This window comes from Ceratotherium simum, chromosome 13 (genome assembly GCF_057802395.1).
Source record: "Ceratotherium simum simum isolate JZ-2026a chromosome 13, ASM5780239v1, whole genome shotgun sequence".
Classification (NCBI taxonomy): domain Eukaryota; kingdom Metazoa; phylum Chordata; class Mammalia; order Perissodactyla; family Rhinocerotidae; genus Ceratotherium; species Ceratotherium simum.
In genome coordinates, this window is record NC_141912.1 from 11,429,738 (window position 1) to 11,573,916 (window position 144,179).

The following is a 144,179-nucleotide window of genomic DNA, read 5'->3' on the forward strand; positions in this document are numbered from 1 at the left end:
GCACGGGGTGCACGAAGGGCACCAAATCGCGTTAAAAGTCTGGAAAGCTTCCTGGAGGAGATAGTACTTTTAGCTGGTTGAACACAAAGGAAATAAATAAGATTTAGAGAAAGGGACCAGCATCTTTTAAGGCACGGGGCAGGAAAGAGTTCAGTATAACTGGAGCGTAGGATGAGAGAGAGAACACGAGAAAGGAGGAGATGGCGCTGTCAAAAACCGTGAAGGGTATGGAATTTTCCCCTACTTGCAAGCTAACAAGTTAGCTTAGCACAGCTTCTTGGATGCTGGCAGATGACACAAGACTCCTGGGCCAGAGACAAAGTACTTCATTATTAATGGTATAGCAAGCAGTATGAGCATCAGCATGTTTGCATCCATTCTGCTTTTCCCCAAATCCCACATGGGTGATATGATGGACTCAGACGGATGCTACACATTCGGTGGGTTAGCTTTGCAGCTGGGAAATCCAGAGGCAATGGCACAGCACTTTTTAAGCAAGCAGCCAGCTATCCAGTCTCTCTCTCCAAGAAAACGAGTGGTTACACAGTAACCATGCTGTGGTCACCTTGATCTACTTAGATGCCCATGTAACTAGCTAGAGGAACTGCTCATTATCAGGAGATGGAGGAGTGTTGCAGTCTGGCATATTCAGCAAGAAGGTACAGAGACACTTAGCACCCATGGTGGACTGCCTCTCCCAACAGAGGCTATAACAGGAGAGTTATAGGAAGGGGTTGCTTAACAGCAGAGTTAAACGGGCCATGCCATGAAGAACATTTTAGGTAACTCTAAGGAATTTGAACTTGTCTGAAAGCATGAGGATCAATGAAGACTTTTGACCAGAGAAATGTGATGATGATAACCACGATTTGAAAAGATTCACATAGCTATCTGGAAAGGATTAGACAGATAGCTGAGAAAATGCAGAACAATTAGCTAGGAGGCAATTCCAGTATTTTATGTGTGAAGTGAACTGCCCAAAGCCAGGGCAATAGAGTAGGGTGGGGAAAGTTGGCAACTCCAAGGATCCTATGTAAGGAAGGATCTAAAGCTTTTTTGTGCAGCTAGTAAAAAGAAATTTAAGAAAATATTTAATATGCAGTATTACAATAACTTTGTGCCCTGCATTTTATTAGCATTTTGTATGTATTAATCCATTTAATCTCATTTTTTGTGAATACTACATTTTTTGTAGCTACTATTAATATTCTTATTTTTCAGATGAGGAAACAGATGCAAAGGACCTAGAAGGCGCAATTCCAGTTACCAATTAGGCAACCGGGTAGGTGGTACTGTCCTCCACTGAGATGAGGTGGAACAGATTTGGGAAGGAAAGATGGGCATTTGGTTTTGGCCCATGTTATGAACTGAATGTTTGTGCCCCCTCCCCCAAATTTATATGTTGAAGCCTTAATCCCCAAAGTGATGGTATTTAGAGATGGAGTCTTTGGGAAGTGATTAGGGTTGGATGAGTTCATGAGAGTGGCACTTGCATGGTGAGGTCAATGCTCTTAAAAGAAGAGGAAGACAGAAATCTCTCTCTCTCCATGTGCATGCACTGAGTAAAGGCAGCGTGAGCACACAGTGAGAAGGTGCTGTCTGCCAGCCAGGAAGAGGGCCCTCGCTGGGAACAGATTTGTCTGGCACCTTGATCTTGGACTTCTCAGCCTCCAGAACTGTAAGAAATAAATTTCTGTTGTCTAAGAAATACCTAAGCCACCCAGTCTCTGGTATTTTGCTGTGGCAGCCCAAGCACACTAAGACAGCCCAGTTGAGTGTGAGGTGTCTGGGGAACATCTTCATGGTGACTTCTAGTAGGTATTTGAACACATAAATCTGGACTCCAGAAGGGAGTTCTTTGCTGGGGAAATAGATTTAGAGATAGAAATAGGAGTAGTCATTGAGGGGGTGGTAAGTGAAACCAAGAATTTGGACGAAATCATCTTGAAGGGTATAAAGAATGAGAATAACAAAGGGCTGTGGGGTGGAGCTCTGAAGAACACTGACATTTTAGGGGCAGGTAGAGGAGGAAAGCCCCAGAGAAGACATAAAACGAGTGGTGTGAGGGAAGGAGGAGAGAAGGCAAAAAGCCAAAGGAGGAGAAATTTTCACAAAAGAGGGAGCGCTTAACAGTAACTTGACCTTGGATGGGTTGAGTAATGAAAGCACCATGCCCACTGAGTGAGGCAATTTGTATGTAATTTCTTTTTTTTTTTTTTTAATTTTTTGTTTATTGCAGTAACATTGGTTTATAACATTGTAAAAATTTCAGGTGTACATCATTGTACTTCTATTTCTGCATAGATTACATCATGTTCACCACCAAAATACTAATTACAACCCATCACCACACATATGTACCGAATTATCCCTTTCACCCTCCTCCCTCCCCCCTTCCCCTCTGGTAACCACCAATCCAATCTCTGTCCCTATGTGTTTGTTTATTGTTGTTATTATCTACTACTTAATGAAGGAAATCATACGGTATTTGACCTTCTCCCTCTGACTTATTTCACTTTGCATTATACCCTCAATGTCCATCCACGTTGTCACAAATGGCTGGATTTCATCGTTTCTTATGGCTGAGTAGTATTCCATTGTGTATATATACCACAGCTTCTTTATCCATTCGTCCCTTGATGGGCACTTAGGCTGCTTCCAAGTGTTGGCTATTGTGAATAACGCTGCAATGAACACAGGGGTGCATGTACCTATGCAAATTGGTGTTTTCAAGTTCTTTGGATAAATACCCAACAGTGGAATAGCTGGATCATATGGTAGTTCTATCCTTGCTTTTTTGAGGAATCTCCATACTGTTTTCCATAGTGGCTGCACCAGTTTGCACTCCCACCAATGTAAGACCTGAAACTATGAAACTTCTAGAAGAAAACATAGGCAGTACGCTCTTCAACATCGGTCTTAGCAACATCTTTTCAAACACCACATCTGACCGGGCAAGAGAAACAATAGAAAAAATAAACAAATGGGACTACATCAAACTAAAAAGCTTCTGCACAGCAAAGGAAACCATCAACAAAACGAAAAGACAACCTAACAATTGGGAGAAGATATTTGCAAACCATACATCTGATAAGGGCTTAATCTCCAAAATATATAAAGAACTCATGTAAGTAATTTCTGATTCGAGAAAATAGTGTAACGTAATGGACAGGTAGGGAGTCATCGAAGTTTGAATTGTGGATGACAATGTTGAGACACCATGTGTTAAGTGAGGAAGTTACCTCGATGGTAAAGGCTTTATAGGAATGTTCAATCTGTGTTGATTGGAGGAATACGTGGAGCAGAAATGGCAACAAAATGGAAAGTCTTTTTTTCTTTTCCTAAAAAAGTGCGCTTCCATATCTCTGTGGAAGAGAATACAATTGGCTTTTAAGAAGGTCATAGCAAGAATATGCATTCCTCTAGCACAGACTAGAAAGCTAAAATGGGCATGCGTCCCAGATATTCCACTTGCATTTCAGACAAGGCTGGCTTTGGTCTAGCACACCTGTGCCTTACTCTTCTGCAATAAAAATGGAAAGCAAGGGGTTAAGAGAAGAGAGTTGGCTATCTTGTTGCTCATGCTAAAATGTACTGTTGTTTTTAGAAGTGTTGAGAGTGTTTTAAGATAATAGGGAGCTGGGACAGGCCAAAGAGACCATGTGATGGAGACCTCTCTTATCTTCCACTGCAGTTAATTAACAGGCTAAGGGAGAAAATAAAGGAGAAAAGACATGCTAAAAATAAATATATAAATAAAACATGAGCATAGGGTCAAGCAGTGTGCCTGTTGTAGAAGATGATGATTATTATAATTAATTGTGATGCGTGTGGCTAATGTCAATTTACAAAAGCTGTGTGGGTCTGGTATTTCTTCCATTCCTCTCTCCTCCTACAGGCCTCTGCTAACTCAGCTACTCCTCTCTGTTAACCTGGACGCTCTACTGTCTTTGTATTTCTGGTGTGTGTGTGTGTTCATGATTCTAGATAGCTAGATATACGGCTAGCCAGCCCTGGTGGTCTAGTGGTTAAGACTTGGCACTCTCACGACCGTGGCCCTGGTTCATTTCCAAGGCAGGGAACCATGTCACCCATCTGTTGGTTGTCACACTGTGGTGGTTGAGTGTTGCTGTGATGCTGAAAGCTATGTACCAGCAGGGGGGACAGGTTTCAGTGGAGTTTCCAGACTGGAAAGAAGAACCTGGCCATTTCTGAAAAAATTGGCCATGAAAACCCTATGAATAGCGATAGAGCACTGGCTAATAATAGAACCAGAAGGTGAAAAGATGGTGTCAAAGGACCGGACAGTGTTCAGCTCTGCTGTACACAGGGTCGCTAGAGTCAGAATCGACTCGAAGGTACTAACAACAACAGATACAAGGCTGTGGTATGTAGTTTTACAATGGGTAAATATCCCAAATAACCAAAAGAACTGGATAATGTTCTTAGTTGAATGGAATCCAAAATACATTCAAGTTCATGGTTGCCTGTGATTAATATGAACTAATTCTCCTTCCATCTAAAGATGAGAGAGGAGGATGGTCCTGTCTTAATATTGACTATTGTGCATTATCTAGCCTATTGAAGAATTACTAAATTTTATACTTGGAAGGGCATTGAAAAATAAATTTTTCTAACTTCTTATTTTTACAGACGAGAAAATTGAGGCCTAGATAGGCTAAATTATATCTCCAAGGTCAAACAGCTGCACAGTGGCAGGGGCAGGACTGGCACAAAGTTTTTCCAGTAACTTTATTGTCACTTCTTACATGTGGCACACATGTGACTAGAAGAGGTTAGATACATGTGAATATATTTTTTAAAACTCTGCTCTCTCTACTATACCCTTATGTTTTTCATGCACAGACATGGCTTCAGGGACCTGTTAAACTTTTGCTTATATATTCTTAGACAACAAAATTTTGTTATTTGTAGACTATCAAACTGTATCACTGAGAACCTCAGCCCTTTTATCTTTCTATATCCTGTCTTTCAAAAGCTTCTTTGGGAAACTTCCAGGATGATAACAAAGGAAATAATATGGTTAGCTTGACATACGCTCAAGATCTCTTGATAACCCTGCTGAAGGAAAAGTTCCTCAGAAGACAGGGTGGTCTCTGAACTGTGAAGGGAGAACAGGAAGCAAGGGACACACAAAGGGGTAGAGAGCTAGAGAAACCTGCAGGGCCGTGGGCCGTGGGCCGTCTCTCCAGCTCCTGCTTGGTCTCTTCGGGAGACCTCTGCCACCCTGCATATTCACCTTTAAAACTTGCTCTAAATTGCTTCTTTTATAAAAAACGATCATGTCACAGATGCATGTCATTCTCTCTAACATCAAACAGCCAGCTCATGTTCTTCATTGGCATTGTTTCCTGTAGCTCAAGAACGGCCTCTGGCAGCAGGCCACCAGCTCTTAGTCATAATTTCCCACCTTTATTCTTCCTTTCTTATTTCAATCAGAACCTGTAGCATCAATTGTCAAATTGTTTATTTTAATGAATGTTTATATTTATTACTATTTAATTCCATTTATCATTGGAAAGAGCATTGTCAAAAGTTCTGATGTCAAGTTCCAACTCAGCCACTTCTTGACTCTGTGGCTACTACCACGTCATCTGACTTCTCAGAGTCTTATTTTTTCCCTCTGTAAAGCTGGAAAATTTATACCCGATTTGCCAGAAAGCTCCCTCATGCCCCTTCCCAGTCAATACCTGTTCCACTTCCAATGCCAGGCAACCACTTCGCCGGTTCCTTTCACCACAGATTAGCATTGTCTGTTATAGAATTTCATACGAATGCTATCATACAGGATGTACTCTTTTGTGTCTGGCTTCTTTCCCTCAGCACGGGCAGGAGGTTTTTGAGGTTTTCCATGTCTTTGCATCCGGGTTTCATGGACGTACCATTCATGTCAAGTCAACGTAAGGGCAACAGTGTCCTCCAGGACAGATGTGGCCCTGCCCATAGCCAGGCCTGGGGCAGCCCCCAGTCTGATCCTCTCTAGATGTCGCTCACCCCAGTCTGGGTCTGACGCCAGTGAGGTCAATGGGCCTGCTTCTCGTCCTTGAGTGTGGCCTCCAGGAGCTGAGACTGTCCCCAGCTGATAGCTACCAAAAAAGCAAGGGTCTCTGACATACAGCTGCAAATGAAAAATTCTGCCACCCTCTGAGGGAGCTTGAAAACAGATTCTTCCCCAGTTGAACCTCCAGATGAGAATGCAGCCCAGCCACCACCTTGATTCCAGCCTTGTGAGACCCAGAGCAGAAAGCCCAACTGAGGCTGTGCTGGGATTCTGGCCCACAGAAACTGTGAGATAATAAATTCGAGTCATTTTAAACTGCGAAGTCTGTGGTAATTTATTATTCAGTAATAGAAACTAATACAACTCCTCAGTATTGTACATCAAGAGGTGAAGGGCAAGGGAAGTGGATATTCTCTCCTCTCATCTGCTCCTGGCAACAGCTAGGGCACAGGTGTGGCCAAACAGATGTGCCCACCTGGAACTTTGAATCTGGAGACAGGGACACAAAGACTTAGGGACTATTAGAGGACGATCCCAGAGGACAGTGGCAGTGGTGGCAGATGCCCAGTGATGGCAGAGCCTGGAACAGCTTTCAGACCATATGTGACTGTAGCATGACTTTGGTTGTGCCAGAAGCAAATAGATCCCCTGAGGTCCTGACTTTTCTCCATGCTTTGGTGTTCATGTAAATTCTGTGAACTACCCATTCTTTCCAATACATTTATTTCTGCTGAAATTAGCCAGAAATAGATTCTGTTATTTGCCACCAAGACCTTGGATTATTATAGATCATATATGTAAAAGTGCTTTGTAAACTGTGACATATACTATAAATGTAACGTACCATTTTAATTATTTCTCTGCTTTCACTTTTCTTCAGGCTTCTATGTATGAGCTTAGGCCCTTTCTGAGCTGTTATAATTCTTGGTGTCATTCTGCATGCTAATATCTCAATAAATAAATGTACCTTTATTCTAACAAACAAATGGAAATAATAAGTAAGTCTGCATGAAAATGAAGAGATTGTTAACCAAAAAACTAGTGAGAGCATTTAAGGACTCAGAGAGGGGTCATTTCCTGGGAATTTGAAGGGTTTGTTTAAGTTTAAAGAATTTGCCTTTAATAGAACTCAAAGGTCACGCGGAGCCATCTCTGCCTGTCTGAAACCATTTAGAAAACAAGTGTCTGCTGCTGTGAAGGTCTCCTTGAGTATTCTTCAGAATGGGCTTGAATCTTGGGAACATATCTTCCAGTTAGTTCAAATCCACGTCTAAGATTCACCTGCAATGAACCAGAAGTCTGTACATATCTTCACAGACTCTCTGCATTCCTGCCACTGACAGAATGGGAAGTAAATGAAATGAGAAGCATCCTTGAAAATAAAGGATTGCAAGGAAAAGTTAGAAAAAAAAACAAACAACAGAAACCTCTGCATTCATCCGAGCCGTCTCAGAGGCCTTGGGGTATGGGTGGGAAAGGGCTGGAGTTTGGGCAGCTACCCAAAATCTAGCTATGCTCTTAGATTTACTCGTTGGGGTTTTGAGGCTATAAAAAGTTTGAGAGCACCAGAGAGCAGATCTATCTGTTTTGACTATCTAAACCCAGGGCCATTGGGTCAATTTACATATGGCCAATGGGACTCTGGGGAACTTTTATGCAGAAAGCCCTTTGCATTTTAAAGGAAAAGACTATAAGCATGATTTTCTCCATTCACCACATTTGCATCTAGTCTCCAGCAAAGGGAAATGAGGTTTTTGCCTCTGATTCCCGGCAAGAGAGCTCTGGTAAAGCAGAAGGCCAACATGGGGCTGGAAGCAGAGGATAAGTGCTCTAGCACAGAGAAGGTGGTAGGAGGAAGAGGAGCTGGGCTGTCGTGGTGCTTTGCTGAATAGCTTCCCCAGCATAACAAGCTGAGGACTTCATTTAAGTTCCTAAACAGAGAAAAAGCTGCCAGCATGACCTTGATAGAGAAAGCTGTAAAAGGGAAGACATATAGCAACCTTGGGTAGCAGTTTACCTGTAACACTTGGAACAGAAATGGTGAGCACATCAGAGAGCCAGTGGCCAGTGACAATGGGAGGGACAGATCACACGGGTGGTAAAAGCAGCTGCTGCAGGAGGAGCGGAGCAAGGACGAGAAGCAGGCCCATTGACCTCACTGGCGTCAGACCCAGACTGGGGTGAGCGACATCTAGAGAGGATCAGACTGGGGGCTGCCCCAGGCCTGGCTATGGGCAGGGCCACATCTGTCCTGGAGGACACTGTTGCCCTTACGTTGACTTGACATGAATGGTACGTCCATGAAACCCGGATGCAAAGACATGGAAAACCTCAAAAACCTCCTGCCCGTGCTGAGGGAAAGAAGCCAGACACAAAAGAGTACATCCTGTATGATAGCATTCGTATGAAATTCTATAACAGACAATGCTAATCTGTGGTGAAAGGAACCGGCGAAGTGGTTGCCTGGCATTGGAAGTGGAACAGGTATTGACTGGGAAGGGGCACGAGGGAGCTTTCTGGGATGATGAAAGTATTTTGTATCTTGACAGAGGGTGGAAGGTGTGGAATAGGATACACATGTGTATGCGTTTGTCAGAACTCATCAAACTGAACACATAAGATGTGTGCATTTCACTGTATATAAATTCTACCTTAATAAAAAAAACCTTAAGTATGTTATGTTTTTATACTATTGTAAATGGTAGATTTGAAAATCTTATTTTTCAAATGTTTGTTGTTAATATATAGCAAGGCAATTCGTTTTAGTATATTGACCTTGTATCTTCCAACATTGATAAATTCACTAATTCATTGTGGTAGTTGGTTTTTTATACAACTCTGTGGGTTCTACATATGGTACACCTCTGTCACTCTTCCATGTCTCTTAACTACCCCCTTATTTTTGTCTTTCTGTGCTGCAGTTGGGGTAATTTCTTTTGATCTGTCTTCTAGTTCTCTCAGCTTTGTCAGTTCTGCTCTCAAACCCATCTACTAAGTTTTTAATTCACATTTCTGTATTTTTTATTTCTAGATGTTCTATTTGGTTCTTTTTCAAATCACTTTTTTCCCAAGTTCCTGTTCACTGCTGATATTTTTAATCTTTATTTCTTTAAACATAACTATTTTATAATTTGCCTCTGTTTATTCGAGGACCTGAAGTCTTTCAGGGTCTGTTTATATAGTGGTTTTTTTGCTGTTGTTTCTCGTTATAACTTATTTTCTTGTGGTTTGGTTACCACTGACTTCATCGTCAGTGTTCTGACGCACTGTTCATCGTCCATGAGACATGATTTTTGGTGATTCCCGTGACTTGAGTGAAGAAGCTCTTCTCCATACATTTTTGCATTTACCTCTGCCAGGCATTAAGGGCAGCTTCCTCTCTGTAATCAATTCAAATTAAAGTCATGGCTTGAAGTTTTCTGCACTACTCCTGGGTTTTGAATTCAGGTTACAATTTCTCAGGGGGCTGGGCTCTGGGTAGAACTACTCAGGGACAGATTATGTGTATTTTTTTCTCTCCTTTGCTACATTCAGCATTAAGACATCTCTATCTTGGAAATGTTTTTTGAGGGGACAGGGGCAGGTAGATTTACTTCTGGTTAATCATTATCCTGAGGGTTCTCCCTTTGGGAGTCTAGGTTAACTTAAGAGGAGGTGTCTAATAATAGCCTTTCAACCTGGTGGACACTGAGCTTTGACTTCTGTCCCTCTTACTCTGTAAGATTTTTAAAACAGAAACACATATGTCCTTAGGGCAAAAAGGTTTGGTTGCTTTTCTTGCCTTTATGGGTTCTTGGAGTCTCTTAGGCCTTGGTCTGGTAATTCCTTATTATCTTGTCATTTCTTTGATATTTTTAAGGAGAGAAAATTATTTTATCCATTATTTTTAGTTGATTTTAGCAGGAAGGTTGATTCAAATGGCCTAGTCCTTTATTATTGGAAATAGTGGAAAATAAAATTTGGAATATTTGGAATATCTAAAAGTCTCTTTTTCATCATTTCTAGTATGACAGTAATCCCATAAATTGGTAAGTTTCACTATGTAAAAATTAAAAAATTCTGCATGGCAAGGCAAGAAAGAAAGAAAGTGAAAAAGAAAGAAATCATAAAGAAGACCAATAGACATTCAACAAATAGGGAGAAATATTTGAAACTCATATAAAGAAGCTCAAACTCCATAAAAAGGACATGGTTTCTTAATACGTTTAGGGCTCTTTATTATTATTGATTGATGCATAACAAATTAACCCCAAATTTGGCAACTTAAAACAACAAAAATTTATCATCTCTCAGTTTCTTAGGGTCAGGAATCTGGATGGTTCTGGCTCAGAATCTCTTATGATATTGTGGTCAAGCTGTTGGCTGGGGCTGCAGGCTCACCTGAAGGTTCGACTGGGGCTAGAGAACCCACTTCAAAGTTCATTCACATGACTCCTGGCAGGAAACCTCAGTTCCTCACCACATGGCCTTCTCCATCGGCAGCTGGCTGACATGGTAGCTGGTTTCCCCCAGAGCAAGTGACTTGAGAGAGAGACACCAAGAGAGAAGCCAGATGTCTTTTATAAGCTAATCTTAAAAATGACATACCATCACTTCTGCTGTTTACTCTTGGTCAGTCAGACCAACTGTGGTACAATGTGGGAGGGACCATGAAAGGGTGTAAATACTGGGAAGTGAGGGTCATCTGGGATATCTTAGAGGATGCCTGCTACAAGCTTCTACAGTTCAATAAGAAATAAAAAAAACAAAACAGAAAAATGGGCAAAAGATATAAAAGTCTGTTCATAGAAAATACATATAAATAATATATATTAAGATACATCTTAAACATAAAAAGATGTTCAACCTCACTCAAAATAAGAATAACGTAAATTAAAACTATTTCTACCCAAATGATTGCATAACCCACTGTATTTTTGAGAATTTGGATAAATAAGGCCTCGTATTTTGTCAGTGAGGCTAGACATTGGTATAACTTCTATGCAGAGTAATTTGGCAATAAAAATACAAAATATCAAAAATATTTTGTAAATATTTTTTGTAAATATTGTAAAAATGTTTTGTAACTTGGCAATAAGTAAAAATACAAAAATGTCAAAAGTAAAAATACACATTTCCTTTGATCCAATAATTCTACTTCTAGGAATTTATCCCAAGAATATTCTGGCACATGTGCAAAATGACGTCGGTATGAAGATCTTTACTGCAGCATCAACTCATAATATCAAAAGATTGGAAACCATCTGAATTTCCATCAAGAGGGAACTGATTACATAAATTATGGTACTATACATATAATAGAATTCTATGCATCTCTTAAAAAGGAAGGAGGCAGCCTACTTTACATTGATTTAGAGTTTTCTCCAACACATGCTGAAAGATGTGAAAGCTAGGAAAGAGCATGCCATCATTTGTGAAAAAAATATAAATGTATATGCTTATACATAAATACAATATCTCCAGAGGCATATGCAAGAGATTAGAATTGTAGTTGCTTTTGTAGAGGACAACTGGGTGGCTAGGGAATAAGGGTATGAGAGAGATTTACTTTTTATGCATCCACTATTGTACATTTTGAATTTTACAGTGTGTGCATGTATTAACTACTAAAAAATAATTTTAAAAATATATTTTTTAAAAAGTATACTGTAATAACCCGAAATGATGGTGCCTTAAGCTAAGCCGGTGTCAATAGAAACAAAGAGAAGTAGAATTGACAAGACGTGGTGAATAATTGGATTGGCGAGTGGGAGAAGGAAGAGTCCAGAATGGTGCTCAGATTCCTGCTACAGGCACCCGAGTGGATAAAAGATAGAGAATCTAAGAGCATGTCTCTTAGAAGAAAATTTATGTATCTGATAAGATGATTAAGTTTTATAGAAAAATCACATTTTAAAATATTCAAGACTATTCTTTTTTTTTACTTTGCATTTTATTTTATTTTTTTGGTTTATTGTGGTAACATTGGTTTATAACATTGTATAAATTTCAAGTGTACATCATTATACTTCTATTTCTGCATGGATTACGTCATGTTCTCGTGTTCACCACCCAAATACTAATTACAATCCATCACCGCACACACGTGCCTAATTATCCCTTTCACCCTCCCCCCTCCCCCCTTCCCCTCTGGTAACCACCAATCCAATCTCTGTCTCCATGTGTTTGTTTGTTGTTATTATCTACTACATAATGAGTGAGATCACACGGTTTTTGACCTTTCCCTCTGACTTATTTCACTTTGCACAATACCCTCAATGTCCATCCATGTTGTCACAAATGGCTGGATTTCATCGTTTCTTATGGCTGAGTAGTATTCCATTGTGTATAAATACCACATCTTCTTAATCCATTCTTCTCTTGATGAGAACTTAGGTTGCTTCCAGGTCTTGGCTATTGTGAATAATGCTGCAATGATTCCTCAAAAAATTAAAGACAGAACTACCATACAATCCAGCTATTCCACTGCTGGGTATTTATCCAAAGAATGTGAAAACACCAATGCATGAAGATACATGCACCCCTCTGTTCATATTCTTTTCTGTACTGTATCATAAGCTTCTTGCGATTAGAGATAATATTTTAAATTTCCTTGCATCTCCCATAGTACCTAGTATGGTGTTTTACTTGTTATAGATGCCCAAAATATATTTGTTAGATAAATGTCTGAAAATTATATTTCTAAAAATGTGTTTTATCTTTGTAGAAGGTGAATTAAATATTTGCACAGATATTTGCGAAGTGTGAGCTTCAAAGAGATTGAAAATAAAATATCTCATCATCTCTTTACCCGAGGGTGAAGGGGCACAGGTGGAAAAAAGATGAAGTTAATGCCGCAAGTTGCTAAATGGAACAAGGCATAGGACTTTCAAAACACAAGATAATCTGTTTTAATATCTCTAAGAAAAAGGAAGAGTCAATTTAGCCACCAGAGGGCTCTCATCATTCCATTTAATTATAGGTCTAGAATTATTCATGAGATAAAGAAAAACACAGTTGAAGACCAGAAGAGAATATATATTCTCCCCAACCCCATTAAATTTATACTACCATTGTAAGGACATCCTGTCAAGTGATCTTATTACAAGATGAGAGAATTGAAACTCAGCAAATGTGCTTTAAATACTCTGTTTCCAAATGTCAAGGGTGGCCTCCTTATCTCTTGTTAATTGAACCATGAATTTATCTCTAGTGCCCTGTAATGCAGGGATTGCTTGGGAGGTATTCCCATATGTTGGATGAGAAGAAGTAGGAGGTTGCAATCGTTTGCTTCCCTTAATGTAAGCCTAGCTGAAGTGGTGATGTTGAAATTTTTGTGTTTTATGAAGACTTAGAGGGTTCTAAAAACTAGAATTACTAGAATTTATGGTATTTACAATTTTTCACTTCCTTCTCCCATTTTTATTCTGTTGGGTCATATGTAATGGTCTCTTATTTGTACTTCAAGTCAGGGAATGATTGGGACACTCTTGTTGATTTTGTGAAGTCATGAGGACAATAAGTTAGTGTCCCTCCCGTTAAAATATTCTAACTCTAGTGCCCCCACCAGCTGCTTTGTCCTCTGTGATTTGACAACTAAATCTACCAGGATCACAAATCATAACCTATAAGTATCCCTCATTGGATTAGTAGAGCCTTTGAGTTAAGACAGCAGAGAAGGAAATGGATGTTTATTGAGTGCCAGATGCTGGGCTGTGTTCTAGGTCCATTATCACATTCCATCCGTACATTACTGTTACCCTAACACAAGGTAAGTATCGCACCCAGACTATAAGTGAGGAAACCCAGCTCTGACATGTTGAGTGAGATCCAAGGTGGTAAATGCTGTGGAAATGGGACTGAATTTTGCCTGCCTATAAAACTCATGCTGTTCCTGACACTGCAGTAGCCCCTACAACATGAGCTTACACTCTGGGCTTTCTTTATCCTCTGGCTACCACCATCTCCCCAAGCCATTCAGGGGTCTTCAGAACTGTAGCTCAATTGCAGAGCTTTAAGGCAGTGTCTTCTATGGCCCCTGCAATGTCGACTGGGACTGTGGTTTAATGGTGGTTGCAGCAACATCGCAAGGCTCCTCCCCATGTGCAGTAGGAATGGGAGGGTAGCATCCCCTCAACCCTCCATCAACCACATTGCATGGGGCAGTGGCGAGACCCTTGCAAGTCTTTTGCAGTAATTGCTGTGGTTTGGCAGTGGCTGCTCTTCTCATTCCAGCTACTAATGGCCTCTGACCCTGGGACAGCCTGCAGGTAAACACAGGTGGGGTTAATGGGCCACCAGATCAGTGATTGTGCTCCTTGCTGTGGACTTTACGTATTGATGATTTCTGTTGAGTTTGTGTAATAACGGGTCTTGCTCCATGGAGGAAGGCACAGTGGCCCAAGGTCAAGAGGACATATGCTTATGGATTTGCCCTGACTCTTTCATACCTCCTTACCCAATTCACCTGGTAAGCTATGTTATACGAGCAGGATGGTAGCGTGAGGTTGGATGTAAATTCTGCAGCCACAGAGGGCAGAGGCCTTTAGCGCCTCAATCAGGAAGCCACATCCAAGACTGTGGCCTTGTGAGCATCATGAACACATGGGAAGATATGCCAAACCCGGATCTGTGCAGTACAGACCCAGCCCCTTGCAGCCCGGCCTCTAAGGCAGAGCATTTTGAAACATCAAGTCCTCTTACAGTCATGTGAACAGCCTCAGAAGTTAATTTTCAAAGCAACACATACATTTTCTCATACAGGGTTTTCTTTCTGAAATCTATTCCACTGAATGGGCTCATCTGAGGGAGGACAGACTGTTTCCTTGATTGGATGACGTGGGATTTCGGGAGACTCTCGAATGAAGAGAAGAGGGAGAGCTTGGCACACGGAAGCTAAGGGCTTATTATAGGCCTATGAGTCACAAAGACTGCAGGCAAATGATCCAGAGAGGGGCGAGCAAGTGAGGGCAGGCAGAGAGAGCTGGAGTGGAGATCCAGAGAAAGGAAAGGAAGCGAGACTAGGGAAGAGGAAAGGTATAGGAGTGTGTTAGTCAGGGTTCTCCAGAGAAACAGAGCCAATTCGGTGTGTGCGTGTGTGTGTGTGTGAGGGTGTGTACATGTATATGTGTGTATGTGTATATAGAGAGAGATAGAGCGATCTTAAGGAAATGGCTCACGCTATTATGGAGGCTGGCAAGTCCAAAGTCTGTAGGGTGGGCCAGCAGTCTGGAGATCCAGGAGAGCCAGTGCTGCAGTTCTAGTCCGAAGGCTGACGGCTGGCAGAATTCCCACAAGGAGCCTCCGCTACCTTCCAGCAGCCTGGGCTCTGTCACTGCTAAGGGAGAATATTGAGCTCTGTAGGTAGACATGAGCAAGCCCAACCAGAAAGCTCTATGGAGCCCTCTGGACCATTCCTAGAGTTGGCCCTGCACTTTGCCTCAAAGTCACCCCTGGTATTGCATCCAAAGAGACCAGACAGTCCATCGTGCCACTAGCTTTGCTAAGCACTAGGATGGCAGGGCTCCAGAAGGCAGCCAGGAAAGAAGGCAGAGGCTCTCCCAGGTGACGTTTAAAACGTGAAACTTATCATATCCAATCAGACCTCAGCTGCTGCCATATCCAAGAAAAATTCAACTCCCATATATCAGTGCTTCCAAATTTGGCTGCACATTGGATTGATCTAGAAGTGCTTTTAGAACTCTCAATGCCTAATCCATAGCCCAGACCAATTCAGAATTTCTGGAGGAGGGATCTGGGCACAAGTATTTTTGTCAGCTCCCCAGGTGACTCCAAATATGCAGGCAAGGCTGAACAGCTCTGCTGTGTCCCCTCCAGCCACACTTTATATTTCCTTCCCCATCTCCCCACCATGAGACTCCTCTCAATGTCTATTTAATCTGTTTTCATGGCCATTCAAGCTGCTAGGGCTCTGCGAAGAGGATTTTCCACAATAATGAGGTTTCCTGGGGGCCTGCACCCTTCCCTCATTGCCTCAGATGGTTTAAAATGAAAATGTTTGACTTCTTGACCTTAAGGAGACAGAAGAAAGGATTGATCTCTAGACAGAACAAAGGAAACAGACATAGCATTTGGTAGAAATCATGTGGTGTAACGGAAGGTGGGCAGGCATCTGAGCTGACCAGACGGCTTGGGGTCCATTCTTCTTGGGTAACTCTTTCTTTGGAAAATCCGTCAACCTCACTGAGCCTCAGTTTCTTTTTTTCTTTTAATTGAATAAATTTGACATGTAAAGTGTAAGTTTCAGTTGTACAGTGCATTACTTTGATACATTTATATAGTGTAATATGATTGCCAATGCAGCGATATTTATCACATTACATAATTATAGTACAATATTATTGTCCATATTCATTATTCTGTGCATTAGATCTCTGTGGCTTATTTACTACCCTTAAACATCATCACGTTTATCTCCCTAATTCCCTGGTAAACACCATTTTACTCTGTTTTTCACAAGTTTAACTTTTTTAGATTCCACATGTAAGTGATATCATACAGTCCTTGTCTTTCTGTTTGATCTATCTTACTATAATTTGCTTAAGGTCTATCCATGTTGTCATAAGTGGGAGGATACCCTCCTTTCTCATGACAGAATAATATGCCACTGTGTATATGTACCACATCTATTTTATCCATTCATCCATTGATGGGCATTTGGGTTGTTTCCATATCTTGGCTATTGTGAACAATGCTGCGATTAACATGGGAGTGCATATATCTCGTCAAAATCCTCTTTTCATTTCTTTTGGGTGTATACTCAGAAGTGGAATTGCTGGGTCATATGGAAAATCTATTTTCAACTTTTTGAGGAACCTTCATACTGTTTTCTATAGTGGTTGGACCAATTTATATTTCTACCAACAATGTATAAGTGTTCCCTTTTGTCAACATCCTCACCAACATTTTTCTCTTGTCTTTTTGGTGATACCCATTCTAACAGGTGTGAGGCAATATCTCATTGTGGTTTTGATTTGAATTTCCCTGATGATTAGTGATGCTGAGCATCTTTTCACATGTCTGTTGGCCATTTTGATGTCCTGGTCTTCAGTTTCTTTATCTTTAACATTGGGATAATAGCTTCTACCTTTTAGAGCTATGGGGAGAACTAGAGAAAATAATAGCAAACGGCCATCCCCTAGTGGGCACTCAATAGATGGTATAAATTATTGGTGATTACTTGAATTAAGACAAACAAGTGAGAAGAATTAAAAGCTGGAATTTGATATCCAGTGATCTCTGACCCTCAGTCACCTCATTTGTAAAATAGTGATAATGTGCTGGGTTGAATAACATCCCCCCCAATATTAATGCCCACCTGGAACCTCAGAATGTACCCTTATTTGGAAATAGGGTCTTTGCAGATGTGATTAGTTAAGGATCTTGAAATGAAATCATCCTGGACTTACGGTGGGTCCTAAAACGAAAGACTGGTGTCTTTATAAGAGAAATGAGAGGAAAACTTGGACACAGATTCCAAATTCCCTTTAAGGTAAGAGATATAGAGACACATACAGTAGAATGCCATATGAAGAAGGAAGCAGAGATTGGAGTGATGTGGCGATGAGCCAAGGATTATCAGAAGGAAGGATTTTTCCCCAGTGCCTTCGAGGGAGCATGGTGCTGCTGACACCTTGATTTCAGACTGCTATCCTCCAGAACTGGAGGATAGACTTCTGTGGTTTTTAAGCTGCCTAGTTTGTGTTCCTTGTTATGGCAGCCCTAGGAAACCAATACAGATAACAATAGCTATACTACTTCTAGGTTATTGCAACTATAAACGAATTTATATCATAAATATAATTAAATTCAGTAATGGTAAAGTTTTAGCTAAATTTCAATTGGGATATTTAGATACTGGGTGAACAGCCTGGTCTCATGATATTCTGTGCCAGGAGCCAAGTCCGCTTTCTTTTGGAGGGTCTTGCAAGGATGAGTGAACTGACAAGTGTTGAGTGTAGGAGGGGACAAGGTGAGAGGCAATGAGGCAATAAGTCAAATCAAAGAGCTGCCGGCCCTGGGCACCTCCACCCACCAACCAGGGGAAAAGTCTCGCTGCCCTTTGACCTTAGGCACAGAAGCACGATCCCTTGGAACACACAAATAAGCACGTGTGTTCATGCACAAATAGCTTAGAGCTTTGCTGGCTCTCATTCTTGGAGATCCTCTCAGGGTTGTGCTTTCAATCTCTTCCCCAATAAGCAACCACAGAACCAAGATTCATGTGTGCGTGGCATTTTCATTGAACCTGCTAGAATGCACAGGAAAGTTTCCCTTTATCTTTGTTAATACAGTCATGCAAGTAATCCCCATATTACACGTCCAGCGTCTAAGATGGCTCCTAGATGGGCTAGAGAGAAGTTCATCTGTGAGGTATTTTGCAACTGGTTCTTTCTTTCCCTTATTTTGAGGTTTACACAGAAATCTGCATTGCTAAGCAGGGAGACTAGGACTGAATTGGTTGCAGGCAGATCTTTGGGCCTCCTCCTCATCAGTTGGTGATATGTGAGGGCACTAACAGGTCGCGATGGCAGGAAGAGCCTAGCAGAGGAAAACAGAGGCAATCTATTTTACGATAAAAACAATTTTATTTTACCATGTGACTTTAAAATTGGCAAAGTTGAGTTAATGCATGTGCATAAAATGACGATGTGAGTGCATTAGAAAAATTTTCAGATAGAATAAAACATGCCTAGATTGAGAGTTTTCAGAATTGCATACCAGATTCCTGGCAAGGTAAAAGTCATACAGTATTTGTTTTCCTAAGTCTACGTCATTCGGCTTCATAATTTGAATCTTAATAAAATTAAGTGTTGAGTGAAAACAAATCCCTGAAGTGTAACCAAATATATCTGCTCCGGCCAGACTTAAGCCTCAGCGGAAGGTTTTGTAAGCTCTCGTAGTGGAAGCGTTTTTTCTCTTCTTCCTGTCAGCCTCGCAGAGGAGCTGAGTCTAGCAGAGCAGCTGCTAAGAAAGTGGGCTGGAAAAACAAGGCTTGGTTCAGTGTTCCCAAAGGTGCTGCAAGATGAAAGGATGCAAACCCTTAACCCTAAGGCAGATGGCCTGGGCGATGATCACCATGTCCATGCCCTCAGGCCTCGGCCTGCATATGGCCAGGACCATACACATAGTAGGTACTTCATAATTACTTGCTCAGTGAATCCATGAATCCTACAGTATGATGGAGTGCAGTGTTGTTCAACTTATTGGTTGCAACCTTATTGTTGGATCAAGAAATCAATTTAATGGTCACAATATATTTCAAATAATAGGATAGAAAATAAAGTGATCTATCACACTATTAAAAGCGTATGTGTGTTGTGTGTGTGTGTGTTTCTACCGGGCCATGATGTAAAATGTATTTCTGAAGGTATCTACCAGGAAATATTAAAAGCCATTGGTAGAGTGGAAACTACTGGGGCACTTGGGTTGAATAGGTCTAGGTTTGAATTCCAATACCACCATAGACATTGAGCAGGTTATGTAAATCTGAGTATGAAATACGTATTTAAAGTTGATTGTATATTATGCACTGTGCTCTGTGTGGAGGATACAGTGGTGAATAAGATATATTCCTTGCCCTCAAAGAAGCACACGCTATGCCCTTAATGTCAGTCTCTCTTCAACACTTCAGGATCTCTGGGACTGGTTGATAAGATGTTTGGGTAAGAAGGAATCTTGAGGAAGTTCAACCCTGGCTGAAACTCTTCAAGAGCCAATGGAATCCAAATTTTTTTCTTTGCTCTGTCTCATCTCTTCTTAAGAATAGTGACAACCCAACACTAGCTTCTCTCCCTAGCCATAAGGCAAGTTTAAATTCCTGTAGTGCCAGCCAGACAATCAAGACAGGATTCATAAAGAGTGGCATGTCACAGCTATGCCTCCTCTTTCCACTCTTCCAAAGACACGCAGAATTTTGTTGGCCAAGAATCAGTGGCCAAGATCACTGTCTAGCTCTTTTTCGGGAGTATGCTAACCATAGATTTAGCTCTCTCAGGGAGAAGTGGAGAGCCAAGATACATACCTAGTCATGTCTTGGCAATTCACATGGTAAGACATTGTGAACTAGGCAAAGTTTGTCCTCGGAGCCTGCAGCTGGCCCTTCTGTACTTGTTCCTTTTCTCACAATATCCTCATTTTCACTGTGCCAAGCATGCCTCCTCCCATATTAAAACTTTCTTTCAAATCATCAACTATCCTTCACTGATAATTGAACATGAATGAGTGTAAGTCAATAGGTCACCTCATAAGTATTTACACATTAAATTTGTCTCCGTGTAAGATGGAAGGCTTTATGCCTGGTGAAGGATGTTTTTGAACATTAGCAAGATATTTGAGGTGTCGGTAAGAGCAGAGACCCTTTCCAAGGTCACTGAAGAATCCCATTATGGGAGTGGCTGAAGAAGTCTTGGTTATGACGAAGTAAGAGTCAGATTAGATCAGGCCTTAATTATAGCAGATACTATCTGTAAGGAAGGAGTAAGCAGGCACCTAAAGAAAAATAAATTCTGATGTAAACGAGATTTGTCTTCAGTGCTACCATCTCGCCCACTTCTCTTTTAAAGATGAATCTCCCTGACTTGGGGTATCCCACAAACTCTCCTTGGGGTAACCAGGGCCACCCAGTCGTCCAATCTGGAGCTCCCCTGCCTGCAATCTTTATTTTTCAGGCCATCCCTCATCTCCTTTCCTTTTCATGAAAATTTGTCCTGTGTCCTATTCTATCAGTGTGCTTTCCCCTGCCAGGTCACATGAAACTATAATTTGATCATTATTTTTTATAGGATTCTGAGATTTAACATGAAGAGAGTACCTTAAATGAAACAGTAAGTCTAATGTTGGGAATCTCAGCTCCTGGGAGGGGAGGATGCTATTTGGTGATGAAGCCTATATGATTAAGAAGCTGTCAGTAATCCTCAAGTCAGTCTGTAAGTATTTTCAGTACTTGCTAATGGTGTGGAATTAGGCCTTGGAGGGGATACAGACAATAGGCATGACCTCTGGCCTCAAGGAGTTTGCAATCAAGCAGGATGGCATGGGGAATCTTGGATGCCAAGCACTTACATCCACCACTTGAAATAATCTTATTTAATCATGGTAGGTACTATCATATGACTTTAAGAACCAAGGTTCAGAAAGTAAACAATTTTCCCCAGGTTCTATATAAATAGTGAGTGCTTTGAATTCAGTCAGGATTTGCATTCAGATCTGGTCTGGTTCTGAAGCTTCTGTTCTTTCCAGCATTCCTTACTTTATGGAAACAGAAGGCAAGAGGATAGATGAAGAAGAGAGTGATGGAATGCTGTGAGGGACTTATGTGGCGGGCTATGGGAGTTTAGAGAAGGGAACAAGCCCAATGCCCTGGAGGGGTAAGAGAAAACTTTCTAGGAGAGTTGGGAAGTGGCACTCCAGAAAGGTCTGAAGCCATGGAGGACAACTTGTTTATTTGATAGTAGCTGGAACAAGAGAGGTCTTTCTAGGTAGAGTGACCAGTTTAAGGAAAGGCTTGGGAATAGAAATAAAAATATGCTGGAGGGCAAAAGGGGGAGACCTGACTAAGGGAATTAAAATCATTCCTTGTGGGCCACCTTCTCTTTTACCTCGTCTTCATTCAGCTGAGGGAGAGAGAACCAACACAGGAGAGGGTTTCCCTCTAAGGGACAGGAGCTCAGCAAACCCGGCCTTCCCCACAGTCTTACCTGAAGCCACTGCCTCAAAGGAGGATGTTCAGAGTCCCTAAGGCCAGAGCCGTTTTCTCAGAAGTCCCTGATGACGCAGGTTGCCAGCTTCCAGGGAGGAAGAGCGAGGGAGCCAGGTGGTTCTCCCTTCCCTTTTTGGAATCCTGGCCAGTTTCAATTTACATAACACAGCTTAATCCACAGAAACAGGAGCTGAGAGGCAGGTTCTTTCTCTTTTTCTCCTCTCCAAGACACAGAAACCTTTATTTTCTCCCTACACCACAAACCAGTGCTGTTAAATAATATTGGATAATTGCACCTGTCGTACTCCCCATATTGTGCTGAGGAAAAATAATTGCTGGTTTTCTGCTTTGCAGTTTAGCTGTGACTCCGTCATTTGACTTGGAGCATGTCATTTTCACCCATTTTAGACTGTGTACAGTCAAACTGTGTAAAAGGACTCACAGATAGCGGCCTTGCGTGTGTGAGTGGGCGCAGGCCTCATTCAGCAATGATTTCTAATTTATACAGCATTGAAAATCCACAGCTATAAATAAACAATTCTGACTGGCTTTGCTGCCTACTCAAATGTTTTATAAAAAAAAAAAAAAAAAGGAACCGCCAACTGCATGAGGAAGGAAAACAATGTCTGGATGTGGACTCTGGTTTCTGACACCTGGGTCTGGGAGGAGGGATGCCCACACTGGGATGGGTTCAGTGCTCAACCAGGTGGGCTTCTGGGAGTCTCGGCCTCATCACTCCTCCCTCAGCCCCCTCTCTCTCTCCACGTGCAGGCGCAACGTGTTTGGGGATTACAGTGTATGAAACGGACTTCCTGTTATGACAAGTATTGCAAATGAGTAGGTGCAGAGGAGCTGAAAATAGCTTGAGAAATGTATGACTCTTTTGGGGGAGAAGATGGGGCTGATGAATTGTTCAGGCAAACAAGTTAATTCTTCTCCCCAAATTCTAAATGGGTGTCACATGTGAGATAGTGCCTCTAGAACATAGGCACGGGTATGGACCGGTCCATGAGGTGGTGGTGTCACTCCTCCCCCTGCCTGTATGGGGAGAGTTTCTGCCAAGTTGGGATCCCCTGATCACCTTATTTTGTTCAGCCTTGCAGATGTGCACACATTTTTGCTTTTTTAAATAATGGCTTTCAGATAATCACTTACTGCTTTGCTCTGCAATAAAGAGGAAAGAAAGTGGGCTTGGGAATCAACCACCCGTGTGACCTTGGACCAGTCATTTCCCTCCTCTGAATGCAGCAGGATGCGGGAGCCAGCTAGTGCAGGCTCGTGAGGACCAAGTGCTTGTGTATAGCTCTCCCCAACTCCACATTCAGCGGCATGTTGGTCACTTGAAGAAAGCCGTGGTGGAGTGTTTATACCATGGAAATGGGTAAACACTATAAATCAAGGCCTTAATATTGTCTTTCTTTCAGACAGTTGATTTTTAAACATTTACCAGCACATCAATATCAGAAACTCAGTTCACTCATTTATCAAATGAGGACACAATACATTTTCTACTTACCAGACTTTTGTGAAGATAAAATGAGATCATGGAGGTAAGAGTGGTTGTAAATTACATGACACTATAAAAATATTATTGCTGGTTTTCTCATCACTTGGTTTGTATCGTTGCTCTTTTGTAACCACTAAGGGCCTAACCCAGCCTTATGTAGGCAGCAAATACCGTATACCTTTTAATGAATGTTTAATTGGTGTTCATTACAGCTCTTTCCATAGTGCACCAAGGAAGCACTATGGGAAGTGGTTCTGAGGTATTTCTGGTGTTGGAATAGATATTGCACAGTGGCCAGTCAGGCAGCAATCAGGGTTTAATTTGGTCCCAGGGACAGTGAAGCCACAAATAGAAATCTGCAGGCTCATCCCAGCCAGGAGCTTACTATGAATCTGAGAAGTAGGCAGCCCAAGTCATCTTTGGGGTGTGGAAAATTTGGGTGGCCCCCTGCGGGCTTCACATTTGGGGAATTTCCACTGTGACAACTGCTCCCAGGTTCCTGCTAAGAGCAGTCAAGAGGCAGCAGGTATAGGAAAGAAGTGGTGCTCCCAGCTCAAGCCAAAAAGACTCAGGCTCATGTTTATATAGCAGGAGAAAAGGAGCAGGGATAGAGCAAGTTTCTTGGTGTCTGTACTAGTCTTCCCTTGGACCACCTGCCCTATTGGAATATTCTGCCCTCTTCTCTAGCTCTTTGAGATTGCTCTTGGTGTTCATTTTAACCAAATTTCTCCTGTTATCATGTTAGGTTGGGAAGCCCAAGTACAATTTACTCCAATGTCCACACCCCAACCTGCATGCACCTGATGACACACCAATGGACTCGAACACATTTACCCACCACTAGACGTTTGTCATTGTGTTCTTTACAAAATGTGCCTGTAAATAAAGACCTGGAAAAATCCACTAGAAAAATCAAAGCAGGGTTCACGAATGTGCTTGTTGATCACCTGACAGTCAGCTTTGCTAAACCACAAACTAGCTCAGCAAAGTGCTTTGTATCAAGGCCATCTCAGCAGGCCTCACAACCACATCACTTCCCGTGCAGATTATTCCCCAAGAAAAGGTACAACATTTATTTGATGAATTAATCAATATTCAAATGGAAGAGATTTTGACACTGTCACTATGTTCGATGTTTACACCTGCCCCAAATGCCTGCTCACAAGAGGGATAGGTTTCCCAATACCTTTTGTAACTTATTTTTTCATTGTCCCAAATAATTTGCTATCATACCAGGTAGACAGACAACTTAGTAGCAGCCATCTCCCTATATTTCTATTTAGATCAAGGAAAAAAAAAATAGATGAACAATCCATGAAAATAACTAGCCTACAAAAATGCTTGTTTTTCGGGAAGTTAGGGTTATTAAAAAATGGCACAGGACTGGGAGTGAGAAGATCTGGGAGACACAAGCTATGGCCTCGGTTCTGACACTAACTCTTTGGCTTCACGTAGGTAACTTCTCAGCCAGGTCCTCAGCATCCTCGTCTGTAAAGTGAAGAGTCTGGATGATCCTGAGTTCCTCTCTCTCTCTAAACATTCTGTAACACCTAGTTTATGAGTTTCTTTGGCCTTTGGCCAGATTTTGACCACAGATCATCCTCCACAGATGTCAGACGAAGGTAACAAATTCTGAGACAGCGGGAGTCATTTTTGGCATATCCAGTAAACCTTTCAAAACACCAAGAGTGCTCAAATTAAGCTACTTTCATAACTCTCTTATTAAATTTAAATATCATTCCTTGTGCTTTCTACCTTCCTACGTTGCTCCACCACCTTCCCCCACCAGAAAAAATAATGAAAAAAATTCCTGTTTTCTTCCTCCTTAGTTCTTGGAAAATGGCATGTAATCACTTCCTCTTCTTCCTTGGCTGCATCGTGTCACCTGTACAAGCAAGAACAGAGAGAAAGACCTCAGATTTCTGAGTATCCCTAATGGTTATTCTTGTGTGGGTAGACATCCACCTTGACTTGGAGCAGTGGAAAATCAAGGACACTCTTGCAAGGCAAGAAGAGGTGCTTTAAGGAGTTCTGAAAACCCACCACCACTACCATAACGGCAAGGAGCAACTCTGCTGTCTCCCCTTGGTGCTCGGCTCACAGGTAGCCGGTTGGTCAATGGTGCTGTTTGCTTTCATGTGACTCTGCATATCTAAGATGAGCCACTGATTGCTGTTGCTTTTGGTCATGTGTTTGCAGGCTGCACACAATCTACTGACATACTTTGAGACTCTGCAGATGGAAATGAAGAGACCACATCAAATTAGAGAGGAAATAGAGGAGTGGATATTCACCAAATTGAGGGTCATTCCGTCACCTCTCACCAAATCAACTTATCATCCTGGGTGGAAAAGTACTAGTGTATTGATTACTTTTTAGTAAGCTCATTAGAGGGGCTTTATTCTACTGAAATTGTAGCATTCAATTTCTAGACTGACTTCCATTCAGCCAACAAGTTGGTACCTCTATATTTAATGATCATAAATCCTTGCATAAGCTTTGAACTTTCTAAAACTTCATTAACTCATTATCCTTCTTGTCTGTTGCCAAATGCTACCAATCCTATTTTGAAAACTTTTTTCAACTCAGCCTCTTCTTGTCCATTCTGGAAGTTAGAGCTCTGTTAGTTCTGATTCAGTATTACCACAGCAATCTCATGCTCCTAATTCCATGCTTCACCCTTCAAACCCTGCCGTCTCCATCAGTTATATCCATAACGGTAAATATTAAATATCTTCTATTAATTTTATTTTGCTAGAACTCCCTTTCTTAGAGGCTTCAGTGACCGATGACTTGAAGTCCTGCTTGCGGCCCCCTCATCACACTGATTTTCTAGGGCAGCCAGCTCCTAATCACATAGCCGCCATGGCCATCCTTGTATTCATGTCTCGCAACATTTTTTTTCCTCCTCAAAGCCCCAATGCATGGTTATATATCATAGGTGTAAGTCCTTCTAGTTCTTCTACATCCGCTGCTGCCACAGCGTGGCTACTGAGAGACGGGTGGTGTGGTGCGCGACCAGGAAACGAACCCGGGCCCCTGAAGTGGTGAGAGTGCTGAACTTTAACCACTAGGCCATCAGGGCTGGCTCTCTCAACATTTTTAAGGACAGGCCCCTCACTGCTTCTTCTACTCCTCATCAATCCAGACTACCCCCAGTCACTCCAGTGAAGCCTCACAATTTATCCATCTTTACAGGCTTCACGTTCTTTTCAGTTATGCTTCTACTTATTTTTCATTTTTGACATGAATTCTTTCCTCCCTAGTTAGGTCTTTTCTACATTAAGTCTATAAGTACAAACACAGTACCTTCTCTTTTCAGAAGTATACGCTTTGGGCCTCTACTGAATCATTTTTCAGCTAAATAACACATTAATTCCCTCATGTCCAAGAGCTTGATTAGTACAAACTTCTCAAATTTGTTTCCCCTGTAGTCACTCTGAGGGCTCCTAGAACTTTCTTTGTTCCTGCTGTTTATCAACCCCCCAGCACGTCGAGTCTAACTGTAGTCATAACCTCACTCCTTCAACCCCAGGTGGCAATGACTGAAGACTTCTTCTCCATTTAAGAAACACAACCCAACATGAAGGCTTGGAGAGAAGCAGCAGAAGCAGGAGCGGAAGTGGTGGTGGGAAGTTCTTTTAGGGGAAGAGAGCAGGTGGCTCATTCCACTGGATCAGAGTCCCCCACATCCAACACTAAGTAGCTAGATGGAGTATTAAGAAATTCCGTGCCAGAGAAGGCACTGTCCCTAAATGTGTCTCTGTGTGGAGCTCCAACAGTCATTTCATTCTGTAGAGACTTACACGGTGTGAATATCACAGAAATCATATTTTTCTTTTTGTTTCTAGCAGGTGAGGGTGCGTCCTTAGTCCTAAATTCTTATGGGGCTAAACAGTCTCTAGGCTTCTTTGAGTCTTCAGAGTTTATCTCTGACCATGTTTCCATAGTGCATGGCTGGAGATAGGGAACTTCTGACTTTAGCAGTAGATCATATTATCTGACCCAAACAAAGCTTGCAAAATAAATTTTAAACTCTGATTGGGAAATAAGGTTGTGTGTCATTACTCTTTACTTCATTGAAGGGAGTGTTTCCCAGTAGAACACCTCCTAGTTGGCAGTTAGGGAATAATTCTCCCCTGACTTATTTTAGTCCTTTCTTTATCCTCTGTTAGGTAGTACCAAAGAGTAGAGATATTTTAGGCTAAACATTTAATGTTCGTCTTGTGCAAGATCCAAACATTTTCTGCTGGCATGGAAAAGGAATCATTCTTTTAATCAACATCACTATGGATACCATATGTAATTATATACCTTGTTGTTCCAGGAGTCAGAAAACAGGATAAGGGAAAACATCCTTTTCAAAAAGATTTACACCTATGTATCTACAACCACAAAAGCTATTGCTAGACTTTAAACGGAAAATTTGAAGAACATTTGCCTAGTTTTAGCAGGTTGGCTTGGAAAAGGGTGAGAAGGCAGATGGTTGGGGGGATATGAGGTGTTAGAGGAACGAGATTTGAGCATTGATGAGTACAAGTCGCAGTGCAGAAGTAACAGGAAGGAGGTGGAGCTGAGGGCTGGCTGGAGAAGCTCTCGTGGGGAAAGAGGCTGAGGAAGAGGGAGAAGTAATAGTCCAGAGAAGACTCTCTTTAAACTTAGGGAGATGAAGTTAGGACAAGAAAGGCAAAAAGGAGATATATTTTTATTATTCACTAAATGCTGCCCCAGTGGGACCATGCCTTAGAAATACACATGGAGTCAACTCAGGATAAGGTTCTTTTGTGATGAAATGATCAGGGAAAACATGCAAGATAGACAGACCTTATATACATTATATACTACGTTAAATATGATTTATCTGTTATAAATTATAATAAATTTCTTCATGGATAAAACCAAGGAGGGAGACTAGATGGCCTGTAAGCAGCTTTCAACAATAAAATCTCCTTTAAAGAAAATCTGGTCTACAGCAAATAGTATTAAAGGAAGGTTTTAATGTCATTCTGTCTAAGGCACAATCACAAGGTCACTTGGCCAGACTGGAATTTTCAGCTTACACACTATCCTTAGGAAGAAAAGGATCTATAGTCTCAGGCCCTGACAAAAGTTAGTCTGACACCTGACACACATCCCTCAGGAACCTAAGGATAGAAGTCATAGGCCACAAGTAAGCTGACTACCTCTCTGGCCACATCTACGTATAAGAGGCCCTCCATTTTGGTCTGCAGGCACTTAGCCTTTTTCTGTGCCTGATATATCTTGTGGGTTGGGTTTCTCTTCCTGATGGACTTGTGTCCTGGTGTCAGCATCCTTGTGTCTTATCCAAAAAAAAAAATTAAGTACATAAGTGGAAGAGAAAGGAGCCTACATTGAGACCCCCTGAGAGCCCCATTCTCCCAGTCAGGGTGGAAAGAATCTGTCTGGGGTATCCCTTGATGCTCAGACATGGTAAGCCAAGCTTGCAATGATCTGCCAGAGACTGCCTCCCCTTTCTGCTTCCATGATTGTTTGAAATCAATGTTCCACCTAACTCTGCCCCCAAAATGGAAACTGAATCTTTCTTGGTGGGTATCTGGTGCCAGTAAGGACTCAGTGCTTATCCAGCAATATATCCCATGACACATAAAAACTAGCACAGGACAGAGAGTGAGATGGTGACAAGTCAGGTAGGTGGCCTCTGGAACCTCTTGAGAGCTTTTTGAGCCACAGCATCTTCTAGGAGGCCAGCAGGACCTTCCTGAGAGCATGATGGCACTTGTCTCCCTAGTACACAGGGCCAGCTCCCTGCATCTATTTACCCCTGGAAAATGTCACACACTTTCCAAGTTTACATTTGATTCCTCATATCACTCCTTATTACGGCCCTTCTCAAGATTCTCTTCATTTTCACCCACTGAAATGACACGTGAGGAGACAGAAAGTGGGTAGGCATTCAGCGACTGTGGCTGTCACTACCGACATCTTTCTTAGCCCAGCAGCTGACTTGAGCGAACACCACATTGGACAAGGATGCTTGTAGACATAATCATCTAAACTGGGAGGAGCCCAGAGTCCTGTGGCATATAGGACCAGCATCATCAGTCTCACTGGGGCACATGGTAGAAGGGCAGAATCCCAAGCTTTATTTCACATCTACTGAACGAGAATCTACACTTTAACAAGCTCCTCATTTTAACAAGATTTGCAGGCACATACAAGTTTGAGAAGTGTTGCTCTGTAGCAGTGGCTCTTGACCCTGGTTGCAAATTAAAATAACTGGGAAGCTTTTAAAAATACCTATGCCGAGTCCCCATCTCCAGAGATGGATTTAATTGGTCTGGGGTGGGCCCGTGAATTAGTGCTTTAAAACTCCCCTAGTGATCTTATAACATGCAGTTAAGGTCGAGAACCACTGATCGAGAGATACCTGCACGTTAGATGGGTCTTGACTGGTATTTCTTGACCACTCCGTACTTGGCTGGTGACTCTCAGCTAGGCCACACTGTGTCTCAAGATTTCAGACACAGACATTCTAATTAATTCTAGCCTCAAGTAGCCTGACCTCCTATTTCACTCTGTTAAGTTCGTCAGGAACTGCACCGTATCTGTCAACTTGCATTCAGTTGGGCTATTGTTACTTTTAATCACCTTCAGCTGGGGAAACTGGTAATTTATGCATAAAATTGTAGAAGAGGATTAGAATATCCACATAGGCAAAAAGGTTACTGATTTTTGCTGGGGGAGAATGAGATTAACAGCAATAGTGACTAACCCTATGTGCCAGGCCCTATTCTTGGCACTTGACACTTCCCAAGTCCTTTACAGTCCTCTAGGATCCCAGGAGAAGGGTACTAATATTGTCTCCATGATATGCATGAGAGAACACTGGAACACAAGACGTTGAGTGCCTTGCCCAGTGTCACAGGTCTATCATTGGTAAGAGCAAGGTAGGAACCAGGCACTCTGGCACAGAACTTTTCTAACCACTGCCTCCCACTGCATTACCAAAGCACTCCTTTGAATTTCTGCTCTCATCCAAGGAAGCTCAGGCTGTGGAAGGAGGTGAGAAAGTAGGATTAGCCCTGGATTTGGACAAAGTAGGTAGCTACTTACACGTTTCCATAGATCCAGAACAGAAGGTTTGGAGAGGAACTCAGAGATAGAGGAATTACACAATGGATTGTCCAATCCTAGACAATGCTAAACTATATACACCTGGCACAGCAGGCATTAACCAGGACTGTTCTTGGCAAACTGAGATGTGTGGTCTCCCTACTTAAAGGTCATCCTATCACTAAGGAGTTGAAGTGTATTGACACAGGTTACATGGTTGATTTGTGGCCAGGTGAGGGACATACCCTAGTTTTCTTCATTCCCATTCCAACTTTTTCCCATTCCAACTTTTTCCCATTCCAACTGTTTTGTACTGCCAGCCCTAACACACATCTCTTTTTCAACAGCTCTCCGATCAGTGTACCATACCATCACCCTCCTATGCTCCTCAGACTCCCTGTCCAATACTTTAGTTTCCAACCGTCAGAGTCATTCCTTGACCACTGTCTCCAGAACACCTTTGCACAAAGTTCCATTTAATACCTAGAGAGAAGAGCCCTTGGATATCCTGCCTGCATTGATTGATCCATTGGGTAAGCTAATGGAAATGGGGGATTCAAGGGTGGTTAAGACATACACCTAACCCTTAAGAAAGTCAGGGTCTAGTGTAAAAACAAATCTCTGGGCCCAGGGAAGGCTTCCTGGAAAAGGTGAGTTGAAATAAATGAGTGGGTGTGAGACAGCCAAAGACAGGGAGATGTGAGACAGAAGCCTATGGTGGTAAGAAACATCAACATGTAGGGAAAATAAGCAGTTTGGTGCTGCTGGGGTATATATTTAGAAGAGGGTGAGCAAGAACCCAGGTAGGAACTGGGTCGTAGAGACCCTGTGTGTCATTCCAAGGCCTTGGATTTTCATCTGTAAATTGTGGAGAGACTTGACGTGTTTTAAGCAGAAGAAGACACAGGGAAATGTGTTCACATAGACAGCGCTGCTTAGTTTTACACAATTTAAAAGTGTTCACTGCCACTGGAATTTTAAGTGACCTAATTTCTCTTTTAATTCTCATTCAACCATTTATAATTATGACCTGTTCAGAATTTAACACATTTATGAGACTATTCTGATGCTATATAGGACTTTTTACCCATTCTATTCTTAAGGAGCTAAAAACCTAGAGAGAGGAGAGAGACACATGGCCACTTACAGTAGTCTCTGTCAGTCACATGGACATGCATATATGCATGATGTAATGAGGGTCTACATGTTGGTGCCGGCCTGTTTGCTGATTGGGACCTAACTGTAGTGAAACACTGGATATAGTACTCAAACAATGAAGCTTATTAAAAAGAGCTTTGTGTTGAAAACAGTGATCTCAATAATATTAAATATAGTGGAAAATTTGTTTTTCAGTCCAATGGATGTTTAAAAGTCACTGTAGAGTAACAATTTAAAAGTTAATCATTACTGAACTCAATACAATTGATTTAAAAAGTTATTGTTCTCTAAGATCTGAGTAATCAAGTTCTTCTCTGCATGTCTTATATCTGCGAAATTTCAAATGGATTAGCTTCTTCCTTCCTTCTTTTCTTTTTTTTTTTTTATATAGATTTGGGGACGGCATCAAAAATCTTTACCCAGAACTTCAAGGAGCCAAAACTAGTTAGAATTAGATGTCAACACATCTGAAATGTCAACACATTTTTTTTTTTTCTGGATAATTTCCTGTGATTTGGAATCCTGATTTGGGGAGTAATTTTTAGTATTCCATTTTTTAAGTGTTTGCTTTCAAGGAGGATATTGCCTTTGGGACTTTCTTAATCCATTAAATTCTCCAAGAGTAGAAAACATGTGAAAAAGCCAACTTGCATGCTTATTTTTCCTGGGTCTCAGTCTCCTCTCAGAAATATACACTCTTGTAGTGAACCTTCTGAAACTGTCAGGTTTTTTTGCATACACGGGCTTATGTTTTCACACCAGTTCATAAATTGGGTGGAAGATGCCACTTCTGCCATTTCTATTTTGATAGAACAGAATGGCACGTGGGCGTGTGATGTGGGGGACTGTATGTGACTCTTGCCTTCCTTATACACAAAACCAGGGTAGAGTTCCAGTGCTTCTCCTTGGGGAGGGAAAAAAATCATGGGTATTTTGCAACTTGACTTTTTGGTGGTTAATTTTCCAACAACATAATATTCTGGGGTGGGGGAAGCAGGGAGAAGAATAAAATCTTCCATATTAAAATCACTAAGTTAATATTATTTTTTTCTTATGAAGTAACATGGTTCTATCCACCTATAATTAGAAAACTTAGCTTATTGACATAATTCACATTGCCCAAGACCTTGTTTAAATGAGAATTCCAGCCTCAAGTACAGGATGTGATTTTATCCGGTAAATGTTTTACTAAGGTTGAGAAGAAACCTAACAGGAGAGAAATGGGAACTCAACCGAAAGGCACTGCTGAGCTTGGAAGAGCTAAGAAGGTCATCGGGACCCACATCGTTCAAAAAGGAAACCTTAACATTTTAATAGCTTGTGTCCCTCAAGCCCTCACTTAAGGGAGGGAGACCCTGAGTCCATTTTTTCATGTTGGGGATGGTGACAATTTGCTTCCTGCGTCTTGAGCTTTCTAAAGATTATTTTTAGCCTTATTGTTAGATGAGATGTTCTTTTAGGAAGGAGGAGAGATAATCTGACGGGGCCCTTCAAGACAGTGCAAACTTCCCCCAGGCTTTTCCTTTGCCCACTTTGGTAGGACCCGTCTGAGTCTTTTGGACAAAGGCATCGAGCATCACTGCCTTCCCCTTTGGACTAGTTTCTCCTTCTGTTTCCAGGAGGAATGGAGAGAGGGTAAGGAAGAAGTGTCTCTGTAAATAAAAGAGAAATAAACTGACCCCATTTCCAGTGGTTGAGCTTCTCTCCTAGTAGGTAGATGCCAGCGCTAAGGATGTAGCTGAGAGAGAAGAAGGCTGCTAGACCCACTGAGCTGAGTTTGGCAAACACAGGATACACCCACATACCCGTCTCAGAGTAGATCCATAGGACCCTGCAGAAAATGACAAGTCACAATGACTAGGACAGAAAGGGAAAAAAAAAAAAAAAAACAATTTTCAGCTCAAGATCAATGGGGTTCTGAAGCCCAGGCAGATGAAAAGAAGCCATGGGGGACATTTGTCAACAGCTGAGGCGTTCCACAAACCTACCGGAGTGAGTCTTCTCTAGATAAATAGACTTGATTCAAAGAGACATCCTGTTTCATGGGTTGGGCTTGGCTGTTTTACCTAATCCATTAAAATCCAATGTTAATGAAAGAATATGGGAGAACATCAAACACATCATTAGCCAAAGAAAGTGTGTGAGAACATGAATTATTCCTTTCCCTGAGAGATATGACCTGCTGAGACGCTGAACCTGCTAAGATGGTGTCCATTTGCTAGCTCTCAGCCAGACAAGTGAGGTTAGCTTTACAGAGCTAAGTGTCAGGTATAGGTTTCCATTAGCACTCCATTAATTGGGGTGGGAGGGGCAGAGATCAAACATTATTGCTGTAATACAATGTGCCTGGTTTAATTGTGGGCCCTGATTTTAGCTCATGGATATAGCCATGGAGAGAGTGGAATGGATGGATTTACAGGAGGCTCAGATCTTGCTCATGTGTAGATAGAATATGTCATTTCTGTAAGCCAAGAGAAGGAAAAGAAATGCTAAGAGAGGAGCCACTATGTCTAAGTAAAGCCTAAAAATGCAGTTTGCTGGAAACCAACTGCACTGGAAGATGCCAAAGTCTGAAATAACTTTTAAAATTAAATATGGGGAAGACGAGATATCAGCTACAGTTTATAATTGGTTAAGAGTGCAGAATGTGGAACCAGGCTTCTGTGATTCAAATCCCAGTTCTGCCACCTATTAGCTATGTTGCCTTCAACAATTTATTCAACTTTTCTGCCCCCTGCCCTCATGTACAAAGTGGGGGTGCAAACAGTATACACCTTATAAGGCTATTGTAAAGATTAAGGGAGTTAACACTTGTACATTACATAGAACAGTGCCTGGCACGTTGTAATCATTTAATAAGAGTTTAAAACTTCTCTCCTCTGAGGGATGGTACAGTGGGAGTCTTCTTAGCAACCTTTCTCTGAGGTTGCTCATCTGTTGTAACAATTAGGATAGGCCAGGTTGTACTTCAGAAACAACATTCAAATGTGGATACCGCAGGTTGACAACGGAGTTCAGACGGAAGAACAAAATTCTGTGCTTAATTAAACTTTCAGAAACCCAAGTGTGATCTTGGTTATTTCAAATATTTTATTTCAAGTTTGTCAAATGCTTCGTGGAAGAGACAAGGGCTAATATCACAGCCAGGACTAGGGTGAGGAAAGGGAGGTGCCTACGGCGTAAAACTTAAGGGGCCATCGCTGTGCATCAAAGGACACAATCAACAGAGTGAAAAGGCAACTTATAGAATGAGAAAAATATTTGCAAATCAAATATCCGATAAGGGATTATTACCCAGAATATATAAAGAACTACTAGAACTTCACAACAAAAAATAACTCAATTACAAAGGGACAAAGGACTTGAATAGACATTTCTCCAAAGAAGATAAACAAATTACCAACAAACACATGAAAAGATACTCAATGTTACTAATTATTAGGGAAAAGAAAATCAAAACTACAAGGAGATGCTACTTCACACCCATTAGGATGGCTACTATCAAAAAAAAACCATAAAATATCAAGTGTTGTGAGGACGTGGAGAAATTGGGACACTTGTGCACTGTTGGTGGGAATATAAAATGCTATAACTGCTATGGAAAACAGTATAGTGCTTCCTCAAAAAATTAAACATAAGGAAGTCACAAAAGGACAAATATTATATGATTCTACTTATATGAGGTACCTAGAGTCATCAAATTCACAGAGACACAAAATAGAATGGTGGTTGCCAGGGGCTGGGGGAGGGGAGAATGAGGAGTTACTGTCTAATGGGGACACAATTACACTTTGAGGAGAAAAAAGTTCTGGAGATGAATAGTGGTGATGGCTAATAATGTGACTGTACTTAGTGCCACTGAACTGTATACTTAAAAAAAATGGTTAAAACGGTAAATTTTATGTTTTGCGTATGTTACCACAATATTATTGCAGTTTAACAAAGAACAGTTTTAGAGAATAAGACTTCAGTTGGCGACCTACTGGTAGTAGATGTCTGGAGCACTGTGTTGAGAAGGATTCTGAGGCCCTACCAAAAAAGAGTTGTGTTATAATATAGCAATATCTGCCAATAGCATAAGAATGGGGAGTGGTAGGATATGTGCCATGTATTTGCCATATCTGGCTCAACCCAAAGGAATAAATCCCTAAAGATAGAATATCTGGGACCCAGGGTGGGTAGCAGTACATATCCATAAAGATATTTCTTTCTTTTTTTTTTTTGTGAGAAAGACCAGCCCTGAGCTAACATCTATTGCCAATCCTCCTCCTTTCTTTTCCCTTTTTCTCCCCAAAGCCCCAGTAGATAGTTGTATGTCATAGTTGCACATCCTTCTAGTTGCTGCATGTGGGACGCTGCCTCAGCATGGCCAGACAAGAAGTGCGTCGGTGCGCGCCCGGGATCCGAACCCCGGCCGCCAGTAGAGGAGCGTGCGCACTTAAGCGCTAAGCCACGGGGCCGGCTCCCATAAAGATATTTCTTTCTGTTGTATGTGTTGAGGAGAGGCAGGGTGGTATCTGGCTGATTACGCACATGAATGTCCATACTCTGTTTTTGTGGCCTCTAATCTGATTTACTCTTACTTGCCAAGTGTAACTTTTAGATTTCATATGTAAGATAGCACTCGTGACATACTAACGTTTTCTACCTGAGGACTTGGAAGTTGATCATCAATCCTCGTATCTGACCCTCACTCTTTTCCTCCTCTGAGACCAAGAAGGTAAAAGAGCACCTAAGGCCACTGGCATTCTGGGGGGAAATTGTAGAGGCTGTAAAGACAGGTAGCAGTGGTCAAGGGGGCTTGGCTTGTCAGTGCCTGGGCATGTGCTCCAACAATGCAGGGAATTGGGGGGCTGGGGAAAGGAGGTGCAACAAGATGGGGGTCAGGTGTGAGGCAGCGTGTGTTCATTCAATCATTCATCAGCGCCAGGCACTGTGCTAAGATGCGGCGATGTAGAAGATTCCATGCTGCCTTAGGGACCGTCTGGGACAGAGGAAAGTTACAACAGAAGGGAAGGCAGGGTGATGAGACCGTGAGCATAGGGTGCTCTGGGTTCATGGGAGGGATATTGAGGGCTGGCTTCTTAAGGGAAGTGATGTCTATTAATGGAATTACCACCTTCCCAGTCTACCCATCCCTTAAATGAGGGCATTTCCCCAGCATTCCCTCTCTACTTCTCCCCATTCCCCTCTCTCTTCTCTCTCTCCAGCAATCCCATCCCACCAGGAAGGTTCGCTCCCGGATCGGATCTCCACAGCCCCTCCTCTCTTGAGAAGGCCAGGTCTGATTTCCAAATGGAAGTTCCTCTAAGCAAGTGGTTCTCAACCTTAGCTGAAGATTAGAATTGTCTTGGGGGTCTTTAAAAGTTCCAATACCCAGGGCATATCCTAAACCAGTTAAAGTGGAATCTTTTGAAATGGGACCCAGATACGGGGTTTTAAACTGACTTTTTTACTTATACCCAAAACTATTTCTTTCCTAAGTTCTCTACATCTATTAATGGAATCACCAGCTTCCCAGTCTACCAGCTGAAAATTCTTAGAATTATCCTTGATTTTTTCCTTTTCATTTTTCCCCTATGTCCCAATTAATCCAAAAAACCTGTTCTGTTACTTCAACAATACGTCTCAGGCGTGCCCCTCATTCCTGACTGTCCAGATGCACCCTTCTTCAGGCTCCTTTTGTTTCTAATTTCTGTAACAGGCGTATTGGTTAACTAGGAGCTGAGGTCGGAGAGGAAGGATGGGAAGCATAGGTAACATTTCTTCTCCTAGCCCTCCACCTCTACCCCTCTTCAGTTTGCATCCTGGCTGAACTAGATCCCAAATGTTGATAATAAGGGGGAGTTGGGTGACATCTTTATATTTATTTTCATATATTAATTTACATGAGGGCTAAAGAGTCCTTCTATGGAAAATTGGGCTGGGATTCTGATCCCCACTAAGATTAGAAAACTATGGTGCATGGTCTTCAGGAAAGGGTGACAAAGACTCTGGGAGGGAATTCATCACAATGCACTAGTGGGAGAAGGAGGGGACTGTTGATGCTAGGTGTGGCAAGGTGACTGATCCTGGAACTCAGCTTAGTCCAGCCCTCTGGACTGTTTTTAATGTATTCTGGGGTAAGATGTCTATGTGCGTAAGTGTGTGTGTAAATGGTTGCATGAATTTAGAGGATTGTTACACCTGCAGGCCCAGGCAATTTTGCTGTGGGACCTCACCTGAGCATATTATAGAAGAAAGGAATCGTCATAAAAACAAACCACAGAAACAATGGAATCTGACTTTGTCTGTACTCTGTCTAACCTCTTTCAGCCTGCCACCCACAAGCCACCGTGAGAGGGTAGTTTAGGGTGACTTCCTGTTAGTCTCTTTCACTAACAGGTCCAGCTAACGCAACCTGCTGGCCATCGCTCTAACGTGTTCGGGGCTCCCTTGGCCTCGGCACTGTGCTGTGTTGTTCATTTTCTCACATTTTTTGCTGCTTAATCCATCCATTCCTTCAGAGCGCACATCCAACGCATACCTTTCATGAAGATCTTCCTACACCGCCCAGTCAGATGTAATCACTTCTTCCCCTGAGTCCCTGTAGCTCCTCATATTTTTTATGACATTTTATCGCTTCTCATCTTGTATAATTCATATGCATGGCTCATCTCCACTTATTAAGAACAAACCCCCTGCAGGCTGGGGCTTGGCCTTATATCACTTTGCTTTTCCAAGCGGGCCCAGCCCTGGGTTAGGGGAAATATTTGTTCAATAAAAGAATGAATAAAAGCCAGCAGTAGGAACATTTCTATTTTCTTGCTCCTCACCACTGCCTCAGAGAGAGCTAGGTGAGGGGTTTTGGGGTGAGAGAGAAGGGAGGAGTAAGCGAGCTACATATTTATAGGTGACTAATGTTTTCCAAAGGAAATGAAAGATTTGCAGCTACTACTACTCTGCAAAGCTTTATTTTCCCACTTAGGGGCCAGCCCTCCAATTCTGCAATCTGAAAAAATAACAAAAAGCCAGTGCCACATGTACGGCAGTCCCCACGGTCTTGGTGGCTATTTTTAGGTCATTGTAACATGGTTTCAGCCGTGAAATGCTTCTCCAGCTCAGAGTTATGGCCGTTCTTCTGACTCATGGTTGTTTCTCACGCTCTCTCTGGCCCAGGCCCATATTCTTTACCTCATTTCTGCTCTGTTGTTTCCCTATTTGACCATCCAAACTGGCACGCCTAAGAGCGGACGCATAGCCGCTTCCCTCTAACATCTCCATGGATATTGACAGTTTGTGGAGCTTGCTGATGACCATCTGTGGCCGTATCCACAGTTTGTGGAACTGGTTGGTGGCCATCTGTGACCACGCGGGCCCATGGGCCCCAGAGCATTGTGTAAGGGCGGAGACAGCAGGCAGCAAGGAGTTTCAGCTTCCAAACCAGGAGATAACAGAGGTATGGGAGCTTCAGTCAAGAACAGCATAAAATGCCCTCATCCAGGTCTATTTGCTTCATTCTAGCAAAAATGAGGCCTGATGGACCCCATGCTGATTTAGCAATTCATTAATGATAAGGAGGTCCAAATCCTAAACCACTTCAGCTCCCCATGGGGGTCCACCCAGTCACATTCCTGCTGGTGACAGGTCTCCACCCCGTCCCTCCACTTTCTCCGTTACATCACTTTAATGTCTAATCCAAGCGCACGCAGAGCTGGGAACAATAACATCATGAAAGCTTTTAGACTGTAGAGAAGAGGTTAAATTTTTTGGCATGCCCACCCCCTCCAGCATTTAGCAGAATGTGTTTTGCACATACGGGGAATTGAGCTAATACCCGGCCATGTGAATACAGTAGGAAAAAAACTAGATTTGGAAATACGAGGCCTGGGTTTTAGTGCTAGCTTTGATTTTCCCAGTCATATGACCTTGGGCATGTCATTTACTCCACTGAGGCTTTGGGTCTCGAACGCCGGATGATCTCTAAGTCGCCTTCCATCACCCGCCCTTCTGATTCTATTTTTAGATTGATTGACACTGTCATAGTTGGCTAACATCAATTCTCCTGAGTTACTACAAATGCTACCAACTTGTTTCCCTGCCTCGTTCCTTTTTCATTTCCACACTTTAGCCAGAATCAGCTATGTAATCATCTTTCTTACACAAGCCACATCATTCACTTCTCTGCTTAAAACTTTTCCACAGAAAAGCCCTTACTATAAAAGTCCTCACTGATGTGAATTCATGCTCTAGCTTTTCCCTGTCCTCCAATTCAGCCACACCCTCAGCTCCTCCAGCCCTTCGCAGATACTGTTCCCTCTGCCTGAAAGTCTTTTCCATGTCTCTTTTGTGTTATTCCTACTCATTCTTTGGGTCTCAGCTTAGACATCACTTCCCTTAAGAAGCCAGCCCTCAATATCCCTCCCATGAACCCAGAGCACCCTATGCTCACGGTCTCATCACCCTGCCTTCCCTTCTGTTGTAACTTTCCTCTGTCCCAGAGAGTCCCTAAGGCAGCATGGAATCTTCTACATCGCTGCATCTTAGCACAGTGCCTGGCGCTGATGAATGATTGAATGAACACACGCTGCCTCACACCTGACCCCCATCTTGTTGCACCTCCTTTCCCCAGCCCCCCAATTCCCTGCATTGTTGGAGCACATGCCCAGGCACTGACAAGCCAAGCCCCCTTGACCACTGCTACCTGTCTTTACAGCCTCTACAATTTCCCCCCAGAATGCCAGTGGCCTTAGGTGCTCTTTTACCTTCTTGGTCTCAGAGGAGGAAAAGAGTGAGGGTCAGATACGAGGATTGATGATCAACTTCCAAGTCCTCAGGTAGAAAACATTAGTATGTCACGAGTGCTATCTTACATATGAACTCTAAAAGTTACACTTGGCAAGAAAGAGTAAATCAGATTAGAGGCCACAAAAACAGAGTATGGATATTCATGTGCATAATCAGCCAGATACTACCCTGCCTCTCCTCAACACATACAACAGAAAGAAATATCTTTATGGGAGCCGGCCCCGTGGCTTAGCGCTTAGGTGCGCACGCTCCTCTACTGGCGGCTGGGGTTCGGATCCCAGGCGCGCACCGACGCACTTCTTGTCTGGCCATGCTGAGGCAGCGTCCCACATGCAGCAACTAGAAGGATGTGCAACTATGACATACAACTATCTACTGGGGCTTTGGGGAGAAAAAGGGGAAAAAAAAAAGGAGGAGGATTGGCAATAGATTTTAGCTCAGGGCATGCCTTCCTCAGCAAAAAAAAAAAAAAAAGAGGAGGATTGGCATGGATGTTAACTCAGGGCTGATATTCCTCACAAAAAAAAAAAAGAAAGAAAGAAAGAAATATCTTTATGGATATGTACTGCTACCCACCCTGAGTCCCAGATATTCTATCTTCAGGGATTTATTCCTTTGGGTTGAGCCAGATATGGCAAATACATGGCACATATCCTACCACTCCCCATTCTTATGCTATTGGCAGATATTGCTAAATTATAACACAACTCTTTTTTGGTAGGGCCTCAGAATCCTTCTCAACACAGTGCTCCAGACATCCACTACCAGTAGGTCCCCAACTGAAGTCTTATTCTCTAAAAATATCCTTTGTTAAACTGCAAAGATCCCAGGCTGGACAACAGGTTAGATCACTGGAAGCTGGGGGTAGATTTATTAAGCAAATGCTTTCTTCAAGACAGGAGAAGCAAAAAAGACTTGGGATACTCAGGGAAGGAGGGGTGCAGAAGGGTGGGAGGAGCAGACACCACAGAAAGGAAGGAAAGGCAAGGGAGGAACCATCATCTGAGTTCTGGACACAAAGATTACTGGCTCTAAGACAAAGGCTGGTGAAGCCATGGAAGAGGCCCTGCTGAAGGCCGAGCCCTTTGGGATGTGCCCTCTTGCTGGTTTCTGTCTCTGACAGAGTACCATGATATAATAAACTCCTCTCACGTGGGGGTTACCCAGACTGTCAGATATGAACAGCCTACGTGAGTCTAGACTAGAGAAGAAACATCATGATTAGCTTCCAATCTTCAGGTATGTTGCTTGGCATGCCCCTTTCAGTAACACAAAAGTAAGGGTGTAGATGAGAAGGCTGTAGAATGGAAAGAGGGTTTCCAGTCCCTGGGTGGAAGGCTAAGCACTTTCTCTCGATTACAGACCATTGGGCAGCATTTCTGAGAATTTGTGTTGCCAGGTGGTTGAATGATGAAATCTAGGCCAGCTACTTAAATTATCTCCCGTGCCTCCAGCTAGGCTGTTCTGCATGCCCCTGGGCAATTGCCCAAATGCCCACTAGGAGTTCTATTGCCAGATGTTGATGCAAATAAGGCCATAATGATACAGGCAACAGGAATGGACCAAACCTAGCATGATCAGTCCATCAAATGCCTTTTCAAATGGAATATATTTAGAGGCTCAGGTCATTTAACCATTCAAACATTTTAATTGCAAATGAAACCAAAGATCAACATTTTCTTGGGGAAAGCAACATGTGTGGCTTTACACGATTAAGTCTTCCTGAGAGGGGAGGAACTCGTGACTTGCATGCACACCTGTGTGTTCTTATGCATATGATGTTTCCATGAGTATCAAAATCAAACAATAAGAATCCTTCTTACTTGAAAATTAAAGATGGTTAAACCCCTGTTAACCCAAGATAAAGGCAGCCTAACAGAACAGAATGCTTCTTCTGGAATATCCCTCAGAGTCTTGAATGACAAGTCTAAGTTGATTTTCTCTACACAATTCTTACCTGCCGACATAAGCAAGGCTAGCAGCAGCCAACACGGTGAGTCCTTTCTTCTTCGATAGATAGTAATGTGGCCTGAGGATGACTTCAGCCAATGAGAAGGGCAATATGGACGTGTGCTGTAGGAGAAAAGATGACAAATCATAATGTCAGAGTGCCCTGGCACTCTGGCACAGTGTCCCTAATTCTCTCTTCTCCCTTCAATTTACTTTTTTACACAACTTCCAGATGAAACTTTCCAAAACTTGGCTTAGATCATGCTCCTTAGACGCCCAAGGACCTGCAGTGGCTCCCCATTGCCGATCATACTGGTTTAAACTCCTTTGTCTGGCTACCAAGGCTCTGGTAATGTGCTGTCACCCTCTCTGGTCCTGCTTATTGCCCGCTGCTCCCCTCTCCTAACACACACATTCACACGCGCGTGCACACACCTGCACTCGCACACATACACACTCCTCCACTAGAACAAGGCTGTTTCCTTCATTCTCCTTTGCACTCAGTGTGCTTGCTCCCAGCCTCACGCTTTTGTTCTCGCCTCAACTCTCTATGTGGACTGTGTCTTCTCTCCCTGTGTTCATATCGTCCATGTTCTTTGCAGCCAACACAATCTTCCATGATGCTGTCTTGGAATTTTCCCCTTGCTAATTTCTCTCACTCAATTCTACTGCATTTATATTCTGTGCCATGTAGTCTAGCACTTATGATGTGTATTCATAAGCTCAGGGGGCCAGAAAACACATCTTAGCCCGTTTCTGCATTCCCCATTGCACTTGGCACTGTGTAACTGTCCTGTTGACGGATGGATAGTAGCATGGAGTGTGTGTGAGCCTCCATCTGAAACCCTCCATGGCCCCCCCTTCCTTCCCTGCTTCACCGGCTCCTTCATAACCATCTGTCTTCTCATATCTTTCAAACACTTAACACCAGATTTTTTTTAAGTGACATAATCAAGGAAGCAAGCCTTTAGGAATAGTGGTGTTGTCAGGTGCTATTGAGGTCTGCTCCCCTCTAGGTTATGGGAATTGATCTGGGAAAGGTGACATGAGTCTGTGTGCAATGTCATTTCATTTATTAAATACATTTATTAAGCCCCTCTGCCGTACTTTGTGCTTATCGGCAACATCTAATAGTCTTCATATTTTATATTTTTTACATTTACAGCTATCATTTCTCTTCCATCCCTGCTCCCCAATTTCCTTAGTTCTTGGCAGCCTCTTGCATCCATAGCCTCCACCTAAGAGCTCCAACCCATTCCCTTTCCTGAGCCCCAAGGCGGCTGTGTCAGAACCTCAGTTACAATAGTCACCGGGGCTCAGGAATGTCACATTGCCCGGGTCACCATGCTCCCATGCCCAGCTATGCTGCTGGAGCCTGGGTGCTGGCTCTGGGTGGCCTTTGCTCTCAGTCATGTCAGTCTCCTGCTCAGAGGCATCCCCAGGAGGCAGTAGCTACCTCCTACCCTACCTGAGCTATAAGGTACAGTCAGGAGATCAAGACCCTCAGATGACAAGAAATGTGACAAGTTTTGGTAGGGGAGGCATGGGAAGAGAAGGAACAAGTCTTGAGTATAGGGCATTACTGGGCAGAGAGGGCCTCCTGGGGGCCATCAAGGCTGCAGGAGGGTGGCACAGAGCAATTCGGCCTCTTAAAGGCCCCAGGTGCCCACATTTTAGTAGCAAAGCCTAGAGGAACAGCATTGTGGACAAACCGTAACTTTTATAGACTTTGTCCAAGGTTGGTCCTGAACGTATGACTGGTTGGATATGCAAATGGAGAGACTTCTAGGCCCACTATCATACCTTGCCTCTTTCTTTGGTCTGATTTTAGGCTACAGTTTCAGTGTCTCTCCCTCCAATAAAGGAGCATGGTGCTTAAGGGCACACACTTTCGAATCTGACCTTGGACTAGTTACTGAACCTGTCTGAACTTCAGCTTCCTCGGCTATAAAATGGGACAATAAATAGTACACAAGTCATAGGGTTGCTGCTCTGAGGATTGGGATAAGTACATGTAAAGGGCTTAGTCCTAGTCCCATGAAAGCTTCCAGGGAGCATTAGCTGCGATTGTCACTGTTATCATTGTGATTGTTGTCCTTCATTTCCTTGGTGGCCCAGTGTGGAGTGCGGTGAGGTGAGATTCTGGGATGTCCACAGCACCAGGCACTCGGATGCACCCTGGCCTGTGGCCTGTAGGAGGCTGTGGCATGAAGCAGCTGGAGTGTGGTAGCAGAGCCATCCCCATGGCCACCCCTGGCTCCCTCCTCAGCCCACAGCTGTGCCTACACTCTCAACCATGGCCGCCTCAGAGCCCTGGCACAGCGCTGTGACTGACATCAATGCTCTTTTCACCCAGAGGCTACCTCAGGGGGCAAGAGATGGGGCTGTCTGCCCAGCACAGCCACCTGCCTCTCCACCTGCATTCACTCTGCCACAGCCAGGAAGATCCAACTTCTATTAGGAACCATTAACAGTCCCATTATACTGGCCATTGATCTGACAGATTTTATTAACCCTGCCCACGGTCAGCAGCTTCCGTTCTCTACATTAATGATCATTTGGAACAGAATTCCTGTGGAATAATGTAGTGCGTTTGCATTAGGAGCAAAAGAGTTCGCAGTGATTAATGCTTTTACAACAAATAACTCAGGAATGCATGACTGGTCACCTCTTCTAGGAGTCTGCCCTTTGCAAGTGACATTCATTGGATTTCCAAATGAATTCTCCCTGATGGCACTACTTCAGTGATGTCATTAGTGATGGGCCATATACTGTGGCTTAATACCAGCTAAAAGGTCTTTAAAAGAATCACATTTTTTGGTGAAGGCTTGGAGTAGGAATGAGGGAAGGAGGAAGACCACATTCTGTGAGCTTTCTAAATATTGAGCTACTGTGAAGAGCCAAGCGTGACATAGGAAACCTCTTGGTATTTCAAATGTATTGGTATTTCACCTCACGTTGATATAAGTTATATAACCTCTGTCAGGCAGCACATATTTTAAAAAAAAAAAAAAGGAAAAAAATTCAGTAAGAGAAAAGTCAAATATGCTCTCTGCTTCCGAAAAATCTAATAATTAGGCTGGGATTGACACAAATTAGAATGCTGCCAAAAATTACTAAAAACAGTGACTCATTCTGTATTTCAATTAACAGTTTCTCAGTTTCCCTTATAAACAGTGAAGCTGACAAAAATTAATTACCTCAGAGAGGGTAAAATATTTCCTTCCAAAGTAAACAAAACATCATGGACTGAAACAATAGTATATATAAACAGAGGGGATGGAATGAAGCTATCTTTCCGTGTCAATGAAGCCACCATTTTAGTAAATTTTCCTTTAAATATCTCAGTCTGAAAGCATTGGTTAAAAGAACAGTGTTATTCTTTTTCCATCCTTTTCTACTAAATTACACCTTTTCCTCCTGTCCTTGGTGTAATGCCTATTTCCATCTGAATATCTTGGAGACAGAATTATAAGCATGAAATATTCATTTAAGTTTTAGTATAATAATTGCACTTGTGATTCCCTGGCTGCAAAATAGCCTTATAGATAAGTACTCAAATTTACCAGCCCGTAGAGAATTCTTACAAGGTTACATCAGTGGCAACAAGGAAAATAATGAGAACTTATTTTTACTTGCCTCCTACTAGCAGAGGAGTAGCTGTTATAAACAGCTTCCCTGTGTATGAGGTTCAACTTACAGTGGGATGCATTTGCCTGACTCTTGGGAAAGAGGCAAGCCTTAACCACTGAGATGACCCATGGAGACAAGTTCTTCATCGTTGTCATGCAGGATCCAAAGACTGAATCCATAAAGCTAGGATGGTCACATTCTTATCTCTCAGATTCCTGAGGGGCCAAAAGCACTTAATTTTTTCCAGTGAAAGAAATTCAGGGAGGCTATACATTTTAAAAATCAGATAATAACATTTTAAAATATGATCTTTGCTGCTTTCTTCTAGTACATTTCCTCGTTGGACTAGCTCTTGTGTTGACTTGAGTTGAGTTGACCAAGATAAACAAGCCAGCTTCCACCTTCTCAGACTGGTCATTGAGACTTTCTCCTTCAAATGTACTTACTGATTAATGAGCTTACATAATACTGCCCCCTTCACATTTGCCTCAATCTTCTCCTCTCTTCCTCTGTTCAGGCCACACTTGGATCTGAGAATTAATTCCTTACATTGGCTCTTCCCAAACTGAGGTCCTTTCCCCCAAGTCTCTAAGATAATGTCTTTGTTTTGTTTATGGTGCTAATGGGTAGATATTTTGAAATGAAGTTTTATTGCACTGACAAGATCTCATTTCTGGTTACATTAAGGAGGATATTTTTGTTTACTATATATTAAATATATCACTTTTTGAATTATTTAAAAAATGGAAACCTTTACAAAATCTCCTCAGGGGCAAACACATGGTCAAAACATCGATTAAAACTTAAATGTAAATACAACAGTCATGAAAACAGAGGCAAAACAACCTTAATAGAGTACCATTATACCCAGGCTTGTTATTACACTACTGGATCATGTTCCTTAAGATTAAAAACTGCATGCAGTAAAAACACGCAGTAATAGTTGTTTTGTAAATCCTAGTAAAGCAATCTCTGGTTTTGATAATACCATCCATTTGCCAGCTAAAAGCTTTTACCTCGCTCATCACCAACTTCCCCCACTGCCGTTCCTACCTCTAACTCCTACAGTTTAGGACAACGGTGATGGTCTTTCTGGGAATATTTTGCATCCAAAAACAGAGACCATCTGTTTTCTCCATGGCCCGTAAGTTGTTAAAAGTGCAATTTAGCTTTAAGTCAATCTGATATACAGAAATCCAGAAATGTAGACAGAGGTTACATTGCTCATATATCTAGGGGACAACTTCTCTATTTTAACTCTTCCACCTACACTACCTGCAGGAGCATTTTCAGTCTTAAATACTGGAGTCTAGAAGATAATTGGATTTGTAAAAATTCCTTTTTCCACTTTCTAGGAACTCAAGCATACCGGCTAGGCACCACTGTAATTAAAGAGTCAATGTTCAAATGCCTGGGGAGGAAGAATTGGGAAGATAAACCACCTACAGAAAGAGCCACAGGCTTCTCTTTGATCTCCACTGTCTACCTAGGTGGGCTAACACAGACCAGCTTGGTAAAAATTCAGAAAACAGACGTGAAAAACCAATAGTCGTTTACTGTGGAAGAGGAGTAATGTTTGCAGTTTACTCTAAAATGCACCAAAAACAAGATGAGTTGATGGAAGGATAGATGCACAGATTTGTGATAAAGCAAATGCAGGAAACTATTAATAATAGATCTAAGTGGTGGGTGATACAGGTGTTCACTGTAAATTCTTTCAACTATGCTTTATGTTTGAAAATTTTCGTAATAAAATATTGGGAGAAAAGTGAATCGTCTTTACTGACCTGGAAAGAGAAAGGAACGCTCCACTGGGCCAAGGAAGACAAGCATGCTGTTGTTTATGAACTCGTATGTGAATAGCACAGGTGGTTAAATGATAACTTTCTGAATCTTCTAGGGAGAGTTTCTAAGTGATTTTGTACTACTACACTGTTGTCCTTTGGGTTAATGAGTAGTTTGGCCAACATCTCAAAGTAGCATTCTTCTACTAGGAAGCTAGTTGGCTTTGACAGCGTCCAGCCTGGTAAAGAAGCGGCTGTTTAGATTCTATCCGGTTAAGGGTAAGACAAAAGAAAGATCTGGGATCTTAGGATGCTACAATCAAGAATAGATCTGCCTCTTCCTGTTCTCCTCCCTCTCTCTCTCACCCTCCAAAGCACCCAAATCCCTTCCTCTAATTTAATTCTCTCTGGCAATAATAACACTCTAGACATCTGCTGTAATCACTGACTCATTCCTCTACTTCTCATATCCAAACTTGATTCGCTTTCCCCCTCAAATGCTTCCCATAGCTGCCTATTCTTTTATCTTCCCCAGCATCACCTCCCCAGCTTTCCTCTATTTTGGTACATACTCAACATTACAATTAGACCAACCTTCCTAAAACAAGCTTCATGTTGATACTTTCTGCTCAGAAACCTTCTGTGGCTCACTGTTGCCTTGGCCCAGTGTCTAAACTCCTTCCCTAATCTCGTCTCTCTCATTTTCCACAGTATCTCAACCGGCTCCCTCCCTTCAACTCAAATCCATCTCCTCATTAGCCTCGTGTTTCATTCAGTTCCCTTCCCTAGAATTCCTCACTTTTTTCATTTACTTAATTCTTTTCTTTAATTCTTCTCTCCCAACCAGCTCCACACACCTTTGAGATGCCTTACAACCAAAAGCATACACATTAATATGACAAGATATGAAAGAAAATCAGGACCCAGGAGAACACTGAATATACCAACCAGAGGCTTGCTGGGCTGCTGTTGTTGAAATTCAAATTTAGCATTACCTTTGCAGACAAAGTGAAAAGAGATAGAATGTACAGTTTCCTTTTTTTCTTTCTTTTTTTTTAGGGGAAACTGTTTTCCCCCTAGTAATTAGGCCTCAAAGAAATTTCTACCATTGTATTTCATTTGGGGAGCACTAAGCAACAGTAGCCAGTGCTCACAACAGTGTGCCCAAAGCAAAACAGTTCAGAGATCTGGTTTCCATAGACTGATACAATCTGAAGGCAAAACAATACAACACAATCTATAGAAGGTGATTCTGCCAGTCAGGAGATAATACTGTGTAATTATGTAGCCTTCAGATGATCAGAGTGGTAGATGGACTCCAGAAATACCACTTCCCCCACGGGTGTTTTTGTTTGTTTTGGTTCCGTTTGTGAGTCAGACAACAGCTAGTATTTTATTCTCTGTTTAGAGCCTGGAGTGTAGGTATTATACACTGTTGAAGACACAGAGATCTAAATACTTGGGGAAATTCAGAGACTCAATGGTAGTGTTGACACCTTTTATTGCAAAGAAGAAGCCTCACCAAGGAAACCGTCCCACCTCTCAGAGCCGAGCGGCCAGCCCTTTCTGCAACACTGGGGCCCGTATCACATCCACATCACACCCGTGTCACATCCTGCCTCTGCGTGAGATGCTCACTCTCCCATCCTTCCCACAGCTCTTCTGGTCTGCTCTAGACTCTGCAGTGCTTAATTATATTCAGTTTTATTTTTTACACTGTCAATTTCATGTATTTTTCTCCTATTCTCAATTAGATTATAAACAATTTGAGGGTAAAGCTCCCATCTCCTGTTTTCTCAGGACTCCCATCCACCCGCTGCTTAATATATGCTTTTTGACAGATTTTCCTCATTTGAACCTGTATGTTGCAAAGCAGAATTAAGTCCTTAACACTGCCTGCAGAGCCTCGTGATCTGGTTACCTGTCCCATCTTACTTCCATGCCCTGTCCCCTCACACATAGCCTTCCCCCAACCCTTACCCCAATTACTCTGCACTCCACCCACAGCTCCCTCTCTCACCACTGACCCACTGCACACCCATCCCCCTGCTCTCTCAGCCTCCGCCACCTTCTTCTCGCCTTACAGGGCTCAGTGTACATATCACTGCCTCCAAGGCAGCATCCTGAAACCTCCAGCAGGTGCCCTTCCTTCGCAGGCTGGACCTCCCTGTGCTCTTGCCCATCATAGCACCTCATTATTGCATTCGCGTGATACTGGCCAAACTATCCAGAGATGGAAAAACCTCGAGGCTTAGTGCTGTCCCCATGTCATCTCCAGTGCCCAGCACGGTGCTTAACCGTCTCTGGCCACTTAATATGTGGCATTAATGAATGAATCAATGAAATGATAGAGTGGGACAGAAGAGGAAGAGGAGGTCTTCTGCATACCCTGGGAAGACAATCTAGTGCCTTGGTGTGAGAAGACAGGAGTGGCAGGCCAGATTCAACTGACATTGGTAGCCCCATATTGGGCTGTGTCCTGCAGGGTCGCAGAGTCAATCTCCTTCCAAGTTAGTCACCTTTACCCTTTGTCAAGGCTATAAATGGCACCCCAAATCCTGAAAGAGGATGTTGTGGGTCACAGGGAAACCTGTGAGAAAATGTGACTCCTGGGAACCACTTCTGGGTGCCCACGTCCTGGCAACTAAACTGCAGACTCAATAAAGGGGTGTCACCATCCAGGAGTTGGCAGCCCTGCGGGAAGTTAGAAGACATGTAGCCAGCAGAGGTGTTCGCTGTTCACCTTGGGACTCACTGGCCTGCAGCCCTCCTTGCTGAGATTGGGCCGGGAAGAAACTCCCAGGTTTTGCTCAATATCTTCTTTATATCGCTTTTTCTGTATCAGTCTGTAATCTACCCTCCTCCATGCTCTGTGCCTGGCTCCACATGGTACACATGGAGACTTGTTTGTAAGACATAGACAGATGGGCAGCTCTCTAGAAAGCTGCTTCAAGTTGGAGGAAGGAGACTGTTCTTTTCAAGAAAGAGAAAGTTTAGGAAGCATGGAGATCTGCTCTTGCTTTAGATGCACCATCTCTCAGGGCACCATCCCTTCCTCTCAGATAGCTCATCATGATGTCAATAAAGGATTCAGAACGTGTAGGCAGCTGGTCTCCCTGGGAGATATCAGTGATTCAGGAAAGCACCCTGTAAGCACAAGCTCTGGGGCAAAGCTCCAAACTCCCCTGCGTGACTGATCCCATGAGAGATCAGTTTCCATACTTTCTCCTTCCTGCTTCTGGCTTTCCCATGCTGACCCATCAGGGAATTCCTAAAGGGACTCACCAGCGATTCTGCAAGAATGGCAGTTGGTCACTGGTGGTTTTCCCAAATGCAAGTACATGTTGACTTAGGGTTACTCTGTGTGGCGGGGGAGGGGCACATGAGCGCACTGCAGAGGTCTTACCAGTAGAAGAGGAGATGTCTGGGAGTGGGGCCTAGAGGCAAGAGAAAAGGAGAAGTTCGCTGGGAAATACCCTCATTCGATATCCATCAACTGTCTCATGAGAAGCAGTTATGTTTCAGCACTCGAGGCAATTAAAAGGTATATAAAATATGGTCTTGGAACTCAAAAAAATATTAATAAATTTCAACTTATATTTATTGTAACCCTACAGTGTCAGGCTAGGATAGGCTAGCTCTAAAGCATTATGTAGAGGAGGCTCTGAAAGTGTTAGACCATGGTAGGTAGCACTGGGTCAAGCCCTCGGGGTCCACAATGAAAGAGAACAAGTCCTTGTTGAATGCAAACGCCTACTTCTCTTTCACTCACTAGGTCAAAATCTTTCTGACCTAACAGACTCAAGGGTTTCTCTTCGACAGCTGTTGTGGCATCTCACACTGTGTGTTATTATCTCATTGAGTGTCACTAAGTTGCGTTTTGTTCTTTCAAAATAAAAGTTAATTTTAATTCCCTTTTATTAAAAAAAGATAACTATATATCAGATTATTTTTTCAATTATGAACATCTTTTTCCTGCTGAGAATCAAAAAACAAAAGGGCTGTCTGTAAGATATCAAACCGAAGATGTTCAGCAAGATGGCAGATACATGAGTGTGGTGCTCAGAAGAAAATCTAGCCGGAGATAGAGATTTGGGAGCCATCAGAGTATAGATATAACTTTTTTTAGTGGCAGCAGATGAGATGACCCAAGAGAGTACATGAATGAGAAGAATAAAGGACCTAGGAGTAAACACCGTGGAACAGCCATAGTTAAGCCAGGGTTTCTCAACCATTGCACCACTGATGTCGTAGGGTAGATCAGTCTTTGCTGTGGAGGGCTGCCTGTGCATTGTAGGACGTTTAGCAGCATCTTTGGCTTCTACTCACTAGATGCCAGGAGCACCCACCCATCCCCAGTTGTGACAATCAAAACTGTTCCCAGATATTGCCAAGTGGCCCCTGGAGAGAAAAATCAATCCCAATTGAGAATCCCTGATTTACATGATGGGCAAAAGAAGAGCATCTTGCAAAAGTAGTTGACAATGAGTGGTCAGAAAGTCTAGAAGTAAGGTAAAGAAAGAAAGAGAATATTTCAAGAAAGACATGGTCAAATGTCAAGGAAAATTATTAAGGTATGAGCACCCACTCCCCTGGTTGTAGAAACAAGAAGGCTGTAATAAGAATGCAGGATCTTGCTTGTTGTGTCTCAGACTGCTCATTCTTCCTTTCAGGCTGGCTCCGTGTTCCTTGGCCAGTCCCCTGCACCTTTGGGTTTCAACCTCCTGTTCCTAGAATTCGTACAGACCTTGGAGCCTCTGGGTGCCGGCAGAAGGTTAGCACGGAGGTGTCCTCACGGCTGCTATTGCCATCAGTTCCATAAACCTTGAGGGTGAGTGGAAATCTGGAGAAGTTTGTAAGTGTAAAATTTGGGAACCTACACGTGGGGCGATTGACGATAAGTCTGCTTGCTCAGAGCTCTCTACACTCCCAGGAGTGCGAGCCTGGAATGGTGAGACGATCTTCCCAATGCCAAGAAATTTGGCTTACTTCCTTATCGTGATCTTCTTAGGAAAAACAAAACAAAATTTCTTAAAAGGTCACAAAATTCCTTCTCACCACAGAACAGTAAAATGTGGCTTTTATGAGTTCCTAGATGTGTTTGGAGAGAGACACCAAAAACATACTAGCTTTTATTCCCCAACCAGTTCGTACTAGGAGAGCTCTCCAGAATACCCCTCTGAAATGACTGTGTACTTTTTGGTTTCCAAACTCAGGGGAGAAAAGCACAAAGGTTTTTGTTTTGTTTATTTTAGCTTTCAAATCTGAGTTTTCACTGGTAAAATCTGTTCCTATTAAGGGAAGTGAAATGCTGAAATCTCCCTTGCCTTTATGAGGCTTATTCTTTTTTATTCTGCCCTTAAAATAAGAAGACTCTTGATTACTATTGACAGTTAAAATGTTAGGTTCCACGGCAGCCACCACAGAACTTTTTCTTTCTGTTGGGGTTCCACATTCGTGGATTCACGTTTCACATAAATACACTAATGCACCCCATCTTGCTAGCCTCTTTGCCCAACAGTAGGGACTCTTGGTTGGATATTATCAAGTATCTCTCAAGCATCAGGGGCCAGTGCTAGTCCAGCAATAAAGAGGATGGGGGGAAATGACCTTCCCCACACTTTCAGAGAGATAGAAAGAGGCTGTTTTTCCAACCGATTCTCCTCCTTTTTCCTCAGACCATCTTTCTTTCATCTGGTTACCTCTGTGGCCGTGTCTTCATCCCTCTTCTTAATTTCAGCCTCTGCCACACTTCTCCTTGATTCAATGGCTTTTTTGAACTCTCTTTGGCTACATGAATACTCAGTTACCTAGTTAACATCGGAGAATGGTGGTAACAGGGGAAAGTGTAAGCCTGGAAATGGTTCTGCCAGAGAGCATCCATCTTTGAGCCCTGGTCCAAATCAGAACAAACATCATCTTTCCTTTAACAAAATATATGTAATTACCATGACTCTGTATTGCTTTGAACACGAATCAGTCACTAATACATCGTATGTCTCAAATATAACAAGTAAGCCCCATAGATATTTCAAGGTACCAATAATCTCTCTCAAATTTTCCTCACTTGTAAGTTGCTAAAGCACATAATGTCAGCCAAAGACTCTAAAGTCAGGGCTGCTAAAGGCTTCCTCTCTGCCTCCAATGCCCCTTGGCCCCAGTATACCCACTCTGCCCCTAAAGAGGAACTCTGGTGTCGGTCAAGGGCACAGAGAAGCTACCAGAGTAAGAGGTGAAGATGTCATTCATTCTTTCATGCAGCAGTCTTCATTAAGTGCCTACCCCCTGCCAGGCGCTATGTGAGGTGCTGGGGATTAAATGGTAAACGAATACGGTCCCTGCCCTTGTAGACCTTACAGTTTAATCAGCAAGATTTTCTATAAACAAGTAAAAAAAACACATAGATCCCAATCATGATATGTGCTATGAAGGAAACAAACAGGAATCTACGCATCAGAAGAGAAATGGAGGGACATACTTTAAGTAAGGTAGTCAGGAAGTCCATTCTGAGGAGGTTATGTTTAAGCTGAGTCCTAAAGGATAAGGAAGAGCCATGGAAGAACAGATGGAGAACATTCCAGGCAAGGGAGATAGCGTGTGCAAAGGTCCTCGTGTGGGAAAGAGCTCCAAGGGTTGCAGGAACAGAGCAGAGGCCAGAACAGCTGTAACATAGTGTACGGAGGGAGAGGCTTGACCCAGGTCTGGAGCATTAGCAGGGGCCGGGTTCGTCAGGCCTGGTGGGCCACAGAAAGAAGTGCGGGCTTTATTCTAAGTGTAAGGGAAAGTCACTGAAGAGTATTAGGAAGGGGGACACTATTTTCCAATCTATTTTGCTGCTGTATGGAGAAGGCTGAGAATGGAAGTAGGAAGACCAGTTAGGAGGTGCTGCATGGTTTAGATGAGAAGTGAAGGTGGCCGCCAGGGTACTGGCAGTGGAGCTAGAAAGTCAACAGATATGTTCCATATTTTGGAGGTGGAATGAACAAGGTTAGATAACAGATCAGTTGTGAGGGTAGTGGGAGGCAGGGAAGTGGCAAAGTCAATGCTGGTTTTTGCCTTGAAGAATTGGGAGGATAGTGGATCCATTTCTTGAGATGGAGGAGCCCAGGACAGGTTTGACAGTGAGTATAACATGTCCATTTCTGGACATATTGACTCAGAGATATCCGTGACATGCCTATAGCTGTGTCTATTACAGCAATGTCAAGAGGCAGTTAGAAACGCAAATCTGGAACTCTGAGCTGGAGACTCAGCCCACGGACAGAATTAAAGCCATAGGGATGGAGGGGAGTTACAAGGCAAAGAGCACTAGCAAAGACGACGGCCCATGTCAAGCCTGGAAGAACACCACCATTCAGAGGGCAGGTAGAGGACACAAGCAGAGACCAAGGTAGAAGGAAAACTAGTTAGTGTGGTATCAACAGAGCCCAAAAAGGAGAGTTTCAAGGAGGGAGAAGTTTACTATGCCAAATGCTGCTGAGAGGTAAGTCAGATGGGGGCAACAGCAGGAGCCCTGGATTTGGCAACGCGGAGATAGTTGGTGCACAGAATAAGAATAAGCAGAATAAGCAGAGCTAGCGTGGACCGGTCTGGGGCAATGCTCTTGCGCTCTGTTCCATTCAGAGAGGCATACTTTCTTCTTTTCCCTGTGGCTTGAATGGCAATGTCTGCCCCGAAGGAAGCTCCTAATTAGCCCACCCCACAACCACACCCCAAAATCCTGGTGAGAATCAGGGCAGGGCTCAGGAAAAGGAAGTTGTAACTTGAAGTTCACCTTTAGGCGGTAGAAAGAAGGGATCTTCCTTTCCACGTCTCTCCTTTCATCTTCTCATGGAGTGGTCAGTTCAAAAGACTCGATGCCAGAGAATGGGAAACGGGTCTCAGAAAAGTGACCAAGCATCAGGCCGTCATTCTGCTTCTAGTGAGGCCTTAAGCTAGAGGGACAAGGTGGCTCAATCTAATTTACAAAATAGAAAGGATTGGGAAATTGGGGGGAAAGAAGCAGTGCCTGTGTTGGAAAGTCTCCATCTTCGGGCAGCCTGGGGGAGAGCTGAGAGTTTGGTTTCTGGTTAAATCTCTCAATGGGGGAAGTCCCAGTTAATTAATAGGATTTGCAATTCACCCCTCCCCTGGTGAGTAGGCCAACGTTGTTCTGTAGGTTTCTGTACAGAGCTTCCATGTTGACATTAACAGGAAAGTAAATCGAGCAATCCTAAGGACATTAAAACCCAACCCTGCAACTTTAATTATATACAAACTAAATAAACATCATGCACCAGAATATAAAGAAATACAAACTTGGGCTTAATTGTTGCATTGCCTAGCATGGAAGGCAGGCAATTTGATCACCTTCAGAGATCACTTTATGATCAAGAGTCTTTTCTTAGTTGCCAGAAAACTCTAAGGGCCTCCCCTCAAGGGACAGCTGCCAGGATTAGAAAGGAGAACACTCCACCAAATTCAGCTATAATCACAATTTAGCATTATTAAATAGCAGCCTGTGGAATAAGCCTTAGGGAACAGGGCTCTTGTCCCTAATAAAGGGATGAACAAAATGGATTAATCATCGGTTCTCTTTCTCTGCTTATAACTATCATTTTAAAATGTGTACTTTAGAAACTTTGCATTTCCTCTCTCAAATGTATTCTGACCTTCCCATACCCTACCCACTATATCTGACTACATTATTAACTGGAATAGCTCAGGTAGGGGTTGGGTGCATAATTTAGAGATTTGTGCCTTCAAGAACAGTAGAAATGCTTCCAGCGGGGAGGCAACTTAAGTCTGCACAAAAGGCCTTTTCACCAGAAGCCACTTCTCATACCCATGGGTTTGAATCCGCCCCACAGCAGGTCCTGTTTCTGTGCTTTTTTCTACACCTTACAACAGCCTCTGACCATGGATTCAAATTCTCATCAGTTTATTTTTTTCCTATTTAGTTTTTCCTATTCTACTGATGTGGAGGTCATACACTCCATTTCTATTATTTCGGTGGTTATTTTAGACATTATAACATGCTTATTTAACTTAATAATGGCCAATATAAGTCATTATCTCTAGCCCCTCCCCACCAGCAATCCAAGGAGGCCTCAGAATGCCTTAATTCCAATCATCTTTCATCCAAATTGCACTCTATTTTCATCCAGTATTTTAGTTCATTCTTTTTTGAAATCACCATAAGTTGGACAAATTGCTTGCCATTGTTTCTTGTATCTCAGACCTTCCTTCTGAGATTATTCTGCTTTCCTGAAGTACATCCTTCAGCATTTCCTTTACTGCGGGTCTATGGGTGATAAAGTCTGTTCTAGTGTGTCTGAAAATGTCTTTATTTTGCCCCAGTTTTAAAAGATACTTTCAGTGAGTAAATAGGTTGACAGTTTTTAAATTCAACACTTGGAAGCTATTATTCTGCTGTATCCTGGTTTCTTTGTTGGTATTGAGAAATCAGCTATCAGTCTAACAGCAGTTTCTTTTTGGGAAATCCTCTTATTAATCTGGCTGCTTCTGGAATCTTCGTTTTGTCTAAAGTGTCTGCCGTGTCATACAAGTGGCTAGATGTCTGCCCTTCATCCTGAGTGGCATTTTTTGGCACCTCTTGAATCTGAAGATTAATTTTTCATAAATTCTGGGAAATAATCAGTGATTCTATCTTGAAATATTGCCCGTACCTCACTCTCTTTGTTAGCTCCTCTTCTGTTTTATTTTAGCTGTGGGAAATTTCTATCATTTTCGTCAGTAAGTCAAGCATTTAAAAATATTCTTAAAAATATTTTATTCAATATTTTAAGGGTGTCTTGTAGTGTTTGTTTGTTTGTTTCAAGCTACTGTTCCATTCTACAGCCAGAAACGGAAATCACTCAGGACCATGTTTCCTTTGGATGGATAACTTTTGGACGGTCGTGGGCATAATTTGGAAGGAAGCGGAAATTGTATGGCTATGTGCCAGTCAGGGTCCCATCAGGGAACACAGAAGCCCAAGAGAACACAAACGCCAAGAGCCATAGATTCCAAGGAGGAAGGCTTTAGAGGCTTAGGCAGCTGTTGGAAAGGGCAGGGCAGTGAAAGTCAAGGGCACTGCTGCTGGAAGTGGGTGATCAAGGGAGCTGGCCAAGAAACTGCAGCAAATCTCAAAAGTCTCCAGGAGCTGCCACCAGTGATCTCAGCTGCTTGTCGTATAAAGTGTGTGATTCCTAGATGCTTGTCCAGAAGCCACTGCTAACCTAGTTCTGCCATCTTCCCACACATCTGTTCTCTAGTGCCCTTAGAGAATAATGGCTTCTTCTCTTCTGCATCTCATAAGAATGACTCTCACTGGCTGACTCTCACCTGGAACCATTTAGAGAAGGGGATTCTAGGAACTGTGTATGGTTCCAGGCTTATCCCCTGCTACACAGAGGAGAATGGAGAAGGCGGAGAAGGTGGAATGGAGAACTTGATTCCAAGCTGACAACACTTTGGCATAGGTTATGTATCACTGATAACACTTTATGGTATACACATATTATTTTGTTTGCTTCTAACAACATCACTGAGAATTAAGAACAGTAAATATGCTTTCTCTATTTTAAGGAACCCAACACCCAGAGAGGTCTTTTGACTTTTCTAAAATTACACAGGAGGACAATGGCAGAAATGGGGCCAAAATCAAGGTTTTCTGGTACTAAAGTCAATTCTTTCCATGAAATAAAAAATAAACTTGTAGAAAACATCTGAGGTCAATCGCTTTTGCAATTTAGACACACAGCTAACAAATTTTGTTTCCACTCACCCCAATCTGACTTTTAGGGATCAAGCTCCAGCACCTTTCTTCCTAATAATTTATCCCTTTCAACTTTTTTTTTTTCTTTTTGTGAGGAAGATCAGCCCTGAACTACCATCTGATGCTAATCCTCCTCTTTTTGCTGAGGAAGATTGGCCCTGGGCTAACATCCATGCCCATCTTCCTCTACTTTATATGGGACTCCGCTACAGCTTGGCTTGACAAACGGTGCGTCAGTGTGTGCCCGGGATCCAAACCACAGAACCCTGGGCCGCCACAGCGGAGCTCGTGCCCTTAACCACTTGCGCCACCCAGCCGGCCCCTATCCCTTTCAACTTTTTAATCCGAGTAAACACTTAGATGCGAAAAGACATTTGTGAAAACGGAATATGATTTACCAGATGGTCCATTTCCTGACGACTTGTACCTGGAGATGTCTTGGATTATCTGCACTATGCCTGAAAGTCACCACCTCAACAAGAGCCACTAAGATTAAGTGTCATTCCGAGTGGACATGTAACGCAATACTCCAGTTGTTAAATATCATTCAACAAATATTTTTTAAGCACCATTTTTTCCAGGCTTACAATTTCTGTGATCCAGATGATATTTTAATGCTACTGACTCTGACATTATTAGGTTAGCAAAGTATTTAAAAATATGTCAGTAAAAGTATGCATATTAATTAAAATGTTCCCACATATAAGCCTTAGACTAAACTCCCTGGGCTGCTTGGAGACAAAAGACTTTTATTAAATACTATTTGATAGATTAAGTATTTTAGTATCTCTGCCAATCATTGCTACAAAAGAATATTTGTGAAGCATGAAATGGGTAAAAAAAGAGAAATATCACCATATTATTATCTGTTAGAGTCATATGCCTTAAGTAAATGGCAAAAACAGCATTTTCAAGCAATGGCCATACCCTCTTGCCCCTGATCAGCTGGCCTATTATCTAACACCAGGTTTTCATTCTGTTTTTAAACACTCATAATTAGACAGCTGATTCTTTGAGTAGATATGTAGAGTGTGTGCCAACATGCCTGTAGATCTTTGCGTTAATGGAAGTGCTCTCTAATGGCATCCAGGCACTTTTAGTTATCAGTCCACTGTCAAAAGACTGCAAGTATACACTTGGCACTCTGCAGAATCATTGAGCATGAAAACAGGATCCCCATGTTGAGCAAATCTTTTACTCATGCTCCCACAGACTCTGGCAGTCACCTCTGTCTCACACAGCTCAATGCATGAGCTCCCTAGAGAAAGAGCTCTCTCTTGTCCCCATGTCCTCAGTCCTCTTTAGCTTTGCTCTAGGGTAAAATTTTAGAGAAAATGGATGAATCCAGTGAATACACGGAGGTGATAGAAAGAAGACGAAGTTGGTAAGTAAGTACCGCTGGTGGTAGGTTGGAAGAGTTGGTGAGATTTAGGAAGGAGTTGGCAAAGCAATACCTGTATATAAATGAATGTACCCATTGGATTGAGAGAAAGGAATGAAGGGCAGGGCTGGGAATTTAAAACTCAAGACATAGAGCATCTGAGAGCTGGGAATCCATGTGATGGGTGTGTAATATGCGGGCAAGTGGAGTCACCATCAAGAAGACCAGATAATGCCCTGCAGAAATATTCTTCTGGCTGGTAATCCAAAGACCTGGAGGTGAGAGAAAGATAGAGGACTTGGACAAACTTGAATTCCCAGTTAGGCACAGTGACTGCTCTACAGGCAGAGAAGAGGAAGAGACCAGGGAAAGAGACGTGGGGGCTGAAAGCCTGTCAGCAGCTCCCTGTTCAAGGCCAGGACAGGACTCCATAGCTGTCAGAGTGTCTGCCTGTGGAGTCACGAAGCAACTAGAAGCATGATAAGGGCTTTTCTGGGCTGGCTGTCTCATCAGGAAGGGGATGTCCTTTCGAATCTGACAGAGAAGGCTCTCATTCACCCACCAGGCTGCTCTTGGGCATTTCCGTGTCTGTTCTGAGATCACAGGATTTTAGCTCTTTCCTACCAACTTAGATTTTATTTCTTTCTCTTGGTATTTCAGGGAGGTTTAGGATCTTCTGTTATGAGTTTCTCCATTCTACTTTTTCTCCAGCATAATGTCACTCTTCTCATTGGTAGTATTACACATGGTTGCCATGGAAGTGAAGATTAATTACATCACACAGGAGAGGAGATCTGCTAGCAAACCCTCAAGTGTACTGAATGATTTCAATTATTCATATTCCTAGTAACTTCTTAGAGAACATGTGTGTATATATATATATATGAGGAAGATTGGCCCTGAGCTAATATCTGTTGCCAATCCTCCTCTTTTTGCTTTAGGAAGATTGTCCCTGAGCCAACATCTGTGCCAATCTTTCCTCTATTTTGCATGTGGGACCCCACCACAGCATGGCTCGATGAATGGTGTGTAGGTCCGCACCTGGGATCCTAATCCTTGAACCCCGGCCTGCTGAAGTGGAGCATGTGAACCCAACCACTATGCCACCAGGCCAGCCCGGAACATGTATATTTTTTTGATCATTAAAAACCTTTGACCTTGATTTTGAAATTGGGGCATATTTTGTGCTGGTCTTCTTCTATTTAAAAAGCAGCCTGTGGATAGAGAATCACTGGATAATGGAATTGTAAAAGCAAGCTGCTCTTCAGCATACATTGGAAGTTCTCTGAACTGGGATTTTAAAGAAAGAAGATATACTTTTGCCATTCTGGCTCCTGCTCTCAAGAGATGAAGCAAGCAGGCACTGTGACTGCTTGGTTCTGGTTATATAAAACATTAAGTGGACAGGTAATCCTTTGGCAGTTCATTATCAGAATCTCCTCTGTGAATCTTAAGACTTCCTGAGGGGCAAGATGGCTTTATTGTCCTTACTCAGCTAACTCTGCTTCCTAATCCCAGCTTAGCTTCTGATTTCACTGCTGAGCTTTAAGCATTCATTCAACTCAGTGTTTCCCAGGTGAATGCCACTGGACAGTCTAACCTACCTTAGATTGGGAAGTGAACGGAATGAATAAAGAGACAGCTAGAAAGTGTTTTAAAACAAGAGGACAACCCACAAATAACACTGTAGTAATTAAACCTGAAAAAATATCCTAGTAAATATCAGGGTGTGGTAAATGATTCCATTTCATTCTTGCTCATGAGCTTTAGAATAACGCTCTGAAAAAGGATCTTTCCCGCTGTACACCATTGAAACATCCATTCATTAGCTTAACTAGTGTATCTCTACTTTCCCTAGAGTCACATGACAAGTTATTTTTCAATACCATTTTTTGGTCATGGTTGGAAGCCATATTTTCTATTTCTAATGTGGACACCTGATCAACAGTAGAAAATTGCCAGAGAAGATTTTAGAATTTAATGGTACAACAGACTTGAAGAAAGAGGAGGAGGCCATGAACTAAGGAAGGTAGACAGGTTGTGGATGGAAAAGGCAAGGAAACAGATTTTCCTCTACAGCCTCCAGAAGGATTGCAGCTCTGCTGACACTTTGATTTCATCCCATATGACCCATTTTGAACTTCTGACCTTCAGAACTATAAGATAACAAATTTGCGTTGTTTTAAGCCATGCAGTTTGTATTAATTTGTTACAGCAGCAACAGGAAACTAATACATCCAGCATTTCCAAGGCTCTACCTCCCCCACCACTCCATCAAACCACTTTCATGCAAGTCATCAGAGAATTCATGTTGCCAAATCTGATGGAAAATTCTAACTCAAGTCATGTTACAATGTCATCTTACTTGCCTCTCAGCAGCTTTTGACATAAAATACTTCCTCTTTCTTGTACCATTTTTATATTTGTCAACATTGGGTTTCCTCCTAACTCATTGGCACCTCCCTCTCAACCTCATTTGTTGAATTCCCCTGCTTTTCCTCCCAAGCACTGAAAGTTGGAATGTTCTAAGGCTTAGTCCTGGGATATTTTCTCTAACCATACTTACTCCCTAGGTTTTCTTATTTAGCTTTAAAAACAATTTTTGGTAAAGACAACAAAATTTATGTCACCAGCTCAGAAATCTCCCCAGGCTTCTACATCCAACTGCCTATGCTGCATCTAAACTTTGTTGTGTAATAGGCATCTCAAACATGTCCAAACAGAACAATTAATTTCCTTCTCCACAATCCTTGCACCTCTCCTAGCATCTCTATCCATACCCCTTCCCTGGTTCTTAGGTTAAAAATCTTATCTCCTCTTCTTCTTTGCTACGATTCAGTGAATCCTGATGGCTCTACATTCACAATCTATACTGAAGACAAGCACTTCAATTCCACTGCCATGCCCCTAGTCCCAGCCTCCATCATCTACTGCTGCATTTGGCAAACACCTCCTAACTGGTCTTCACACCTCCCCTCCCCCATCACACCTCCACTGTGCCCACCCTTAGAGTTCATTTTCTGCACAGCAGTGAATGTGATGTTCTTGAAATGCGAGCAAGATAATGTAGATAGATAGATGATAAATGGATAGATATGTAAATACTTAGATAGATGATTGATACAGACGCAGAGAAAAGTGCTGAGGGATATATACATATATAGATATATATATCCTTAAGCACTATTTTATATGTATATATAAAACATGTAGTGTGTTGGGAAGGGACAGGTAAGGCTTGTCCCTCAGCCTTTATATCGTTCATATAGTTTAAACATTGAAGGTGCTCCCTCAGCTGGTAAGGCCTCCCTAAAAAGACGCCCTTCCCCATCATACTCAGAATACAATCCTAACTCCTTATAAGTCATGTGAGGTATAATCCAAAGCCTGGCCATAGCCTGTCATTCTCCTCTTTATTCACTCTGGGCCACTCACACTGGCCTTGCTGTTTCCTAAACATGCCAGCATTTCCTTTCAGGGTCTCTGTACTTGCTGCTCTGTCCGCCTGAGCCCTTTTTCTGCCACAACTTCCTATGGCTGCTTCTCTCACTTTATCCAAATTTCTGTTAAAATATCAGCTCATCATATAGGCATCCCTGACCACCCTGATTGCCGTACACCCTATTACCCTGCTACCTCTACACATGTGCGCACACACACACAGATACACACTCACACACCTCACTCTGTCCCCTTACCCTGCTTTCTGATTAGTTTTAGCACTTTAACTACCTGAAATTGTATTATACATTTATCGTTTATACATTTATTGCTTGTCTCCCCCACTAGGATATGTGTATTCTCCACAAGGAGAGATTTTTTGGGGTGGTCTTTTTTATTTCTGCATCCTCAGCTCCTAGAATAGGGCCTGGTACATAGTAGGCACTCTGTAAATGCTTCTTCACACTTCCTGATGGTGAAGTCAAATGCCTTGCTTATTATTATGTATATTAGCTAGAATATATAATATATATAAGATTATATGTTATATAAAATATATGTATAATATAAAGCAGACTCCCTATAGTGAGACAATGTTTTATAAAAATGGTGTCAATAACACGTGGATTACAAAGATATTTTTGAGGGGATTACTCTCCAGCCAAGAGTTGTACATTTCCCATTAACTTTGGACCACGTTTTAGGTATCCTCCAAAGGCTATCACTTACCACCCCATGAGTACCATGGGCTGGGGCGCTATATCAGCAGAACACACTCCGGCTGATGTCTTATATCCTGTGGAAACAGAAGTGGATGGGAGGCGGAGTCCCCCACGGGAACTCTGACAAGGTCCCTCTTTCTTTTCAGACACAGACTTTCTGGGGAAAAATATTGGGGGTTTTATTTTTGTTTTTTAACTGTCACAAATGTTCTCCTAAAGTTGCTGCAGAACACAGCCTCTGCTTTTGGCAAGTTAAAAGGCTGGGTTTGTGTGTATATATGTATACATATATTATACACACACTCACAGTCATGCGCCACTTAATGACGTTTCGGTCAACAACGGACCGCATGTACGACGGTGGTCCCATAAGATTAATACCATATAGCCTAGGTGTGTAGTAGGCTACACCATCTAGGTTTGTGTAAGTACATGCTATGATGGTCGCACAATGATGAAATTGCCTGATGACACATTTCTCAAAACGTATCCTTGTCATTAAGCGACACACAACTGTGTGTGTATATATATATATGATCTATATTTCTTTTTATATATATATAAAAGATTAGATATATAATATCTATAATGTAAGCTTCTTGAGGTAGGAACCATACCTCATATTTCTCTTGTCACCCCATAGAGAATAAAACAGCACTAAGTACATAATAATAACTTTTTAAAAATGAATAATTCTTGATTTTGTCTTTTGATTTGAACTCAGCGTTAGAAATCATCTGGGGCCCTCTTTTCAAGTATATGTTCAGTCATATCAAGAGAGCTTAACCCGAAGCCCATAAATGGAATTTTGAGGGTCCAATAAAGCTTCTAAAATTGTACACAAAATTTTATGGGTATTTGCGTTTTCCTTGGGCAAGGGTCCATAGAGTTCCTCAGATTCATAAAGCAGTCTATTCCTTAAAGGTTGAAAACCACTGAGCTATTCAGACATATCTAGATTGGGTCTCCTCTGCTCAGAGGAAGGGCTGGGGTGAGGAACCAGGAAGGCATGGAGGAAGGGTGTGTAACGTTTGAGGACAAAGCACAGCCATCTGGAGCCTACATGCCCACAGCTGACCTTCTTTACTCATCAGGACTCACCTACCTCTACTTAGCAGCCCAACAATTTCACACCAAGCTTATGGGTGGGAGAGAAAAATCTGAGCTTGGGTCTGGATTTAGTGATAGACAACATCTTGCATGCTATGAGTGAGGAAAAAATTGGAAAGTTTAGAGTTTCACTTCTTTAACACTTTGACTCCCCAGCATGCCACGGAGAGGCCTGAAAGGCCTTCCAGGTTGTTCAGTCATGACCCACATGTCAGTTACAGCCAGGCCAGGACACAGGGGGCTTAGAAGCCCTCCTGTCCATGTCGTTCATTTAGCGGCAATCACAAATCACTGCATGACACCACCTGTGTCAATGTCTTGTGTTAGTATTGACTGTTATTTATTATTTCAACTGTGTGTGTGTGTATTCGGATCAACCAGATTTAAGGGTGCTAGAAGTCAAAACCCTTGTCAAATAATGTGTTACACACATAGTAGGTCCTTTATAATTATTTTTCCAAGTGAATAAATTACAATACATTAAATAACTAAGTAGCTATATTTCATACTTGCTCTAATGTAAAGAGCTAAGGGAAGGCCTGTCTCTTAAGAGCAGATTGTTTTAAAACCTCCATTACGGGGCCGGCCCAGTGGCGCAAGCAGTTAAGTGCGGGTGCTCTGCTGTGGCGGCTGGGGGTTCACTGGTTCAGATCCCGGGCGCGCACCAATGCACCGCTTGTTGGGCCATGCTGTGGCGGAGTCCCGTATAAAGTGGAGGAAGATGGGCATGAATGTTAGCCCAGGGCCAGTCTTCCTCACCAAAAAGAGGAGGATTGGCAGATGTTAGCTCAGAGCCCATCTTCCTCACCAAAAAAAAAAAAAAAAAAAACTCCATTAATATCAACAAAGCCTTTCAGTTCTAAAACTCTGTGATCATGAATTGAGAGTTTCCTATGATAATAACTCTATATTTATGCAGTCCTTGATAGTTTATAAAGTTCTTGCACACAGACACTTAATAATCAAGTTCTATTTTCAAATGTAGAGGGGCTCTGAGGGAGTTCTCTGATCTATATCACCTCTCTTTGGGGCAACCTGAACGACTTAGGTTGATTTCCAGAGAAATAAGTTCCCCAACTCCCTTCAGGTTAGGATCTGATAGTTTCCTCAATTACAGAATCCTCTTCCTGCTATTTAAACCTGTCTGCTCTGGTTCTATCTTTAGCAGTCATCTAGATAAGACCTGAGGAGTTAATGTTTTCCTGGCAAAACCTGGAGGAATACTTTGCTGTTTTTTCCCTTCTTTCATGAAGACTGGAGAACTGCTAAGCAATAAAACAGTCAAGTTGATCTACTTTAAATAAGGGAGCATGGCTCAAACAAGAGTTCTTGGGGCACCAGTGAAGGGCAGCCTGTCCATGGTTGATGCAAATGTCTCACTGATGTTACTATTTGGTTTGAATACAAAACAAGGGTAGAAAAATGTCCATTAGAGATGATAGTCAGCTTTGAGTGGTCCTACTGCAATATAGTGAGCTAGAAGGGTTGGGCTGAGAGAAATCCAAAGACTTGATGAATCATGAAGGTTTTAGAAACACACTGTGTCAAAGGGGAGAGTGGTATTTCTTAATCCGACAAATACTACTCATAAAACCTGGGCCGGCTTCATAAATGACAACAGGGAAAATATTCCAAAGCTAAGGCTAGAATAGCAAACAGAAGGACTATTGTGAAAAGAAAGAACCTTTCAGGAAAGCATGACACTGGCTATATACAGCAATAATTCTCATATTGTGGAAGAAAAAAAGGAACAGGACAGGGAGTGATTTCCTTTTAGAGCCAGCCCCACAGGGAGCCAACTAGTGATGACTGCCCATCATCACTCTGGTGGCCACAGAGGTGGTTTCTGGGTATATCCACTTTTTTGGGTTGTCACGGAAGGACACTGTTAAAATGTAGAAAGTGTTAACAAGTTGACCCAGTAACAGCCATTTCCATATTCATTCATACTAATATTTAAGAAGTTAGCCGAGAGCATTCCTTGAGGCAATAGACGAGGAGGATTTAATAGTGAGGACAGAAAACATCCAGAGTAAGGGACACCATCTGGGAGAGCGGGATGAGAGGCAGTCATGAGGACACTGGATTTGGAGCAAACACCAAAAGGAAGCATGGAAGATTGGGGGTGACCACATTAGGGTCACCCAACGCTGGTTTTGCTGATGCCAACATTTTCCCTAGGAACGGCTCTGTTGGGAATTTCTCCGATTAAGTTAACAGAAACACAGAAGAGTCTGTGTCTGACCCAAGGCAGGTTGCATCCTCCTCTTCTCTCCTTGTCACCGTTGTCCCACCTTCTTTGACCCTAGCCCCTTCTCTCTAAGGGATTCAGGTTACTGATTGACTGAAGGACTAGAAGCAGGGTCAACAGAAACCCACAGGTTGCGAAGGCACAAAAATATTTAGGATCTCTGTTGGACAGTATCTGCCTTGCTAATTAGCTCATAGATATGACGTACATTTTCCATCTATCTGCTTCCAAAATTACCCAAAATCCATATGGCTGTTTAGCAAGGTCACAAATGCTGGGCATCACCAGCCCAACTATTTGGAAGAAACCCAACTTACTTCCACGTGGAAAATGGAATCCCATAGGGATAGGAAGTTTGTAATAGTTGTAGGAAAACTACTAGATGAGCTCACAAAGCTTTGAAAAGGCATTTGATATACGTGTTTGGCTCCAAATAAAAGATACTTTCAATACTCTGCCTTTTTGTTTTAGTAACATCTAGCTCAGTCAGCTGTCCCAAATCACTTCACTTTCTTAAGTCGTGTTTTGGCTTATTAGCATACAGATGGGGATTCCGGATTTTATTTTTTTAAGTGATAATTCTCACTTTGCCATGTTAATTAAGCAAAGTGACATCTTTTTGATTGCCTGAATTATGAAACCAGATCGAACCACAAGTTCTGCACTTACTGTAGTAAAAGGCAATGAAAGCAAATTAAATCCAGCTGTCCCACTTATGAGCTTGGTGGCCCCAGGCAAGTCACTTAACCTCTCTAAGCTTTTTTTTTTTTGTTCTAACTTGTAAAAATCAGGATTATAGCTGTTATCTAAAGAAAGTTGTATGAATTAAATGAGTTCATATATGAGGAACAGCCTTAGTACAGTGTAAAGTGCCATAAAAGGTCAGGAATATTCTCTACAAGGGTTCTCAAATTAAGGTTAATGGGAAATTGGGAAGGTGAGGAGGTGGTCTGACAAGAAGAAGGTGGTAGGAGGGGTCCCTGAGAGTGAGACTTATTTAATATATAGTTTTGGTCCTAAACTCTAAGTTAGATCAGAACTTGTGTATCTTAGTTAATAATCTGTGTCTCACTAAGTACATATTTAAAGTGTAAGCACGTTTTTTGGGGGGGTGGGGCATGTGAAAGGAAGAGCTAATGGACTGGTGGGGCATCTGAAAGGAAGAGTTAATTTGCTTTTCCAAATTGGTAATCATGTGAGTTTTAAGACAATGGAAGGATTAGGAGTAGAAGAAAGTCTGTGAACTTGAGGAGCCTTGATATGCTACTCCCTCCCTGGTGGTTTCCCCCTGGTTTCTTAATGTCATTTGCTTCACAGAATCGGAGACCTCCTTCTGAACTCCTGACGAATGTGGAAATGCAGCTGTAAGAAGTGAGAAACTGAGCTGGGCGTTGAACGATTCCTTCGAGCACGTAGAGCCAATGACTCAGACCCCCTCCTCTGTCCAAGCCCTGGACGGCCTTGCTCTAGCCCCACTTGTCCAGGTCACCGTTACTAGTACTCAGAAACCAGTCATCTAAATATCTCAGAACAGGTTCTGTTCGCTATTCAGCCCCTCAAAAATAAATACGTGAATAAAAAACCAAACGGAAGCATATTCATAGAAATATGGAAATAATAATTCCATTTGCGATGAATAGTCCTGATCAAATGTTAGCTAAGAAGCTGCTGTTGAGCTGGGAGATATTGTTTGGCTGTTGGGGTGGATTTTTTTAAAGCTTGCTTGATTCCATTCCTAGATCAGAATTTTATTATATGTTGTTTGCTGGAGTCGCTTCCCTTTCAGGACCGCAGCCACCAAGAAGTTGCCTGCCCTTATGGCTGCGTGTCTTTTCAACGACTTCATAAGCAACTTGGCAAAGAGTCTTGCCTGGACATCCCCTCTGCTCTCAGTGACTCTGATTACAGTACCAGTTTTTGCTCATTTCATATCCTCATTGTGCCCTTTAAATAAATGACAGGATGGAGAGCGAGGAGTGAACGGGATGTTGGAGGTTGAGGAGAAATTTGGAAACACAAATAAGGCACTCTGGAGTTTTCAGTACAGAGGCTATTGCCTTTCTATATTCATAAATTTTGCCCTTACTCACCATTGCATGATTCAACCACACTGGAAAAATATCATCTAGGGCCTTAGGGTACACGAGTTCTCGATCGTAGAGAAAGAGGATCCAGAATGACAAAAATACAAACTGGAAAATAAAACACAAAAATAGCATCATTGTTTGTTTTCAATCAGAGATTTCTAAGATAACCAAGGAAACATCACAAAATAAAAATAGATACCAGTTTTAAAGATATCTTACATATACATTACAGAAATGTAAAATGAAGAAAAAAATTCCTTATTGTAGAATTGCTATATCCACTCTCTCTGGGGATTCTGGAGAGTTAGGGATCAATTATTTGTCATCGTGGCAGGCAGAGGGGACACAGGAAAACAGGATTCGCAGACCATTAAGTCATTTCATTTTAACCAATGACTTCTTCTTCTCTAAGCTTTCACCAGGAGTGCTGAGAGCAGCCCCCAGAAGGGCTTGAGTCTGATGCTTCCCTTGCCCATCCTTTAAATAGGCGTGACAAGGGGAGCAGGAAGCCTGGGGAAGAGAAATGACAAGCTCCCAGGATAATTCACAAGCTAGTTAACTGAGAGTTGTACCTCTTCACTGCTCAGAGCTTTAGGTTGATCCTCATCCTCTTGTACCCCTTGGCTATCTTTCCAAAGTGTCTGTCCTCTATGCCACAAAGTCAATGTAGAGATGGAAAAAAAAATGACTATTAATCTAATCTTCCTATCTTCTTAAATTCCAAAGGCTCCATTTCTAAGCCTTAAAAAAAATGAATAAACTCCATTGTTATAAAAAAAACTTGGCCTTTAGATTGATGGGGGTGGAGGAGGAGGTGTCCTGAAAAGTAAAACTGGAATGCCAGCACTTTCTCTGTTATCTGAGAGCTCATCAGTGTTTGGAGAGTTTCATTTTGCATTTAAGTTGGAAGTCTCAATACCACAGAAAGCAGGACAATGACAGGTGGAAGGAGGTAGGCATTTCTAATTATAGGCCCTGCTAGGCGGCCGGTGTGCTTGCTCTCCGTTTGTTTCCATTCTAACTGATGAATGAAATCATCAGCAATGTCATAGGAATATGGACGGTGTCAGCACACAAGCTTACTATCCCTTCACATGTCTTTCTTCTTCCCAACGTCCATTCATTCAACAAAATGGATGAGGCACCCACCGTGTTCCCCACACCTGGTATTCTAGACAGATTGTCTCCCTCTCCTCAGTTGTCTTTTCCATATGCCAACTTTGAAGGTTCTCATACCTTCTTTTAAATGGTTTCCACTTGCAGAAGTAACATATGCTTATTGTAGCAAGTGAAACAAGATGTATGAAAAGGAAAATTAGTCATCTCCCTCTCTAGCAACTTCCATTCCCATCACCCTGATGGAACCAAAGTTATCTCAGTTGTATTTTGATTAAAAAAGGGCCTTTAAACTTCCCCATTCGACAGCAATAACCATCTTGTATCAAACACTCACAAAGACACAAAATCACAAAGATAAATCTGGTCAGTAATGTGCCCCTTTCCCGAAGACCATGGCAATGTGGTGCAGTCCTCAGACAGGACATTTATGCAAATGCAGTTGCTCTGGTTTACAAGAATGGGCTCCCAAACAGCCTTGCTACCCAGGAGAAGTGTTCATCCATATGTACATGTGTATTCTATTACATACACATCTTTGTAACTTACTGTGGATATCGGAAAAGCCAGTGTGGTGAAAAGCAGGTCTCTGAAGGCAGTTATGAACTTAATGTCTTTTTTCCCTTTAATTCTTTTCAGCATATCCTCCAGGAAGGCGACTCCATAGAAAATGGCCTGCAAGAGCTAAATTCATTACAACAAATGAGGGCTTTTTCATTTGCTTTAATTAATACATTCTTCACTGACGTAAAGCTCCATCCCTCTGGGAGCAATGTTGATTTGAGAAGGAGGGGGCTGTTGGCTGTTTTGGTTGGGAGCCAATTCAATGGCTGGTCTTCCAGCTCACTGGGCCCTGACCTTGCTTGCTAAAACTGATTGAGTAAAGTCGTTTAGGGGATAATAATGTGTACAGTATTTAGTGTAATGGACTTGAGCTAAAATGGAAACAAAATAAAGAGTCAGCTTAAAAAGAGAATGTAATTAGATAGATACTCTGGCTGCACAGAGGTGGGCAAAACCAAATAAACAGCACAAGAGCAAAGAGCTAGACACAATCGTGGACATATTCTCGCCTCTTGCTAGGAAGAAAAATTTGAAAAATGCCTGGTGCTGCCATCTCATTAGAGAAGCCAGAATTAGGGCCAGGAGAGCCATGAAGGAGCTCTGTGCTCTCCTGAGGGAGACGCACAAAATGGCGTCTTGCTCATCTGAGGGAGAAGCCAGTGTTCTTTCCTCATTAAAAGGGGGTACCTGAAGACCTTACAAGGAAAACCTGGCTGAGGGAGTGATTTAAATCCACAGGGATAGCGCACGCCAGGGTCTCTAGTGCATCACTATGTACCATGAGGTCACTGAGGCCAGATGAAAGAGAGGCAGGGCCGTTTTCAAGGAAGAAAGAGCAGCTGAAGGCAGACTTTGCCCATTTTTACTGTTTTGCATGAACCCGTGGCTTCTAATTTAAGGCCCAGTGGATCTCAACAATACAGATTGGGGTTGGTTTTGAGCTATGCTTGCGTCAACAAACATCTTATTCCTTGCAAGTTCTGGATTGGTACAAACTGGGCAGTCTGGACTCTGCTTTGAGAGTATGAGTCATGCAAGTTCTGGAACCTGAAGAGCTGGACTAATGATCCAACAAGTTGGCTGTTGGGGAATGACCTCTGGAGTCTGTGGAGTCTGAACACTAGGAAAGCTCTAGCAGAGTCGGCCTCCTGCCACTCCTTGGGCTGAAGGGGTGGGTGGGATAGGATACAGAGGTGGATTAGACCAGCAATGCTTCCAAATGGGTCCTCAGACCAGCAGCCACACTGGTATCACTCAAAAGCTTGTTAGAAATGTAGGACCTCAGCCCCACCCCTGTGGCATTAGACTATGGGATTAGAATCTCTGGGAATGGGGCCCAGGAACTTGTTTTTTAACAAGCTCTCCAGGTGATCCTTATATATGCCAAACTTCTAGAATCACTGGATTAGATATAAATTTATCACTTCAAAATCCTAGTGACTACTCAAAGCTATAATAGCTGACTTTTGTTGATCTCCTGTTATGTGCCAGGCGCTGATCTAGGCTTTTAATTTTTCATAACAACCTTATGAGGTAAGACCTATTATTATGCCCCCACTCAACCCATTTTACAGATGAGGAAACTGAGGCAAAGAGAGATGAACAAACTTGCCTAAGGTCTCATGGTTGCTAAATGTCTAGGTCAGGATTTGAAACCCAAAGTCTTGTTCTTGAGCCAGACTTAAAATAAAAAAGTATCAAGTTTTTAAGAACAGTTCAGATAAAGCACTGTGGAAGGTCAGAAGGGAGATAATTATCTCCAGGTAGGAGAATTAAAAATGACATCAAAAAATATTGATGCCTGGTGACCAGCCACATGGTGTAGTGGTTAAGTTGCGTGCATCTGCTTCGGTTGCCCAAGTTCCCCGGGTTTGGACACCAGGGTCAGACCTACACCACTCATTGGACTGTGGCAGCGACCCTGTATAAAAAGTAGAGGAAGACTGGCACAGATGTTAGCTCAGGGCTAATCTTCCTCAGCAAAAAAAAAATACTGATGCCTGATTTCCATTCCCCCAGAAATTCTAATTTAATGGGTCTGGGGGTGCCGCCTAGGCTTCAGAATTTTTAAAAATCCTCCCAGTTGATGCTAATCAGGGCTGCCAAGGTTGAGAACACTTGCGTAGAGGAATTTCCATTTGGAAATCAGACCTGGCCTTCTCAAGAAAGGTGGGGCTGTGGAGATCCAGGGAGCGAACCCTCCTGGTGGGAGGAGATTGCTGGAGAGAGAAAGAGAGAGGAGAAAGGGGAGAGGAGGGAAGTGGGAGGTGAATGCTGGGGAAATGCCGTCATCTAAGGGGACGGGAGGGGGAAGGGGGGCAGCAAAGAATGATCAGGTGGTAGAAAACCACGAATGTACAAGAAACCCTTGGTCCTTGAAGGGAGGAGGAAGCTTTGAGCCAGATGGGGGCGTTTCAGGAAGAGGTGGGCAATAGTTTTAAATGTCATGAAGAGGTGGCCACCCCGATGCTTGGCATCTACTTTTGACATTCAGCCCCTACGGCTGTAGAATTGAGAGTGCAGTCTATTGCACAGGATGTTAGAAGAAGTTGCCTCCTTCCCCCTCCCTGCCAGCAGCTCTCACCTCACCCCTGCTTTCACTTCCAGCTGCTCAGGCCGCAGCAGGCGGCTGCTATCATTAGGAAGGGCAGGCATGGGGCCTGGGCCCCGGGTGAGGTGGCCGGCACTGTTCTATCAACACAGCAATTAATCACGTACTGAGCACCGAGTGTCTACCAGGTGTTCCCTCTTTGGGGAGAGGCCGCCTCCACCCAGCCTGTGAAGTCCATGTGACCACTTTTCTTAGCGAGAGCTTCTTCGAGTCATCATGAGTCAAGCTCATCCTGACTCTGTCTTGCCTTTCCCAGTCACCGAATGTGGAAACTGGATTGAAGAAAAGAACACATTACTCAGCCTCCGTGGCTTCTCCTTCATCAATAAAAATTTGCTCCACCACAAACTTGCCAATCAGTTCTCCCCCTCCACCCTCAGCTCACACATCATTTCACAGACATATACCACATCATAAAGGGGCCCACTGTGTGCCAGAGGCAGCCTTGTCTCCGTAGATCTTCATCCAGCGTCGACATGCCATCATCTGTATCAACAAGGAATATTTATGGAGTCCACATAGGGGCTCAGGAGGGAGGCGCTAGGGTGTTGCCAAGAGAAATAAATAGGCAAGAACTAGGGCATAGAGGAGCCGCGCAGTGGAGCTGGAGAGCAAGGAGAGGGAGGTACCATGAGCTCACTCAAGGGGAAGGCTTCCTGGAGGCCTCAAGGACAGGTTTGGATCAGCTCACCAAACCCAACAACAGTCTGCTCGTTCTCTAAAGACAATACAATCAAATGCTATAAAACATGCACAGAAACAACAGTCAAGGGAGAAAAGGGTAGCTGTTATGGACTGAATTGTGTCCCCCCAAAATTCGTTGGTTGAAGTTATAACCCTCAGGACCTCAGACTGTGACTGTATTTGGAGACAGGGTCTTTAAAGAGGTGATTAAGTTAAAATGAGGTCAGGGTTCGGCCCCGTGGCTTAGCGGTTAAGTGCGAGAGCTCCGCTGCTGGCGCCGCAGGTTCGGATCCCGGGTGCGCACAGACGCACCGCTTCTCCGGCCACGCTGAGGCCGCGTCCCACATACAGCAACTAGAAGGATGTGCAGCTATGACATACAACTATCTACTGGGGCTTTGGGGGAAAAAATAAATAAATAAAATTAAAAAAAAAAAAATGAAGTCAGAAAGGTGGGCTGGGCTCTAATCCAATATGACTGGTGTCCTTATGAGAAGAGGAGATTAGGACACAGACCCACATGGAGGGACCATGGAGGGACACAGGGAGAAGATGGCCATCTACAAGCCAAGGAGAAAGGACTCAGGAGACACCGACTCTGCTGACGCCTTGATCTCAGACTTTTAGCCTCCAGACCTGTGAGGAAATAAATTCTGTTGTTTAAGCCCCCAGACTGTGGGACTTCGTTATGGCAGCCCTGGCAGACTAACACAGTAGCATTAAAACAAGATAGCAACAACTGGCCTTCTTTTAAGAATCTTAAAACAAAATTACTGTCGTTTACAATTCTCAACTATTTCGGCTCCCGGAAAAGTGAAGCTAATGGTGTCTTCTTGGTCAGGGTTTGCTTCAGAGCTACTGCTCTCTGATTTATCTTTTCTACCAGTTCTTCCTTAATTCTGTTTGTTCTTTTGTGCCTTGTTCTGAAATGCTGTTGATCTAAGTTTGTGAGCTGCCTTCCATTTTTGTTGCTAGCTGGCAAACTTACCACCTGGGAGAGCTGAATTTACATTTTTTAGAACCAGTGCAATTTAAGAAACCTTAGCTAAAGGACATTTAGTTTTTACATTTGTGTGTCTTCACAAAATTCACAAAAATCTTGAAATCACGGAAACTTAGCCTTTCTAAGTCATCAAGTGTATTTCTTTGCCTTTAAGCCAGAACCTTCTTAAACTATCCCAGGAAATGAGAATTCCTTCTATTTAAAAAATCATTCCAAAGAGGGAGATTCCACAAGTTTCCTGAGCAAGACATTACAACTCTTACTTGATGAGTCAAGTAATCCAGCGCCCAGCTCAGCGCTCGGGGCCTGACTCGGACAGGTTGGGACTTTCTTAGGTCTCGCCTTCAAAATGATGCAATGCTTGCAGTGGGAGATTATTCCAGAATAAAACAGCAATTGGGGCCTAATTGTGATGAGTATTTTATGTAACTGTGGTGGTGAGGGTGGTGGCATTTGGGGGCAGGTAGAGGCAGCCTTTGCCAAATGTATCTGTATTCATATGTGATATACTATTTCAATCATCATTCATGTGCATTTAGCTTAAGTAAGAAACCGAGATAAAAGAATGAGATACAGAACATAGGAGAAGAAATGACATGAACAACATAAGCTGGAATGATGAGGAGAAAAAAAAAGAAACCAAGAACATTGAGGGACAGGTTGGAAAGAAGAATTATAGGAACGCTTGGCCAATGTTGTGTGGCTGATGGCCACTGCCTTCAGTGTAGCAGTAGGATGGCTGTGGGGTAGACTATCTTACAGGGGGGATGGCTTCCTTAGAAAGTGGCTCTTACCATTTAGAACCACGTTCTGGTCATTTATTCATGCAACTAACGTTCACAGAGTGCCTATTAGGTGCCAGAGATTGTATTAGACGTAATACAGGCCAGGGCAGGCTCTATGTTAATATGTCTTTATTAGGAAGAAGAAGAAAGAGGAGGAGGAGGGGGAGGAATCTTTTCTGTACATTTACTATTTTACACTATGTAGGTCGGGTTCCTTGGGAAACAGAATCTGAGATTCTGAGATCTGCCTGCTGAGTGTTCATTGAGGAAAGCGCTCAGAACCTCTGTGAGAGGCGGGGAAGGCGGGAGGGAGCAGGACTGAGCTGAAAGGCAATACAGTTACAGGAATCAGCCGATGCCGAAGGAGCCCTGGGGCTGAGCTGGCCCTTCCGAGTTGTTCTGGAGCCCAGCCTTTGTACCTCAGATCAACCAGTCATAGGATGCAGCAACCCCAGGGAGGACCTAACTCTTGATCTAGGCAGCTCCCTTCTGCTGAGGGCAATTCTGGGACAGGAGCTCAGCTGTGAGTCATCAGCAGCCAACACTCCTCTCAGGAGCTGGGGAATGAGTACCGCAATGCTGGGAGGTGGGGAGATCTGGGTGCCACACCACAGAATCCACTACGTATGCCGAAACTGAGGCACAGAGAACTTAGGTAACCCACTCAAGATTGCACAGTGAGTGAGTGGTGGAGCCAGCACTCACACCCAGGCAGTCTGGATCCAGAAGCTAGGCCTTCAATCACTAATCTCTATACTGTGTGTAAAGCACTTGCCAAAATGCCATCATGGTTGCTCAATAAATCACAGCTATTTTATTTTGGGCACTGGTGGTGACTATTCCCTTCTATCAGCCCTTATACTTTCAGCTATCTGAAAGCTAAAAACAGTGCCTTCAGCATTTTTTTTTTTTTTGCTAAGTAAGATTGGCCCTGAGCTAACATGTGTGCCCATCTTCCTCTATTTTGTATGTGGGACGCTGCCGCAGCATGGCTTGATGAGCAGTGTGTAGGTCCTTGCCTAGGACCCAAACCGTAAACTTGGGCCACTGAAGCAGAGCACGTGAACTTAACCACTATGCCACCAGGCCAGCCCCAGTGCCTTAGGCATTTTTGTGGAATAGACAAGTGTATTTCTGACTCTGTTGAGCTTGGTTTCCACAGATTAATATATTAACCTGATGATGGAAACGAAAGTTTGGCCCCAAGGATTGAAGCAGGTGCTGTAACATAAAGCAATCCCCATCTTCTTACTGTTCATGGGCTGCCTTGGAGTTTGGACCAATAGACTGTCCTCCAGATTCACTCTTCCCCTTGCCCTACTTTGCCATCCCTGAGGACCTATGTAATGAAATCACTGTTGTCACTGTGAGAGCTTGAGGATAATGAGGTCAGAGTTGCCTGAGGCTTGGGCAACTTTAAGAAGAGGGCAGGGAAAGGTCGTGCCTCTGTGGGTGAAGTGAGGTGGAGGAAATGGGGAGGGGCCCGCCCAGAATCTCCCCTGGAGATCCCAGTTATGTGGCACCACCTCTAGCAATGTTTCAGAAGGAAGTTTATTTTTAAAAAGAGGAAAACCCAGCAAACTGTATAGACTCTGCAAGCCAAAGTGTAGCTGCAAGTCCCCTCCATCCCTTACACCCCAGCTTGCATTCCTTGGGGTCAGGGGCAGTCCCTGGATGGAAGTGGGGTGGATGGAGAGGAGGGGACACAACATTTGTGGAAGACCCAGGCACTGGAAGCCTGAGCCAACATGAACACCTTGAGGATGTCCACAGCACTGCGTTGTCTCCATGTCCAGCTTTGAGGGTTTCCCCATTTAGCACAACTCACTGCCGTCTGCTTGAGCCTGCAAACTCTGCCTCCAGGACTGCCCCAGTGCCTGATGGCATCCACCTGGGCAGCTATAGGGGGGAAAGCACTGGCTCCACAGTGGTCCTTCTTTAGCTAGGAAGCTGGAGCATGTAGTCTGTGGAGGGAGATACTTGAGCAATGAGGTGGGTGGATCTTGCCTGGATCCGTGAGCCACCAACTCAGTGAGGGGACTGATGTCCCACGATATCATGCTCCCCTCTGCACCACCTCTACTCAAAGATGAGATGACTAGAAGCTCACCACCACCCCTTCATCTTCTCTTTCCTTTGTCCACTGCTTACATTATTTTGAGTGCTTCCCACATGTCAGGTCATTTATCTCTCATGGTCATTCTGTTGTTATACACTATTTTTATTTTTATTTGACAGATTTGTAAATGGAAGACATAGCCCAGGGTCACAGAGCCAGTAGGTGGTGGAACTGAGGTACCGTCCCAGAGAGCTCATGACCCTAGAACTCATGCTTGTAACCACTAGGCTACACTGCCTCTCCTTTGCAACAGAGAACTGGCTGCCCCTTCCTGGGGTCAGTTTACTCCCTCATTAGGCAGAGACTCATATCTCCCCTCTCCTTCATTTACTCCCCTCAGGTACTAGGCAGGAATTGGTTACCATGACCAATTCTCAGTGGCACCTCCCTACACTCCACCCCACACCACCCCCTTACCACCAATCCTATGTGTCTTCACTTTGAATCCCCTACGATAGCTTCAGGAGGCAATGGGGCATGCTCAGAATGCTGACTTGGACTAAGGTGGGCTTTCCTCTTAAAAGGTGGCAGAACTAATATTCAACCAACTGGAAATTACAGCTGTTTAAAGGGGAAGGGTAAAAATTTTCTGGAAAGCAGGATGAAGTACTGACTTCAATAAACTTATATAAATTAAGTTTAAGAGTGTTATGGCAAGTTATGAGACCTCTATGACTTTATAAGCACAACCATTAACGAAGTTAACATTAGTTAATCATTAGGAAACACAACCATGAATCAGCCCATGAGACTTCAAGAGCTAGAAATTTTAAGGCCCAACATTTTACCTTAAGTAACATATTTGAAATCTATCCTTAAATTGATCCTCTGAAACACATTCAACCCATCTTAGCCAAGTGGAAAACTTTGCATTCAGTCACTCTTTCAAGATGACACCTAACAGAGTACAGAAAGGAAAGAGCCACAGGTAAGCCCCTCTCTGCTCATTTCAAGGGTCAGAAGATGTCAGAAGAGACTATATTGCTCAGAAATGCAGAAAAAGCTGAAGTCAAGTCCAGTCAACATACCAAGTCACCCAGTTTTTATTATGGGGGTACTCTGTGCCAGCCACTGTAGCAAATACAATGCATAATCGTGCAATGTTAGGGCTGGCAAGGACCTAGGAGATAAAATTCCTTTTTTGGAGCCATTTACAATTTGATTGGGATGTTAAGACTCACATGTGGATGGAAATGAGAAATTAATACTATACATAAATAAGCAGGGACTGAGAGATGCTGAAAGACTGAGATGTGAAAACTCAGGGAAAGGAAAAACAAATCTGGGTTGGAGCTAGTCAGCAGAGGTTTTAAGGAGAATATGGGATTTCAGGTGATCTATGAAAGCAGCAAAGTGATGGAGAGGCAGGTAGGCCTTTCATTCAAGGAGAGTGTGAATATAGGTAGAGCAGTGATGGCAAGAAGCCTAGGGACCAACACTGGAGAAAACACAAGGCCTCCTGGCAAAGAGACCAGTCTTCCTGGGGAGAGGGGGACCTGAAGGCTGGGTAGTCAGGTGAGCTCTTAAATCAGGAGTATGGAATTGGTTCCATAAAACAGGAGGGGGCCACTGCGGTATCTTGAGTATCTGACTATTCTTTTCAAGTAGGTTCATGATGTTTAAAATTAAACGAAACCAAACCAGTGCTTTGGGAAGATTAATCCGGGATCTGAGCGGTAAATGGATGGATTGATAATGAGAAGACAATGAAGAGATGATCTAGCCATCCCGGTACAGATTAATAAGAGCCTGGAATGAGACGGACAGTAAGATTGGGGAAGAAGAAATGAACCTAGGAAAAGGAAAAACATAGGATTTGATGGCTCATTAGTCAGGGAAGCAAAAAGGGGATTAACACTAGGAAATAGTGGTTTCTTTGACATGATAAATGTCTTTTTCCATTCTTGGAATTATGAGGGCTCTGGAGCATGTAACTGAGCAAGAATTAAGAACTCGGGGAGCTGGTCTGTGGGAGTAGGTAGTAAGTCTGTTCTGAGCCATGCTTAGTGTGAGGTGGGACATCCACACTGGAATCTGGATTCAGTTAGACCACCAATCCTGGCTCTAGGTACCACCTGTCTTTCAGTTGACCTTTTTAAATATAAGGCCAATAGATTCATAAAGCTGAGATTCTTACTGTGTTATTGTTGTTCCACGAAAGCATTTTTGGTGGTTGTTTTCTGTTTTGTTTTTTGTTTTTTTCATAAAATTCTATGATTGAAACCAGCAGTCACCTTTTGAATGCACTGAAATACGCTTGATATTTTCAAGCATACTGGAGCTGGGTTCAGGGCTCCAATCTTTCAGGAGAAAATCAAAGCCCAGCAAATGACCAGAGAGGGGGAAGCAAAACCTCCAGGCCTCTCTGATTTGAACTTGCTGAATTTCCTCTCCTTAGCATTTCAGAGTGTCACTTTTTCTGACCATGTATAACCTCTGCTTTGGATTATGATTCCAAAGGATTGGAATATTTTGTACAGTTTGTGAAATCAGATGTTTATACGGCAACCTATATTTTAGTTAAAAATCTCACACATTAATTAGCATCCCCAAAAGATGAGCCATTTTTAGCTTTTAATTCTAAAAATATTTTTCTATATTTCCAAAACATCTTTTAAAAATCTATTTTTCTCCCATTCATTCACACTTCATTCATCAGAATACGGTCAGCCAGGCTAGCAAGACAAGAAGGGATCAAGTCATACGATTGGCTTGTAAATAGTTGAAAATGTGAATCTGCCGCTTCGTTGGGTGATTTGTCCTTTAAATCATAGCCTGAGCCTATAAAAAATTGAAGTGGGATCTGAACATGGCAAAATGTACGTGCTTTTCTTAGATAAATCTGTTAGTCTGTGTGTGCTGTAAAATGGCATTATTCCTTCATTGGAAATTGCACTTCCTACACAACATACGACACGCTGCCTTCCCTCACAGACTTCCTCAAGCAAAGTTCAAAATCCCTCCTGCATTTGTAGTCAATCCCATGGTGAAACCATTAACCTAGTCTCCTATTTGGGCTCATCTGAGAAGAGTTTCAAGATAAGATTCTTTTCGAAAGAGCATTTAACAATTAACCAGCACAAAATGTAGCTACGGATAACACCTGAATTGGGTTTCTCAGAGCACATTGTCAAGAAAAAGAGAAAGCCAAGACTTACAAACAATGAAGAAGGAAGAAAAATAATGGAATTTTGTATTTCATAGAATAAAAAGGTGATGTGTGTAGAAGCACCCATATTATAGACAAATAGATTGCTTCTTGGAATGGCCGTATAGACTTACCAGATTAAGCAATGTCAGGAACTTCCACTGTCCATCCTTTAGAAAGATGTTCAGTTTTTGCTGATCCCCACCTTGTTGTGAGGTGTAGTAATGGAGGAAAATATACCAGCTCCAAACAAGGAAGTGGTATATGCACATAGAGGTCCTCATCATAGCTAGCTCTGACCAGGGAACTGTGAATGTCTCCAGTAGCGTCCGTCCCTCTGGAATCCTTCTGCAAGTCACGGCTGCAGTCCTCTGGCAAGGCAGAGAGCTGTAAAACACACACCCTTCAGGGACTGAGAGTTCCAACATGGCTGAATTTTACTTCTCTCACGGGCTTCTGTTTTGATAAACTTGGGAGACAGGATTATTGCTGAGTTTTCAGATGCCCTCATTAGATAACAGCAAGCCATCTACAGACTTGAGTAAGTTAAATTTTAGGCTTTGAGGAGGGCAGGGAGCAGTGCAAGAGCTGCACTTTGCACTATTTGCCTGGGGCGGGGGCATGGTTAAGTGACCTCACTATAAAATACCAATAAACTCTAATGAAATTGCATCGTGGCCGTACTCTCTTTTCTTTCCTTTTCATTTGGGCAGAACAAGAAAGTGAAATAATATCTCTTGAAAGAATGAGAAGCAGGTTGATAAACCAGGAAGGAGAGATTGTGGGCATGTTCAGGGCATGGAAGGGGGTAAGTAGAAAGGGAAAGAAAGGATATTGTAATCTCGCTCCTAAGGTCTCTGAGGATCTATGAAATCTGAAACAAACTTTGATCCTCCAGGGAGCAGCTCCGAGGGTTTTTTGGTTTTTTTCAGTTCTGTGCCTATACTCTAGAGAACCAAAGGTTGCCCAGAGCTGTACACTCCTTTTGCACAAGCTTTTCTTTGCCCTGGGAGGGAAGAAAGGTATCGAGAGGTCTGTGGTTGAAGAAGCATAGGAAGAAGTGTGTGGCCACGACTCCAACATACCTGAGTTTAGACATTGCTGGGAGAAAGCGAGGGTCTCTGCATTGCCTTGGAGAGGATGAGAAGGTGCTTAGGCTAGGCAGAGTTTGTGGAACTGGGCCCTGCCTCAGGTTTGACAGAAGGGACCCGAGAGCGCTGGAAGTGTGATATCTTATGACATCATGTTCTTGTTTCCCTGGGCAACTGACTCAGAGGGTTCTGAGCAATTCCCTAAGGAAAATGTTCCTGATGCAGTTATGTAAGTCTGTAGTTGGTGCTGTTCAAGGATTTAACCAGGGCTTACAAGTACTGGGAGAAAGAACCGCAGGTTATATATGGAAACAAAACAGAAACAAACCCACCTCCTAAGAGTCATCAGATCCCAAACATTAGGAACTGTAGATGAGAGGAGGGCAAATCTCAGCCAGCAATAAAGGGTCTACATTGTAACTATTCCCAAAGGAGAGGGTGATCTAGGAAATGGGTGACATAAAAATCTGCACACAATTCTATGGCCTAGGCTAAAATTGCAAATAACAATAGCAGCTAATACTTTTACAGTACTTATTCTGTGACAGGCATTGTTCCAAGTACTTTACACATAGTAATTCATTTAACACTCTAAACACCACTGTGAAGTAAGTATTATTATGATCCTCATCTTCAGATGTGGAACTGAAACCTTGCTAAAAGGATGGATTCAAAAACTAATAAAAGGCAGAGCTTCAGTCTGCACTCTAACCAGTATGCCTGACCACAAAGAAACAACATTTGCTCTGCATGGCCTCAGACTCCCTTTGCAATATTTCTCCAGTCTCTGTTGAGCCCCTTCATTCCTCTCTCTCTCCCATCAGAAACTTCTCTCAGCAAAGGATCAGATACGTTTTGAAACTTGGTGTGCATGTGAGTTATTGTGCTGTTTCCCAGGGCATTTTCATGGCAAACATCATTGTAGATTTAGGGGTTTTATCCCTTTATACAAACATCTCAAGCATAAGTCTGCAGATGGGTAAGGATTTGAGGCAAAAATGGAAAAAGAGAGGAAGACAAAGACCCAAATCTCTGCAATTTGTGTGTCCAAACCTGAAGACTGGCCTTTTAACACCTAGATTTTTTTCCTGCGTTAGCCTCAATGCCTACAGATGCAGCCTTTTCTAAATATTGATACAATTACTTAAATTTATTTGTAAGAGGTTCAACATTTGACATTGGAATCCAATTGTTAGCATTTTAATAAATGATAACATGTAATATATGTATAACGAGGATTTGTATACAGAAAATATGTAACTTCTGAATTCATTATGCTTTTTTATAGAGTTTTCCACAAAAATATTGCCTAAAAGAAATTCTATGTTGTAGACCATATTCACATCATAATTTGTATCCCTGCTTGAATAACCAAAGAAATTTTCATAAGGCTCTGTAGTCACCTGTCTCCCGGGAGCTCTGAGACCAGGTAGAGCTTTGAGGAACAACGACAGTGTCACCACTTAGCTACAAAATATAACAAACTATACACACTAAGTCTGCTGTTGGCCTGCCGTTCTCCACTCTCCTCATGTCATATCCAGAAGAAGTGAGAGAGAATTGTTCACTGACTAAAAAAAAAAAACTGACAGAAATTTAAATTTTTTACATAGGAAATACTTAAACTATAAAATAAGTATATTTTACACTTTGAATTGAACATTATATAGATAACTCGATTATTAAAAGTGACATTCTTTGAAACTCTCTACCCTTGGAGAGTTTAGAACACCATTCTTTAATTTCACAAATACTTATTGAGAAACTACTAATTGCCAGGCACTTGCTAGGCTCTGGGGATTGCCTGGGGAATAAGAGATCCAATCTTTGCCCTCACGGAGCTTATAGTCTAGCAGGAGAGACAGACATTAAATAATAACACAATCAGTAGTTAATTTATAATTACGGTAGCTTCTGTGAAGGATAAACACAGAGGACTTATGAGAGGGGATAACAGTACTAGACTTGGGTGGTCAGGAGGTCAGGGAGCTGGGCCTGAGGAAGCCACATGTGAGCAAGGCCGGTCCTCCCAACGCTTCCAACAAGCTCTGACTGTCCTTCTCAGTCTCCTTCATAACCTCCTCTTCCCCCACCAAATCCTTATGTGTTGATGTGTCCCGAGGAGCTGGTCAAACAACTGCCCATCTCACACTACATACTCGCCCAAGTTATTTTGCCCACTGTCATGGTTTCTACACTACTTTCCAGTTTATGACCACAAATTTTATACCTCTAGTCCTGGCCCTCTCCCCATCCCTGTCAAGCTTCAAACATGTCTTCAACTACTTGTTGGACATCTCCTGAGTGAGTCACATGCACCTTCAACTCAAAATGTCTAAAATGACCTCACTACCTTCCCCCAAGCCTTGCCTTTCTTCTCTATCCTCTGTCTTGTGAGGATGGCCTCATCACCCACCTGGGAGTCTTCCTTGTTTCCTCTCTCTCCCTTACTCCCCAAATCCAGTTAACCACTAAATCTTGCCAAGTTCATCTCTCAAATCCAGTTCAAATCAGTCCTCTTCTTTCCATCTCTTCTACAACTGTCCTAGTCCAAGTCTTCTTCATCTCTTTCCAGTACCATAGCAACTGCCTTCCAATTGGTTTTCTTGTTTCTAGTCTTACCCCCCAACTCTGTCCTTCACAAGGTCAGGGAATGATTCTATGCAAAATGCCCAACTTACTACATCCCTCCCTGGCTTAAGTCCCTTTACTGCATCGCTATCACCTACAGGACAACATCCAAGTTCTGTAACTTTTAATGCACTGTCCATTTCCGTGTGACTTTGCTACTCTCTCCAGCCTCATCTCTTGTCTCACACTTGATGTTCCTCCAACAACATCAAATTGGCAGAGTTTTCCAACCACACCTGGCTATGTCATGTCCCAATGCCGTCACTCCTATTGTCTCCTCTCCCTGATGGGCTCCTCTCAACATGCCTTTTACTGGTTATCTCATGACCATCCTCTAAAATGCAGTTCAGCATTTTCCTTCTCTAGGAATCCCTCCTTGAACCTCTTCTTAACCAGGGCACATTAAATAGCCCCCTCTAGTCTTCCTTAATACCCTGTGCATCTGCAAATTGCATGATGATTAGTGTCTTAGTCCATTCAGAGTGCTATGACAAAAATACCATAGACTGAGTAGCTTATAAACAACAGAAACTTATTTCTCACAGTTCAGGAGCCTGGGAAGTCCAAGGCACCAGCCCAGCATCTGGTGACAGCCTATTTCCTAGTCATCTTCTTGCTGTGTCATCACATGTGGGAAGGGGTAAGGGATCTCTCTGGGGCCTCTTTTGCAAGGGCACTAATCCCATTCATGAAGGCTCCACTCTCATGATCTAATCACTTCTCTAAGCCCCCACCTCCTAATACCATCACTTTGGGGGTTAAGATTGCAACATATGAATTTTGGAGAAACACATTTAGACTATAGCAATTGGGAATTAATCTTTTTTATGTGCCGTTATCTCCCAGGGTTCAGAGATGATATGTTTGGGTTCCTAGAGCTTGGCATAGTGCTGGACACACAGTAAGAACTTAATAAATATACATTGGATAAATGAATATGTGCATATGAGGCACACTTGTCTACTGAGCCTTACTATAAAGCCGGCTCACTCATTAAAAATCTACTATGTTCAGATTGTTCAGCTGCTGGGTTCTAGGAAGGAGGTAGAATATTAAGATAAGTAAGACATAGCCTAAGCCCTTGAGGAACTCACAGTCAAGTGGCAGAGACAGATATGTAAACAAAAAATTACAGCACGATGTGATAAGTACTATAATAGGGTATGCATAACGTACTAATGGAGCCTAAATTATCCTGCACGTTATTCTGTCATTCTAAATATACAGAAGATTGAGTTAAAATTGAGTGCATTGAGTAAATCATGGGAAACTCTAGGCACCATGTAGGAGAAGATAAGGATTAAAGTCATCTCACTGAGACTAAAGTAGTCATGGCCACCAGTACAGATAATGCTTTTGCCTGGTAGAGATTATAAGTCATTCCTTTTGCCAGCCACAGAATGATGAGGTACAAAGAACAGGGACTCAAAGCTGAGCTGGAATCTACTGAGCGACCTTGGGCTGGTCAGCCATGGGCTTCATTGGGGTTAGTTCCCTAGAGTGTGAAATGGAGCTTAGGGAATCTGGAATGGTGATTGTCTTGCTTCCTAAAGCCAGCACATCTACTGGGCTAACAGAGCAATTGACCAGGGCTGGCCTCTAAAGAGACTGGAAGGAAGCCCCAAGCCCACACAGATACACACCCGTCCCGACACATGCCATGGAGCTAATAGTGGAAAGTATTGGAAGACCCTCCACAGTGATGGCTGCAGGTAGCACATGGTGAGAAGGAAATAGGGATGGCAGAGCTTAGAATTCTTGAAGTTATAGTGAAAAGGTTGAGGGAGTGTGGTTTCACTCACAAAGGAGAGGCCCCTCTAGCTGCTGGTGCTAAACAACCTAACCAATAATTCCCAATTATTTGAAACATCAAGATAAGACATGTTGACTTATCTGTATTTCACTTACCCTCTTAACCTGCACAGAGCCATTCTGAGATGGTTCATTCCCTTTAAAGCTGATATATACCTCCACAGCCCTTCTAGGCTCCCTTAGCTTTGCCCTCTCTTTGGTAAATAGTCCCATCATTAATCTCTCAGCTTAGTGGGCTACCTTTTCTAGCTGAAAACTCTAAGTGATGCAGCAAATCACACTGTGAGCTCCTCCAGGGGTGTCTGATACACCTTTGGGCCCTCGGCACTATTCATGGTAGCAGGTAAATTATAGATGCTAATAAAGATTTGTTTGCATAGATCAATTCTGATATTGTGGTATTCTTAACGTCTACCTGGGCATCTCTAACCCTTGGATTTCCTGATTATTACCACCCTCACCACCCAGGTCTGTTTGTATTTCCCTAGAACGTCTGCTGCCTCTGAACCACTATCACCCTCACGGTCTTCTAAAGACCCTCACTCTCCCCAATAAAGGGTTGGTGATTCTGGAAACAATTAACATGGTGTGTGATGCCCAGTCGAAGCTAAGGTGCAGGGATACTAGCATCTTCTTTCCCACGGACTTTGCATCCCTAGGAGCCCTTATCCATTTGCTGTACATGTGGCTGAGAACTGAGTTAGAATGAACCATTTCACCCATTGGGTTATTTATACCACATCTAAGCGGACTTGTTTTCCTCAGAGGTCACTGTGACTGCCCTGCATTTTAAAAACTAGAACATTCATTAAAGGCCCCCATCTGAAGTCTGTTTGGTGAGAACATGTGTGGGTTTTCAGCCACCAAACCAAGCCAACTCTGAAAGGCACTGGAACCTATATTTTTTAGTCTATGAGAACTTTCCCGGCCCACCACTTTGCTTGTTGCATGGGGAAACCTAATTCAGATCTGCCTTACTCTTTGATCTCCAGCTTTGCTTTCACAGTGGAATGCAGTGTTCTGTGCTGATTTTCTCAGACCCACTCAGAGGAGCAGAGTCCTCTTTTGGTAGTTTTGAAGGTGCATTTTCAGTTGGGAGGCCAAAGAACTCTTCCTGTTTACAAGCATGAAATTGACTCACATTGTTTTAAAAGTTTAAAACAGGAAAGAACCATTTAAGGTCAGTTAATTCAACCTCTTCATCTTTCAGATGAGAAAAATGAAAACTCAGAGAGGTTAAGGGATTTGCCAAAAATCACACAGCTATTAATGAGGGAATAATGACCAGAACACAAGTCTCTTAACAATCAGGCCAGTGAGTTTACATTGTTTCTTATATTGCTTTGTTTTGTACCCAAGTTCTAGAATTTTCATGTGAATTTCTCTTGCTTGAATTAGTTTGTGTGTCACTTGATTATATGAGTTCTGTTGAAGTTATTAAAAAGAAACTACCTACCTATGAATACCTTTTTTAGACTCTGTGTCAGATTTCACATGTTTTGCTAACACTGTGTTAACCAGAAATGCATACGTTTTCTCATAAGAGAAATCAGATATTTCAGGTAGATTTTTATATCCTGAATAAATCAGCAATATTCAATGCTGACCAATCAGCACATTCCAGTTTCAATCTTTTGAAACTCTCATGTGAATTTCTGCTTTCCTGGGAAATTCACCACAAGAAGATCAGCAATTAAGCTCTGGTTATATTATTTTAGCAGGCTGTATAGAAATATGTATGAGTCATGTATGCAAATATACATAAACTGCACTTTGATTTGCTGATTTTCTATCTAATAATTACATCATTTGCTGAAAGTGGGGTGTTGAAGTCCCTAACAATAATTATGGATTAGTCTATTTCTCCTTTCAGCTTTATCAGTTTTTGCTTTATATATTTTAGACTCTGTTGTTTGGCACACACATCTTTAGCATTGCCACGTCTTCCTGGTGATTAATCTTTTTATCATTATGTAATGTCTCTCCGTCTCTAGTAAGGTTTTTGCTCAAAGTCTTCCTTATCTAATATTAATATTGCTATCCCTTATTTTTTAAATTAATGCTTACATTTTGCAATCCTTTTACTGTCAATCTACCTATTTTGTTGAAATTAATGTGAGTTTCTTGTAAACAGCATATATGGGTTGTAGGTTTTTTTTAATCCACTGTCCCAATCTCTGCCTTTTAATTGGTATATTTAGACCATTTACATTTAAGGTAGTTGTTGATATGTTAGGGCTTAAGTTTTACACTTAATTATTTGTTTTCTCTTTGTTTCCTCTGTTTCTTGTACCTCTGTTCCTTCTTTCTTGCCTTCCTGTGTATTAACTGAACACTTTTTAGGATTTCATCTTGATTAAATAATAATGTTTTTGAGCATATCTCTTTGTATAGTTTCCTTAGCAGTTGCTCTGGGTATGACAATAGACATATGTGTCTTATTACAATCTACTGGCATTAACATTTTACCACTTCAAATGAAGTGTGGACTATTTACTTCCATTTTAGTCCCTTTACTTTTCTCACTTTTAAATATCATAGTCTTTTTTTTTAGAAGGAATGAAGGATTCCAACACTTTTGAATCTTCCTAGCCATTGACTTTTTTTTTTTTTTGAGGAAGATTGGCCCTGTGCTAACACCTGTTGCCAATCTTCCTCTTTTTTCTTTTTTCTCCCCAAAGCCCCACTACATAGTTGTGTATTGTAGTTATAGAGTTATAGCTCTTCTATATGGGATGCCACCTCCACATGGCTTGATGAGTGGTGAGTAGGTCTGCACCCAGGATCTGAATCAGCAAACCCCAGGCCTCCGAAGTGGAACGTGCAAACTTAACTGCTACGCCACTAGGCTGGCCCCCCTAAATATCATAGTCTTGAGCATCAGATGGTACTATAATTTTTGTTCTACTCATTAAATATGATTTATAAAAGTCATGAGGAGTGTTAGTCTATTGTATGTACCAAATTTCTCCTCTTTACATTGCTCTTTCATCCCTTCTGATGCTTCAAGTTTCCTTCTTTTATTATTGTCTTTCAGTTTTAATTACTTCCTTTAGCCATTTTTTAAGGGCAAGTCTGCTAGCAACAAAATTCTTTAGGTTTTCCTTCATCTATGAATGTCTTTATATCCCTTTCATTCCTGAAGAATAGTTTTTTAAGATATAGAATTCACTGTTGACAGTTCTTTTCTTGGAACACTTGAAAAATATTGTGCAACTTCCTTCTGGCCTCCATGGTTTCAGACAAGACGTGTGCTTTTATTTAATTTGTGTTCCCTTATGGTAAATGTATCATTTCTCTACGGTTGCTTTGAAGACTTTGTATTTAGTTTTCAGAGGTGTAATTATGATGTGTTGTGGCATGGGTTTCTTTGAGTTTATCATATTTGGAGATTGTTCAATTTCTAAATCTGTAGATTTGCATCTTTCACCAAATTTGAGAAATTTTCAGCCATTATTTTTTTGAATACTCTTTCAATCCGACTCTTTTTCTACTCTCCTTTTGGGACTCCAATGACATGAATTTTTGATTTTTTGTTATTGTCCCACAGTTCTCTGAGGTTCTGTTCATTTTTTTTTTCCTCTATTTTCTCTCAGTTTTTCAAATTGAGTAAATTCTATTGATCAGTCCTGAGGTTCATTGATTCTATTCTCTGTTATCTACACTATACTATTGAGCACATCCAGTGAGTTTTTTTATTTTTGTTATTGTATCTTTCAATTCTATAATTTCAGTTTGTAACATATTTCTTTGTTGATATTTTCTATTTTTCATTTGTTTTGAGAGAATTTGTAATTGTTCATTAAAGCACTTTTATAATGACTGCCTTCAAATCTTTGTCAGACAATTTCAATATCTGATTCATTTCTGTGTTGATGTTGGTTGATTGTCTTTTCTCCTTCAAGCTGTGCTTTTCCTGGATACTTAGTATGGCCAGTGATTTTCAGTTATATCTCAGACACTGTGATGATTATCTTAAGACTCTCCAAGTCCTATTTAAATTTTTTATTTTAGCAATCAGTCACCCTGTTTAGGTTTAGCACACAGGTCCTGGCCTGAATTTTGTAGGCTATGGCTCCAATGACAATTTAATTTCCTGAGCCTTTGTGATGCTACTTTGATCTGCTTTGTTTATTTGGTGCCACTGCAGCTCCCAGTATGACAAACAAAAATATCTCCAGACATTGCCAAAATTCCCCTTGGGAGAAAATCACCCCCCAGTTGAGGACCATTGGTCTATAGAAACCAGAAGAATTCAATGTCCCCAGTGTGGGACAGGCCATACATCTGTGGGGAAAGGATGTGTATTCTCCCCCAAAGCCTTATGGAAGCACATTATAATTCCAATCTGTGTTTGCGTGCACTAACTCCTTTGGCCTGGGAAGAGGAAAAGGCTTTATCTGCCTCTTACTACATCTACCCATACTTGTACTCAGGGAGGATACTGATATTTGCTCCTATAATAGAACAGGATTAGATTTCCTGTATAACCAGCTCAGAGACTAATCTAGCCCTTGACAAACAAGTGGCCTTTATTAAAGAATTATAGCTATCAAATTTCAAGGTGAAATCCTCTTAGCATTACATATATATGTATGCATATTTATATATTCTGCTTTAAGACATGCTGCCAAAGATCGTTATCAGATACATCCTTTTTGCTTGTTAGTTGGTTTTCTTCTTATTTCTACATTGCTGAAATGCCATCACACGACCTTTTGAAAGTTTTTGCTTTTCTGCCTGGAAACATAGGGCAGTGTTTCATAAAAGCAAGGAAAAGGTTGCTGTGCTTTAAAAAATCCCCTTAACTAAAAAAAAAAAAAAAAGGCTGCCAGATTGTTTATTGCAGAGTCGATTCATTTGGTCAAAACAAGTTGTTTTGGTTAATCATTTACTCAGCTGCCCTCTGAATAGAAATGCCATCCTCAAACTGTGTGAAAATGAAATGAAACCTCACAGAATACTTGTTTACAAGATGGCTGAACTTTAAGGTTACATTTGTTGGCCTTCTTGGCATTTTCTGCCTGCCAAGCAGGTCTGAATTATTACATATTAATTACTAATTTGGAATTGCTTCACATTATCTGGTTGATTGAGGTGCATCCATGATCACTAAGCATTTTCCTCCATTCTCCTCTAGAATATTCATGGCATTTTGGGCTACTCAAAGTGATTCCAGTTTTACTTTTTCTTTTCTTTTTCTTTTTTTTTTTTGTGAGGAATATTGGCTCTGAGCTAACAACTGTTGCCAATCTTCCTCTTTTTGCTTGACAAAGATTGTCCCTGACCTAACATCTGTGCCAATCTTCCTCTATTTTGTATATGGGACGCCACCACAGCATGGCTTGGTGAATGGTGTATAGGTCCGTGCCTGGGATCGAAACCCGCGAATCCCAGGCTACCGGAGCGGAGAGCACGAACTTAAATGGGTACACCACCTGGCTGGCCCCTGATTTCAGTTTTTATTGACACCTACCATAAATCTTATGCCAATACAAAATAAAATCAGCCTGTCTCTCTTGCCTTCAACAAAAGTAGATTTCTTTGAAACTTGGCCTGCTCAGGATAAGAATGTTTTGGGCTGGCCCCGTGGCATAGTGGTTAAGTGTGCGTGCTCCACTGCTGGCAGCCCAGGTTCAGAACCCTGGGCGCGCACCAACGCACCACTTGTCAGGCCATGCTGTGGCGGCTTCCCACATAAAGTGTAGGAAGATCAGCACGGACGTTAGCTCAGGGCCAGTCTTCCTCAGCAAAAAGAGGAGGATTGGCATGGATGTTAACTCAGGGCTGATCTTCCTCACAAAAAAAAAAAAGTGTTTTATAGGTTGTGAGCTCCCCGAGACAGAAGTTCGGCTAGTTAGATAAAATGTCTCCTCCTGACCCTCTACTCCAGTACTAACCCTTTGTATAGTTGTCTTCAAAGATGCCAAAACTTTTTTCCATGATATTCTGCCTTTTCCCCTTCTCTGTCCACCTTTCAAGATTCAGAGGGAGTCATGGTAAAATGATTTGGAAAAGATCTGCATAAGGAGTAGATGAAGCAGAGCCACTTGTCTTCATGGCTGTCCTGAAACCATGAGGCCTTTTGCTTGAAGTGCTGGGGCACTGACTATTTTTCCTATTCTAGGAAACAATAATTATTTCACTGCAGGCCTGATGATACCCTCCCCCACCATTACAGTAACATAAAATAGTTTTTACAGAGTTTTTGGCTCTTTGGTAGAGTTAGTATGAGCTTCTCTGGTTCCATCCATCTGGCTGTAACTTTCAAAGTGAGCACTGGCTCAGGAGCTAAAAGAATATACTGAGCCTAGAAGCCACTGGGCGAAGTAGCCAAGTAGGAAAATCCAGCCCTTATCTCTGGCGCTGCCATTGTTCAAGGTTCTGTTGTTTACCATCAGTGACATCATTGTGTGGATCCTAAGAGTAAGCAATGACTGAGGAAATGTTTGCGAGCTGCTGGATGATTTGAGTGGCTCTCAAATTGCTTTCTGTTTTTTTTGGTGAGGGTACCAGCCTACAGTTAAACATTGGCTTCTAAAGAAGTGTGAACTCCAAGGTGAAGTGAGGCAACATATTTCCTTACAGTGGCCAAGAGTATGGGTTCCAAAGTCAATGTGTCTTACTTCTAACCCTGGTTTTACTTCTTCCCATCTGGTAACTGTGGGCAAGTTAATGAAACTGTTTCTCAGTTTCTTCAACTGTAAAATGGGGATAATAATAGCACCCAGCTCATAGCATTGTTGTGCAGGTTGAATGAGACAGTAGATGTGCAATGCTAAGAATGGAGCCTATAAGGTAGTAAGTGCCCAGGAGGCATTAAGCTTCATGATAGGAAGTACTTGGAGAACGTGTGTCCTCACAGCCACCACCTGATCAGAATGCCCATCTGGCCCACAACAAGTACCACACCACTAGGAAGTACAACTTTGCAGGAGCAACTTTTGCAGTGTGTCTTTAGTGAATGGCATGCTGGAAGTGCTAAATCTATCAATAGGCTCTCCATTGCAAGCAGCCTGAATTCTTTCCAGAAAACATTTGATGGGAACAATTTTCAAACATCTGTCAGAGTTGTCTTATGGTCAACATTAGCTTTTAAACTGAAGAAAAGTTGTTACTCTTGACCTGGGGTTTTCCATTAAGACTGTAATGGGCCAGAATTTCCCAATAACCCTGCTAGGTTTCTTAGGAATTGAAAAGAGCAACTAAAATTGACCTAAAGCCCAATGTGTGAATTATCATCAACTTTCTCTTTGAGAGAGAAAGACAGAGAGATAGAGAGAGAGGGAGTCTGTGTGTGTGTGTGTGTGTGTGTGTGTGTGTGTGTATGTGTACTGGGGGAAGGTTCATGTGAACAACAGAGGGTAGGAAGAAAAGCAAACGCTCAGTGTTGAGTTGGTGTCTTTGCTTTAATCAAGGGGGAGGCTAAGTGATAATCAGAAGTGTCTTCTGGTAGCAGAGAGAAATATGGAAAAATTCAAGTGCATGGCCCTAATGGACCACACAGAGGCCTAGGGAATTCTGGGAGTTCTCTGTGTTTGAGAAGTAGAGAAACAGCCCTCTGAACCTCAGAGATCACAGAAAGGGAGGAAAAGGGAAGAAGTTGCTTGGTCCCCCAGTTCCTCTGCCCTTCCACCCCCATCCCCAGCTCAGCAGGGAGACAATGGGAAGCTGAATTATGGATCATTTACTAGCTCCATAGAGGACAAAGTCCCTGTACCCATGCCCAGAGCTCCCAAAAAGATGCTCTGTGAGCCGCCTCAGTGAGCCCCCATTGAACAGACCAGAGCAGAAAACTTCAGCTTCCCATCCTGGATGAGTGCTATGGACTGAATGTTGATGTCCCCTCAATATTCACATGTTGGAATCCTAATCCCCAATTTGATAATATTTGGAGATGGGGGACTTCGGAAGGTAATTAGGTCATGAGGGTGGAGCCAGCCCTCATGATAGGATTAGTGCTGTTATAAGAAGAAACACAAGAGTTTTCTTCCTCTCTCTGCTCTCTGCCATGTGAGGATACAATGAGAAGACAGCCATCTGCAAATGAGGAAGTGGGCTCTCACCAGAGCTGGCACCTTAATCTTGGCCTCCAGCCTCCAGAACTGTGAGAAATAAATTTCTGTTGTTTAAGCCACCCAGTCTATGGTATTTTTCTTATAGCAGCCTGAACCATCCAAGACAATGGATCCACTCCATCTTCCCTCCATTTCCTTAGGTGGAAAGAGACTTGTTGACAGTGTGAGACAAAAAGATGGTGGATCCATTTGGCCTGGTGTGGACTGAGCCTGGGTGAGGGTTAAAACTAAGAGCTCCTTCAACTGCCTGAGAAAAGGAGCAAGATAAGGAAGGAAATGGAACTTATCCTTTCAAGAGCTAAAACTATAATTATTAGACATTGGCCATTTAAAATTATTGTAACATATGATTTTCATTAATTTGTTAAAACAAACATATCACCCATATAAATAAGTTAGTGCCAATGTTTATTAAGCACGTCAATGACCCAAGCATGTACAAAGCACTTTACACACATTCTCTCATTTTTTCTTTCCTACAACCCTCTAAAGCAAGTATTATTGTGACATTTTACAATTGAGGAAGCCACATCTGAAGATATGAGTGGTTAAATAACTTGTCCAAGGACACAATAATAAATAGCAAACCTGGGACTTGAAGCCATTGCTGTCTGACTAAGAAATCCATTATCATATGGGGACTCTATGTACTTTCTTTGCAACTATTCCATAAATCCAAAATTATTTCAAAATAAAAAGGTTATTTAAGAAAAAAGAAAATCCATTAGCTAAATTGCTCTACTATGCTATCTTTCCAAATAACCATTATGAGGCTTTTGCTTTGTTTATATGCTAAATTTTGAAAAATAGTATGCTATATTTTCACCTGGGGATCCTCCCAGCATCTATATTCCCAAAGAACTGTCTTGTACATCTTCATGTAAAGCACTTGGAATAGAGCTTGCCACCTGGAAAGCTCCCAATAAATGTTGTCATCGTCATCATCATCATCCTCATCATCATCAATCACTGTCTTCACAAATAATTATTGGTTACATACTTCAAAAATCAGTAAATATATTAAATTCACCACTAGACTGTGAATGACTCAAAAGTAGGGACCCTACGAGGTGCTCACTAACATTTTATAAAACAAATAAATCCCTGTGCTCACAATTAAATCTTTCCACAAGGACTCTTCAAACTGATGGGCAGTTTGTTTCTAATTCGCCTTTGCCCTGGGGGAAGAGAGATATTGCCCAAGTGCTGCCCTCTCCATGACTCTTGGCCACTTTGTAAGAGGAGAAGCCCCGTGGCTCCATCCAACTGATGCTTGGAGTAGACATGCGATGGACGTAAAGCCGCCCATTCCAAAGGTGTTTTTCCTCATACATGTCCTCCTTCAGCTCTAGCTCAACTAGATCCAGCTATCCTCTCTGCTGCACTGTGCATCAAGGGAAAATCTACAAATGGGAACAAAATTAGTGCAACCCTCATGCCCTATGGACACAATTTAAAAGGGGTCAAATTGTCTTCTCTTGCTATCATGTTAAATGTTTCTTGTGCCATGTCCCCATTTCCACTAAATGCCAACAACTGTTTATAAATTCCTGGGATCTAGAGAGATTGAGGACATAGTTCCAGAAGCTTGATGTGTCAGGAAATGTGAACTCTGAAAAACAAAAGTTTTCACCGCAGCTTTGCTGACCCAGCATACTCTGTGTGTCCAGTGAGATGCCAGGCCCCATCACATGAGTTTGCTCAGCCAACTGGTGACGCTTGACTAGGGTACTGTTTTAAAAGATGTTAGTTTTAGGTTATTGCAGGAAATACCCTCTTGTTCAGCACTATCCAACAGAACTTTCTGCAATGCGGAGATTTTTATATCTGCACTGTCCAACAAGGTAGATACTAGCCACACGTAGTTATTAAGCCCTTGAAATATATGGCTAGTGCGACTGAGGAACTGAATTTTTAGTTATATTCTGTTTTCATTTACTGAGATTTAACTAGCCCCATGTGGCTAGTGGCTACCCTATTGGGTAGTGCAGCTCTGGGTGACCAACTGCCCTGGTTTACCCAGGACGGAGGTGCTTCCTGGGATGCAGGACTTTCAGTGCTAAAACAAGGACAGTCAGGCAAACTAGGACAGTCGGTCACCCTAAGGCAGATCCCTTTGTAAAATATGTTTGGCATTGTTGGAAATGGGAATTGGACATGTGCCAGCTACAGTGTAGAATAAAAGGGAGAGCAGTGCAGAGGCAAGATAAAGAACTGAGAGTTTATCTTCTCAAGCAAAACACAAATAAAATTTTTTTTTTAAAAATGAATGAATTGATAAAGTCACAGAGTTGATCTGAAAGCTGATGTAGTTCATGTAAAACTGCAATAAAAATATGAATATAGAAAACACAAACAAGACACTCATCCTCAGACTACCTGAGGAACCCACCAGTAACCAACTTGACTATATTTTGAATCCAATCAGAAAGTGGAAAGTGATTGGTGAGTCCACTGAAAAATTATAACCACCTTGAATTCCTGATCGCAGTCAGGATGTGGTTAAGACCTTTAGAAGTTTCTTCTCCGATGTGCTTCTCCTGGAAAAGGATTTTCTACCCAACAGCTCATCTACCTGCCAACCAGAGAGCCTGAAACTCACCACTAGAGATAGATTCCTCTGGGGTAAGCCTTGTCCCCTACTGAAATACAGATATCTTCTAAGAGGGATCACATATGACCATATATTAGTATCATATGGTAATTTTTTAATTTTTCAAGTTGATCTCAACTATCGAGATCCTGAAGGAATGAAATAGAGCAATGGTCTCCAAACACTTTTGATTATGCATGCTTATCAGTAAAAATTTTGAGCTATGTCCCTAATATATGTATATTTATTGGTAATTACTGTCTATCCATACATCTTAATAAAGCATATTTTTTTAATATTTTGAAGAAGAATCTCACTGTTACTTTTTATTTTGTTTTATTTTGTGTTGCCTTGCTATTCTCAGGACACTAGTTCACTTGACCTAAATCAGCATTGATATTAAAAGTCTATGTAATTTTGATAATATTGGTTACCTAAATCACTGTGGCTCTATAAGAGAGAGAATGAAAAATTGCTTTGTTTCAGCATTCTAGCATTTATTTCTCACATTTTTATTTCTCATATTTTGTTCCTTCACATTTAATCCCTCCTTGTGTTTTTTTTTCTTGTCATTGGGTCATTGGAGGGTGGTGGTAGAGACTAGAGCTACAGTTGCTGAGATAAATATGAGAATGAAGTCAAGGCCTTAGATCTGGTTCCTTTATGAAGCAATTTATTTGCAGTCTTTCCGGCAGTGGTTATCAAACTTCAAGGTGCATAGGAATTACTTGGGGACATTGTTTAAAAAAAAAAAACAGAACTCCTGATTCCTCTCCAAGAAATTCTGCTTCAATAGGTCTTGGGAAGAATCAAGAATGAGCATTTGTAATAAGACCACCCCCCATCCCATGCAGGCAGTCCAAGTTCGGGCTGTACTCATTCCCCAGAAATATTGGAGAAGAGAGCGAAGATGGGTGATCACCAACGCAATCTCAATACTGGGTAAAACAATCTTGACTTTATTACGTAGTAACCAATGCTCAAAAACCTGACCTTTGTCACAGAATTGTTAGGAAAGGGGAAATGGAGGGAGGAGGCGTTTGGGTGTGGGTATAGGTTTGTGCAAATGCAACACCAGATTTCTATCTATGAAGCTAAACGCTTAGAATTGGTTTTCCTTTTCTATCTCAAAGAGGAAGACTGTTTTGAATATATCTACTTTCAACACACTAAACAATCCTTTAGAAATTATGTCTTTTTAATCTTATACTTCCAAAGAATTATTCATAAATTCATGTCTCATTAACAACTGTGCCATGTTTCCCCCTCAAAAAACAATAGTTTATATTGGATGTCTTGGTTCATGGTTAACATGAGACTTAGGTCAGGTGTGACTCTTGGTCTCAAGGTAAACTTATTACTGGGGTACCAAAAGAACACAAGCATCATATGGCATCCAACTGTACGTTTTGCTATTGCCAGAGATGAGTTATGTAATTGGGAGAGTAGAGGGAGATGGATAATTTATTTCCTAGAAACCTCTTATGCCCCAGCAAATAGATCCTAAATAGGTGAGCCTGCTTCCCAGATCCTAAGCATATCCAGAATTGTCTGTATCCCAGCATGAACATAGGGCACTGTTCTGAAGGTAGGACCCTACACATGCTCATTGATAAAGAGAATGATAGTTATTGTCAAATTAGAAATAAAACATGATTTCAAATACAAGTTCTTCAAAAAGTCCTATTGCAATATTTAAATCTTCACCATTTTCTTTTCTTTGTTTTGGGGCATGACCTTGGAAAATCAATAAGCATAATTAGTCAGAAAATTGAATTTCTTTCTTTGTTTGTTTTTAGCAACTTGGCAAGCCATAGTTAATTTAGCAAGCACGTTTGCACTAGCCATATTTTGTATATCTAACCCATTGTACACAATCGTGCCCTAATCACTCTGAAACGCTACCTACAGCCTATATTATTTCAGAGCTGTAAAGAACTGTGATGGGGTATAGCAGATAGCCACTAGGCTTCACTGAATGGCACAGCACAGTGGCCAGTGATTTCCCCATTAGCTTGTAGTGTATGTGGGGATGCCCTTTTTTCCGCCCTGACACTCCCAGCTGGAAATTTTGCCACCAGAAGACTAGGCACCACAACAAGTATAAATATCTGAGATGCTGGAAAATAAAGCAGGTTAGGCTATACTAAACTCCTCTTCATTTTATTCTTTCTCAGGGCATAGGGGAAACTTTTCCTGATTGTAAAGAAAACAATAAATGACAGTTGGACTGTCAAAGCCTACTCCTAGGCTTTGAAAGGAAGAAGACTGGAGGAAAGAGGCATTTTTCTCAACTTCAAGGCATCCAGTGTTCCAAGGATGATTCATTGTGTGTTCAGACGGCTGGTGCCTGGAGACACGCTGCTGATCATCTGGATAGGTGAGTTGGGCGTAGCCCAGCGTGGGTGTGCACACCAAAGCTGCAACTGGCAGGACAAACCTGGGCTTGTTCTTATCTGTGTCTCATTGGATTCGTGTGGTCTAGGTCTTCCTGACAGGGGTCATTCAGCAGCTGAGTCTGCAATGGCATGTGGACTTTACCAGGGGCCTTCTGGCAGCAACAGCCAATGTTGATTGGCTAACCTACTAGTGACTTCAACGGTTTAAAGTTTAGGAAAGTTTTTGCTGGATTAACTAAGGGTGAGTGGTACCTAGATAAGTCATTGGGGAAGGTTTGGAGGTGAGGAAGGTCTTTCAGTGCTTTGGAAAACACATCCTGCTGACACCTGCCTCCTCTGCAGTTTCTATCTGCAGGTTGTCTTGGCCCAAACTGTCATAGTCAATGCCTAAGGGGACCAGGAAGTACCACTTACCCTGTAGGAGTCTGATAACAAATACCCACCATCAGTTGGGTGATTTTTGAGAGCAAAAGGAAACAAGATGCCCTGATTAGTGTTTAATTTGGAGAAAACTAGAAGTGAAGGATAAAAAGGCCGCCTGCTCCTGGACCTCAGTTTATCTAGTGGGCAGGGAGCTTCCCTGTCACCCTCTCCTCATCTCTGACCAAAGCAGTAAATGGCATTAAATCTCTTCACGTGACTTCACACTAGAACTGTTACTGAGCAGACATCTGGCAACAACTTATTGGCATACAGAATAAATGTTCAGAAACCCAAGTTGCAGTTCTGAGAAGCTACACAAATCTACGCCCCTGCCCACCCGCCACAAGGCCCCTTGCCCTCTCTGCAATTGCTCATCTTCACATGATGGTGAACCTCAGATGCCGACTCTAAATGTGTGGAACTCACCCCAGGCTTCCGGAGTCTCCTAAGAAGGGAAATGCAGAGAGCAGAGACCAAGCCCGACTTCCTGTGCACAGGGGATTTCCTGCCCAGAGCACTGCCCTGCTGAGACCAGCTCTGTGTAGAAGATCAGAAATGCTATGTGGGAATGGCAGCCTCATCGCCCCCTCACCTGGCCATGCAGCCACTTCTCCATCCAAGTTAGTTGTCAGGCTCGGCACACACTCACTTGCAAGCTATTTTTCTTAAGATTTGGCCTCACCTTGTGTGATTTCGGCAGAATGGCTCTCTTCCTGAATACCGTCATTGTGACTGAGGATGACGAAGAGCTAGGGTCTCCCTCTCAGGTTGGTGGAAACTCAATTTGCTGATTGAAAAATAAAAGAACAAGAAAGGTGGCTCTGGTCTGGAGAGTCTCTGAGGCTGGGTGGCTGTGAGAAGGTGATCAAAGGTGAGCAGGCAGCATACCTGACTGATGAATGGAGACAGTCGTGGCTGCCAGGAAGCGTGGGCGCAGTTGCTGGCAAGAGCCACTTTTTTTTCTGGTGACTAGCAGTTCAAAGGCAACTCCCTTCAGAGCTGGCATCGACCATCCACCTGGAATAGGAATGTGCAGGAATAGGGCAGTGGAGGGAGACTGTGTGAGGGTGTGGGGGTGTGCAAACACAACACAACAGGGTTCTATCAATGAAGCTAAGAACTGGTTTTCCTTTTTTAAAAAATAGCTTTATTGAGGTATAATCAATATACAAAGAACTGCACATATTTAATGTGTACAATTTGATGAGTTCGGGCATATGCAAATGCTTGAGATACCATCACCACAATCAAAGTAATAGACATATCCAGCACTTCTCAAAGTTTCCTGGTGTCTCTTAGGCTTTTCTTGTTTTGTTTTTGTTTTTTTATGGTAAGAACGCTTAAGGTGTGGTCTACCCACTTAACAAATTTGTAAGTGCCTAATACCATGTTGTGAACTATAGGCACCATGTGGTACAGCAGATCTCTAGAACTTATTCATTTAGCATAACTGAAACTTTATATCCATTGAACAACAAATCCCCATTTAGAACTGATTTTCCTGCAACTAAATCTTTATTTTACAAGACATTACAAGAGCTTTGGGATTTTCTTCCATGAAGCAGGATGATTTAGCAGTGGCTTTCAAACATTTTTTTAAAGCACTGGAAGCCACTTTTTTTCAAACAAATTCCTACACTTGAGCCCCAAATTACAAAAGAGATCAAAGCAAAGCTGCTCTGGTTGAAGTGGGTGCTGGCCCCAGAGACCCAAATCCTCTACTGATCCTCCCCTGTATGGCCAGAGAGGCCCTGGAAGCACCCAGTGGAGACCCCAAAGCTCCCCAGAACAAAATTAAATGAACCTGTGGCAGAGTAGGAAGAGGTCTGGTGGACCTGGGTTTGGATCCTGACTCTGCTGCTTGTGAACACTGAGACACTCAGTTATTTATTAACATATCTGCAACTCAGTTTCCTCATCTGTAAAATTGGAATAATAACACTTATGGTGCAGGGTAGCTACAAGGATGGAAGAAAATGCAATTAAGGCACTTGGCACCACGTCTGGCACACAGAGTCTTTACACAACTTATCGTTGTTGTAGTTGTTACAGGGAGACTTGGGGATGTGGGCTGCCTACTGGAGGCCAGGAAAGAAAAAATGACAGCAAGGCAACTTCCTTAGCTCAGAACTGTTCTGGCTGTTGCTGTCCTATTTGGCAATCCTTTCCCAAAACATCCGAGTGCTTTGTTTAACATCTTCTCTTTAAAAACAAGACAATCAAGAGAGTACATAGACAACCCACCAAATGGGAGAAAATATTTGTAAATCACATATTTGATGAGTCTAATATTCAGAATAAATAAAGAACTCCTACAACTCAACAACTGAAAGAGAAAAACAACCCTTGAATAGTTACTTCTCAAGGAAGATATACAAGTGGCCAACAAACGCATAAAGATATAATCAACATCCTTAGTCATTAGGGAGATGCAAATCAAAACCACATTGAGATACCACTTCATATCCACTAGGATGACAATAATAATACAGAAGATAACAAGTGTTGGAGAAAATGTGGAGAAATTGAAACCCTCATACATTGCTGGTGAGAAGGTAAAACGTTACAGCCTCTATGGAAAACAGTTGAGCAGTCTTTTAATAAGATAAACATAGAATTGTCGTATGACCTAGCAATTCCACTCCTAGGCATATACTCAAAGAAATTGAAAACAAATGTTCAAACAACAACTTGTACACAAATGTTTATAGCAACATTATTCACAATGGGCAAAATGTGAAAACAACCAAAATGTTCATCAACTGATAAAAGGATAAACCAAACGGGGTATATCCACAGAATGGAATATAATTCATTCATAGAAGGAATTAAATACTGATACATGCTACAACATGGATGAACCTTGAAAACATTATACTAAGTGAACAAAGCCAGACACAAAAGGCCAAATATTGTATGATTCCATTATGAAATATCCAGAAAAGGCAAATCCAGAGAGACAGAAAGCAGATTAGTGGTTTCCAGGGCCTGAAGAAGGGGGAATGGGGGAGTGATTGCTAACGGGTACAAGTTTCCTTTTAGGGTGATGAAAAAGTTCTGGAACTAGATGGAGGTGATGGTGGCACAACATTGTGAATGTACTTGATGCTACTGAATTGTATACTTTAAAATGATTAAAATAGAAGTTTTCTATTATGTGTATTTTACCACAATAAAAAATACACAGGGCAAGTGTCCATCCAGCCAAAATATAGCCTGTGCAATTTTTAAGCAATTTTGAATGCTTCGTTTTCCTTTTTTCTTTGACTTTGTTGCATGGACACAGCAAAACACAGCCTTGAAATGCCAGAACATTTGTGCTAAAGAAGGTTCACTCTTGTTTCAGGGGCTCACCTCCCTCCACAAGGCCAGAGAAAACTTGCCTGGAGAATGTGAGTGCCCAGTCCTCCCTCAAAGGACAACCCAAGAGGGAGAGCTTCCAAGAGTCCAGCCAAGAGCCTACTGGGGCGTGACCAACCGCCCCAGGTCATTGGCTGAGACATGGCTACTCTCAGCTTAGTACGAACTGCCCACAGTTTAGATCTTGGTTTGTCATGCTGCCCTATAAAACCCAGAACCCTTTCCCCTGGCTCCTTTCCTAGGAAGGAGACATATCAGGAACCATAGCCTCTGGAATACTCCTTGGGATGTCGAATGAGACCCAGCTCTCAGGCAGGTTTTGGAACCCCATGGGCTGTGTTTGGCCCAGATACCACTCTTTTGGCCCCTTTTGCCATTGCTATTATTTTCAATTGTCAAGGCAATCATTGTACCCCTTTGCACAGCTTTTATAGGGAGAGTCTTAAAGCTCTTGACCATTCCTTTCCATCACAGCCCTTTTATCAATGATTGTTCTTTTGCATTCCAGACTGGAAAAACAAAACTCCTGGTGAGGCAAACAAACTCCCTTCAGCCCAGTAAAGGACAGCCTTTGGCAAGGAAAGCACCTGCCCACTCACCTGGGGTGACCTTACTCCACATCTGCCTGGTATACACAAATACTTGTCCTGTTCTGAGCCAGTCTCCTGCGGCGCAAGCTCTTCTCTTAAAGAGAGAATTGGATTTGATTTTGTTCCTCTGTGTTTAGTTGCTTCCTGCTTTATCGTTTAACAGCCTAAATTTAGTCAACACTCCATCTTTATGATACAGATTTCCAATGGGCCACCAGAAGCAGAAGTAACTATGAGCGGGAGGCGTTGTAGGGGGGGGAGGGGGGCACACAAGGACCAGTAGGGAGGAGGAGGAGCCACCATATTAGCAGAGCTGAATTCTAGCATTCCAAGACTGCCCTCAGACACATGACAGACTCCAGTACCACAGGATCCTTCTGATTCAACTGAAGAGAGGTACAGAGCTGCCTGCAGTGAAACAACTAATCAGTTCTTTCCTTCCTACATCCATTCAGCATTCTGGTGTGTTGGCACAATGCACAGTACTCGTTAACCACTCCAGGAAAAGAAAGAGCCACTCACTCTGATTAGCTGTCAGAACTAATTTTCAGCCATGTTATTATACGGTAAAGAGGAAAAAAGGAAATCCAAGAAAACTGTGCTTAAGGCCAGGGCCTAATCAGGTTTTTTCCCCTTCGTCTGTTTCATACAAAAGCTTCCTGGAATCACTGGTGGGAGCCATTAGGTTCCTCTCTTCAAGTGTTAATTAAATGTAGTATTTTAAAATATACACTCTTCTCTCCAGGTGGAACAAACTGAGCCCTTTGTAAATTGCTCAATGCCCATTGGTCCCCCCTCACAGCTCTACTTCATTGCCTTGAACCTTCTATTCCCTGTTGGGGCAAACTCCAGCAGCAATAAGTATAGAGTAATTATTTCTGCCAGAAATGCTCCCCCTGAAAGGGGCTTGCCTTATTTTGGTTGTTTGCTTGAAAGAAAGGCATATTATAATATCAGACCTCTTTGTTTTCCTTTTTTTAATACCCACGGGTTCTCCAAGATGTCATTGGCAAACACAGCACCATTTGCTTTTGTTCCCTTTACAAATATTTTCCACTTGAGCCTTATTTCTTACTTATAACTGCTGAGTGTCGTGCTATGGAAAGCAACTGTTCCAAAGGAGTAGACTGAATGAACGCAGCCTGGGCGGTTCTGATTTAGGAAATATTTACTAAGCTTTTGGTCTGAAACGCTTTGGAATCTGGAGCAGTTTAGAGTCTCTTGGGTTCTTGTAGGCGACTCAAATGGTCGGTATGTGTGTGTAAGATGGGAGCTGGGGGCATATGGGGAGACTTGGAAAATCCAATTAATTTGTCTGTCATGTCTAGTCCAATCAAGCAATTATCCACTCAACAACAATTGCTGAATGCCTACAATGTGTTTGCTACTCCTGGGCAAGTTGGGTCCCCCCAAGAGTGACCATTCAATCCAAGTAGAAACCTTGAGTTAAAAACTCCATGTCAGGAAGCTCAAGGGACCAGATCTCATCATTATCACAAATCTATGTAAGATGTAAGCCCTATCCAGAAATCCGAAGACATTGAAAATTTCCTTATCTCATGCTTACCATAAGATGCTTACATAATTAAGTACTTTTTTTATTTTTAAAAAATGAATAAATTTTGTGTTATGCCAACAGACAAATCACATTATTTTCTCTTACTCCAATGAAACCTCCAGATTATTTTACAGAGTCCCCAGCTCTTCTCTTGCCAGAGTTCATTGGAACAAGGTGCTTGAAAAGGTTCTTTCTGTCCAGGTTCAGGTCATCCAACAAAGCTTCTAATCCTACACTAAGCTGTGACAACAAGAGGCTAGGCATTCGGGAGTCACATGCCTGGATAACATCTTCAAGAGTCTGCCTCCTCCTCTGAGAAGTGCCCCCCTCACTCCCCAGGTAGCCTCCAGTTTTAATTTGATCATGTCGCTATGATTCACTCCCCCAGAAGAGTGGTCTGTACCTCAACCTAGGGCAGGTTCTACTAACCATTCTTTTTTTTTTTCAGTTATTTTTATTGAGGTCATAATGGTTTATAACATCGTGTAACTTCAAGTGTACATTATTATTTATCAGTCTCTGTATAGACTACATTGTGTTCACCACGAATAATCTAATCTTTATCTGTCACCACATATATGTACCCCTTTCATCTACCCTTCAACCCCCTCCCCTCTAGTAACCACTACTCTTTTCTCTTTATCCATGTTTTTGTTTATCTCTCACACATGAGTGAAATCACGTGGTGTTTGTCTTTCTCTGTCTGGCTTATTTTGCTTAACATCTTACCCTCGAGGTTTATCCATGTTGTTGCAGATGGGACAATTTTGTCTTTTTTTGTAGCTGAGTAGTATTCCATTGTATATATATACCACATCTTCTTTATCCATTCATCAGTTGATGGGCACTTGTGTTGTTTCTATGTCTTGGCTATAGTGAATAATGCTGCAGTGAACATAGCAATGCACAAGTCTCTTTGAATTGTTGATTTCATGTTCTTTGGATAAATACCCAATAGTGGGATAGCTGGATCACATGGTATTTCTATTTTTAATTTTTTGAGAAATTTCCATGCTGTTTTCCATAGTGGCTGCACCAATTTGTATTCCTACCAGCAGGGTATGAGTGTTCTCTTTTCTCCACATCCTCTCCAATATTTGTTATTTTTTGTCTTGGTAATTATAGCCATTCTGACAGGTACAAGGTGACATCTCATTGTAGTGATGTTGAACATCTTTTCAGTTGCCTGTTGGCCATCTGTACATCTTCTTTGGAAAAATATCTATTCATATCCTCTGCCCATTTTTTGATGGGGTTGTTTGTTCTTTGTTGTTGAGTTCTGTATGTATTTTGGAAATTAACCCATTGTCAAATATATGATTTGCAAATATTTTCTCCCAGTTTATGGGTTGTCTTTTTGTTTTGTTCCTGGTTTCCTTTGCCTTGCAGAAGCTCTTTAGTCTAATGTAGTCCCATTTGTTTATTTTTTCTTTTCCCATCCCTGAATAACATGGTATTTGAAAAGATGCTGCTAAGACTGATGTCAAAGAATATATTTTCTTTTAGTTTTACGGTTTCAGGTCTTACATTCAAGCCTTTAATCCATTTTGAGTTAATTTTTCTGTATGGTGTAAGGTAATGGTCTACTTTCATTCTTTCGCATGTGGCTGTCCAATTTTCCTAACACCATTTATTGAAGAGATTTTCCTTTCTCCATTGTATGTTCTTGGCTCCTTTGTTGAAGATTAGCTGTCCATAGGTGTGTGGTTTTATTTCTGGGGTTTCAATTCTATTCCATTGATCTCTGTGTCTGTTTTTGTACCAGTACCATGCTGTTTTGATTACTATATCTTTGTAGTATGTTTTGAAGTCAGAGATTGTGATGTCTCCCGCTTTGTTTTTTTCTCAGGATTGCTTTAGCTATTTGGAGTCTTTTGTTGTTCTCTATAAATTTTAGGATTCTTTGTTTTATTTCCAAGATTCCTTGCAGGAAGTCAAGCAGTGACTCCTTAGTTTGCTCCCGTTAAGCTCTGATAGGTTGAGGCAAACTTCCTAGGACTCTCAGAAGTACATGACTAGGTAGACATTTGGGAGCTCTATCCTAATGGGATTCTCATCCCATGACGGAATCCTCATTTCAAGCGTACATCTAAGTCTTGGGGGTAAACGCTGGAGGGCAAGGACTCTCTCTTTTCTTCCTGTACAGCCCACCAGTCTATGGCTGACAGTGGGAAGCACACAAAATGTATTGCTATAGGGTAATATGCTTGGGGTGCTCCATTAGTTGGCAGTGCCAACTGGTATTTTCACTCAAGTAGTGAAAATGAACTCTGGCCTTTCTCCACCCTATACACTGATTACGACTGTGTTGGATCCATTAAATAGGAATACACCTTTATAACAGGAGAGCCATCAAAATCTCTAGCATCCCACCCTCTACTTTCTTGAAGTGATACCATAATCTTTTTCCTGCCATTTTAAACAGTTCAAGTGCCATGCAAGAGGACTTTTAAAAGGACCTGTGGTAGATTATATTTTCAAGATATCTACAGTAATATCTCTCAATCTACAGCTCTTTGGCACTATGCTCTTGCCACTCTCTCATAAACAGGTAGATTCTATTTCCCTGTCCACTCCCCTTGGATCTAGGCTGGCCCAGTGACCTCTTTTGACTAATAGAATGCTGCAGAATTACACTGTGTACCTCCAAGGCAAGGTCTTAACTTTTACTTGCCTTTACTTTTTAGAAGACTTCTTCTTGGAATCCAACCACCATACTATTAGGAAGCCCAGGAAGACACATGGATAGGCCTATATGGAGGAGAACTGAAGCTCCCAGCTGATAGCCTAGCTGAGCTCCCAGACAGCCACCAGCACCAACTACCAGCCACGTGACTGAGGCCATCTTGAACCTTCCAGCTGTCCCAGCACTCCAGCCAGCATAATGCAAAGGAGAACTGCCCAAATTGTGAGAAATAATAAATTACCTTATCTTTATAGCCCACTGAATGTTGGGGTGATTTGTTACACAGCAATAGATAATCAAAATAGGTCCTTTAAGGGCCCATTTTTCCCCCCAGATTATATGTGTATCTGTGTGTGAGTGTTTTAAAACCTGGTGTTTTAAAAAAACTGTTCTTATGCACTACATTTATCTAACCCTTTATGTTTACTACTGACTTGATAATTTCTAGTACATCTCACAGCTTGGGTAGGGAGAGAGGCATCATTCTGAGGTTGCAACTTGCTTCCTTAATCATCTCTTCTGCTCTACTCTTCACACTGTTTCAAGAATGATCTTTCTAAAATACAGATCAAATCATATCAGTCTCTTGCTCTAAAACCACCCATTGTTCCACATTGATTACATAATAAACTCTTTACCTCAGCAAATGCTTTTTTTGTTGAATTATATGTCAGTTTTCCAACACAAAGATGCTATTTGGAATACATGTTTGCTGGAACAAAATGATCATCACTGTGGAGATACTGGGGGCACTGGTCCTAGAAACAGAACTAGAAATCAAAAGCCTGAAGAGAGAGTCAATCTTCAGATCAACCTAGAAGATTTGAAATACCTAGAGATTCATGATGGTGAATCCAAGGGGCAGAATGAATTTTGAACAGTGGAATAAGGCAAATTGGATTTGGATTCTTTTTTTTTTTACTTACTAGATTACCAGTTTATTATAATAGGATTTAACTCAGGAATAGCCAGATGGAAGACATGCATAGGGCAAGGTATGGGGAAAGGGCACGGAGCTCCCATGCCTTCTCTGGTCATGCCACTCTCCCAGCACCTCTACATGTTCACCAACCTGGAAGCTCCCTGAACCAGATTTGGATTCTTAGAGTCCAAATTAGACTAGAGTCTAGACAAACTGTAGTTAGAGGTACTATATTTGTTCTGGAGCAGAAAAAGGTGAAATAACACACATGTGACTCAAACTCATGTACAATTGATCAAATTAAACAAAGATGAGTGAGATGATGCTAAAAATTATCACACACATGTTTTCTAACAATAGAGAGTTATCTAAGTGGCCTGAATCATGCCGTGAATCCCAGACATGGCAGCCTGTGCAAAAAAGGAAGAATCATATCTGTGCACAAGGTCAGATTTCACTTAGACCCAGGGCATTCGAGACGGGAGATAGAAACAGGAATCATTTTGTCAGGAAGAGTTTGGATTTCTGAGTCCCGGTGCCCAAACCAAACAAGTTAAACTTGGGGACTAAAATCTTTTCCCAAGGCATCACCCATAAGCAGTAGGACCTGTGGCTCTTAATCAACCACCTTGAGGTTTCTGGAGTATGAATGGATATTGCTTGAGCAGAAACACTGATTAATGATTAATGGCATTGGAGGGCAGATGGTGGCAGGGGTGTGGGGTGCATTTTGGATAACTGGACTTTCCCTATCTCTGAAATCATGTCATTTGGTTTCCTGACCATTCCTGTGGGAAATTGGGAAGGATGGATGGTGAAAATAATCCAGAAATATTTTTATTTGGATAATGACATCTTAAAGACAGGCCCTGAGTGGTCTATTAAGCCCTCTCTTGTAGAGGATGCTTAGTGGACAGGGAATGAAGTCAGAGGCAGCTTTCCTCCCTGTTCCCCTGGGGGTCTTTACAGCCTTCTTGTCCCCAACCCGTCCCCTTACAACTACCCCCCATCCCATACAACTACCAGTTATCTTTTGTTCAAGCAAAAATTACTTATCTATGAGTATCTCAAATAGTATTCAACCTAAATGGGCTTTCTAAAAAGCCACCTCAGCTAGAACTTTAACATTAACGAGAGTGATGAACCTGTTTCATTAGGAACCTTAGAAAATATTCACATGAAAACAATCCTTCCCCCCGCAAGAGGTCCATCGGGCCTATAGAGGTTGAGATTCTGTTTCACCAGATTCAGAAGAGCTGGAAGGATTTAAATTTGGGGATTAACTGCAGATGAATAATGCAAAATTATAGTGAGCTTGCCATAAGTTTCCTTCTATGGACACATCCTCATTAGGTCACTCTGCATTTGGGGCCTCAACTGCACTTCCCTTTGGCTGAAGATAGTTATGTTGTAGATCAATACTTCTCACACTTCAATGCACATAGAAACTACTTGGGATCTGGATAAAATGCAGATTCAGTAGGTCTGGGGAGTGCCTAATATTCCGTATTTCTAACAAACTCCCAGGTGATGCTAACACTGCTGCTCCACAGAACATGCTTTTAATAACAAGGATGTGGTGAATTTACTCCATTGTCAATGAGCCAAAAGACATGGGCTCAATCCAAGTTCTACTCGACTTTGTGCAAGTTACTTAATCTCACTGAAATTCTGACTTTTCATCTATAAAATGACAAGTAATAATATCTTCCCCAAAGTATTGTTTCAAGACTTCAATAAGATAACCAGTAAAACACTTTATAAGTCTACATTGATTGGTGATCTTGAGGCCATGAGCTTTTCACAGCAGAACTGAGAAGAGGAAGATGGGGGAGCATAGCTTCTCAGTGACTGACAGTCTCCATGGCTGCTCCCTTGGGTCTGAGCGGTGGGGTAAGCAAAGGTTAAAACAGATCATGGGGATACCACCAGGAGCCAGTTGAGACCTCAGTCCCCCAGAGAGTGCAACAGCTAGCTGTGTCCCCTCTTCATTTTTGAAAAAAAGCCAAGAATACATATTTCCTTTTTAATTCTATTTCTTATTAAAGAGAAAGGATGGAAAAGAGAAAATGTTGCTTGTGACTGAGATATTAGAACTATGAATTTATTGGACAGATAGAGCAATTCTCTCCTAGGACTAAAAGTGATAACTCATGTCAAAAGCCTTTGAAATCTCTGATGCTTATATAGTTCTAAGGCCTTATTACTGTGGAGTTTCAGTGTTGAAAAAGACCTAGGCTACATGCTGATCATGTTGAATTGGTAAAAGTCTTATAATTCATCCAAATAAAAGTTGCTTGCCTGGGTCCTGGCTGGTTAAGCTGGGTTATAGCTAAGTGTGAGTGCTGTGATGGGGAGAAACTGCTTGAATAAAGGTCAAACAAATATCACATTCCCTTGAACAGTCATTAAATTGCTAAAGCAAATTCATATCAAGCCCCTTATGATGTTCTGTAAGATCTCTCCAAATCCTTTTTTACTTTGGTTTTCTGCCAGAAATGGCTACAGATGCATCAGCTACCTCTCAAGGAAAACCTGTTCTCACAAGTTTTATCGCACCACTTGGCAGAGAAAAAGGCTTGGGTAGAGGCTGAGAACTTTCACATAGATCCAGAAAGCTTGGGAATTCAGCCATCTTGACTTACTGCCCACCCCCGAAAAGAAACTTAGGCAACTCAGAGAGCCGGGATCTAAGATTTCCCTAATCAGAGAAGGGAAAAACTCTGTTTACAGAGTTCAACTTTCTCTTTGGGGCAAATTCCATAGATTGTTATAAAGACAGACCATTTCAGAACTTCTCAGAGTAATGTGGGAGCTCAAAGTTGCCATGGCTCCCTACACTCATATCCCCTTCACCGTTCTCTTCCCAGCCTCCTCTGGCCCAGGGCAATTCCCTCAGGAGAGTGTAACCCTAAGAAGATGCCAAACTAGTGCTAGAAGGGATGAGGGATAGTACAGAAAGGGGAGTAGGAAGAGGAAGTATTTTTGTTGGGCCATTCTATGTGTTTGGAGTCCATGAGAAATATGAGATGAGCTCACACTAATTAAAGAGTAAACAATGAAGACCATGGGACACATAACTGGGAATCTGTTGAGAATGTCTTCACATTACACACAAGTTTTAATTTCCCCAAAAGTGGACGTTTCTTGAGGATGTTTGTAATTTATTTTAAAGCTTTTTAAAGCTTTAGAATAACACTTGCAGTTTCTCTCACTTTTTCACCATATTCAGAGGTTTCAAATCCAGGCATTTAAGAGCCCATCCACTTTCAAAGATGTAGACAAATTAGTGAGAAACATCTAGAAACCTGTCAAACTTATTCCTGAACTTATTTGAAATGTGAAATATATATATATACATATACTTATGTATTCTATATCTTACGATATTCATGGGACACTGTATGTTATTTCTCTTGCAAATTTGCCATGGTAACAAGTTCACTGTATATAACCCACAGTGTTGTACCCAAGCTATCATCATTGCTTATGCTAAGTCATAATTCATAATTGATGCTGTAGAATATATAAGTCAAGGGGCATTTTCTGGGAATCAGGTAGATCCCACTGCCTAGGGACTGGGGGTGAAATATACCATCATAAGATGCAACTCTCCTTGCCGGATAGAAGAGGCTTCTGAGAATTATAAAGGGAGAGGAAAAACCAGTCATATATTGGGATCTGAATCAAATCTGCCCATATTGCCAGGTTACTCAAAGGAAAAATAAGTCATTGAACTTGCTTACCATTTGTTGATTTCACAGACAATTTTATTCCAAGTACTATTAGGCCTAATGTATATACGAAGATGAATATGCAATGTGATTAAATGAATCTGAATCAATAAAGCTCAGTAAAGCATGGTACCTAGTAAGAGCATAATAAATATTGGCTCTTATTATCTTCATCATCTTTCTTATCATCCTTATCATTATTTCTGTCGTTAAGGACCTCTAAACCTAGTAGGATAAATGACATGCACTTATGTGTAATAGAAGGCAGAAAGTATACAGATGATGTTGTTGGTACAGCTAAAATTCTGTAGGAATCCAGGGAAAGGAAAAATAATTTCAGACCAGGGATAAGAATTTAAGACAAATAATAATAGGGAAGCCTAACACCCTCATCAACTTAGTATTATGTGTCTGAAAAGACCATCAAGTAAGATTTTTGCAAGAAAGCATGACAATTTGCCCTTTAGCAGGAGAACTCCAGGTGTTCCTGATTTGCTTAATAATATATTGTGGCTCTGTGCACCATTAATTGATTCCAATCCTTCTAAGATCTATGTATATCTTTAATCATATGATCACTAAATGAGGGGGTCTCCAAGCCTGCTGTTTGCCAAGTGCCTTTAAGTGATAGAATTATAGGATTTGGTAGGTAATTCTGTGGTCACTCTATTTTTATCTACATGATTTTATAAACTTTGATAGTATGTCTTATCATCCTTTCTGTAGTCTGAATAAAGAATTCCAGTATGTCAACTGTTTTTCCTAAAATAATGCATCCAATCATTTTACTCTTTGAAATGCCTTCCCCCAGGTCTCTGCAGCTCTCAGTTATCATTTTTAAGATATGTCAACAGAATGGCATTCAGAATTCCTCAGGTGGATTAGTTTCAAGAATGTGATGCTGTTTCAATCCTATTGCTAAAAACTATTCCCAAGGTTGGCATGAACTAGGACTGAAGTGTCAACCTGAATTGTAAGTGTCACTGGTCATGGCGCATGTTTGTTATCTAGGTTACAAAAAAAAAGTGATGTTCAGTTATAAATTGATGATGGTTTCTTATGAAGTTGCCTAAAAACAAGTTGACATAATAGGATTCGTCTTCTCTCACACATATTTTTCACACCTTGTATTTGGGATGACGTCAATCAAATTATTAACTGGGCATGATTTATGTACTCAGCATTGTGCTAGGCACTCTAGGGGTTACGAAAGAAACATGTGGTAGGTCCCCTGTCCTTCAGAAGTTTTAAATCTACCTGAAACAATATGAAACATAAGAGGAGAGCACATGACCCCATAAACTCTATGATAAATGTTCTACAGTAAGCTTCAGGTAGAAAGAGCTTTTAAGAGTTCAGAGAGTGGAAAGATGAATGTCGACCAGAGTGGTTAGGTTAGGGGCATGTTTGGGGGGCTGAGAAGAGCTCTTTGGTCTGCATCATAGAGTAGAAATGGCCTCTTGTCATAGCTCCCAGTACTCAAGAGCCTTTAGGTATAAAAATCACAAGTGGGCTTCTTGTCCAATGAAGAACATCCTGTGTGTTCTCACATGTTTTCAAAGGAGGCAGCTATACAGAATGGAGCTCTGTGAATGCTTTTATACGCTCAACGTTATTCCTGAGCAGAACCCAATGATCAATGGCTTTTCCCTGAGGAAAATGAGTTATGTTGTCAGGGAAAATGAAAGTTTGCTGTCATCTTCATACTTGTCCCAAAGGAGAGGGGAATATTTCTCAGATGAACGGGAGCATATCTGGTCATATCCTCAATGTTGCTGGACTTTAAAAAAAAAAAAATTATTTCTGCCTCCTTTTTAATAGGCTTAGATGTAACGGTTCACAAAGCACCAGTTTCACTGAATCATCAACTGTGTGTTTTCTCTTTTCATAAATTAGCCTGCACTACAAGGCAAATTAGTCAGAACAACAAAGCCAGGGTGAAAGTGAGTCAGACTGATCCAGAGGCTAATAATCTGATGCTAATCTCAGATTTAAACCTTTCAGTCTGACTCTCAGTCTATTCCAGAGGATGATTTCCTAAAGCCTTCTCTGGTCACCAAGACACCACTCCATGTTACTGACACTCATGGAGGATGGTTTTGTGACTGAAAAGACATGACCTGTACCCCCAGCATTCACTGAAAGTTTTTCCTTTGCTTGCAGTGACAGGGCCGTGGGACTGTCTGTAACCAGCATGAACACCCAGGCAAAGAATCCTGAATCAAAGACTTGTGGCTGAGTGGTCATCTCTCAGTCACTCACTGTGTAGCCTCACTCATCCAACCACCATTTGCTGAACACCTATGACCTGTGGGACGCCTCCCTACAAAGCACCCATGTGAAGATATATATACAAAGCATCACCTCTAAGTCTGGGGAGTGGTAGACGTGGAAATACAGAATCAGAATGCAGTATGGGAAGAGCTACAGTAGAGTCATAAATAAAGTGTCATTGATCTCAGTGGAAGGCATGACTAACTGAATGAGATATGACAGTATAGACAACTTTTGAGCTGTTGTATCATGAGGGATAAATTGGAGTTCCAGTGGAGAAATGGAAGAGGGCTTGGAGTACTAAAGGAATTGCAAATAGTAGTGAATGGAGTGTAGGGTGGAAGGTTGGGTTGGAGAGCTGGTGGTAAGTGATGGAAGAAAGCTGGAAAGATGGGCTGAAGATGGACTTTTAAAAAAGGCCTTAGATGTTATGCTAAACCGTGGAGTCAAATGGAGGATCTTTGGAGGTTTGTCATTGAGAGAAGAACATGATGAATGAAGTCTCTGTTTTAGACACTTTACCTTGTGGCAAGGGATTAGCGGGAAGTGAGACTGAGGCCTCAAGAGAGTCATTAGCCTATTAGCCTTCTATCTGGAGAGTGTGTGAGGGAGAGTTCATGCTCCGGGTTTAAAGGGCCAGTCTTACCAGCAAGAGAAAGGCTACTGGCCAAGTCTTACTACCACAGCAGAAGTCACTTCTCTGTGGTTCTTCTCATTCCTTCAGCCAGTCATTCAGTCACTCCAACATTTACTCATCAAATCTTTATTGAGCAATTACTATGTGCTAGACACTGAAGATACAAAACTTCAGTGTTCTACACTCTTGGAGTTTAGACTGTAATGGAGAAGATGACAATTAAATCAGCAATTATAATTGGGTTTAATTCACTTGGACCCAAGTTAAATACAACATCTAAAGACCTACATTTTAAGGTGTGCTAAAGTAAGTGCCCTTTAACTCTCCTCTGAATTGTCTAACTTCTAGCCCCTAGTTATTTGTTGAATTTTGAAAGAATAAATAAATGAACAAATGCAAAGAGGAGATTTCAGCCTTTCAGTGCTGCATGCCGCCTGGATCTTCTCTGATTGTTGGGCTCCCATCTCTGTGTCTTTGTTCACAGGGAGAGACAATCTACCATAGTGGAAAGAGTTTGGAAGCTGAAATTGGGAAAACCTACTTAGGTACTAGCTCCTATACCATCTTAGATGGGGGAAGTTGAGAAAGTTCTTTAACCTCTCTGAGTCTGTTTCCTTACCTTAAAAACAAGAGTGACAAAATCTATCTTGCAAGGATGATAGATAAAGGATTAAAAAGATTTAAGTGTAAAGATGAAATAGAAGGATATGTTTCAGTAACAGGCACAAAGGAACATGCTTAAGGAGGAAGTGTTATGACTCTGTTGAGTCCCCCTGTGACCTTTCTAGGTACAGAGAACTTGAAAGAGCTTCAGAGTAAATCTCTGATCATGCCATTCTTCTACCTAAAACCTTAAATGAGTCCCTATTGCCTTTTGTCTTGGTATAGCATTTAAGACCCTCCATGATTGAGTCCCAACCTACGGTTCGAATCTCATTTCCCTTTGCCAACTTGGAATCACTACCACCCCTCCAATGGACTCCGAATTGCAGAGAAACCAGGGATCACATTTCCCCAAGTCCTTACTTCATATTGCTCCAGGTTAGAATTTGCTAATGTGAGCGATTTGCACAAGATTTGGAAGGGAGAAGGAAAGACCATTATTTTGTGGAGGTGGTCGCAGTCTGACCAGTGGTAATTTGGTTTCCATGGTCAAACATTCATTCTCTACCAGTGGCAAGCCAGGAGCTGCTTTTCACAATGAGAATAGTGGTTAGTTTGCAGATGAAGACATAGCGATGCATCCAAATTCTAAAGGTCTGCGTAGTGATTCTCCTATTGAGGCTTTCAGAGATTCCATCTGGCATCTTAGACACTTCACTCACCATCCAGTCTGCTAGATCAAAGCACCAAGTTCTAGAGCAGCTTATGTAGTAGTCTGCACCTGTTGCAGATCCTTCCCTTGCTGTCAACTCTTCGCAAAACTGTCTGGCTTAAATGTATCTTGGTAAATCAATTAGAACAGCTCACTTAACTGTGACATGTGCCGCCTCCAGATTCCAAAGATTCCCACTAGTCCTCGCACCTCTTTCTTAGTGGTAAGAGACACAAAATAACACAACTTTGGTTTCATATTAGAGGGAATACTCCAATATTCCCCAGACCACTGGGCCCCTAGAAACTTCATCATAGGTTTGAGTTTCTGTTCTCTGCCATAAGGAGCATATTCTAGATAGAAGCTGTTCCTTCCAGTTCCTGGAATAAGAAGACACTTGGAGCAGGGCCAAAGAGAACTGCAGACAACCAGCAGATCTGTGAGCAAGAAAAAAGTGGTTATGGTTATAAACCTCTGAGATGTGGGGGTTATTTGTTATCACAGCAAATGTTAACTGATACACCTTTATATACCTTTTATCTCAGCCAAAGGTAACTTGTAATTTTATATATGGTCCATTCTTTCCCATTGTCGTTTCCTGACTGGCAAATTAAAATGCTCTTTTTCATCTTCTTGTGCCTAATTCCAGTCTTCAATTCAGAAGTCAATTCTTCCTTAATCCCCAGCTGGAAATAAGTTCTCTAGGTTTAACAACGAAAACACTTTAGTTATGTCTTTTTTATGGTTCAATGCTTCCTATCTTGCACTTTATGATTTATTTACATGCTAGCTGTTGCTATTCTGGTTGATTTCTCAATATCTACTCCCTCTGAAATGGTTAGTCTAAGCCAAACCTAGTAATTCCATTCTTTTGTTAGTGACAGTTTTAGCAATGGTCTTAGAACCAAATCCTGGCTAGTGGAAAAAGAGGGGAAAGCTCTAGTGGATTTCTAGGAAAAGTTTCCTTGCTCCTAAAAACAACTTAAAAAGAGAGATGGAAGAAAGAGGCAGAGGCAGCCCTTCCCCCATCCTTTTTTTCTCTGCTTTGCTAACAGTGTGAGGATTCAGCAAACATAAGAGCGGAGGGCCAAGCTGAAACAAGCACAGAGAAGGGGTGTCCTGCACAGCTTGGGGCCGTGCGCCGCTGCCCTGAGAGACTGCAGATCTATGTCAACTGTAGGCCTTCTCCACAGCACCCAATGTGGGCCTTGCCCAGGGTGGACAATCAAATAATTTATTACATGAATAAATAAAAAGAAAGCCTTTCAGGTTACTTAAGTCTAGGATGTAAGATCTTTGAGTAAAGCATAAGACAATGACAATTATTGCAACCTGGAAAGTTGGTTACATCAAGGTACTTATGTAAATCTATTAAAAAGCAAAAGAACAAAACAAAAAACTTTTCAGGGTATCAGATTCACTGAAAATAAAAAATAAGGAAAGAACTTTTTGGAACAAAACTTGCATAATCTCTTTTTCTGAGGTCTTCGTAAACTAGACTAAAGATTATACAGATTTTCATCTGTATAGGAAGTCTAGGTGTAATTCTGCCCACAGGATTCCAGTAAATCTGGCCAAACTGAATAAAGGTGGAAACCAGAATTCACTAGTGTTACTGACCAAAGATCACAGTTAAAAAACACTAATTTATTATACGAAAAAAAATTGACAGATGTTTCTTGTATTCATATATCTATGTGTAATAGATTCATATCAAGTCTTTTAGAGAACATAGCATTACATCTAATCACCACAACGTAGAATAGCTACTTTTCCCTTGTTGCAGAGAGCTGCACATAAAGGTTTGATTGCCATCTCCAAGCTGTGTTTTGACCATTTCTATATTGAACAACATAGCAGGTGCACCTCTTAGGGACCTTCCTAGGACTGTGAGTCTACGACCTCGAGGCTCCAAAACAAAACTGGTCTTTTGGAGGCCTGAGAAAATTGTTTTAACTCCTCTGAATGGCTCAGCTTCTTAGCATGGAATAATTAAAGCTCCCAGTCAATGAAAACTTTAAGTCAGGTCAATGAGGTGCTATCGAGTTTCATTTAGTCTTTAGAAACAGCAGAAGATGTTGTGTCGGTGCTACATGGGTAGGGGCAGTTGAGCTTTCAATCCTTAGAAGAAAAAGGACAATTACAAAATGCATTATATAGTTGTTAATTCCTGGCTTCCTTCACCCTGGAGAAAAAGAAAGACTCAGTTTTCCCCTGAGCTGTGATCCTCTCCACCCCCTCCCTACTTTATTATTTTTTTTTTCACTGTATGCTCTGCTTTATTTTTTTTTTAATTTTTTATTTATTGCAGTAACATTGGTTTATAACAGTGTAAAAATTTCAGGTGTACATCCTTATACTTCTATTTCTGCATAGATTACATCATGTTCACCACCAAAATACTAATTGCAACCCATCACCACACACTTGTACCAAATTATCCCTTTTGCCCTCCTCCCTCCCCCCTTACCCTCTGGTAACCACCAATTCAATCTCTGTCTCAATGTGTTTGTTTATTGTTGTTATTATCTACTACTTAATGAAGGAAATCATACGGTATTTGACCTTCTCCCTCTGGCTTATTTCACTTTGCATTATACCCTCAATGTCCATCCATGTTGTCACAAATGGCTGGATTTCATCGTTTCTTATGGCTGAGTAGTATTCCATTGCGGACATATACCACATCTTCTTTATCCATTCGTCCCTTGATGGGAACTTAGGTTGCTTCCAAGTCTTGGCTATTGTGAATAACGCTGCAATGAACACAGGGGTGCATGTACCTTTACAAATTGGTGTTTTCAAGTTCTTTGGATAAATATCCAGCAGTGGAATAGCTGGATCATATGGTAGTTCTATCCCTGATTTTTTGAGGAATCTCCATACTGTTTTCCATAGTGGCTGCACCAGTTTGCACTCCCACCAGCAGTGTATGCGAGTTTCCTTCTCTCCACATCCTCTCCAACACATGTTGTTTCCTGTCTTGTTAATTATAGCCATTCTGCCACACGTGAGGTGATATCTCGTTGTAGTTTTGATTTGCATTTCCCTGATAGTTAGTGATTTTGAACATCTTTTCATGTGTCTGTTGGCCATCTGTATATCTTCTTTGGAGAAATGTCTGTTCAGGTCTTTTGCCCATTTTTTAATTGGGTTGGTAGTTTTTTTGTTGTTGAGATGCATGAGTTCTTTATATACTTTGGAGATTAACCCCTTATCAGATGTATGGTTTGCAAATATCATCTCCCAATTGTTAGGTTGTCTTTTCGTTTTGTTGATGGTTTCCTTTGCTGTACAGAAGCTTTTTAGTTTGATGTTGTCCCATTTGTTTATTTTTTCTATTGTTTCTCTTGCCCGGTCAGACATGGTGCTTGAAAAGATGTTGCTAAGACCGATGTCGAAGAGCGTACTGCCTATGTTTTCTTCTAGAAGTTTCATAGTTTCAGGTCTTACATTCAAGTCTTTAATCCATTTGGAGTTAATTTTTGTGTATGGTGTAAGGTAAGGGTCTACTTTCATTTTTTTGCATGTGGCTGTCCAGTTTTCCCAACACCATTTGTTGAAGAGACTTTCTTTTCCGCATTGTATGTTCTTGGCTCCTTTGTCAAAGATTAGCTGTCCATAGATGTGTGGGTTTATTTCTGGGCTTTCGATTCTATTCCATTGATCTGTGTGTCTGTTTTTGTGTCAGTACCACGCTGTTTTGGTTACTATAGCTTTGTAGTATATTTTGAAATCAGGGAGTGTGATACCTCCAGCTTTGTTCTTTTTTCTCAGGAGTCCTTCAGCTATTCTGGGTCTTTTGTTGTTCCATATAAATTTTAGGATTCTTTGTTCTATTTCTGTGAAAAATGTTGTTGGAACTTTGATACGGATTGCATTGAATCTATAGATTGCTTTAGGAAGTATGGACATCTTAACTATGTTAATTCTTCCAATCCAAGAGCATGGAATATCTTTCCATTTCTTTGTGTCTTCTTCAATTTCTTTCAGAAATGTTTTATAGTTTTTGGTGTACAGATCTTTCACCTATTTGGTTAAGTTTATTCCTAGGTATTTTACTCTTTTTGTTGCAATTGTAAATGGGATTGTATTCTTAATTTCTCTTTCTGCTACTTCGTTGTTAGTGTACAGAAATGCAACTGATTTTTGTATGTTGATTTTCTATCCTGCAACTTTACCATATTCGTTTATTACTTCTAAAAGTTTTCTCGTGGATTCTTTAGGGTTTTCTATATATAAAATCATGTCATCTGCAAATAGTGACAGTTTCACTTCTTCCTTTCCAATTTGGATCCCTTTTATTTCTTTCTCTTGCCTGATTGCTCCAGCTAGGACTTCCAGTACTATGTTAAATAGGAGTGGTGACAGTGGGCATCCTTGTCTGGTTCCTGTTCTTAGAGGGATAGCTTTCAGTTTTTCACCATTGAGGATGATATTAGCTGTGGGTTTGTCATATATGGTCTTTATTATGTTGAGGTATTTTCCTTCTATACCCATTTTATTCAGAGTTCTTATCATAAATGGATGCTGTATCTTGTCAAATGCTTTCTCTGCATCTATTGAGATGATCATGTGATTTTTATTCTTCATTTTATTAATGTGTGTATTACGTTGATTGATTTGCGAATGTTAAAACATCCCTGCATACCTGGAATAAATCCCACTTGATCATGGAGTATAATCTTTTTAACGTATTGTTGTACGCGATTTGCTAGTATTTTGTTGAGGATTTTTGCATCGATGTTCATCAGTGATATTGGCCTGCAATTTTCTTTTTTTGTGTTGTCCTTGTCTGGTTTTGGTATCAGGGTAATGTCAGCTTCATAGAATGAGTTAGGGAGCTTCCCCCCTTCCTCAATTTTTTGGAAGAGTTTGAGAAGGATAGGTATTAAGTCTTCTTTGAATGTTCGGTAGAATTCACCAGGGAAGCCGTCTGGTCCTAGACTTTTATTTTTGGGGAGGTTTGTGATTACTGTTTCGATCTCCTTACTGGTGATTGGTCTATTCAAATTCTCTACTTCTTCTTGATCCAGTTTTGGAAGGTTGTATGATTCTAAGAATTTATCCATTTCTTCCAGATTGTCGAATTGGTTGGCATATAGCTTTTCATAGTATTCTCTTATAATCTTTTGTATTTCTGAGGTGTCTGTTGTAATTTTTCCTCTTTCATGTCTGATTTTACTTATTTGTGCCTTCTCTCTTTTTTTCTTGGTGAGTCTAGCTAAAGGTTTGTCTATTTTGTTGATCTTTTCAAAGAACCAGCTCTTGGTTTTATTAATTTTTTCTATTGTTTTTTTGGTCTCTATTTCATTTATTTCTGCTCTGATTTTTATTATTTCCCATCTTCTACTTATTTGGAGCTTGGTTTGTTCTTCTTTTTCCAGTTCCTTTAGGTGCATTGTTAGATTGTTTATTTGAGATTTTTCTTGTTTGTTGAGATAGGCCACAAACTATCTCTGTATTGCTATAAACTTCCCTCTTAGAACCGCTTTTGCTGTATGCCATAAATTCTGGCATGTCGTATTTTCATTTTCATTTGTCTCCAGGTATTTTTTGATTTCTTCTTTGATTTCTTCGTTAACCCAGTCGTTGTTCAGTAGCATTTTGTTTAATCTCCACGTATTTGTGGCTTTTCTGATTTTCTTCCTATAGTTGATTTCTAGTTTCATACCATTGTGGTCAGAAAAGATGCTTGGTATTATTTCAATCTTCTTAAATTTATAGAGACTTGTTTTGTGGCCTAATATGTGATCAATCCTGGAGAATGTTCCATGTGCATTTGAAAAGAAAGTGTATTGTTTGGTTTTTGGATGGAATGCTCTGTATATATCTACTAGGTCCAACTGTCGTTTAAGGCCAATGTTTCCTTATTGATCTTCTGTTTGGATGATCTATCCGTTGGTGTAAGTGGAGTGTTAAAGTCCCCTACTATTATTGTGTTACTGTCTATTTCCATTTTTATGTCTGTTAATAATTGCTTTATATATTTAGGTGCACCTACATTGGGTGCGTAGATATTTACAAGTGTTATATCTTCTTGTTGGATTGTTCCCTTGATCATTATGTAATGCCCTTCTTTGTCTCTTGTTATAGTTTTTGTTTTAAAGTCTATTTTGTCTGATATGAGTACTGCTACCCCAGCTTTCTTTTCATTGCCATTTGCGTGGAGTATCTTTTTCCATCCCTTCACTTTCAGTTTGTGAGTGTCTTTAGGTCTGAAGTGTGTCTCTTATATGCAGCATATATATGGGTCTTGTTTTTTTATCCAGTTAGCCACCCTATGCCTTTTAATTGAAGCATTTAGTCTATTGACGTTTAAAGTAGCTATTGATAAGTATGTACTTACTGCCATATTTTAACATTTTTTTTTCTCAGAGTTTTAGTAGTCCTTCTCTGTTCCTTTCTTCTTCTATACAGAATTGATGGTCGCTTTAGTTTCACCTCTGTCTGAAAGCTGTACTCTTTAACTCCCATCCTCCCTCATGTTTTTGGTATCATATCTAGCCTCTTTTTTGTGCATTTGTATCCATTACCCTCTTATCATGGAAATAGATAATTTTTCCTATTTGTGGTCTTCTCTTTTCCCCTTAAATCAGTCCCTTTAACATTTCTTGTAGCACTGGTTTCTTGGTGACAAACTCCTTTAATTTTTGCTTGTCTGGGAAATTTTTGATCTCTCCTTCCATTTTGAATGATAACCTTGTTGGGTAGAGTATTCTTGGCTGTAAGTTTTTTCCATTTAGCACTTTAAATATATCATGCCATTCTCTTCTAGCCTGTAAGGTTTCTGCTGAGAAGTCAGCTGATAGCCTTATGGGGTTTCCTTTGTATGTAACTTGACATTCTCTTGCGGCTTTTAGGATTCTCTCTTTATCTTTAATTCTGGACATTTTGATTATGATGTGTCTTGGTGTGTCCTCTTTGGGTTTATCTTGTTTGGGGCTCTCTGTGCTTCCTGTACCTGGATGTCTGTTTCCTTCCTTAGGTTAGGGGAGTTTTCATCTATTATTTCTTGAACTAGATTCTCTGCCCCCTTGTCTCGCTCTTCTCCTTCCAGGACACCTATAACACGGATGTTAGTGCACTTGATGTTGTCCCAGAGGTCCCTTAGACTGTCCTCACTCTTTTTAATTCTTTTCTCTTTTACCTGTTCACCTTGGGTAATTTCTTCTAGTCTTTCGTCCAGCTCACAGATCCGTTCTTCTGTATCCTCTACTCTGCTTTTGAGTCCCTCTAGTGAATTTTTCATTTCCAGTATTGTATTCTTTATTTCTGATTGGTTCTTTTTTATATCTTCCATTTCTTTGTTGACATTCTCACTGAGTTCATCTATTCTTCTCCCCAGATCAGTGAGCATCCTTAACACTCTTTGTTTGAACTCTCTGTCGGGTAGGTTGCTCATTTCTGTTTCACTTAGTTCCTTTTCTGGGGTTTTGTCCTGTTCCCTTACTTGGAATGTATTCTTTTGCCTCCTCATTTTGCCTCTTTCCCTGTGCTTGTGTCTATGTATTAGGTAGGTCAGCTACGTCTCCTGCTCTTGGATAGGTGACCTTATGTAAGTGATGCCTTAGGAGGTTTCCAGTGTGCTTCCCTCAGTTCTCAATGTTCCAGGGGTGACCCCTATGTGGGCTACGTGTGTCCTTCTGTTGTGGCCTGTTTGCTCTCCCTGTAGGCACCCAGGGAGGCTGAGTTATGCTCCTGGCCAGCTGTTGTAATGCTCAGCTGCTTGTAGTTGTTGTGGGCCCTTCAGTCTCTTTATCAGGTGTGGGGAGCCCCAGCACAGTTGGCTGTAAGTTCTAATACCACATTTGTGTTGCAGTATTTCTTTTAAGCGAGTAGGCCCCCAGTGTGGCAGGTTGTTAGGCTCAGGGCCTTACAATTGCTGTAAGCCTCTAGCCTATTAGGTCTCTTGTCAGCTCTCTGAGGATTGCAGCTGTGTGGGGCTGGCCTCAGGCATGGGAGCACCCAATTGTTTCAGGCTTTGGAAGGTGAGGCAAACCCCCTATGTGGGTCTTTGAGAAGCACAAGTCTTCTGCAGCTGACAAGCCCTGCCTCCCACAGGTCCACACACACAGTCAACACAGTCCTGCCCCGTGTGTGCGCCCCGACCTCCCAAAGCGGACCCAGTCTCTCCACAGCGGGAGCCCCACACACTCCGCCACCGCCCCACACTCTCCAGCCGCTCCTTGTGCACACCCTGCCCCGCTAAAGTCGGCTCAGTTGCCGGGCTGCAGAGAATCCAGTCACCAATCTATGCAGACCCACACGTTGCCTGAGGGCTTGTTGTTGGGTGGGGCCAGTCTCTAGGGTGGGCTGCCTGCCCTGGCTGAGCTGGATTAAATCGGTGCTCTAGCAGGTGGGACAGACCTGGGCTAGCAGGCCTCAGGGAGAACTCCAATGGCGTCTGTGTCAGCACGCCCAGACCAGGTCACAACAATGGCCGCCGCCAATGTCCCAGTCCCTGGAGAGGTCTCACCCCTCACCAAGATGCACTCAGGGCCTATTAGGTGAGTCTCTTTTCACCAAAGCACTGTGCACCTTTCTTTCTGGTGATTTTAAGTTGCTTTCTGAAATGGGTGAGTTTGCACTGGGCCCTTTAAGAGCCGGTTTTAGTTTCTTTGTGAACCGGGTTTTCTGGGGGTACTCCCCAATGCTTTAGTAGCAGGCAAAGTCAGATATTATGCCGCTGGTCTCGATTGTGCTGGGTCCACAAAACGCCCCCAGCGGGGGCTCTCCCGGCTCAGGGCCCCGCGCCTCCAGGGAGGCTGCGTACCTGTGAGCTGCTCCCGGCGGCCGTGAAGCTGGCGGCTTGTGAAGGCGGCGTTTTTCTCTCCAGAAGGGAGTCTCTGCCTCTTCTACCTCAATTAGGATTGTCCGTTGTTGCAGGAGTTCCTCTTATCCAGTTTTCAGTTCCGTCTCAGGGGTAATTTTTCCACAAGTAGTTGTAAATTGGCTGTGTCCGCGGGAGGAGGTGAGTTCCAAGTCCACCTACACCGCCATCTTGAGTTCGCCCCCAATTCACCCCTCCCTACTTTAAATTCTAAATGCATAGATATTCTTGGGGAGAATAACAAAAGCAGGGGTTAATGTGGTTACTGGTAAATTAAAAACAGAAGTTCTCATTTAAGCAACTAATACACTAGAAGGAAGGAAAATCCATCCTGTAGCTATTTTTTTTTCCTCTGCAACACTGAAAAAAAATTGCTTCATTCAAGTGAAATGGTATTTCTAATATGACAGACCACTGAAGAATCAATATTCAGTTTCAGAAGCACAGCTATTAATCCTCTCAGGCACACACAATGAGTGATCTCAGGTATTGATGTGCTCAGCCTGTAGAAGTAGTGCAATCTCAAAGCAGTGATTGACTGTGGTGCAGGATTAGAAAATCTAACATTAAGATTTCTGACTTTGGGTATTGACTCACAAAGAAATGTAAAAATAAAGTCATTTTTTATCCCATGACTCAGTTTATTTCTTTTGAAAATGAACACGTTACATTACAAAAATCTTACAGTGCACAGTGTTGAGAAAAGCAGGCCAGACGTTCTCCTTCAGACTTTTCTTTTATTAAAAAATCATTAACTTTTACTAATCAATACTCATCTTTCAAACGGTATGTTCTTAGTATGTGATTGTTGAATCACATTTTTATAAAAACACAAGTGTGCATTCATGGATGAAAGTGTTCCGTTGAAAAATAAATTGAGAGCAAGTGGCTTTGTTTGAATTTTTGGGATAGAAGCTAAGCAGCAATCTAAGGAGTAACCTTGACAGGAACTTCTGTGTGTAAAGAGAACTAGACTGGAAGAGGAGGAGGCAAGCTGGGGTCTGGGCTGATTCAAGGCTAGTAACTAATGGGATAAATGGGAAACGGAACAGAGAGAGTGTTCTTTGTCTTTTCCACTTATCTTGTTTTGTCTTTTAAAAGAAATGAAATCATCATTTTATGAGACTAATAATGTTTTAGACATTTATGACAAAAGATTAATTTTCTAGTAATTCTAAGTTGCCTGAATTATGGTTTGTTGCCATTGGTTGTCTTATTTGACTAAGTAGTATTATGGATATTCAAGTAGCTGTCTAGAGCCTCTGAGAAGGCAGTTTTCCAAATTTCCTTTGCTACTTTTATTTATATTCTCTCATTTATATAAAATCTTGAATAGGAAGCTACAAATAAACATGAGGTATAAGGTGACTGTGAAAAGTATCTCTCAGATCTTGGCTGCAGGTGGCATAATTTTCCAACAGCCCCAGCTATTGCACTCTGAAATACACCACCACACTGGCGCCAAGACCATGCTTCCAGGGTCTGCCCCCAGCCAATGACGGAGTGTGGCAGAGTTGTAAGGCAGGCCCTTTCCTGGAAGACAAGGACTCCTCTGATTGGCATTCTGTGGATCAAGGACTCCACATGAGTTTTGTCAATACTTTCTTAGCATTTCTAAAATGCTTCCACTCAACCATCCTTCCTTCCTTCTCACTCTTCTTCAAAGTCTGATGACTCTTCCAACCTCTTCTGCCTCCCTCCCTATCTTTCTCCCAAAGGCATTTCCCCTAATAGATTTCTTGCATGGCTAATCTCATCTTGGTGTCTCCTTCTTGGACAGTCCAGATTAACACAGGATAGAGAAAGAAAACTAGTCGTTTGTTAGCTGATTATCTACTTACCCATCAGCATTCATTTTTTAATCCATTTATTTGATATTTATTAGTTGTCTACTACGTGCCAAGCACCGTAGTAGCATTTAATAACAACAGAAACAAAAACTTGAAGTCTATAGACACTTCAGAAAACTTAAAAGACAAAATTGTGTTGACTGCTTGTCCAACCTTATCACTGAGACAAAGAGTTTGTTGTGGTTTGATTGGCAAAGGGACAGCAGGTTACCTAGAGAGGGCGGCTGGACACCTCGGCAGGCCATGAAGGTTATGTTTTCCTTGACATTGTCCCCTCTACGGTTGATCCACAAACTCAACATTTCAGTGTCCCAGAGTTGATTAAGCTCTTAAGAACTGACTCACATTAAGCAAATACATATTCAAGGTCACCAGTGACCTCTACATTGCTAAATCTAATGGTCAGTGCTCAGTCCTCATCTTACTGAACTATCCATAGCAATTGGCAAAGACTCTCTCTACTCTGGAAACAACATCATCATCTGGCTTCCAGAAGCACCACACTCTCCTCGGGTTCCTCTTACCTCCCTGGCCACTCATTCTTAGTCTCTTTTGCTGGTTCTTCCTCATGCTTTTGATCTCTTATCATTGTAGTGCTCCAGAGCTCAACTCTTAGACTTCTTTTTATCTGTATACCTTCCCCTCAGCAGTCTTACACAGTGTGTTAATAATTTGCTTTTAATAATTTAAATTATTAATTTAATAATTATTAATTATTTTAATTATATTATATGTGTATTATATAATAGAATATATTAATATCTATGATTCATTTATTATACTATTAATTTAATAATCCAAAGTTTACATCTCCAGCCCATGCCTCCACCCCAAACTCCAGACTCATGTTCAAACGCCTACCTGACATCTCTATTTAGAGGTTTAATAGACCCCTCAAACTTAAAATGTCCTAAACAGAATTCCTCCAACCCCAGGCAGCTTGTTCCACAATCCGCCCATCTCTGGTAATGGCAACTCTATCCTCTCAGCTACTCAGGCCAAAAGACCTGGAGTTACTCTTGAGCCCCTGTCTTTTGTAGCCTGTACTCAATTCAAAAGCAATTTCTTTCAGCTCAATTTCTAAAATATTTCCCAAGTGCAAATTATTACCACCTCAACCAGACTGTCACCTTGGAATGAGCCCCCTGAATTGTTGCAAAAGCTTCCTAATTGCTCTCCGTTCTTATACCCTTGTTTCTTTATAACCCTGCAATCTATTCCCATCACAGCAGCAGAGTGATCATGTTAAAAATCTAAGTAGGGTGTTATGGGCTGAATTATGTCCCCAACAAAATTCATATGTTGAAGCCCTAACCCTCAATACCTCAGAAAGTGGCTGTATTGGAGATAGGGTCTTGAAAGAGGTAATTAAGTTAAAATGAGGTCAATAGGGTGGGCCCTTATCCAATATGACTGGTGTCCTTATAAGAAGAGGAGATTGGGACACAGATATATGCAGAGGGAAGACCATGTGAGGACACAGGGAGAAGATGGCCATCTACAAGCCAAGGAGAGAGGCCTCAGAAGAAACCAACCTTGCCAACACCTGCATCTTAGAATACCGACCTCCAGAATTGTGAGAAAATAAATTTATTTTGTTTAAACCACTCAGTCTTGATATTTTGCTATGGTAGCCCTAGCAAACTAGTAGGGATTTTGGTACTGGGAATTGGGGTGCTGCTGTAACAAATACCTAAAGTGGAAAATGGCTTTGGAAGTGGGTGGTGGCTGGAAGAGTTTTGAGGCTCATGCTAGAAAAAGCCTAGATTACCTTGAAGAGAATGTTGGTAAAAATAAGGATGTTAAAAGTGCTTTCCAGGTGGAAATGAGGAAGATGTTATTGAACATTGGAGGAAAGGCGATCTTTGTTATAAAGTGGCAGAGAACTTGGCCACATTGTGTTCTAGTAGTTTGTGGAAGGTAGAACTTGTGAATGATGAACTTGGATATTTAACTGAGGAGATTTCCAGGCAGGGTGTTGAAGGTGCAGCCTGGTTTCTCCATACTGCCTATAATAAAATGTCAGAGGAGAGAGATAAATTAAAGAAGGAATTGTTAAGCAAAAAGGAACCAGAACTTGAAGATTTGGAAAATTCTTAGCCGTATTACAAAAAATGAGACAGTATGTTCTGTAGAGAACACCAAGAGGGTGGCTGGACTACCATCTGATAAAGAGAATATGGGTGTGACTCGTGGATCCAATCAACCATCTCAGCAGAAACACTGCCAACTTGGACTGAAGGAAACAGAGACAGGAGGAAATGAAGGAAGGCTATTGGATGCATGGGATTCTACAGGACAGGCCAATAGAACTATCCAGGTGCAAATGTACATTATCCTTCAAGAGAAGGGAAGAGTGACCTTGAAGGTGATTCAGAGATTGGCAGGGCTGCCACTGCCACCACAGGCCCAGAGGGCACAGTTCTCAGGGACAGGCTATCTCCTCCTCTGTTCCAGAGGCCACCTCCTCAGTTTCAGCAGACCAAGCTGCTGATGTCCAGGGCCGTAGGGGCAGGGCCATTCTATAGTGGAGCCAGAAGGTGGGGCTTCCACCCCACTGGGCCCAGAGGACCAGGAGTGGAAACAAAGAGGATTATTCTTTTTTTTCTTTTTGACTTTTATTGTTTCTTCTTCCCTTTGCTTGAAAAGTCCTCTGAGTCCTTCATATAATCTTTTCCTTTTCTCTTATTTATTTATTTTTTACTGTGGTAACATTGGTTTATAACATCATATAAATTTCAAGTATACATCATTATATTTTAATTTCTGTGTAGAGTACCTCATGTTCACCACCCAAAGACTAATTACATTCTATCACCATACACATGTGCCTCATCACCCCAAAGAGGATTATTCTTGAGTCCCAAAATCTAGTGGAATTCTCCTTGCTAGGTTTTTAGACTCTCTTGGGATCCATCATCCCTTTCTTCTTTCTGATTTCTCCCTTTTGGAATGGGAATATCTATCCTATGCCTGTCCCACCATTGCATTTTGAAAGCAAATAATTTGTCTTGTTTCACAGGTCCACAGCTGGAGGGAAATGTTGCCTCATGATGAATCACACCTTGAGTCTTACCCACACCAGATTTAGATGAGACTTTGGACTAAGTTGATGCTGGGGCTGTTAGGATGGTATGAATGTATTTTGCGTACAAGAAGGATATGAATTTTGGAGGGTCAGAGGGCTGAGCGTTATGGAGTAACACTATGCTATGTGCTATGAAGTTTGTTTTTGTTTTGTTTTGCTTGTTTGTTTTAGATTCCACATATACATGAATCACATGGTATTTGTCTTGCTCGGTCTGACTTATTTCACTTAGCATAATACCCCCTAGTTCTCCCCAAAATTCATATGTTGAAGTCCTAACCCCTAGAACTTCAGAATGTGACTATATTTATCTGGAGATAGAGCATTTAAAGAGGTAATTAAGGTAAAACGAGGTCATATGGTGGACTCGAATCTAATATTACTGGTGATTAGGACACAGACAATATGCAGACTGGAGGATGATCACGTGAGGACACAGAGAGAAGACAGCCATCTACACGCCAAGAAGAGAGGCCTCAGAAGAAACTAAACCTGCCAACACCTTGATCTTGGACTTCTAGCCTCCAGAGCTGTAAGAAAAATGAATTTCTGTTGTTTAAGCCACCCAGTCTGTGATATTTTGTATGGCAGCCCTAGCAGACTAATATATGAGGTGATAAAATTCCTCTGCTTAAAACTCTCCAATAACTTTCCATCTTCCTGAGCATTCTTACAGGGTTCTAGAAGGTCCACAATCTAGCCTCAGATCTCAGGTGGGGGGTGAGTGGTGGAATGACTTTAATAACTAGAAGCCTAAAGCCTCTTGCACATCTTTCAAAGAGCTAGTTGTACTCTCCAAGGCTAATTGTGCTGCTGACCTGATCTCTTTTCCCCTGGACAGCAATATAAATGTGCACTTAATTTTTGCCCTTATAGCCCCTCATTTTTTATTTTCACTTAGGGCATTTTCCTTTGGTTAACACCTTCTTTCTTTAAATGTGTCTACATTATGGATTAGGCTTTAGAGCTAAGTAAACCTTGGATAAGTTATTTAAACTACGTAGGTCTTAATTTTTTCATATATAAATTGGGAATTATAATAATATCTATTTTGCAAGGTCATTCATTATTCAGTCAGTAAATATGTATTGAATACCTGGTAAGTTTCGGGCACTATGATGTGATGATAAAATTAGGCAAGATGTGTAAATCAATATGTTCACAACTTGACTTATATTAGTTGCTCCATAGATGATATTATTATTGATTTATTGTTATTTTTATTATTGTTGATGTTATGATTGAATTCTAATTCTGCTCTTTAATCTGAGAGATATTTTGTCTTTTTAATGTGGCTTTTGCATAGATGCTATCGTTCATTATTTGCTAATTTTCCAGTTTAATCCTCATAATCCTGACATTCCACATGTCTCCCAGTGTTACACCCTATGTCTCTTTTTCTCTTTACCTTCAAATTTCTTGAAAGAGTTAGGTAGCTCCCTGTCTCCATTTATTTTCTCATCTCCCACTTATTCTTCAACATGCTTCAATTCAGTTTTTCACCTCCAGCAGTTCCCAAAACAACTTTATCATAGGTCACCTATGACCGTTTTTGCTTAGATTAGTCTGCTAGGGCTGCCATAACAAAATACTATGGACTAAGTGGCTTAAACAACAGAAATTTATTTTCTTACAGTTCCAGAGGCTGAAAGTCCAAAATCAATGTGCTGGCATGGTTGGTTTCTACTGAGACCTCTCTCTTGGCTTGCTGTCTTCTCACTGTGTCCTCACATGGCCTTTCCTCTGCATGCATGCATCCTTGCTGTCTCTGCCTCTTCTTATAAGGACACCAGGCACATTGGATTAGGGCCCACCCTTATGACTTCATTTAAGCTTAATTACCTCTTTAAAGGCCCTCTCTCCAAAAAACAGATACATAGGGTGTGAGGGCTTCAACATATAAGTTTGGAGGGATATAATTCAGTCTATAATATGCTAAATAATTTTTTCCTTTGTTTATTTTACTTGACCTTACATGAGAATTCAAGAGTATTGACCACACTCACCTTCTTGAAACGCTCCCTTCCCTGGGTTTCTGCAACCCCCACACCCTCCTAGGTTTTTCTCCTTTTTCTCTGACCACTTCTTGGAGTCTCATTTTCAAATTTATCTTTCACTCTCTAACAATTACATGTTGAAGTTCCTTAAGACTGACTTTGATTCCTTCCCTTCTCACTTTTTACTCTCTTTCTACATGAGCTCATCCATCCACCTGTCTTCATCCCACTAATACATAGAAAATTCTCAGTTTTTTTTTTATTTAAGTATAGATGACATACAATATTATATTATTTTCAGATGTACAACATAGTGATTCAACATTATAAAGTGATCACCACGTCTAGTTACCATCTATCACCATATAAACTTATTAAAATATTATTGGTTGTATGACCTATCTGTACATTATATCCCCATGACTTGTTTATTTTATAACTGGAAGTTTGTGCCTCTTAATCCTCTCACCTATTTCACCAATCCCCCCAGCCATTTCCCCTTTGGCAACCACCAGTTTGTTCTTTGTATCTATGAGTTTGTTTTTGTTTTGTTTTTTTAGACTCCACATATAAGTGAAATCATATGGTATTTGTCTTTCTCTGTCTGACTTATTTCACTTAGCATAACACCCTCTAGATTCATCCATGTTGCCACAAACGGCAAGATTTCCTTCTTTTTTATGACTGAGTAGTATTCCATTGTATATATATATACACCACATCTTCTTTATCCATTCATCTATCAATGGACATTTAGATTGCTTCCATATATTAGCTATTGTAAATAATGCTGCAGTAAACACAGGGTTTCAAATTAGTGTTTTCATTTTCTTCAGATAAATACCCAGAACCATTTTTAAGTGTACAGTGTATATAGTGTTAAGTATATTCACATTGTTGTGCAACAAATCTCCAGAAATGTTTCATCTTGCAAAACTGAAACTCTATACCCATTGAACAACAATCTCCATTTTCCCCTCCCTCTAGCCCTGGCAACCACCATTCTACTTTTCTGTTTCTATGAATTTGACTATTTTAGATATCTCATATATATGAAATCAGACAGCATTTGTCTTTTCATAAATGGCTTATTTCACTTAGCCTAATGTCCTCATCCGTGTTGCAGTATGTGACAGGATTTTCTTCTTTTTTAAGGCTGAATAGTTTTCCATTGTATGTATACACCACATTTTGTTTATCCACTTATCCATCAATGAACATTCAAGTCATTTCCACTCCTTGGCTTTTGTGAATAATGCTGCAATGAAAATGGGTGTGCAAACATCTCTTCAAGATCCTGCTTTAAATTCTTTGGGTTATATACCCAGAAGTGGAATTGCTGGATTGTACGGTAGTTCTATTTTTAATTTTTTGAGGAAACTCCACACTGGTTTCTACAGTGGCTGCACCAATTTACATTCCTACCAACAGTGCACAAGGATTCCCCTTTCTCCACCGCCTCTTCAGCACTTGTTATTTGTTGCCTTTTAGATAATAGCCTTTCGGAGAGGTGTGAGGTGGTTGCTCATTGCGGTTTTGATTTGAATTTCTCTGATGATTAGTGATATTGAGCATCGTTTCGCCTACCTGTTGGCCATCTGTAAGTCTTCTTTGGAAAGATGTTTATTCAGGTTTTCTGTTCATTTTTTAATCAGATTGTTTTATTTTTTTGATATTGAGTTGTATGAGTTCTTTACATATTTTGGATATTAACCCCTTATTGGATATATCATTTGCAAATATCTTTTCCCATTTAATAGTTTGCCTTTTTGTTTTGTTGATAGTTTCCTTTGCTGTGCAAAAGATTTTTAATTTGATGTAGGTCCATTTGTTTATTTTTGCTTGTTGCCTTTTCCTGAGGAGACATATCAGAAAATATATATTGCTAAGACTGATGTCAAAGAGTTTACTACTTATGTTTTCTTGTAGGAGTTTTGTGATTTTGGGTCTTACATTTAAGTCTTTAATCCATTTTGAGTTTATTTTTGTATATAGTATCAAATAGTAGTCTAGTTTCATTCTTTTGCATGTGGCTGTCGAGTTTTTCCAACACCGTTTATTGAAGAGACTTGTCTTTTCCTCATTGTATATTCTTGCCTCCTTTGTTGTAAATTGACCATATAAGCGTGGATTTATTTCTGAGCTCTCTATAGTATTCCATTGATTTGTCTGTCTGTTTTTGTGCCAGTACCAGCTGTTTTGATTTATATCACACTCAGGGAGCATGATACCTCCAATTGTGTTTTTCTGTCTCAGGATTGCTTTGGCTATTTGGGGTCTTACATGATTCCATATGAATTTTAGGATTATTTGTTCTATTTCTATGAAAAATGTCATTCACATTCTGAAAGAGATTGCATTGAATCTATAGATTGCTTTGGGTAGTATGGACATTTAAACACATTAATTCTTCCAATCTGTGAGCATGGTATATCTTTCCATTTATTTGTGTCATCTTCAATTTCTTTCATCAATGTCTCATAGTTTTCAGAGTAAATAAGTTTATTCCTAGGTATTTTATTCTTTTTGATATAATTATAAATGGAATTGTTTCCTTAATTTCTCTTTTTGATCATTCATTATTAGTGCATAGAAATGCAACAAATTTCTGTATATTGATTTTGTATCCTGCAACTTTACTGAATTCATTTATTAGTTCTAATAGTTTTTTGATGAAGCCTTTAGGGTTTTCCATATATAGTATCATGCCATCTGCAAATAGTGACAGTTTTACTTCTTCCTTTCCAATTTAGATGCCTTTTATTTCTTTTTCTTGTCTGATTGCTGTGGCTAGAACTTCCAGTACTATGTTGAATAAAAGAGGCGAGAGTGGGCATCCTTGTGTTGTTCCTGATCTTAGAGGAAGAGTTTTCAGCTTTTTGTGGTTGAGTATGATGGTAGCTGTGGGTTTGTCATATAACCTTTATTATGTTGAGGTATCGTCCCTCTATACCCACATTGTTGACAGTTTTTATCATAAATGTATGTTGAATTTTGTGAAATGCTTTTTCTGCATCTATTGAGATGATAATACGATTTTTATCCTTTGTTTTGTTAACGTGGTGTATCACAGTGATTGATTTACAGATACTGAACCATCCATGCCTCCCTGGGATGAATCCCATTTGATCATGGTGTATGATTCTTTTTATATATTGTCGAATTTGGTTTGCTAATATTTTGTTGAAGATCTCTACATCTATGTTCATCAGGATTATTGACCTGTAATTTTCTCTTTTTTTTTTTGTAGTGTCTCTTTATGGGTTTGGTATCATGGTAATGCTGGCCTTGTAGAATGAGTTTGGACACATTACTTCCTCTTCAATTTTTTGGAATGGTTTAAGAAAGATAGGTATTAACTCTTCTTTAAATGTTTGGTACAATTCACCTGTAAAGCCTTCTGGTCCTGGACTTTTGTTTGTTGGAAGTTTTTTGATTACTGATCCAATTTCATTACTAGTAACCACTCTGTTCAGATTTTCTATTTCTTCCTGATTCAGTCTTGGGAGATTGTATGTTTCTAGGAATTTATCCATTTCTTCTAGGTTGTCTACTCTGTTGGCATATAATGGTTCATAGTAATCTCTTATGATCCTTTGTATTTCTCTGGTTTCGGTTGTAACTTCTCTTTCATTTCTGACTTTATTTATTTGGGCCCTCTCTCTTTTTTGCTTGATGAGTCTGGCTAAAGGTTTATCAATTTTGTTTATCTTTTCAAAGAACCAACTCTTAGTTTCATTAATCTTTTCTATTGTTTTTTAGGTCTTTATTTTATTTATTTTCACTCTTATCTTTATTGTTTCCTTCCTTCTACTAACTTTGGGCCATGTTTATTCTTCTTTTTCTCATTCCTTTAGGTGTAAGGTTAGATTGTTTATTTGAGATTTCTCTTGTTTCTTGAGATAGGCCTGTATCGCTATAAACATCCTTTTTAGAACTACTTTTGCTGGGTTGCATAGATTTCGGAACATTGTGTTTCCATTTTCATTTGTTTCAAGGCATTTTTTGATTTCCTCTTTGACTTCTTCATTCACCAATGGGTTGTTTAGTAGCATGTTGTTTAGTCGCCATATGTTTGTGTTTTTTCCAGTTTTCTTCTTATAATTGATTTCTAGTTTCATCCTATTGTGACTGGAAATGGTACTTGAAATGATTTCAATCTTTTTAAATTTATTGAGACTTTTTTTGTGGCCTAACATGTGATGGGCCCTTGAAAATAATGTGTATTCTACTGTTTGGGGATGGAATGTTCTGTATATATCTATTAAATCTATCTGGTCTAATGTGTCATTTAAAGCCAATGTTTCCTTATTGATTTTCTGTCTGGATAGTCTATCCATTGATGGACATGTTAAGTCTCCTACTATTATTGTATTACTGTGAATTTCTCCCTTTATGCCTGTTAATAATTGTTTTATATATTTAGGTGCTCTTATGTTAAGTGCATAGATATTTACAAGTGGTATATCCTCTTGTTGGATTGATCCCTTTATCATTACATAATGCCCTTCTTTGTCTCTTATTACAGTCTTTGTTTTAAAGTCTATTTTGTTTGATATAATTATTGCTACCCCAGTTTTCTTTTTGTTTCCATTTGCATGAAATATCTTTTTCTATTCCTTCGTTTTTAGTCTGTGTGTGTCTTTAGATCTGAAGTGAGTCTCTTGAAGGCAGCATATATATGGGCCTTGTTTTTTTTTTTAATCCATTTAGCCACCCTATATCTTTTGATTGGAGCATTTAGTCCATTTACATTTAAAGTAATTATTGACCGGTATGTACTTATTGGCATTTTGTTCATTGTTTCCTATTTGTTTTTGTAGTTCTTCTCTGTTTCTTCCTTCTTCTCTTACTTTCTTCCCTAGGGATTTGATGCCTGTCTCTAGTGTTATGTTTGTATTCCTTTCCCTTTATTTTTTGTGTACCTATTTAGGTTTTTGGTTTGTGGTTACCATGAGGTTCATACATAACAACCTACTATATAGCAGTCTATGTTAAGTTGATGTTTGCTTAAGTTTGAGCATGTTCTAAAAGCACTATCTTTTTACTTCCCCATCATACTTTGTGTTTTTGATGTCATATTTTACATCTTTTTATTTTGTGTATCCCTTAACTAATTATTGTAGATAAAGATGATTTTACTACATTTGTCTTGTAGACAAATACAAATATAGCTTCATACGAGCTATATAGGTAGTTGATCCTCTACCTTTATTATATGTTTGCCTATACTAGTGAGATTTTTTTCTTTCATAATTTTCTTATTTCTAGTTATGGTCTTTTCTTTTCCATTTAAAGAAGTCCCTTTAACATTTCTTGTAAGGTTGATTTAGTGGTGATAAACTTCTTTAGCTTTTGCTTGTCTGGGAAACTCTAGCTCTCTTTCATTTCTGAACAATAACCTTGCCAGGTAGAGTATTCTTTGTTGTAAGTTTTTTCCTTTCAGCACTTTGAATATATTATGCCACTCTTTTCTGGCCTGTAAAGTTTCTGCTGAAAAATCAGCAGATAGTCTTATAGGGGTTCCCTTATATGTAACTAGTTGTTTTTCTTTTGCTGCTTTTAAGATTCTCTTTTTATCTTTAACTTTTAACATTTTAATGATAATGTGTCTTGTCAGTCTCTTTGGATGCATTTTATTTGGAACTCTCTGTGCTTCCTGGACTGGGATGTCTGTTTGCTTCACCATGTTAGGAAATTTTTCAGCTGTTATCTCTTCAAATAAGTTTTCTGTCCCTTTCTCTCTTTATTCTCCTTATGGGAGTCCTATATTGTGAATGTTAGTAAGTTTGATGTTGTCCTACAGGTCCCTTAAACTATTCTCAGTGTTTTTTATTGCTTTTTCTTTTTGCTGTTTCATTTAGATGATTTCCACTACCATGTATTCTAGATCAATGAATCATTCTTCTGCATCATCTAATCTGCTGCTGATTCCCTCTATTGTGTTTTTCATTTCAGTTATTGTATTCTTCAGCTCTGATTGGTTATTTTTTATATTTTCTATCTCTTTATTGAAGTTCTCACTGTGTTCATCCATTCTTCTCCCGAGTTCTGTGAGCATCTTTATGACCCTTACTTTGAAGTCTTTATTGGGTAGATTGCTTATCTCCATTTTGTTTAGTTCTTTTTCTAAGGTTTTGACTTGTTCTTTCATTTGGAACATATTCCTTTGTCTCCTCATTTTGCCTAACTCTCTGTGTCTGTTTCTTTGTATTAGGTAGATCAGCAACAACTCCTGGTCTTAAAGGAGTGGCTTTATGTAGGAGGTGTCCTGTGGGGCCCAGTAGTACAATGGCCCTGGTCACCAGAGCCAGGTGCTCCAGAAGTGATCCTTCTGTAGGCTGCATGTGCCACCCTTGTTTCTGTGCCATGATTGCTGCAGGCACTCTGGTGTGGGGGCTGGCCCCCTAAGGCAGGAGCCACTTTGGGAGGGCCCCGGACTTGACCAAGGCCACCTGCTGGGTATGGTGCCATGGGAGCCACTTTGGAGGGACACTGGTTGGAGTGGATGAGTTAGGCAAGGTGATTCCACAGGGGAATGTTGGGGTGGGGCGAGAGGTACTGGCAAGGTAGATGGAGAGTGTCGGAAATGGCACTCACCAGTGGCGGATCAGCTAGGTAGAAGGAGGGTGAAAAAATGGCACCTGCCATCGCTTCCATCCTTGAAGAAAGTTCCAACTGATCCCTGCCCCTCTAGTACATGCCCTAAAATTAGTCAATGAATCTCCTTCACTTATGACCCAGGAGCTTTTCAAACTTCTCCCTTTGCACTGGGACTCAGAGCAAATGAGTTTGTGTGCATGTTCTTTAAGAGCATAGTGTCAGTTTCCTACAGCCCTCAGGCTCTCCTGAACATAAGTCCCGCTGTTTTTCAAAGCCAGGACACTATGAAGACTTGTCCTCCTGGTGCAGGTCCCCTTGAATAGGGAGCTCCATGTGGGGCTCAGACTCCTTACTCCTCAGAGAGGGACTCTGAGGCTGTAATATCCCTCCTACTTATGGGTTGCTACGCCAGGGGTGTGGGTCCTGACTAGACTGTGTCTCTGCCCCTCCTATATGTATCAATGTGGCTTTTTCATTCTATCCTTAGTTATAGAAAATCTGTTCTGCTAGTCTTCAGTCATTCTCAGAGACAGTTGTTCTACGTGTAGGTGTAGTTTTGGTACATCCATGGGAGGAGACAAGCTCAGGATCTTCCTATTCTGCCATCTTGATGCTTCTCCTCCATAGCTCTCAGTTTTTTATCTGTAGATCAGAACTGTTAACTTGACCTCTCCATACATTTGCCCTTTCCTGGAAAATAACAGACATTAAGAAAAACGCAGTGTTAGGGGCATTTTTTTTTTTTCTGTTCAGAATGATTGTTGTATTGAAACATATTTACCCTATAAAATCACCTCTCATTCCACTGCACCATCACACTCATAGGAGGGAATTTCCAGGGTAATCTCAGATGAACTTATGTGGCCCTTTACAGAGCTGACCCACATATGTAGCTCCTCTTAACATCAAGGTGACAGGGCAAAGGGGGAATTCCAATCTACAGAGTACATGAAAATAATTTTTAAGAGTTGACTGATAACCATCTACATTGCAAGCATTCTGTGACTCTGTCATTTTATGATTAAGGACTCTTACCACACACTGCCAGTGTGGAAGAGGGGGATTTTTTTAGTTTGAGCTGAGTTGTTCATTTGCTGGGCTATTGTGAACGGTTTCAAGATATTACAGCTCTCTAGATTTTAGAAGTAATTATATAGTTCCTGAGATAATACATTGCTAATTATTACTAATTAGAAATATAAGGGGTAAAATCAAATCATTTACAAAGAACAAAAACATTGAGCATCTGTACTAGGTATCAAGCATTATGCTAATAAGTGAGGGAGAGAGGCAAGGATAAGAAAAGATGATCTCAGAGACAACCTCCTTGATCTTACCAGTGTCATGATTGTGCCTGGGCCAGCCTGTTCATTTTACTCAGAATAAGTCCAGGTGTGTCTTGGACACACACACCTTAGCTCGTCAACCTCGGAACAGACCCTGTGCATGTTTGTCCAGAGGCAGCCTAACTTGACTTTTGACTTAGATATGCAATTCTGACTATTCAAGCTCCTTTCAACAGGAACTATTTAATTGCACACATCCATGTTTGTCCTGAGGTAAATTAGCCTAAGAGATAATTGTATCAAAACCTCCAACTGAATTTTGCACAAGGGCATCTAGCTTATCAACTGTCATATAATTAATGTACGTGTACTTGTATATTTATATTCTTTCAAAGATTCTAACTCAAAACAATTTCAGTGGATATAGGTTGACTATTTCTTGGATTTTTTGTTTCTCTCTTTTTGCCTAACCAATTTAACTTTATTTTAAAAAAACTTAAAAATCTCCCTTTCTTTAGGTGACTTAGGGTTCCCTGTGTCAGCTCTGTCCACTATGAGTGATGTAACCTCACCTGACCTTATCTAAAACTGTAGGATAAGGATAAATGGGATTTCAGCACAAGTGCCCGAACCAGTGAAAAGAAAAAACCTTTAACCATTAGGAATAATGGAGAAACAGATATGGCTCATCTTTGAAGAAAAAATTTAAAAAAATAACCTCAACTCATTTTAAGTGGAGTTAAGTAGATTCCAGTAAAATGGAGATTGGCTGTGCTGGAATGGTTTCTTCCTCCCATGCCTGCCCCTTTCCCCATGAATGCCTGTGTATTTTCCCTATATATGGGGTTCTCATTGAATCCAAAAGGAACTCAGGGAAATGAAGACTTCCAAGCAAGAGGAAAGGAGAGAGGGATGAAAAATGAACTCCTTATTTCAGCTGAACTCACTCAGATGGCAAAAAAAGTGACAATTTTGACCTTAGAAAGCAGTGTAATAGTAAGAAAAGTCAACTTGAGCTCAACTCCAATTTCCTCTTTGATGACTAAATAAATGTTAAATTACTTTGTAAATATTTTAAATGAGTGGTTCTGGAGTGGGTGCAGCGAAAAAAGAAAGGGGAAAAAAAGGTTAACTACCACACACAAAACAACCAGCTCGTACAGCCTATGGCCAGTTTTTACAGCTGGATTTTTATAAACTCCTTGAAGAGTTGGGTGAAAGACGGGTTTATGATGTTGCTATGGCAGTACTGTAGTTTTTTGACAAAATATTGTGACACTGAAGCAGATGTACTATGGGGAGGTAGGCATAGTGGTTGGGACAAGTATGAAGGAATTTAAGCCCTTCACTAAATATTTCAGCAAAGAATGTCTCACGGAACTGTCCCTGGATTTAATTAGCTGTAGAGTGAAAGGTGAAGGGTTAATCTAAGGTCAGCGTGGGGGAAAATGAAGGCTGTGACACATGCAGCTAGCTGATATTTGCTGAATGCCACACTCTAGTCAATTAGAATACTAAATTGGCACAGTACAGGAAAGAATACACTTAGTTTCAAGTCAATTTGATATGACGGTGTTCAATATTTAATTTCCATATGCATTTCTCTAAGATTCTTTCTGTCAATCCAGTAATTTCTTCTGAAGTGTTGAAATGACTGCCAAGTGAATAAGAAGCATTCCCTGATTTTCCAAGTGAAAAACAATTTGATTGAACTCCATTAAAAACAATTGAATTTTGTTTAATATTGTTTGTTGTCTATATCTGCCTGTTTCCACATCTCCAATTTTTTTTTTCTTATTCACAGGGGAAAAAAAGTATTGGGCTGACATTTTTTTTCTTCCCACAGAATCTATAACAAGCTTGTTTGTTTGAGTAGAACAAACTCTGTAATTTTGTCTAGAATAAAGGAAGATTTGTCAGGCATATTAAGCACCTTGAGCATCCATTAATTGATTCAACAAATATTCCTTGAGCATCTATTATGGTCCAGGCATTGTGCAAGGCACTGTGTTCCCACTAATAAGAAGGACAGAAGTGTCCTTGTCTTCATAGAACCCTATAGGTTGGGACCCAGAACAATAACGTCTCTTCAGAGCAAACTCTCAGGGGTAAGATGGTATTCTTAGTCTACCAACCAGAAGAATGATTAAATCATTAGCCACCTTTGCAACAAAACTAAGTTACACAGAAGCTAACTGATTTGCCAAAGATAACCAGCTATGTTAGTATGTACAGACATACTGAATAGTTCTCTGATTTCTATTCTCTGATTTAACCACTAGATAGATGCTCCATAGTATTTCTCATGGAAATGTCTCATATATACTTTAATATAATATTAAAGACACATTTTCCTTGTTTTTTCATTTTTCAGGATTTGTGCTAATGGTATACCTTTCCATACACAATCTAAAGTGAGTTATTTAGTCTGGGTTGAGTGATGTGAATGAGCAAATATCTTCCATTCACCAATAATGTAGTAGGGAAGACAGAGGAAAATCAACTAACTTTAGCTAAGTATTTAGCAAGAGGGTCCAGAATAACGTTAAGATAAAAAAAAAAAAAAACACAAAACCATGAGTTGACAGTTAACCATGTTATTGCATTAGGCACAGACATCAATCCAAGCCAAGGTGCACTCCAGCATTAGCCAAAGAACACTAGCTTTAGCAAAAAAGCACTGGGCAATTCTAACCACACTGATATCTGCAAAAGATATTAGAAGAAGCCCCATTCAGCAATGGGCTTAGAGGGAATGGCCAAAGATTAAGTGTAAGCCTGGGTGAATACTGCAGCCTCCACCAGCTGCCCTTCCAGGGCTGACCTTGGAGCTTAAGGGCCTGACAGCTGTGAACTTTAGCAATTGCAGAAATAAGACACTGCAGTTTCTTTACCTCTACCCCAACAGCTCATGCAATTCATCCAGCTGAAATCTGTTTACTGAATGGCTGTTCTGCTGCAGATATTGTACTGGGTGCTAAGGATACAGTCCCAGACAAGAA

At 41.3% G+C, this 144,179-nt stretch overlaps 1 protein-coding gene across 1 annotated transcript; it reads right to left on the bottom strand.

Moving 5' to 3' along the window:
• Positions 1-24,986: 24,986 nt before the first annotated feature.
• Positions 24,987-81,704, bottom strand: ADTRP (androgen dependent TFPI regulating protein). The gene is made up of 6 exons (XM_004432119.3): positions 81,552-81,704; positions 71,053-71,187; positions 69,391-69,492; positions 42,227-42,342; positions 33,162-33,313; positions 24,987-25,114 (listed from the first exon to the last, which is right to left on the bottom strand). The coding sequence occupies exons 1-6, from the start codon at positions 81,702-81,704 to the stop codon at positions 25,080-25,082; spliced, it is 693 nt and encodes a 230-aa protein (XP_004432176.1). The 3' UTR covers positions 24,987-25,079.
• Positions 81,705-144,179: the final 62,475 nt, after the last annotated feature.

Coding starts and splice junctions, on each gene's coding strand:
- ADTRP (XM_004432119.3), bottom strand. CDS start 81,704: ATGATGAGGACCTCTATGTGCATATACCACTTCCTTGTTTGGAGCTGG. Junction 42,343..69,390: donor TGTGGTTGAATCATGCAATG/GTGAGTAAGGGC, acceptor TTTCTCCTACAG/CACACGTCCATATTGCCCTT. Junction 33,314..42,226: donor AGCCTTGCTTATGTCGGCAG/GTAAGAATTGTG, acceptor CATTTTCTGCAG/GGTCCTATGGATCTACTCTG.